Here is a 144,179-nt window from a genome sequence, read left to right as displayed (position 1 = left end):
CAGCCCTTCCGTGCCGGTGAGTGGGCGCCTTCTGGGTGGGCGGAGGGGGCTGCAAAAATGGCTGGGGCCATGGCCCTGCATTGGGGTGGGGCTTGGCCCCTGTGGGGGTTGGGTGGCAAGACTAGGGTGTCACTGGGGGGAGAAGACTCCATAGACCTTGTACTGCTCTGGGTTGCCACGAGATGGAGAGACAGACAGGAAAACCCAGGCAGGGGGGAATGGCCCCTCCTGCTGGCAGCAGCTGCAGCCACTAAAGCTGATCGGGGCATTGGGGCGGCGGCAGAAGCATCAGGTGGAGACTGACTGAATCGCCCACCCCGATCTGTCACGCTGCAGGGTCGGAGGATGTTTTCCACCAGTCGAAGGGGATGCTCGGTGCACGGTGGGTTGTTAAAGCCTAGGATTGCAGGGCGCCGGCCAGAGCATAAGATGCTCCCTGATGTTGCAGCCCCATCTGCTGGCTGGCTCCTTTGTAGCATGTCGCAGCACAGGGCATTTGGGGGGGAGTGTTGACAATGGGAGCCCAGTGCCTGCCCAGGTTACACCCAGTGGCTGTGGCAGGAGAGGCAGTCAGAACAAGCAGAACGGGCAGGCTCTGGGTCCCCATATCCCATGCAGACTGGGCAGCTGTTCCCTCTCCTGCCGCAAGGACCAGACCGATTCACTCCCAGTCCCTCTGCCCCCTCCAGCAATGGCCCGGAGAGTGGGGACACCCCTCATGGCCTGACATCGTCCCTCCTTCCAGGTGTGGCGCTCCCCAAATCCCCAGACTGAGCCTGCATGCTGGGTGGGGAAGTGGGGTGGCCGCTGGGAACCAGGGCTCCGACTGGGTCTTTGCTGGGCTGGGCAGCAAAGAGGTGGGGAAGCCAGGGATCGCTGTGCCAGACCCTGCCGTGCATCGGGGCTGCTCCCCTGCTGGGGCGGGAGTGGGGACAAGGGTTTTCTCTAAGATCTCTGTCACCCAGCCTGCAGCTTGGCAGACCCAGGTATTACCACTGCTCTGTCTTTGATCAGATTCACCATCCTCCTGCTTGAAGGGGCTATACTTGAATGAGAGAGAGGCCCTGGAGTGCATAGATGCCTTTCTGAAGGACAATGAACAGGTACCAAGAGCCCTCCTCTGACCTGTCAGCTAGTGCCCTGTCCACATGCACATCTGCCCTTCTCCAGATGATGCATGGATTCTAAGGCCAGACGGAACCACTGTGACCTCCTGTATAACACAGGCCAGAGACCTGCCCCCAAATAATTCCTGGCCATGACCATGGCGCCCCACCCAACTGCTGAGTCTTCCCTGCATCCTCTGAGCCCAACGCTCCCGCCCCTGCAGCCAGGCAGAGAGATTGTGTGGGGGGAGGGGTCGCCTCACCACTCCTACAGCCACTGGCCTCCGCACATTCCCTGGCTGTGCTGGTGGGAAGAGCACAACCCTGGCCATGGCCCCTACCAGGAGCAGGGCTACCCAGTCTCCAGATGGTGCGCAGGACCCAGTGTGCCCTTGGCCAAGCGGCCCGGACAGCCCGTACTAGACATGAGATGCCCAAGCCGCCCCCCCCCCCCCGCCCCAGGTGTGTCTGCACATGCTAGCGCTCATGGCCACCATCACTTGGGAGCCAAATGCCACCAGCACTAATGAATTCACCCTCCTACTCACCATGAGGTGGGGAACTGAGGCACAGCATGAGGCCTAGCGCCTCAAAAGTATTGATCACCCATAGGCATTAGGCACCTAAATCCCTTTGCACCCCTGGGCCTAAGCAACTTGCCTGAGTTCCCGCAGGGAGAGCTGGGAATTGAGTCAGGTCTCCAGCCATTGCCTTAGCCACACCGCCGCCCTTCCGCAAGCAACCTGGGGCCGGGAAGCGTTCAGCACGCACGGCCTCCGGGTAACGAGGCTAGTGGCTTCCAGCTCCCGTAACCGTGGCCGGCTCGCCCTGGCCCCACTTGTTTTGCAGGTGTGTTGGGACACCCTCAGCAGTGCTGCGGAATTCCTGAAGTGGCACCAGCTCGGTGGCTTCATCCAGCACAAGGATACCTGGCAAAGCTGTGACTGCCTGGTGAGGGAGCCCTCAGGTCATTCACTGCGCAGCCCTCGCTGGTAGGAGCGGGGGAATCGGTGGATAGGGCACCCCCCATTGCCCGGCTCTGTGCCCACACTGAGCCCCAGCCCCGGGACCACTCCTGGCCCTGGGTGTAGTCCCTCTGCGTGATCCCCCCAGCACAGGAAGGAGGGGTGAAAACAGGACGTGCGCTCCACACACCTGGAACCCAGCCTGCAGGACGGAAAGGCCTTTAATAACCTTGTGCTCCCTTGTTCTGGTCCTAGCTGACGCGCTACAAGGGGAGAGCCAACAACTTTCTGTGCCAGACCATGGCCTTTCTGGAGAACCCACAGGCTCCAATTAGAGAAGTGGCCATCATGTTCATAGGTAACCACAGAGCAGGGGTCCCTTTAGCAGGGGGGCTGGATCCGGTCCCAGGCTCTCCTCAGTCCCTGCCAGCAGCGAGAAGTAACCCTTGGGCTCCTGATTGTCTAATGAAGGATCAAGGGTGTCAGAAGTCCGCAGGAGCAAGCTCACCCCAAACTGCCCTGATCGGCTGATGGGCCCCCTCTAACCCCACTGCTCCCCATGCAGTCCCCATTCCCCCCCCCCCCATACCCCACCATGGGCTCTTGGTAGTGGACCCTCAAGGTGCTGTGCTCTCCTTTGGCAACCAGCCCTGTAACCATCCCTGGGGACTCACCCTTTCCCCTGGGGACTTGGGAGCGCGTCCTGGCCAGCGAGGGGCGGGGGAAGCGAGGGGTTGCTTGGAGGGTGACATTTGACACCCTCGCTGGGGATGCGGGGATGTGATGAGCTGTTTGTATGTGTAGGGCTCACTGCCCGGCAGCTGGACCAGAGGAGCCAGGACAAGCTGGATGCCATCTGCAACGGTGAGTGGTACCTGCTTTGAGCACTGAGCGCTAGGGGGATGAACGGCCCAGGGCCGTGGGCTGGGTTCGATCTCCGACACCAGCAACATGATCTCGGGCGAGAGCCACAAAGGGATGCAAAATGTAGATCCCCAAACCCCTGATCAGCTGCCCCCTCACCCTGTCATGTCTGCTGGTTGGCATGTGCCAGGCACTTAGCCCTGACCTGAGAGCTGCGGCCTGGCAGATCCCCAAACTGGGCCTGAGCTGGCTGGCCTTTGCAGACGAGGTGGGGTGCTGCCTCCCCCCTTGCACTCACTAGCCCAGTGTTTGGAGCAGTCACCTCCACGTGGGGTGCCTGGGGTCAAGCCACTGCTCCAAATGAGGCCGAGGTGACGTCCGGTCACCTACCTCCTTGCTGCGTGCCCGGACCCCTGGGCAGCGCAGGGCAGAGCAGCATCTCCACATTTGTTGGCGAATGGCGGGGGGGGGAGTGGCACTGTGACGGGTTGGATCACAGAAACCCCCTTGGGAGCTGCCACCCAATGTGCAAAGACTACCCCTGCTTCTGTTTTCCCTGCCAGCTCAGGATTCCAGCACCCTGTCTTGCTGAGCCAGACACTCCAGTCTGCTCTAACAAAGACTCAGGGTCTGAATCACTGGTCCCAAAGCTGCAAGTTTACCCGAAACCAGCTCACAGGAGTGTGCTTGTCTTTAGCACTCAGATGCCCAACTCCCAATGGGGTCTAAACCCAGATAAATCCGTTTTACCCTGCATAAAGTTTATGCAGGGCAAACTCATAAATTGTTCGCCCTCTATAACACTGATAGAGAGATATGCACAGTTGTTTGCTCCCCCAGGTATTAATACATACTCTGAGTAAATTACTAAATAAAAAGTGATTTTATTAAATACAGACAGTAGGATTTAAGTGGTTCAAAGTAGTAACAGACAGAACAAAGTAAGTCACAAGCAAAATAAAATAAAATGCGCAAATCTATGCCTAATCAAACCAAATACAGATAATCTCACCCTCAGAGATGCTTCAGTAAGTTTTTCTCAGACTGGACATCTTCCAGGCCTGGGCACAATTCTTTCCCCTGGTACAGCTTTTGTTCCAGCTTAGGTGTTATCTAGGGGATTCTCCATGATGGCTCCTCTCACTCTCTGTTCTCTTCCACCCCTTTATATATCTTTTGCATAAGGCGGGAACCCTTTGTCCCTCTGGGTTTCCACCCCCTCCCCTCACTGGAAAAGCACCAGGTTAAAGATGGATTCCAGTTCAGGTGACATGATCACATGTCACTGCAAGACTTCATTACTCACTTGCCAGCACACTCATATACAGGGAGACTCACAGGTAAACAGCCATCTGCAGACAATGGGAGTCATCAAGATTCCAAACCATCATTAATGGCCCACACTTTACATAATTACAATAGGCCCTCAGAGTTACATTTTATATTTCTAGTTTTAGATACAAGAGTGGTACATTTCTACAAATAGGATGATCACACTCAGTAGCTTATGAGCTTTGTAATGATACCTTACAAGAGACCTTTTGCACAAAGCATATCCCATTTGCATTATAGTCACTTATCAAATTTTTTATAAAACTATCCCAGTTACATTATATTCACTTATTATCATGTTTTTATAAAACCATGTAGACTGCACAACGTCACAGCATGTGCCAGGCACTTAGCCCTGACCTGAGAGCTGCGGCCTGGCAGATCCCCAAACTGGGCCTGAGCTGGCTGGCCTTTGCAGACGATTGCCCCCCCCCCCCCAAACACAGCCGAGGTGGGGTGCTGCCTCCCCCCTTGCACTCACTAGCCCAGTGTTTGGAGCAGTCACCTCCACGTGGGGTGCCTGGGGTCAAGCCACTGCTCCAAATGAGGCCGAGGTGACGTCCGGTCACCTACCTCCTTGCTGCGTGCCCGGACCCCTGGGCAGCGCAGGGCAGAGCAGCATCTCCACATTTGTTGGCGAATGGCGGGGGGGGGGGGAGTGATATAGATCAGACTCCTCACTCCCAGAGCAGGTTCACAGCTGGGCCTCCCAACCAGAGCTAGAGAATGGCTGAGCTCCCTCCTCGGCATTTCCTGGATGGCAGCAGGGCACCTAAAGTTAGGCATAGCCTAACAATGCCCAAGCCCCCTTTGTGACTCTCCCCCTCTCTGGACCTAAGTGCCCATCTGTGCATTGGGGGGAAGGCGGAGGGTAAATACAGGCAGGGATGAGGTGCTCAGATACTGCAGGGATGGGGCAGTCCTAGAAATAGTGAGTGAATGGGGTTCATTGGGACTTCTTGCCTGTGTCTGGAGGCTCCCCCATTTGTGGAGGGCAGCAGGGATGTTTAGTGAGGGTTGCTGGTTGTTCTTGCTAGTCCCCTGCCTCCCGCCTCCCAGCCTGCTGCCTCCTTGTCACAGGCCGAGAGGTACAGCGCTGGCTTGGTCTGCTGGGGCTCTCCAGAGCGCTGTGGCTCTGACCCCCATTTCCTTCCTTTCAATCTTAGACCTCAAAGGCTTGCAGGAGGACAGCAACTCCTCGGTCCAAAGCCTGGCTTATCAGACCATCTTCATCCTGGAGGCGTTCAAGAACCACCCTCCAGCCCACTGCAGCCTATGCACATTTTTTCATTGGATAAGAACAACGTGTACTAAGGAGAGCCCGGTCATTGAAGCTGCCCAGCTGCCCTAGCTCTGGGAAAAGCCAGCCTCCCTTCCCTGGGAGCTTCGTACCAGAGCATGGCTTCTTCCCCATTGGCCGCCTGCCCTGCGCAGCCATGTGAGTAGTTAACTGCTCGATAGCTTTCATCACCATGTACTTTTTGACAGGTTTCCATGCACTGTGTAGCATTTACGTCCCGCCCTCCGTCCCCGTTTCCGGTTGTGTATGTTTTTGGCGCCGTCGGCCATTTTGAAAATTTATTTTGTATTATTTTTCTGTGTTTGGCCGGGGGAAGGTTGTGTGCCTGTGTTTTGACATATTTAGAGAAAAAGTATGAATGAGTAGAAAGAGAGACTGTAAGGGGTTCACGGCTCCCTCCCCGTCCGTCTGGGCGGGAGACCATGCCCTTTGCTATGATAGTAGTATAAGGGCCCTACCATCAATTAAACCCTAGCCCCGCCCCATGACCCCTCCCACCTGTCACCAGAAGTCCCACCCCATGGGGGTATTACTTCCAGGGTCAAGGTGCCACCTGACCGGAAGCAAGGTGTGTCATGTGACCCCTCTAAGAACTCCCCCCACCACCCTCTACCAATCAGGAGGGGGTTCGTCCCGATAGGGCCGCCCCGAGAGGAGATTTTGACCAATCAGGGGGACTTCTGGGGCGGGGGTGACCCGTCCGGAAGTGGGTCGTGTGACCCCTCTAAGAACTCCCCCCACTACCCTCTACCAATCAGGAGGGGTTTTGTGCCGAAAGAACCACCCCGAGAGGAGATTTTGACCATTCAGGGGGACTTGCGGGGCGGGGGTGACCCGTCCGGAAGTGGGTCGTGTGACCCCTCTAAGAACTCCCCCCACCACCCTCTACCAATCAGGAGGGGTTTCGTCCCAACAGGACCTCCCCGAGAGGAGATTTTGACCAATCAGGGTGACTTCTGGGTTGGGGTGACCCCTCCGGAAGGGAGTCGTGTGACCCCACTAAGAACGCCTCCCAGGGCCCTCCGCCAATCAGAGTGCAGCACCATTACCCCATAAGTCCCAGCGCCAGACAGAGGAGGCGGCCATCTCTTACCAAGGACACGTGTTTTCGAAAGCGCGGAAAGGCTGCTGAGAGGAAACATGGACTCCTTCACCACCCCCGTGAGAACTTCGGACTTTGTTTTAGCCCCAACCGTCTTTGACCTTGTGTGGAGCAGGTGTTACATCAGCGACAGTTCCAAGGAGGACCCTTTGACCCAGCCATTGATGGATACGTCGGAACCCGACCCCGAAACCCTCGTGAGACAGCCCGATGAACGTGATGGCCTCTCTTACTCCACCCCCTCAGAGGTGGAAGGCGATTTCGGCTCGGGGGAGGCACCGGCGGACAAAGCGAACGGAAAAGATGGCGCTCAGGTAAATGAATGCTTAAGAAGCGGCGGTCGAGGAGGGGTGGGTAATGGGGTAGGAACCGGGGGTTGCATAAATTAAAAAAAAAAAAAAAACAAGCAGTGAGGGTGCTTACACGGTTTCTTTTCTGAAAATCTCTCAACAGGTCGACGCTGCCTTTTTAGAGGCCTTTAAGAACTTACACATTGGAAGCCCTGTGGGAGTAAACATATCGTGCGTCAGCTGCTTTTGCTCATGTCTGAGATACAGATCTCAAGCCGAAAAGGACAAAATGGAAGAATGAACCATCTGAGACTCCCTTATGGTAGGGGTCATGGCATCCATTTGATAGGTGACTGTAAAAGGTCGTGTTAAACCAGGCGATTAATAAAACTTATTTAAATGTGTCAATATGAATGTGTCCCCTTTCATACTCGTGGTAGTAAAAGACGGTACCAGTAACAGTCATGTCTACACAGACGGCGCTGTTAAAGAAAATATATTACCCCCCCCCCGGGGAAGTTGGGAGCTTTGGCGGGGTCAACCCTCTTTTTCAAGCGGCCAGAAAGCATAGTAAAACTTTAAACAGAAGACAGGTAACAGCATGGCTTTCAGACCAGGATGCTTACACTTTACACAAACCAGCTCGAATACGTTTTAAAAGAAACAAGACCATTGTTTCAGAGGTGGATGCGCAGTGGCAGGCAGATTTGGTGGATATGCACCGATTCTCCAAACACAACAGCGGTTTTAAGTACATCTTAACAGTGATAGACATTCTATCCAAATATGCCTGGGCCTTAGGCCTAAAAGACAAGACGAGTGGTGAGGTATCCAAGGCCTTTAAAGCTATTTTCAGTGAAGGTCGCGTGCCTCAAAAATTACAAACCGATCGGGGGAAAGAATTTTTAAACAAACCTTTAAGTGGATTGCTTTTTCCAAAAGCCGTAGGGCAGGGTTTTAAAACCTTCTCCTAAGACCCTCTTGTTGTAAACCACTTTTTGTGTCTTTTTAAGGGTTTTTGTCTCTATTTGCCACTGGTTTTTGTTTCTTACGATAGAGGGCTGCTGCACCTCTATCTTTTTTGAGGTGTTTTCTTGCAGACCCGTGCAATAGTCCAAGACTAGATCTTTCAAACTGTCGAAGTTGATCTTTTCGCAGTTTGCTACATTTAAGGTAATACCTTTGACTTTCATACAGGCCTTTCCACCCGACAGCTTATACCCATAGGTTTTTGGGCCTGCCGACACAAACTCGGTGATGTGTTGATCTGGCGGGATCTCGCTCGTGAAGTCCCCTAAATAATCCCCCAGAGGGAGATTCCAGTCACCCTCCCTTTTCACAAATATCACCGAGTCAGTGTCATGGTACAGGCACCGCTCTTGCAAACCGTCTAGGAGGCTGTATAATTCTAAGCGGGCATAAGCGGTGGTGAAACAGGCTATGAAAACATTGGTATTGCCAGAGACAGAGTACCGTTCTTTTGCGTGCTTCCACGACACGCACGCTGTTTCATCATCGATAAACTCGCAGGATGAAACCTCATAATTGGGGGAGAACAGGTACTGCAAGAGTTCATCAGGGTCTCTCACGATGCTGGTGTTGGGTAGGTTGGATCTTTGGCCGAATTTACCCCACAGAGAATTTAAAAAAACAGTTTAGCGATTTGGCGTTTAACAGGGTTTGATCTGATCTCGTGTTGGCGTAAATGCACGCCTTCTTTCTGGTAGAAATCGCTAACGTACTTATTTTGTTTTTCCTCGTCTGTGCACCAACTGGGATACCCTGAAGCCTCTTGTTTCTGACAGAGGTGTAATTTTATGTACTCTGAAAAGAGTTTATCAGATTAAAACCCACAGTTTGCAACCAAATACTTTTCAAAAACCCCACATGCATTTAAAAGCCACATGGTTTTTTCTGACCCCCAGCCATGTGCCTTTGGTTTAGTTAGTAGCATCCACCCCATTTTAAAAACCCATCACATTATGCACAGTAAAAAAAACAAAACCCCTGTGCCAAGTACTTTAAAAAAATAAAAACTATGCCTTGCACAGCCCCCCCCCACACACACACCAGCAGCTTTATAAAACACACCAAACCAAGTTTGCAGCCATATACTTTTCAAAAACCCACATGTATTTTAAAAGCTTGTTGCAAAAAAAAAAAAAAAAAAAAAAAAGTTACCTTTCACTATGGGATAAAGTGTTGCAGGCACATGGTTGTTCTGTTCCCCCTCATGTGTGCTTGAGCCTTCAGGTTCAAGAACAAGCAAAAATGTTAGTTAGTATTACCACCAAATCCCTATACAGCCTGTGTAATACTTTTTTTTTTTTTTAATTCAACAGTATTAAGCACAACTATAGTTAAAATGGTTTTTACCTTGGCCTGGTGGTGAAATGCAGTTTAAAGTTACTGGTTCCATGCTAACAGATCACACTGCAATAAACATAGGCACCATTATTTACTAAGACAGCATGGGCAAAGAGTGGCCTTATATAATATATAGTTTCAGAGTTAAAGACAGCAAGTCTTACCTCTTTTTGCAGTCCAGCAGCTATCCAAGAAAGTTTTCTGTTGAAAAAGGACAAACTGCTGCATACCTGAGGTTTTTATACCCTCTTAGCCCATTGTTTCAAACAAAACTTCAACATAGTTGCTAACAGGTTAATTTAATCACCCCTCCCATAGCATTCCCTTTTGTGATCTGGGATAGTGAAACCATTTTGTCTGGGTGTGTGTGGTTAAAACCCCATTCAGTTCAACAGACTAAGGATAGCTCAGTGGCTTGGCCTGCTAAGCCCAGGGTTGTGAGTTCAAGCCTTGAGAGGACCACTTAGGGCTCTGGGGCAAAATCAATATTTGGCCCTACTAGTAAAGGCAGTTCTATGAGATAAGTATATCTCCATATTAACTCTATTGTACTCAGACACATGTCTGAACTAGCCTTGGTTGTTTTATTGTAAGCACATTTTTAGGATTTTTTCCCCTTCCCCACCACAACATACATTTCAGCTTTTTGCTATACACACACACAAAAAACACAAGAGCTAATTCTCACAAACAATTTATTTTTTTATTTAAAAAACATACAGCTTCTTGAAAACAAAACCAAGATGCTTCATTAAAACTTTTTAGCTCACTTAAAGGCCAAAGGCCTTCTAACAAAACACAATAGTCACAAACCCCCCTTTTAAAAAAATTTACAGCTACCAAGTTTTATATCGCATGTTTGTCCCCTCACCATTCTCTAACTTAATCCTTTTAGATTTCTTACAAATAGTTTTTTTCTTAAGCAGGGTTCTGTAACTCTTTGTGCGGACTAGACGGTCAAGATAATGCTCTAAGCAGGCATCTTCCGGTTTGGTCATTTTCCTTAGAACACGGTCAGGGTCTGCACTGAATTGCACAGCATTTATCAAGGTCACCCCTTGCGCTAAATGTTCTTGGGTTAGGCACAGACATTGCATACCATAACCTATGGCAACAACAGTGTTTAATAAGCTTTCCAAACACAGCTCAGCACACAGGCCCCGGAGCTTGCAGTTTATATCCACTGAAGTCCAAGTCACACAATCATGGTGCCTTTGGCCTGGCACATCTATGACACAGCCCTCACAATCTTCAAAAAGCTTTTCCCTAAGGCAGTGTTTAAGGATAGCATAAACAGCAACGCGTACAATAGTCCGCATGACTTTTTTAGGCCTTCTACCTCTGAGGGGGTGGACAAAGAGAGACCGCCATGCTCATCGGGGTGTCTCACGAGGGTTTTGGGGTCGGGTTCCGGCGTATCCAGCAACGGCTGGGCCAAAGGGCTCCCCTCGGTCGCTCCCTCCTCCTCCTCGGAACTGTCGCTGATGTAACGCCTGCTCCACACAAGGTCAAAGACGGTTGGGGCTAAAACAAAGTCCGAAGTTCTCACGGGGGTGGTGAAGGAGTCCATGTTTCCTCTCAGCAGCCTTTCCGCGCTTTCGAAAACACGTGTCCTTGGTAAGAGATGGCCGCCTCCTCTGTCTGGCGCTGGGACTTATGGGGTAATGGTGCTGCACTCTGATTGGCGGAGGGCCTTGGGAGGCGTTCTTAGTGGGGTCACACGACTCCCTTCCGGAGGGGTCACCCCAACCCAGAAGTCACCCTGATTGGTCAAAATCTCCTCTCGGGGAGGTCCTGTCGGGACGAAACCCCTCCTGATTGGTAGAGGGTGGTGGGGGGAGTTCTTAGAGGGGTCACACGACCCACTTCCAGATGGGTCACCCCCGCCCCGGAAGTCCCCCTGATTGGTCAAAATCTCCTCTCGGGGTGGTTCTTTCGGGACAAAACCCCTCCTGATTGGTAGAGGGTAGTGGGGGAGGACTTCCGGTGACAGGTGGGAGGGACCAAGGGGTAAAGGGGCGGGGCTTAAGGGGTCAAGCGGCGGGGTTAGGGTTTGATTGATGGTAGGGCCCTTATACTATTTATGATACTTCCGGGTACCTTGGTTCAGGGGAAAATTAGCTCAGTGTTAATGGTTCTAGCCTGCAGTCAGGCCAAGTAATGGTAGAGAGTCTGTTTGCCCAAGGCCATCAATCAGGGCAGGGCAGCAATTGAGTAGGGGCTCTGGCCTACGGTCAGGCAGGTAGAGCACCAGAAGGTCCATTTGCCTGGCGCTTGATCAGGGCGGGACAGCAAGCAAGTAGGGGGGCTCTGGCCTACAGTCCGGCAGAGCTGTCGCAGTCTAGGGGAGGTTAGCTCTCTGGTGGGAGAGTCAGCACAACTGTCTGGCATCCGGATTCAGGCGGGTGCCAGACCAATGCAGGCCTCCTGACAACCAGGTGGGGAGGCTACCACTCCTGACGTTGGGGTGGTGGGGGTAGAGGAACCCAGGCCCTCCCGCTCCACTGCGTCCCAGCCCAGGGCCCTAACTGCAGTGGAGTTGTCCGACACTGGGTCAGCGGCAAAAGTCCAACCGCAACGTGCTGGCCGGCTTGTAGTCAATAACACAGCTGAATCTGATTTGGCTTCCCTGGGCTACTTCCTACATTCGATTCCATGTGTACATGGGTTCCAGGGTTGTTGTTTGCTTCGCTGGGGTAGACGGCTAGTGGCAGCCCCACCAGCTCGTCGGAGACCCCGGCGTCTTGCAGCTCTGTCAGCCCCTCTGGGTCTCTGTCAGGATAGAGATAGATAGATAGAGGGGGTGTATGGGGATAGATAGATAGGGGGAGTGTATGGGGATAGATAGATAGATAGATAGATAGATAGATAGATAGATAGATAGATAGATAGATAGATAGAGGGGGTGTATGGGGATAGATAGATTAGATAGATAGAGGGGGAGTATGTAGATAGATAGATAGAGGGGGTGTATGGGGATAGATAGATAGATAGATAGATAGATAGATGTGGTGTATGGGGATAGATAGATAGATATAGGGGGTGTATGGGGGTAGATAGAGAAAGGGGTTGTGTATGGGGATAGATAGATAGATAGATAGATAGATAGATAGATAGATAGATAGATAGATAGATAGATAGAGGGGGTGTATGGGGATAGATAGATTAGATAGATAGAGGGGGAGTATGTAGATAGATAGATAGAGGGGGTGTATGGGGATAGATAGATAGATAGATAGATAGATAGATAGATAGATAGATAGATAGATAGATAGATGGATGGGGGTGTATGGGGATAGATAGAGAGAGGGGTTGTGTATGGGGATAGATAGATAGATAGATAGATAGATAGATAGATAGATAGATAGATAGATAGATAGATAGATAGATAGAGGGGGTGTATGGGGGTAGATAGAGAGAGGGGTTGTGTATGGGGATAGATAGATAGATAGATAGATAGATAGATAGATAGATAGATAGATAGATAGATAGATAGATAGATAGATAGATAGATGTGGTGTATGTGGAGAGAGAAAGAGGGAGAGAGAGAACCCCATTGGCTTTAAGCCCTTTTACATTTTATGGGACTTTTCTGTAATCTCAGCTCCTTGAACTTTTTCGTGGTCCGAAGCAAACAACAACCCTGGAACCTATGTACACAAAGAATGGTCGTGTAGGAAGGAGTCCAGGGAAGCCGTATCAGATTCAGCTGTGTCATTGACTACAAGCCGGCCAGTGTGTTGCAGTCGGATTTTCCCCGCTGACCCAGTGGCAGGCCACTCTGCTTCTATTAGGGCCCTGGGATGGGACGTAGGTGAGTGGGAGGGCCTGGGTTCCCCTACCCCTGGCAACCCACCATCAGGAGTGGTAGCCTCCCCACCTGGTTGTCAGGAGGCCTGCATTGGTCTGGCTCCCACCTGAATCCGGACGCCAGACGGTTGTGCTGACTCTCCCACCAGAGAGATAACCTCCCCTAGACTGCCACAGCTCTGCTGGACTGTAGGCCAGAGCCCCCCCTACTTGATTGCTGCCCCACCCTGATCAATGGCCAGGCAAATGGACCTTCTGTTGCTCTGCCTGCCTGCCTGTAGGCCACAGCCCTCCCACACTCCATGACAGGAGCCGCATGCTGCGCCAGGCAGGAGCCGGGTGAGAGCCCGCAGCGCAGGGGCACGGAGCCGCATGCTGCGCCAGGCAGGAGCCGGGTCAGAGCCCGCAGCGCAGGGGCACGGAGCCGCATGCTGCGCCAGGCAGGAGCCGGGTCAGATCCTGTAGCGCAGGGGCACGGAGCCGCATGCTGCACCAGGCAGGAGCCGGGTCAGAGCCCGCAGCGCAGGGGCATGGAGCCGCATGCTGCGCCAGGCAGGAGCCGGGTCAGAGCCCACAGCGCAGGGGCACGGAGCCGCATGCTGCGCCAGGCAGGAGCCGGGTGAGAGCCCGCAGCGCAGGGGCACGGAGCCGCATGCTGCGCCAGGCAGGAGCCGGGTCAGAGCCCGCAGCGCAGGGGCACGGAGCCGCATGCTGCGCCAGGCAGGAGCCGGGTCAGATCCTGTAGCGCAGGGGCACGGAGCCGCATGCTGCACCAGGCAGGAGCCGGGTCAGAGCCCGCAGCGCAGGGGCATGGAGCCGCATGCTGCGCCAGGCAGGAGCCGGGTGAGAGCCCGCAGCGCAGGGGCACGGAGCCGCATGCTGCGCCAGGGAGGAGCCGGGTCAGATCCTGTAGCGCAGGGGCACGGAGCCGCATGCTGCGCCAGGCAGGAGCCGGGTCAGAGCCCGCAGCGCAGGGGCACGGAGCCGCATGCTGTGCCAGGCAGGAACTGGGTCAGAGCCCGCAGCACCCGGGCACGCAGCAAGATGTATGCAATGCTGCAGACAGGAGGGATTGAGTAGTTTTAATCTCCCAACTGGCCATAAAGGGGGAAAGCTCAGGGAGGGCCAGGGAGGAGCTGGAGAGTGGGGGCGAGGTGCCCCTCGCTCTGGTACCCGACGATCGCCCCTTTGCAGGGCGGCAGCGGCTCTGACCCAGCCCTGATTGAGGGCTCTGGGCAAAACCCCAGGCTGCAGGCCTAGATAAAGGCCTACAAAAGGTACTCGGGCTGCAGAGGGGCAGCCCAGAGATAGGCAGAGGCAGCTGGTCCAACCCCCCTTGCCGATGATGCGTGGTTTATATACTGCAGTCCGCCCCAGTGAGCGGGGGCTAGACAGTGACTGGCAGTAGCCACTGAGGCAAGGTGTGGTTAGAGGGTTGGGGGTTCCCCTGGGCCCCTGGACACCCAGATAGTGGGTTACTGCCGGGGGCAGGAGCCTGACGTAGAGGGGCACCGGGGTCTGGGAGGTACACCGGGACCAGCGGCAGGCGAGACACCAGCCTGTAGAGGGCACTTAGAGGCCGGAAGAGATCATCCCTCACCGGTGAATCGTTGCCCGGCGACTCAGACTCTCTGTCTTTGCTGGGTCTGACTGCAGGCCTGAACTATTAACACTGAGCTAATTTTCCCCTGAACCAAGGTATCCCAGAAGTATCATAGCGAGGGGCGTTGTCTCCCGCCCAGACGGACGGGGAGGGAGCTGCAAACCCCTTACAGCCTCTCTTTCTAGTCTTTCATACTTTTTCTCTAAATATGTCAAAACACAAGCACGCAACCTTACCCCGGCCAAACACAGAAAAATGGGGACGGCGCCGGCAATGGGGACGGGGCGTGGAAACCTGTCAAAAACTATATGGTGAGGAAAGCTATCGAGCGGTTACCTACTCACATGGGGTTGTCAGGGAGGGGTAGTACCTCTGATGGGGGAGCAGTCGTACTCCTAGGAGTAGCTCATCCACTTTGGTCCCCACTTGACAACACCCAGCTCCCACCTGTGGCTCCAAGTAGCTGTCAGGATGCGACAGCGGCCACACCCCGGAGACCGTCTCGACTGGCGGGCTAAACCAGGTGAGGGTAGCTGATGAGTATGAGACTCTCGGTGAGTTAGGGCCTGTCTACCCATTGCATGTGAAGGCTGGATCCGGCTGACTGAGGCAACCTGGTTCAACCTGGTTCAATGGTCAGGAAGGCGATGACAGCAAGCGTTGTGGAACGCTTAAGAGCACGACAAGACACGTAGGCGTCCTGGTCATCCACTGCGCCCTGCCCTATCTCCAGCCGTCTCGACTTCTGTCCTGCCACTGGATACAGATAGGAACTGGGAAGAGAGAGTGCGGCTGACGTCGCGCAACTCTCCCTCACTTTAATCCAATTCACGCGCAAGTCTCGACATCATATCATATCATATTACATCATATCAAGTCCTGTGGCGATGGGCGAGTGACGAAGCAGCAGGTGTGGATACACTGGGAGCTGTAGCCGCGGACCTGCACATAGGCGGCTCAGGCATAATGGTCGTTCCTCACTGACCGAAGCAGCAGTGGAGCTCGGCATCTTCTTGAGTGACTGAGCAGCCCTATTCAGGATTGCACTGCTCACCTCCGTAGAATGAGGAGGGGGCTAGAAAAGGTGCCCTAAACATTGCCTGCTTCACCAGGGCCGGCTTTAGGAAGTGCGGGGCCCAATTTGAACAGTTTCGACGGGGCGCCAGCAGGGATGACTAAAAAAAAAGCCACTTAAAAAGAACCCTTTCATTTCTTCCATGTATTATTTATTTTCCATGACTATATAAATAATAACAAAATTATATATTACATACATTGCATCATATATTAATTAGCTGATTTTCACTTTCATATTAGGAAAATAATTTATATTTTGATAGTTGTACAACTGATTTTCTTCAATAATGTTTATTTTATTAAAATTTATAAAATATTTCCTTATTAATATAAAATTGTGCCCTCCTCCCCCCCACCTCCCAGCGCCTCCTGGCCCGCGGAAACAAACCCTGCTTCCCCAGCGCCGCCCCGCCGAAACAGCTGTGGGCCGAAAAGGAAGGTTGGCGTGGGGGGGGGGGGGGGAGAAACGGCACACATAGGGTGACCAGATCACAGCAGTAAAATAGGACCTGACCCCTCCCCGCTCGGCCCCACCATCACACCCCTCTTCACCCCCGAGCCCCCCGCTGGCTTGCTGCATCCCTCCTAGTCAGTCCCCCACCCACCACTTGCCTCCTTTCACCTTCTCCCTCCCCTGCCAGAAACCCCCATGCCCGCCCCTAGAACCCCTGCTGGCTCACTGCTTGCCTCTTTACCCACCCGCCGCTTGCCCACCCGCTCGCCCCCCCCAAAGTATAAAGCCTCATTCAAAGACCCAGGGGTCACTATATTACTGCACACAGCAGTCAATCAGTGCAGTTGTAGATAAATCGCTGCATTATGCATTTTTGTATAACTTTTATATGACTTTGTATTGAACCTTGGTAATGTTATAGCTGGCCCCTAAGGTAGTATAATTAAGGTAAAAGAAAAATGTCTTTTTGCTAGAAGTAGAATAAGATCTTCCCCCCACTTTGTAATCAATTGACCTGAATGAATGAGGTGTGAATGAGGAAGGTGTGGAAGGCAGGCACTTCCAGACAGCTGCAACCCTTGGAGAGGGGCTGAGAGCCAGCCAAGGAGAGCTTTGCCCAGGGCTGAGTGGGACAGAGTTTGGGTGCAGGGTCCGGGCTGGGGCATGGTGTGGGGTGCAGGATGGGTGGAGGGGTGCAGGCTCTGGGAGGGAGTGCGGAGGGGTGGATGCAGGCTCTGGGACAGAGTTTGGGGGCCGGAGAGGGGGTGGTGGGTGCTGGGGGGGAGGGGACTGCCATCACATGTGGCTTCCTTCCTCCCCTGCTGCCCCTCACCATAGCCTCGGTGGGGGATGGGGCTGCCCCTTGCCCAGTGTTTGCAGGAGTGGTGGCTGGGGGGAAACCCAGTCAAACTCTGGTTTTACTCTTTCGTTGATGGGTCACTTTAACCCCTTACAAACCCCTTCCCGCCTCTCTCACCCCCCTTTTCTACTGGGCTTATTTGATCTTTCTGGTGGAGCCAGATGAAAACCACAAACCCCAGCGAGAGCAACAGGCTGGAAGACTAGACTGAACCCACCACCCACCCAGCCTAGTCCATCCCAGAGCCCAGGACTGAGGGCAAATGTCCCCCCACCCCCGGGCCACCTGCTTCCACTCCTGGCCTCTCCTAGCGCCACCAGCGATTCTGTGTGCCTGCATCGGGTGGGATTTCAACCGGACCCCCCCCTCGCTAAATTCACCCCTGTTTTGCGACCACTCTGCACCAAGAGCACCTTCCTTCCCTGCCCTAGAGCTGCTGGATGGCTAGAAAGCTGAGCTGGGTGTTTGATCGATCCGGAATATTATCGTGGCCCCCCCCCAAAAAACTTAATGTCCACACAGCTTTGGGGAGGGGGATATTCCTCCCCCCCAAAACCGGTCTATTTTATTGTTGCAGGGCAAATGAAGAAGCCAGAGTAATGGAAATATTCAGCCCCTACAGTGGTCTTGCACCAGGGGAAGCAGAGTTGATGGGAAGGGAACTGGTTTGGATAGGAGCCCCCGTCCCCCTCCTTTGCAAAATAATTTCTCGGGGGAGGGGGGAGAGATAAACGTCTCAGCCTGCCGTGTTGCAGACCTTTTGCATTCTCCCCTCTGGATGTATTTGATTTCCTCCTCCAAACCTCCCTCTCTCTCTCACCTGGAATTCACAGCACTAAGTACTGGCTCGGGGCTTTCTTCCTGGGTTACATGATCCTGAGTTTAGTTTTGAAACAGACACAGGCAGGCACAAACTCAGCCTCAAACAGCAACACCACCGAAAACCACAAAACCAACCCAATATTACAAACCTATGGGGAATCACGGGGTCAAACACTCACCGACAAACAGTCGGTTCAAACTGAGCAGTGAGTCCCCAGTAACACAGAGCTGCGCTAGTGATGGAAGATCTATTTTGTCTTCCCTACTTAGCACAGTTGAAAACTTAGCACTGACCAGCTGCAAGGATCCTGGCGGGCCCTGGTATGGTTGTAGCAGCAGACTCAATGTTTGGGAAAAGCGAGATATGTGCAATAGGCAATGTAGTTCCATCTGGGCACCAGCCAGCTCCTGTGCCCCAGAGAGCTCTCACAGCTCACACTGAACCAGGGACAAAGGGGGCAGGAGGTTGGAAGAGAAGGTGCCATCCTGGGACCCAGGAGACCCATAGTCAATTCCCAGCTCTGCCACAGATGCTCTGCGTGGCCTCGGGCAAATCCCTTATTCCCTCTGTGCTGCAGTTCCCTGTCTGTTCAGTGGGGGTAGCAGCCAGGCCCTGCCCTGCAGGGGGCGGTTAGAATAAATGCAATCGAGGTTGGACAGTGCTCTGATGCCACGGGGATGAGGGCCAGGATGGTGCCTAAGACAGACCAAAAGCAAGGGGGAGCTACAGAACCGGTGATGAGAGGGGTTTGGCCTTTGACAGTCTGCTCTGGGTGCCTGGGCTGTCAGACCCCAGCCAGCCACTGGCATTGCCAGACTCCCTGATCTCTGGTGCTGCTGCTCTCCCTGCTTCTAGGAGTCACTGCCTCCCCCTGGGCTGAGACTCCCGCAGCAATCATCTCCTGGGGCTGCCGTGGCACTGAGCGGCTAGCAAGGCCTGAGACTCAGCTGGGGTGGGGGGCTGCTCTTAAAGCAGATTTTGTGTTGTTGCCGCGGTGGGAGGGGAAGCAGAGATGGGGCCATTTTACATCCTACGGCCAAGGCGGCCAGCAGCTTGGGCAGGCGCAAAGAGCCGCCCGCGTGGGCTGGGAGCTGGGGGAGGGGAGCGTTCGGAAACCCCTGTTCTGCGCTGTCACAAGGAGGAGGAACCGGGATGGAACTGATTCTCCCACTCGGGGATCCGGAGACACCCCCCCCCCCGCCCCCCGGCTCCAGCTGTATGGATGTGGGCGGGGGGCTCTGGCCTGGGGTCTGCAGGAGCTGGGACTAGATGAGCCCAGCGGTCCCTTCCGGCCTAAAGTCTGTGACTGTGGGGAGCAGAAGGTCCCTCCCATGACCCCGGTGGGGAAGGAGAGGCTCTAAAGCCCTGGCGAGGCCAGAACTAGTCTGGGCTGGGGCATCCCATGGCTGGGCAGTCACACATTGACTGGCTTGTGACTCGCCTGCCCATTGTGACACGCCCCCTGCTGGCTGCCAAAGCCTCATCCCCTCACTGCCAGGCTTGTCTCTGGCAGAGCGAGAGCTGGCACGTGCCGCTGGGAAAGCTGATCCGGCCGTTTCAGCTCCGCCACTGGTAGCAGAAAGTGGGTGGCCCATATACACGCTGGCTTCTGCCCACTCCTGACTCCAGGTAGGAGAATCTTCTATTGCCCGCCTCTGCTTTTCCATTGCATCGCCAGCCACACCGAGCCTTCCCCGAGCTCCTGGCCGGGCGGCGCATGTCTACCAAGTGCCCCTTTATCCCCCCACCTAGAGACTTAAGAAATGCATAGGGGAAACTGAGGCACCCCTACAGTATTCAGAGGAAACATTAAGAACAGTCCCACTTTGTCACAGTGAGGGAGTTGGAGAGTCTGTGGGAAGCCACCTCTCTTGTGAAATCAACCACCCCCACACGGTGCGGGCCGCTCCAGATCGGGGGAAGGGGCCAGCTGTGAATTTGGAGCCAGATCCTGGTTTGGATCTGAATCCACCGGCGCTGCGGAGCGTTCAGATGTGGGGAGCTAGCTCCCGCCCGTGCCAGATCACAAAGTGCCACTTCAGCCAGCCGCCTGCCAGGCTCTGGCAGCGCCCTGTGTGGAGCTGCAGCTGGGCCCTCCAGAGCCGAGCTGCTGCTCCTCCTCTCTGCTGGCCAGCCAGCCGCAGCGCCTCAGCACCTGCCCGCTCAGCCCCAGCTCAGTGCTCCTGCCTCCCCAATGTCTTCCCTGGCGCTGCACCTCGCCCCCTGCACCTGGCATGTCAATACCCAGCGGGGCCGGGAGCCAAGCGCCCCGGGAGCCATCTGTAAGGTGCTGATTCCCTCCTGTGCTGGGCTCCAGCTAATCCACAAGCCAGGAACTGGCCTTGTGACTCCCAGAGCAGGTATATCAGTCTCACAGCAGCAGCTCAGTCTGCTCAACATCACTCCAGGGCCAGGAACTCGCTCCTGCCTGACATAGGCAACAGGCTGAGCCTGCTCCAGCCCTGTTCCTAGTCCTACTCCAGCCCTGGTCTCGCTGCAGCCTTGCTCCACCCATGCCCTGCCCCGCCCCCTGAGTCCAACTCCAGCCACTAGGCCTGACCACCTCCATCACCTTTACTGACACCATCACTTCCATAGGAAATGGCACTGAGGTTGCCGGGGGAACAGGCATTCTCAGGGTGCCAGGAGCCATTGTTCTATTTACCAGGACAGTCCGATGCCAGGACAGTGCCCCTGAGCGCTGGAGAGGACTAGGGCTGCATTAGGACACCTGAAGTGCAGCTGCTGGAGAGTCAGCAGAACCGCCCGGAGACAGCCACGCTTGCCTCCCAGCCCGGGAAGCCCAGAGACCCAGAGCATAGACATCTCTCAGAGCATCTGTGCCAGCAGGAGACATTGGGTGAGGAATAGAGCCGTCCCGCCTTCGGGCAGGAGCCATTCAGGAGACCCAGCGTGGGGGGAATCGGGCTGTGTGTGTACAATGTCTAGCACTGCAGGGCCCTGATCCGGGACTGAGCCCTCTGGGCACTGCCGAAATACAAAGGAGAACAGCAGGGCTGGAGGATTTACCGGCTCCGTGTGAGGAGGGCTGGTTGGGTTGAGCCAGCAGTGAGTCCCCAGTAACACAGAGCTGCGCTAGTGATGGAAGATCTATTTTGTCTTCCCTACTTAGCACAGTTCAAAACTTAGCACTGACCAGCTGCAAGGATCCTGGCGGGCCCTGGTATGGTTGTAGCAGCAGACTCAATGTTTGGGAAAAGCGAGATATGTGCAATAGGCAATGTAGTTCCATCTGGGCACCAGCCAGCTCCTGTGCCCCAGAGAGCTCTCTCAGCTCACACTGAACCAGGGACAAAGGGGGCAGGAGGTTGGAAGAGAAGGTGCCATCCTGGGACCCAGGAGACCCATAGTCAATTCCCAGCTCTGCCACAGATGCTCTGCGTGGCCTCCGGCAAATCCCTTATTCCCTCTGTGCTGCAGTTCCCTGTCTGTTCAGTGGGGGTAGCAGCCAGGCCCTGCCCTGCAGGGGGCGGTTAGAATAAATGCAATCGAGGTTGGACAGTGCTCTGATGCCACGGGGATGAGGGCCAGGATGGTGCCTAAGACAGACCAAAAGCAAGGGGGAGCTACAGAACCGGTGGTGAGAGGGGTTTGGCCTTTGACAGTCTGCTCTGGGTGCCTGGGCTGTCAGACCCCAGCCAGCCACTGGCATTGCCAGACTCCCTGATCTCTGGTGCTGCTGCTCTCCCTGCTTCTAGGAGTCACTGCCTCCCCCTGGGCCGAGACTCTCGCAGCAATCATCTCCTGGGGCTGCCGTGGCACTGAGCGGCTAGCAAGGCCTGAGACTCAGCTGGGGTGGGGGGCTGCTCTTAAAGCAGCTTTTGTGTTGTTGCCACGGTGGGAGGGGAAGCAGAGATGGGGCCATTTTACATCCTACGGCCAAGGCGCCCAGCAGCTTGGGCAGGCGCAAAGAGCCGCCCGCGTGGGCTGGGAGCTGGGGGAGGGGAGCGTTCGGGAACCCCTGTTCTGCGCTGTCACAAGGAGGAGGAACCGGGATGGAACTGATTCTCCCACTCGGGGATCCGGAGACCCCCCCCCCCCCCGGCTCCAGCTGTATGGATGCGGGGAGGGGCTCTGGCCTGGGGTCTGCAGGAGCTGGGACTAGATGAGCCCAGCGGTCCCTTCCGGCCTAAAGTCTGTGACTGTGGGGAGCGGAAGGTCCCTCCCATGACCCCGGTGGGGAAGGAGAGGCTCTAAAGCCCTGGCGAGGCCAGAAGTAGTCTGGGCTGGGGCATCCCATGGCTGGGCAGTCACACATTGACTGGCTTGTGACTCACCTGCCCATTGTGACACGCCCCCTGCTGGCTGCCAAAGCCTCATCCCCTCACTGCCAGGCTTGTCTGTGGCAGAGCGAGAGCTGGCACGTGCCGCTGGGAAAGCTGATCCGGCCGTTTCAGCTCCGCCACTGGTAGCAGAAAGTGGGTGGCCCATATACACGCTGGCTTCTGCCCACTCCTGACTCCAGGTAGGAGAATCTTCTATTGCCCGCCTCTGCTTTTCCATTGCATCGCCAGCCACACCGAGCCTTCCCCGAGCTCCTGGCCGGGCGGCGCATGTCTACCAAGTGCCCCTTTATCCCCCCACCTAGAGACTTAAGAAATGCATAGGGGAAACTGAGGCACCCCTACAGTATTCAGAGGAAACATTAAGAACAGTCCCACTTTTTCACAGTGAGGGAGTTGGAGAGTCTGTGGGAAGCCACCTCTCTTGTGAAATCAACCACCCCCACACAGTGCGGGCCGCTGCAGATCGGGGGAAGGGGCCAGCTGTGAATTTGGAGCCAGATCCTGGTTTGGATCTGAATCCACCGGCGCTGCGGAGCGTTCAGATGTGGGGAGCTAGCTCCCGCCCGTGCCAGATCACAAAGTGCCACTTCAGCCAGCCGCCTGCCAGGCTCTGGCAGCGCCCTGTGTGGAGCTGCAGCTGGGCCCTCCAGAGCCGAGCTGCTGCTCCTCCTCTCTGCTGGCCAGCCAGCCGCAGCGCCTCAGCACCTGCCCGCTCAGCCCCACCTCAGTGCTCCTGCCTCCCCAATTTCCTCCCTGGCGCTGCACCTCGCCCCCTGCACCTGGCATGTCAATACCCAGCGGGGCCGGGAGCCAAGCGCCCCGGGAGCCATCTGTAAGGTGCTGATTCCCTCCTGTGCTGGGCTCCAGCTAATCCACAAGCCAGGAACTGGCCTTGTGACTCCCAGAGCAGGTATATCAGTCTCACAGCAGCAGCTCAGTCTGCTCAACATCACTCCAGGGCCAGGAACTCGCTCCTGCCTGACATAGGCAACAGGCTGAGCCTGCTCCAGCCCTGTTCCTAGTCCTACTCCAGCCCTGGTCTCGCTGCAGCCTTGCTCCACCCATGCCCTGCCCCGCCCCCTGAGTCCAGCTCCAGCCACTAGGCCTGACCACCTCCATCACCTTTACTGACACCATCACTTCCATAGGAAATGGCACTGAGGTTGCCGGGGGAACAGGCATTCTCAGGGTGCCAGGAGCCATTGTTCTATTTACCAGGACAGTCCGATGCCAGGACAGTGCCCCTGAGCGCTGGAGAGGACTAGGGCTGCATTAGGACACCTGAAGTGCAGCTGCTGGAGAGTCAGCAGAACCGCCCGGAGACAGCCACGCTTGCCTCCCAGCCCGGGAAGCCCAGAGACCCAGAGCATAGACATCTCTCAGAGCATCTGTGCCAGCAGGAGACATTGGGTGAGGAATAGAGCCGTCCCGCCTTCGGGCAGGAGCCATTCAGGAGACCCAGCGTGGGGGGAATCGGGCTGTGTGTGTACAATGTCTAGCACTGCAGGGCCCTGATCCGGGACTGAGCCCTCTGGGCACTGCCGAAATACAAAGGAGAACAGCAGGGCTGGAGGATTTACCGGCTCCGTGTGAGGAGGGCTGGTTGGGTTGAGCCAGCAGTGAGTCCCCAGTAACACAGAGCTGCGCTAGTGATGGAAGATCTATTTTGTCTTCCCTACTTAGCACAGTTCAAACTTAGCACTGACCAGCTGCAAGGATCCTGGCGGGCCATGGTATGGTTGCAGCAGCAGACTCAATGTTTGGGAAAAGCGAGATATGTGCATTAGGCAATGTAGTTCCATCTGGGCACCAGCCAGCTCCTGTGCCCCAGAGAGCTCTCACAGCTCACACTGAACCAGGGACAAAGGGGGCAGGAGGTTGGAAGAGAAGGTGCCATCCTGGGACCCAGGAGACCCATAGTCAATTCCCAGCTCTGCCACAGATGCTCTGCGTGGCCTCAGGCAAATCCCTTATTCCCTCTGTGCTGCAGTTCCCTGTCTGTTCAGTGGGGGTAGCAGCCAGGCCCTGCCCTGCAGGGGGCAGTTAGAATAAATGCAATCGAGGTTGGACAGTGCTCTGATGCCACGGGGATGAGGGCCAGGATGGTGCCTAAGACAGACCAAAAGCAAGGGGGAGCTACAGAACCGGTGGTGAGAGGGGTTTGGCCTTTGACAGTCTGCTCTGGGTGCCTGGGCTGTCAGACCCCAGCCAGCCACTGGCATTGCCAGACTCCCTGATCTCTGGTGCTGCTGCTCTCCCTGCTTCTAGGAGTCACTGCCTCCCCCTGGGCCGAGACTCCCGCAGCAATCATCTCCTGGGGCTGCCGTGGCACTGAGCGGCTAGCAAGGCCTGAGACTCAGCTGGGGTGGGGGGCTGCTCTTAAAGCAGATTTTGTGTTGTTGCCGCGGTGGGAGGGGAAGCAGAGATGGGGCCATTTTACATCCTACGGCCAAGGCGCCCAGCAGCTTGGGCAGGCGCAAAGAGCCGCCCGCGTGGGCTGGGAGCTGGGGGAGGGGAGCGTTCGGGAACCCCTGTTCTGCGCTGTCACAAGGAGGAGGAACCGGGATGGAACTGATTCTCCCACTCGGGGATCCGGAGACACCCCCCCCCCCCGGCTCCAGCTGTATGGATGTGTGTGGGGGGGCTCTGGCCTGGGGTCTGCAGGAGCTGGGACTAGATGAGCCCAGCGGTCCCTTCCGGCCTAAAGTCTGTGACTGTGGGGAGCGGAAGGTCCCTCCCATGACCCCGGTGGGGAAGGAGAGGCTCTAAAGCCCTGGCGAGGCCAGAACTAGTCTGGGCTGGGACTCGCCTGCACATTGTGACACGCCCCCTGCTGGCTGCCAAAGCCTCATCCCCTCACTGCCAGGCTTGTCTCTGACAGAGCGAGAGCTGGCACGTGCCGCTGGGAAAGCTGATCCGGCCATTTCAGCTCCGCCACCGGCAGCAGAAAGTGGGTGGCCCATATACACGCTGGCTTCTGCCCACTCCTGACTCCAGGTAGGAGAATCTTCTATTGCCCGCCTCTGCTTTTCCATTGCATCGCCAACCACACCGAGGTTAGATGAGAAGGTACCAGCCTCCCTGCCGCTCTCCTGCCTTCTGCTCCTGCCCCTTTACGGCTGTGTCTGAGCAACTCCTGCTGCTCACGAGCCCGCCCCAGCTCCCCCACCCCGCTGGCCTCGCCCACCTGCGAACTGCCACGGCCCCAATATTCCTGGGGGAAGGGATCAGCGTCATTTCATTGGGCAGGAAGAATCCTGAGTGGTTGGATCCAGCCTGTCTGCTGTGCAGCTTGTGAACCAGGAGAAGGAGAGGTGGGAGTGACCCAGAGGAGGCTGTTTGGCCTGTGGGATGGGCTGCTGGCCTGGGAGTTCGGAGACCTGGGTTCTAATCCTGGGTGACTTTGAGCACATTGCTTCCCTTGTTTCCCTGCTGGCTGCCTTGGCTAGTTAGAGTCTGAGCCCTCCAGCCCAGCGATTGTCTGCAGCACCTGGTGCAACAGGGCCCTGAGCTCAGCTGGTATCTGGAGGTGCTGGTGGGACAGAAATAACTGGGCTGGCCCTGATGCTGAATGGGGCAATTGCCTCTCGTCACTCACAAGCAATGCCTTGTCCTGGCTCCTTGTAGGATGGCTGAGGAGGGCCGCCCAGAGCCCAGGCGCGCCTGGGAGGAGACAAAACCTCCCCCAGGGAAGAGTCGGCGGAAGAGGCCATGGCAGCAGCAGGGGCTGTGTGTGCCTCAGCCCTTCCGTGCCGGTGAGTGGGCGCCTTCTGGGTGGGCGGAGGGGGCTGCAAAAATGGCTGGGGCCATGGCCCTGCATTGGGGTGGGGCTTGGCCCCTGTGGGGGTTGGGTGGCAAGACTAGGGTGTCACTGGGGGGAGAAGACTCCATAGACCTTGTACTGCTCTGGGTTGCCACGAGATGGAGAGACAGACAGGAAAACCCAGGCAGGGGGGAATGGCCCCTCCTGCTGGCAGCAGCTGCAGCCACTAAAGCTGATCGGGGCATTGGGGCGGCGGCAGAAGCATCAGGTGGAGACTGACTGAATCGCCCACCCCGATCTGTCACGCTGCAGGGTCGGAGGATGTTTTCCACCAGTCGAAGGGGATGCTCGGTGCACGGTGGGTTGTTAAAGCCTAGGATTGCAGGGCGCCGGCCAGAGCATAAGATGCTCCCTGATGTTGCAGCCCCATCTGCTGGCTGGCTCCTTTGTAGCATGTCGCAGCACAGGGCATTTGGGGGGGAGTGTTGACAATGGGAGCCCAGTGCCTGCCCAGGTTACACCCAGTGGCTGTGGCAGGAGAGGCAGTCAGAACAAGCAGAACGGGCAGGCTCTGGGTCCCCATATCCCATGCAGACTGGGCAGCTGTTCCCTCTCCTGCCGCAAGGACCAGACCGATTCACTCCCAGTCCCTCTGCCCCCTCCAGCAATGGCCCGGAGAGTGGGGACACCCCTCATGGCCTGACATCGTCCCTCCTTCCAGGTGTGGCGCTCCCCAAATCCCCAGACTGAGCCTGCATGCTGGGTGGGGAAGTGGGGTGGCCGCTGGGAACCAGGGCTCCGACTGGGTCTTTGCTGGGCTGGGCAGCAAAGAGGTGGGGAAGCCAGGGATCGCTGTGCCAGACCCTGCCGTGCATCGGGGCTGCTCCCCTGCTGGGGCGGGAGTGGGGACAAGGGTTTTCTCTAAGATCTCTGTCACCCAGCCTGCAGCTTGGCAGACCCAGGTATTACCACTGCTCTGTCTTTGATCAGATTCACCATCCTCCTGCTTGAAGGGGCTATACTTGAATGAGAGAGAGGCCCTGGAGTGCATAGATGCCTTTCTGAAGGACAATGAACAGGTACCAAGAGCCCTCCTCTGACCTGTCAGCTAGTGCCCTGTCCACATGCACATCTGCCCTTCTCCAGATGATGCATGGATTCTAAGGCCAGACGGAACCACTGTGACCTCCTGTATAACACAGGCCAGAGACCTGCCCCCAAATAATTCCTGGCCATGACCATGGCGCCCCACCCAACTGCTGAGTCTTCCCTGCATCCTCTGAGCCCAACGCTCCCGCCCCTGCAGCCAGGCAGAGAGATTGTGTGGGGGGAGGGGTCGCCTCACCACTCCTACAGCCACTGGCCTCCGCACATTCCCTGGCTGTGCTGGTGGGAAGAGCACAACCCTGGCCATGGCCCCTACCAGGAGCAGGGCTACCCAGTCTCCAGATGGTGCGCAGGACCCAGTGTGCCCTTGGCCAAGCGGCCCGGACAGCCCGTACTAGACATGAGATGCCCAAGCCGCCCCCCCCCCCCCCGCCCCAGGTGTGTCTGCACATGCTAGCGCTCATGGCCACCATCACTTGGGAGCCAAATGCCACCAGCACTAATGAATTCACCCTCCTACTCACCATGAGGTGGGGAACTGAGGCACAGCATGAGGCCTAGCGCCTCAAAAGTATTGATCACCCATAGGCATTAGGCACCTAAATCCCTTTGCACCCCTGGGCCTAAGCAACTTGCCTGAGTTCCCGCAGGGAGAGCTGGGAATTGAGTCAGGTCTCCAGCCATTGCCTTAGCCACACCGCCGCCCTTCCGCAAGCAACCTGGGGCCGGGAAGCGTTCAGCACGCACGGCCTCCGGGTAACGAGGCTAGTGGCTTCCAGCTCCCGTAACCGTGGCCGGCTCGCCCTGGCCCCACTTGTTTTGCAGGTGTGTTGGGACACCCTCAGCAGTGCTGCGGAATTCCTGAAGTGGCACCAGCTCGGTGGCTTCATCCAGCACAAGGATACCTGGCAAAGCTGTGACTGCCTGGTGAGGGAGCCCTCAGGTCATTCACTGCGCAGCCCTCGCTGGTAGGAGCGGGGGAATCGGTGGATAGGGCACCCCCCATTGCCCGGCTCTGTGCCCACACTGAGCCCCAGCCCCGGGACCACTCCTGGCCCTGGGTGTAGTCCCTCTGCGTGATCGTCCCGGCACAGGAAGGAGGGGTGAAAACAGGACGTGCGCTCCACACACCTGGAACCCGGCCTGCAGGACGGAAAGGCCTTTAATAACCTTGTGCTCCCTTGTTCTGGTCCTAGCTGACGCGCTACAAGGGGAGAGCCAACAACTTTCTGTGCCAGACCATGGCCTTTCTGGAGAACCCACAGGCTCCAATTAGAGAAGTGGCCATCATGTTCATAGGTAACCACAGAGCAGGGGTCCCTTTAGCAGGGGGGCTGGATCCAGTCCCAGGCTCTCCTCAGTCCCTGCCAGCAGCGAGAAGTAACCCTTGGGCTCCTGATTGTCTAATGAAGGATCAAGGGTGTCAGAAGTCCGCAGGAGCAAGCTCACCCCAAACTGCCCTGATCGGCTGATGAGCCCCCTCTAACCCCACTGCTCCCCATGCAGTCCCCATTCCCCCCCCCCCATACCCCACCATGGGCTCTTGGTAGTGGACCCTCAAGGTGCTGTGCTCTCCTTTGGCAACCAGCCCTGTAACCATCCCTGGGGACTCACCCTTTCCCCTGGGGACTTGGGAGCAAGTCCTGGCCAGCGAGGGGCGGGGGAAGCGAGGGGTTGCTTGGAGGGTGACATTTGACACCCTCGCTGGGGATGCGGGGATGTGACGAGCTGTTTGTATGTGTAGGGCTCACTGCCCGGCAGCTGGACCAGTTGATGCTAAGTAATTGACAAATTGCCCTTTTAAAAAGAGCTTCAAATCATGGAAGCTCCTTTCCATCTAATAACTCAGTGCTGAGATTAAGGCTGGTTTATAAACTGTAGTACAGCTCCAAAGCTAACACTCTAGGCTGGTATGAGGAGCAAACAGTTGATACAGTAGAGTTGTTCTAGATTAATACTAGTATGTCAGATAAAATTTACATTCAGAGTGACTTTTGTAAAAACAAAGTTGAGACTAAAAGACCAGAAGTTGCTTGTATTAAAGTGCAGTTTTGTAAGCTTAAAAGCTGAAGGGTGCAGTTTCCATATGAGACGGGAGCTAGGCAAACTTGCAATTAGTTGCTGGATTCAGTTCCACTGATAGCGTTATCTCAGTCTGCTGAGGAAGGGTTTAAAATAATACAATGGTACACAATGGGGCAATGTATAAAATAACAGGAAGTGCACACTTGTTTGTGTAGTAATAGAAGGGTGTCTCTGTTCTAGATAGTCATAAGGCAGCTTAGTATCCAAATATCAAAGTATTTACAGGTCAGATTTTCAGAAGAGATTAAGAAGTTCCCATTGAAAATGGAGGGGAGTTAAACTCCATATTTTGTTGGTGCCTCATTTAATTGTCTTGTTTTCAACAGGTAGCAAGCCCTTGTCGGCACACAAGGTACATCTACACTTTAAAAAAAAGGGGGGGGGGAGAGGGGGAAAATGTGTTCTTAACCTGGATTATCTACATGGGTTAAAATAGCAGTGAAGACACAGGAATTCACCTTTTAACTCAGGTTAGCAGCTGGAGGTCAGCCCCAGGCTGCCCCACTGGCTTGAACTGTAGCTGCTAACTCAAGTTAAAAGCCACACTGCGGTGTCTTCACTGCTATTTTAACCCATGTAGATAATCCAGGTTAAGAACACATTTTATTTATTTATTCACCTTCTATTGCACTGTAGACATATCCATAATGTCTTCATCACTTATGTTCTTGAACAACATCAACACTGGCCCACTGAGCCATTATATGAAAAATACTAGATGGTTCATCACAGGAAAAAACACAGGATCAGTATGATTTATGGTTGAGTACGCCGTTGTGAAGAAGCAGCACTAGCAATACTGAAACCAGAATTAGAACAGAGGAACCGAAGAGTGAGAAGATGGCAGTGGTGCCTATGGGTGACAGTTCAGATACAGACTTAGTCCTGCATAAGGACTAACAGTTGACTTGGAATTACTAGCCCTGGAGAGGTAGGGAAAATATTTTCCATATGCCAGCATAGTAGCGGAAAGGCATGTGCATTGTGTGGGGAGTGACTGATAGTAACCTTACCATGCCAAAAATGCTTACGTTTGGTCATCAGTAAGTTAAACCTTTGTTGCAAAAGTAAAATGCCAGGGAGGCATTAATAGATTAGTTTTTAGGTAGTGAGCTCTAGTCACTTTCCTAAAGGGTATTGCCATCTGTTTTTATATTGTGCCTTCCTCGAGTTCAGCATTGGAACGTGCAAGTTGCCTTGGGTAACAATCGTTCTTTGCTCTGTGGCTCCAAGCAGGGGAGGCAGCTGTGTTGGGAAGTCCTTCATATTCTGAAGCTGGTTGCTTCCAACAAATCCTGAGAGTCGTGGGCAGTATTCATGCACAAGGGGAGGGAGGCCAGGTCAATTTAAGCATACATGGTGAGCTGCAGCCACTGAAAGAAGAGTGAAAGTTAAGTAGCAATAGAAGTGATTTCAACGTGACTGGAGAACAGTAGACCATTGCCATTCACACAACAAAACTCAGAATGGATGATCCTTCTGTTACTGCCAGTTCTTGTTTCTATGAACTGTAACATGAAACTGCTGAGAGAGAGACCACATTTTAAACTAAGAATTTGGATGATTATGACTTTGGCATGGTCTGTAGAATCTCTCTAGTGATTGGTGGTGATTCAGAGCCCCATAAGACTTATAGCCTAGTTCCTCACACACCAAGATTCACTCTCAGCAATTGCCCTTTCATGGGTATGGCCCTCTCCTGCCTCTGCCGCACTAGCCAGCCATGTACTAATGTTCAGATAGTTCCTCATTACACACAGCTGAAGTGGCCCCCGTCCTTTCACTTTTTATCCACATGTGTGCTGTTCCGTTGGGACTGGCTGCTTTTTCCCCATGTGTTGTTCCCAGGGCCAGCTGCTTATAAGGAACTGCACCAGGAATTTTGTGATGTAAATGCACAGATGGGAAGGCAAAGGAGTTAACTAGTTTTCTTGATCCCTGACAAAAGCTGAACTTCTAGCAGTGAGGACAGGGATTTGGTAACTCCCCCTGCTGTTCTTCTCTTCACACCCACCCCCACACACCCCTCCCAAAAATGCCAATCTGAGGGGAGGAGAACATTCTTTGGAGCCTGTCTCCTTTCCCCAAACATGCCCTGTGATAGCAACCACTTCTAGAAGGGCTCATAAACACATGAATTCCAAATAATAGTGGGACTAGATTTAGGCCCATGCCATAGAGAATCATGCTTATATCTAGTCCATTTGGCTGGACCCTCATCACATAGCAGTTTCTGATCCCCACTAGGCTCATCTGTCTCCCCAGGAACCCAAAAGGGATGAAGACAAATGCATTTTAGGTGGTTCTATGGTGATATCAAGACTGGGAATGAGAGGTTACAGTTGCACTCGGTATAATAGTGACTTCCAAAACCTAAGAGTAGAGTGCATCCCCCACCTTCTTCCCCTCACAATTTAAATCAAAACCAGGGTTATAAAATGAAGTAATGTAAATGGGATATATTTATAGGTAGCTAGCAGCTTTCACCCCAGAATACTTCATAAACGGTATAGAAGACAGCTGGAGCCATGGAAATGCAGCCATTCCTAGAGTTGGAGGATAGCTGCCTGCTAACACTCACTACATCACCAGGGAGAGGATGTTGGCTGAGGAGGTTCTTTGCGACTGTGGGGCCTATTTCCGGTCCTCCCTCTGTTCACGCATCCGGGCAGAGTTCCTCTGGGCGGTGTCTGCTGGCTCCCTTGCCACCTTCAAGGAGCAGTGGGCGTTGTCCGGGGTTCTCTGCTCAGTGTCCCCCTCAGGTTCCCTTTGTTTGACCCTTTGACCTTCACACCTGCCCCTGTTACATTTTTGGTTGTCCCCCGTAATTATTTGAGTTCCTGGACCTTGTGGATCCTCCCCTAAGGCTGGGGGAGGGTCCTTTAGCAATGGGTAGGCTTGCACCTGCCCGCTTCCCGGTACCCAATAGGAACACTCATTATGTTATGCAGCATTGTGGGCAGTGGCAATGGTCTGAATTTTGTCCCATGCTACTTGCTCAAACACCTCTCCTAATGCAAAGTCTCAGGGGATCCCCATGTCTACCCAGGGCAGATGCACCTTCTGATTTATGTTGTTTTTTTAAATCTTACCCAAATGACTTGCATGGAGTAAGAATGCATGGACCTCACTTTACATACCATTAAAGGGTGAAGGGCTAAATTCACCCTGCTGTCATCTGAGACAGTAATGACAGGAAGTCTAGGTGTTTCAAGCCCGAAGCTTAGACTGAAACCGTGCTTTCAGACAGGCTCTTAAAAGTCCTTAGAGTAACTGCACTATAACTTTTTTTTGGCCTACTCTACATAAAGGTGGAGTGAAGCTAGTAGTTAACTGTCCCAGGATAAAATAAAATTTAAGGCTGTTTAAATGTATACACTAAGATGAAGAAGAGCTGTCATAGGCAAAGTTTCTCAGCCATATTTTTTTCTTCTGTTATCTAGTCAAATCCTTGATAGGGTCTAACCTTTTATTTTGCCTCCATTCCAGGATATACACTGTAGAAAGATATATCACAGCTTTGTAACTATAGTACAATAAGCCTCACCTGAGATGTAAAATGATAAACATTGCAGGTTTAGCCACCTTTCTCGCCGTTCCTTGTTCCTTTGATATATTTTCATTTTCTCTCCAAGTCAATTAAGACAGCTGATGCATGTTAAACTATGGAACACTGACCCTGTCAGCTGAACTTTTTTAAAAGTACATATGCCACAATAGTGAGGTCTTATTTGAGAACTAGGGAGAGGCACCACCTTAGGGTAGGATTATTGGGGTAGGAGATTATTGTCCAAAATATTTTAAATGGTGTTTTTAGTTTTAAATTGATTCGTAAACTTCTAAAGTTCTTGGATGCACTTTAAATGATAAATTGTAAGAGATTTGGGTTGCATTCTGATTGTCTAATTTAGCTTATCGAACTAATGCTTTTATACTGCCATACGTCACTGTGTATCTGAGCATCTTCCACGTAAAATTGATAGCAATAGCAAACTCTCTAGCAGACGTTATGGAGTCTCTTATCTTACCATTTGGACAGTAATGTCAGCTTAACTCTGACAAGACTCCCTTAAGCATAAGGGTGACAAAGAGTAAGAACAAAATTGCTCAACCTGACCATAACCCAAGAAAAATACCTGAGTAAAATTATTTACCTCCAAGACGTTGAGTTTAATGATACCATCTCCATCTTTATCAAAGGCGTGGAATGCCCCTAAGAAAAGACAAATCAATGCAAAGTACATACAATTACTATGGATAAAGTGAAGGCCATCCTGTGTGTAACAAACCAAACTACAGTCCCAATCTGTTGTATAGAATTGTGCTGATAGTTATTCAGCTACTGGGCTTGTTAAGTGTCCTTGCTCCGTTGTTCCTCAGCTGTAGTCAACAAGGCACAGTTACTTATTTTCTTTTAAAAAAAGAACAGGAGTACTTGTGGCACCTTAGAGACTAACAAATTTATTAGAGCATAAGCTTTCGTGGGCTACAACCCACTTCTTTGGATGCATCCGAAGAAGTGGGTTGTAGCCCACGAAAGCTTATGCTCTAATAAATTTGTTAGTCTCTAAGGTGCCACAAGTACTCCTGTTCTTTTTGCGGATACAGACTAACACGGCTGCTACTCTGAAACCTGTCATTATTTTCTTTTGGATTTATACACTGTGCCTGTCATGTCACAGTCCTTGAGCCCATATGTGAAATTATTAAAACAACACATTGACCCACCTCACATATAACCCCATAATCACATCCTTCAAGTGAAACACTGAGATAATATATCAGCTTCACACCACATACTGTAGCACAACAGATTCAAATGGTCAGAGCAGTGAAGGAAGCAAAATGCATAGTTGAGGGCCCTCCTGCCTTTAGTAGCTGGATTTATACAGGGCCAGTTAGTTATGAGCAAGGATGACCATGCTATTGTGGCACACAGGAGTGAGAGGAAATACCCAATAATAATGTACCCATATATGCAGCTGGAAAGAAAGAGAAGTGAAGATGCTGAAAAACTGTTCCCTACGGCTAATGATATTAAGCAGCTGCATTTCACTCCAGTTGTAGCTACCAAATAGCCTTCAATAGTAGCTTTATTTATGGGATATCTTACATTGCTGGATTACTAATGAATAGGGTGACCATATTTCCCTATGCTCAATATGGGACACCTGGTAAAATTACTCGTATTCAAGTGAGTTCATGGCAATCAGTCAGAACTATGCAGTACAAATGTTCAAAGTAACATCAACATTGACTGAACCCCAATTAAAATGAAATACTGCATAGTTGGATTCTTTTTATTTACCTTCTTATCTTTAAGGCTTTAGGGTTCACACGGAAAGAGGTGACACACACACCCCTACCCCCGCACACACACACCCATACCCTTCTCTCACACAGGGGCGGGGTGTGTGTGTGTGTGACCGACCAATCCGACCCTCCCTGCCCGGTGCTCTCCACTCTCCATGCCTGGCTGGGGCCCTGGGATGGACCCGCCTCTCCCGGTACCTGGTGCCGCATCTTCCCAAGGCGGGGTTGGGGGGAGGGAGATGAGGTCACATGCTCCCCCCCCCCCCCCCAATTTCTGCCAGGGTTCACACCAGAACATGGCCAGCAGCAGCCTTTTGGCATTGTGCAGGATGGAAGGGACGGGAGCTGCTTCCAACCGCAGGGGAGGAGGAAGGGATGACCTGGCCTGTGTCTTTGCAGAGCTCATCTCTTCCTCCCTTCTCTTCCCCCGCCCCCGCCATGGCTGGAAGCAGCTTATCCCTTCCTGCCTGCACAGTGTTGAAAGGCAGCTAACACCTCTAGGCTGCTGCTGGCTCCCGGCGTAACCCAGCTGCCTCCTGTCCCACAGCTACAGTACAGGCACAAAGGGGTTAAGCCCTCAGGATGCATTGTGCACCAGGGTCCAGGGACCCTGACTGCAGGGGCTTCAGCGAACCAGCCGGAGAGGTGGCTCAGCAGGGGAGGGTGCCTAGGGGACGGAGCAGCCCCGCGCTCCCTGGGGGCAGGACCCCAGGCTGTTGAGGGCGGGGGGTGAAGAGGGTGCTAAGCCCCTGCCCGGGGGGCTGCTGTGGAGCCAGCAGGTTCAGGGCAGGAACAGGCTGGAAATCGCTCCCTCCCCCAACTCCAGAGCTTAGCTGAGGGGTGGAGACTGGAGACTGTGCCGCACTGCACAGGGCATTGGCACATGCAGGGCTTGGCGCCTCCTGGCCAGTACCTTGGGCTGGAGGGTCTTGGGCTTTCCTGGGGTGCCAGCCCAGCCAGAGGCACTCAGGGGAGGAAGGAGCCTGCCGGCCAGGCTGCTGGTGAGCTGAGCGCTCCGACTGGGGGCTGGTTCTCCACACAGTGCTGGGAGCAGGATGTGCCCCGCTGGGGGGCGAGGGATACAGAGGAGCAGCGGAGCTAGGGGGAGAAAGGGCAAAGCAGGGAGAGGACAGCGAAAGGAGGCATATGTAAAGGGCCGATGGGTGGGCAGCAGAGGCGACACGTAACTGGCCGCTGCCTGGCGCCTGCCTGTAGTTATCAGCTGCTGCAGCATGCAGCCAGGACCGGCCAGAAACAGGGCAGGGGGCGGGCTCTGGTGGCTGAGAGCTGGCACGCGGGGTGGGATGCGCTGATGGACCAGCAGGGGAAGCAGCCAGCCCCATGCACTGCAGCTTCGCCCTGCCACCAGCCTTGCATACCCACCTCCATCATCAGCCACTGGACCTCCTCCCCCCACTCACTGCTGGGGGTGGGTGGGCGGCTGGCGAGCAGGGATCTGGCCAGCAGCAGGATCCACCAGTACTGATGGGGGGAGGCAGAAAATGCAGGATAATTTGCCTGACTTTGCCTGAAAAAGTCAGGACACCTGCAGGAGGGTTTAAATACGGGACTGTCCCTTTAAAAACAGGTCATCTGGTCACCCTACTAATGAATATAAAACAGCCACTGGTGTGAGGGAGCTTACCGAGCCTGAGACTCATAGCTTACAACAGAGAAGCACTGCAGCAGAACAGATGACATTCATTATTGAAATCAGCTAATTTTCATAATGGTCACTGATATTAAGCTTTCAGTAGAGCTTCAGAGCAATTTTTGCTTGGGACGGACCACGTGCTCCTGTGTGAGAGAGGAATAGCACAAGAAGAAGGACAGTAAAAATTGGACTGGCACTTACTGAACATTCCTTCCAGTCGCACAAAGCAACAGATAAAGCTGTCAAAGTCAATGTTCATGTTTTTGTCAGCATAGCGCATTGTAATGATGTCATAGAGCTGCTTGTTCAGGCAGAATCCTGAGAAGGAAGAGAAACAGAAGACAGCTGTTCTTCAGCTCTTGGCACGGTTCCGGTACCAGACTGACACTGAGAAAAAGCTTTGTATGGAGTCATCAGTTCCTGGGCCTAACCATATACCAAAGGTCCAAGCTGAGTGACCCAAGAAAAATAAAAATGCAAGAAGCTTTATTGTGTCAGGTTACTCTCTTAAAAGGAAACAGCATTTTGAAATTACTGTTTCAAGTGGCAAAAGTGTGCTCATTACCTCCCATTATCGCTGTGAAGAGAAGGTCCTTGCCCCAAAGAATTTAAAATCTAATTTAGACCTGATGAAATAAGGGGCTGGAGTAACAAAAATTCAGACAGGGATCAGTGAGGAAACTAGGTGTTACAACAATAAAACTGTACAGTGGCAAAAAATAAATGACTAAAACATACAAACCCCAGCCTCAATATTACCCATCTACATACTGTATAGGAATGTGCAGTTAGTCAACCAGCGCTGCAGATTGGCTTATTAGAGGCGTTTACATGGATTTGGGCATTGCTGGGGGCTGGCTAAATGCATATTCATACAGACTATGTGGGCTTTCAATATTAAGCATGGGTTTATAGTTTATTTTACATTTTATTCCTCTCCTAGTTTAAGAAGTCAGGCAAGAATTATTTAAAGAAGAAAGAATATTATTTTAGGCTAATAATTTTACTAGCAAGAATGAGAAACCTGTAAAATGTACCGTATTCCTGCAGCATGTAAAGCAAAACCCAGGTGTAGTTTTTTTATTTGTCCTTGTAAAACCAAAATTCCATGATTGAGGTTTTGCCAAAACTGAAATATAGCTGCCTGAGCAATGCACAAAACGTTGATGTAGATAATTTACCAACGTCTTCACATTAAGGTTCATAACAAGGCTCATGAGTTTCTGAATGATGAAATACTCTCCCTCCTTTAGTAGCAGTCACTGGCAATGGAATGTGTCAGGGCCTGTATAGTCTCTCTAGAAGCAGGTATGCTAATGAGTTTGGGAGAGAGAAAGCAGCCACCTGGACTGCAGGGTGAATTCTATTTAATTATGTTGCATGTTTAATTATGTTGGGGGTGGGCAAGGACAGTTCATGTGCGGAATGAATTTTGTTATGTGCACCAATATGGAGGTGATGGGTGGCGGGGGTGGGGCCAAGGGGTTTGGAGTGGGCTCAGGGCTGGGGCACAGGGTTGAAGTGCAGGGGGCTCCAGCTGGGGGTGCAGGCTCTGGGGTGGGGCTGGGGATGAGGGGTTTGGGGTGCAGGCTGCCCCGGGGGCTGTGGCAGGGAGAGAGGACTGCCCCCAGCCTTCTCTCACCGTAGCAGCCGGGGCCAGGAGCCAGGCGCCTCTCCCTGTCGCAGCCCTGCATACCCCCTACCTCTCTCCTCTCCAGTCCAGGCCCCTACACAGCCCTTGATAGCCTGCTGTGCGGCCGCGCAGCTTAGAGGGAACTTAGCCTGCAACCAGCTCATCAACCTTTATGTGACCCAGCCCCCACTGAGAGGGACAGAATACCACACTGAGTGGATGAGGGTTATGGAAATGGCCAGGCTTCATTTACTAAGACTGGACAGCACTGATATAAGCAGTGAAAGGCTAAAGAGCAAACCATCTCCTCCCTTGATATAAAGCAGGTGGGAGATTCTGAGTTCCCCAATAACACTTCCCTACCTCACAGGGGCAGGGCTACCAAGTATCATGCACCTTGCCACCCCATCCCACCTAGGGTTGCCAACCCTCCAGGATTGTCCTGTGGTCTCCAGGAATTAAAGACTGATCTTTAATTAAAGATGATGTCACTTGATGAAACCTCCAGGAATACATCCAACTAAAATTGGCAACCCTAGTCCCACCTGCCTGCAGCTCAGCAGGCATCCCCTGTGCTCAGCTGGGCTGTGAGCAAGCTGTAGGCAAAGAGCTACTATAGTTCCTCCTGGTCACCAGGGGCCACTGTGGCTGGAAGCAGCCAGGTGACCTCTCTTGCCTGTCAGTATCTGGCCAGCCAGGAGGGAGCCCTCAGCCCAGACTCAGAGGAGGGGAAAGGGGCTGTGGCAGCAATATCAGCAGGAGCAGGTAGGCAGGTGGAGGGGGGCAGGGTGGGGGATAAGAGGGGACAGAATGTGGGGATAGGGGGTGAAGTGGACAAAATGGGGCAGGAATGGGGAGGGCTGAATAAGGGAGGCTGCCCCAGATTCCACCCACAACAACTCTCCCAGGCTACTCCAGGCTTGCTGTGTCAATGGCCCAGGAACGTCCCCCCACTGGCTTAGTAATGCCCACTGCTGCTCTTTGCCTCCTCCCTTCCCGTGCTTATGAGGTGTGTTGGGAACAGGTCCCTGCCTCCCTCACACCAGCTGCCACTAATTGGTGGGAACCCTGGGGGAAATAGGTGACTTCCACCTCTTGAGAAATGTCACACATGGAGCTGCACAAAGCTCGGTAGCTGTGCCAGGCAATTAATTAATGCTTGTAAAGCTCCCTGAGATCCTTGATGCAGGGTGCACAGGAAAGGCAAAATATTGTTTACCACTGAAAGGTAGAACTGGCTGAATAGAAGATTCAGTCTTCAAAACCCAAAGTGTTTTCCTTGCAGCTTGGACATGTGAAAATCTGTCCAGGACAAAAGCTCAGTATCCAGGTTTTTTAGGGCGTATTCCTTTAAAAGGCTGCACTGTACTTCTCATTTTTACTATATGGGTACAGGAAGGGTAGGAACAAGAGGAGAGCAAGAGGGAGTGGATTCAGATGAATCCCTGGCATTGAGTACTGTGCAATACCTGCATCTTTGACTGCATTACGCATCTCGTAACTGTTAATGGTGCCAGAATGATCTGTGTCATAATGTTTGAAAATTTTCTGGAAAAGAAAAAAATAAATATCAGGAATAAAGTTTGGTCATTTTGTAGAAAAACAATGATGATTGGGGAAGGCTGGCCGCTGAGCAGGGCTATGATTTTCACCCTAGCACTCTGATATCTAGGCTTCAAAGGCTAGACGAGTTCCATACAGAGTAGAGTGGTGGTTAGTTGAAGAATAATGACTGTCTGTGAAAGTCGTGTGTTTCCCCCCCCACACACATTGAGGTAAAGAATGGTGACACTGCAGCGCAGTTGTAAGGGGTGCTGCATTATTGTAGGGGCTATCACTCTGATGAGAAGTTGTACTAAGGCTCTTCTTTCTTATGTCTTTTGGCTGCCCAGTTAGAAATTGAAGATCCAGGGCCCTTTACTAAAAAAAGTTGGAAATAATCCCAGTGTCCTGACTAATAGACCCTTTCTCTATATAAATCACGTTGCAATTCCCAAGTCTCTGGGTGAGCCATTACAGAGTACATAATGATAGTTACATTTGCTTATATGATCACTGTATTATCATCTAACTCAGTGGTTTTTCAACCCTAGGGGTTCGCAGACTATGTCTAAAATTTCCAAAGGGGTCCGCACTTCCATTCAAAAAATGTTAGGGGTCCACAAATGAAAAGAGGTTGAAAACCACTGATCTACCTCACTGCTTGCAAACGCTTTGGAGTATCTAGCACATGAGAGGTGCTGAAAAAAAAAACAAACCTATTTTGCTCAGTACTGCATAACTCAAATTTCTCTGTAAACTGCATTGGCTGCCAGTAAACAATTCAGCGCCTTAATTTTGATATACAGAAGCTATTTATAATCTAAACTTTAAACACTTGATGAGTTGCCTTTTGCTCAATATTCACATCTTGTCAGGGTTGTCAGGTGGGTCTGCTAGGTGAATACTAGCACGGAGGAGGATGGGAGGCTTGTTGCTGTGGGCTGTGTAGACATAGCCTAAATTCAGTTAAGTCAGATCCAGGCTAGAGGGAGGCTGTGGAACTCCCCTCTAGAGGTCTACCACAGCTCCTCATTGACTGCCCTTAGATTATAACTAAGGCTAAGCTTTTGTCACGGTTATTTTTAGGGACAGAAGTCATGGTCGCGGGCAATAAACAAAAATTAATGGGACACTGTGACCTGTCCATTACTTTTACAAAAAAAAACTGTGACAAAATGGGGAGTGGGGGGTCCAGCACCCACTGCTGCTGTGGCTCCAGAGTTCCCCAGCCGTCCGTGTCGGCTGGGAACTGAGGGGTCACCCCTCCCGCCTTGGGGTCTGGGAGCTGCGGGGACCCCCCACTGTGGCTTGGAGCTCTGGGACTGTCAGCTGGGGGTGGGGGCACCGTGTGCAGCAGCTAAGAGCTCTGGGGCCCTCGCTGTCTGATGGTTCCAGCCCCACGGCCCTGGGGCTGAAGCAGAAAATGTCATGGAGGACCCTGGAAGTCACGGATTCCGGGACTTCCGTGACAAAATTGTAGCCTTAATTATAATTATAATTAAACATTATAATTAAGGCTGCGAGTCTGTCACGGAGGTCACAGATTTAGTGACTTTCCAGGACCTCCGTAATTTCTGCAGCTGCCAGTGCAGCTGACCCCAGGGCCACCCAAGCAGCTGGGATGGGCCCGAGGCCAGCCGCACCAGCTGCTGCTCGGGTGGCCCTGGGTCCAGCCACACCTGCTGCTGCTCGGGCAGCCCCAGACACCTGGCCCCGGGCCGCCCTCCTTCCCCCGAGCACCTACAATTGAATATGGGGTATTCATAGTACAAGTCATGGACAGGTCACAGAATGTGAATTTTTGTTTATTGCCCGAGACCTGTCCATGACTTTTACTAAAAATACACATGACTAAATCTTAGCCTTAATTATAATTAAAGCTCCATCTCTCTTGGTTGTCCTATCTATGATACTTTTGAGGTGTAACCCTGGCTTTTCCCCTCTTTTCTTCTCCCTCCCTACCTCATACACCGTGATTCTGTATTTGGGAAAAATCCCTTTAATTTATGGGTTGGGTAGTCTTTGGGACCATTTGATTTCTTTGTGTTCTTTGCTTTGTCAGATTGTATACAGTGTTGGGGCTGGTCAGTTTCTTTTTAATGATTTGTATTGTACTTTTGTTTATTATACCAATGATTCTCAACCAGGGGTATGTGTACCCCTGGGGTACACAGAGGTCTTCCAGGGGGTACATCAACTCATCTAGATATTCACCTAGTTTTACAACAGGCTACATAAAAAGCACTAGCCAAGCAAGCACAAACTAAAATTTCATACAGACAAGTACGTTTATACTGCTCTGTATACTATACATGGAAATGTAAGTACAATATTCATATTCCAATCAATTTATTTTATAATTATATGGTAAAAAATGGGAAACTGAGCAATTTTTCAGTAAATGTGCTGTATATTTTATGTCTGATTTTGTAATCAAATAATTTTTTTAATGAGGTGAAACTTGGGGCATGCAAGAGAAATCATACTCCTGAAAGGGGTACAGTAGTCTGGAAAGGTTGAGAACCACTGTATTATACTGTGAGTAGATGCTTTGTGGGATTCAGAAAGAGAACTGTTTTGGTGGAATCGTTATGTGAACATTGCCTCTATGGAAGAAGTACAGAATAAGAAAAACACAAGAAATTCTCAACAATACCTGCCAGCTTTTCAGCTTATCCCAGAGATGTCGAAACTCCTCGAAGTTTATTTTCCCTGAACCATCTGTCTGTGATGTGAGAGTTCAGGTAAAAAAAATGTTTTAAGAGAAAGTTATCAAAACTCAGGTCAAAGTCCACTTCAAGAGGATATAAATCCTATTCAGGATTTCCCTTATTATTAGAGGTGGGTGAATAGTACTGAAAAGTACTTTATGAACCCTTTTGTTAATTCTGAATTGCATTTAATTCCATGTTCATAAAATGTTGTCACTAGGTACAGAGCTCCTGCATTTGGTAGGAGAGGTGGTCCCTCCTAGAGATCTTTTAAAGCGTGTAGGATTGAGGTGTTCTAGTGGTGTCTTTTCAAATAGTTTCAAATGTGGAAATTTACACATGAAGTTGCCAATTTAACTTGCCAGCTAAGTTTCATCCTGAAGAATACAGCTCCTTCTGTTTTATATTTTTCATCTCTCTTAAAAAATCCACCAAAACAACCTAAGAAATCCTATACAACATTCTATTAAGGTTGCATAGTTATGCACTCAGGTTGCATTTGCAAATTTCACTCTGTCCTCTTATGTATGTGCATAACAATCTTCTTTAATTACTTGATCACACATTATATATCAAATACAACATATTATACAGTTTTTCTACCTAAAATGAACATGTACCATCTTGTACTACTGTATATTATACTGCATGCTCTGAGATTATAAAAATACTTTTATATAAAAAGTACACAGTAAGATGTACTTAACATATTACAAATTAAGGGTAACAGAGAAATAGTGAAATTTTGCTGCATAAACTATAGCTACATTAGATATGATTTTTAAAGAAAAGATCTAATCTTTATGCTTCAGGACAAAAAGCTAACTAACTGCCAGGTTAGGAAGAAACATCTGCAATGAGCTGGTTGTTCCATAATTGTCCACTCTGGAGTTTCTTCTGCTTTCAACTGAAGCATGTGGTACTGGCCATTGTCAGGAAATAGGAATGTACAGAATATAAAGTATTGTTCTGCTTCCCTGTCACATTATTTGATAAAATATGACCATGTAGATCATTGTTGCTACCACTGTTATATAATTGCAACAAATCTTGTACAAAGGTTGTCAAGTAAGGTGTCTATGGAAAGGTTTGCTGAATATAATTTATGATTTGCTGAATATAATTATGCTACTTGTGTGCATGTAACATTTTTGTATTTGAAGTTATGAGCATTGGCTCTATACCTACATTTCAAATATGTTTGCTCCTGGGGTAACGCCCACAAGGTATTTAGCCTGTACATCTTGAAGGGAATATTCAAATTAAGTGGCTCATCCAGGAACACTTAACTCACAATGGACCATGGGAGACGAGAAGCCTATCTACAGATAATGGACTTTCCTGCTATGAATAAGCGAAATTATGCAGGGACATGTGGTTTGCCCATGTGACTCCAAACTCCATCTTGATACCTGTAATTTTCCACCAGCTGTGCTGAGGGCTTTGTTTGAAACAATGAATTTCCCTCCACATGGCAGAAGCTATAAAAAGCGCTGGAAACCTCTCCATTTTTGCCTCTTTCCTGCTCAAGCCTCTGGACCATGGACTTATACTGATGGGAGCATTCTAACCAAGGGACTGACGACCTTCCAATGAGTTGGAAGCAACCAGAGACATGACTTAAGCCAGCAGTTTATTCCATCACTGCTACAAGTCTGAACCAAGAACTTCGCAATTATTGTATGTATTTGATTCCTTTAACCAATTTGAACTCTCACCTTTCTTTCTTTTTCATAAATAAACCTTTAGACTTTAGATACTAAAGGATTAGCAACAGCATGATTTTGGGGTCAGATATGAGTTATATCTTGACCTGGGTATGTGGCTGATTCTTTGGGATCAGAAGAACCCTTTTATTTGATTAAATGGGTTTTAAAGAACCACTCATCTTTAAGCCTAGTGTTTTCGGTGGTGATATAAGGACTGGAATGCCTAAGGAAACTGCTTTTCTGACTTCTTGTTAGCTAGTGTGGTGAAACAGAAGTTTACTTTTGTTGCTGGTTTGGTATATCTTAAGGGAGAATAACTGCCAGTCTGGGGGTGTATCTGCCCTATTTCTGCAGCAGTTTTTCCTGAATTTGGTATTCTCATTTGTGTCTCACAAAGGCACGGTTATATTCCCTAATTTACAAAGCTGTATTTCAGGTGGTTCTACAGCCAGTTGTGCAAGAAACCTAGTATATCAAATAATCATCTATGATTTGAGAAGGATACGTCCATTAAGGCAATCATGCTGCGGCAGGACTCCAGCGCAAACCCTTCTGTCTTCAGGTCTTTGTCTGAAAGAAATAATCCCAAATGAAGAAACTGTACAAGTCAGCAAGTATCTCTTCCTATCTGATGTGACTCCATTCAAAGTACAAACCCTAAATCTACCTCTGACACCTTCCAAAAAATGTGCGACAGAGAAACTGACAGGTACTCAGGGCTATTACTGTTCCAAATTCTGGCTGAACTTTCTTCACCTCACATAGGCTAGATTACCCCACACAGTGCTTTGAGTGAATCTCACTTTCTTTAGTCCTTGAACGAACACAGCAGTGATGTGAGAACTCAGTCCTAGACTAAATGGAAAGGACACTGCAGTGAGCAAGTTCAGCCTGCTGGAGTCCCAACTGGGAATCCCACTACAGTGATACTAGGAAGTTCTTAAACCGTAAGCCATAACTGACATCAGGAGGGCAACAGTGTGAAGATGACACTCCAGGCAATGTCACAGCTAGAGAGTTCCTTGCTCAATAATATTCAAAGACTGATGAGGAGGTAGAAAAAAGCTCAAACTCACGTTTTTTTAGAACGTTATTCAGAACACTTCTGAGTTCATCAGCACTGATCTCCATGTCCTGGACAGAAAGGTGCGGAGAATGCCACAAATTATAACATTCAGTATGGAGCAGAAAGGGTTGCAGAGCATGGCTTTCTTAATAATGCTAAGGTTTTTTTTCTTGGTGATTTTTAGGTGCTGTAATATGCTGGCAGCAGAGAAAGAAGCCCCAGTTCATACACAGTACAAATACTGACCCAAATCTTTGGCTGGACTGTTGCCCATATCACTGGTAAAATAATAATAATTAATAAAAAGCTGGTGTAGCTGGCCATAGGAAGATTAAAAGATTAAAGGGCAATTTAAAGGATCCCCCTGCACTAGAGATGAGCTGCCTTATCAACTGCTGTGCCACCCTGCACATCCACCTGTTGGCATGGGAGCACAGCTATCAAGGCTTGCTTGCACCCTGGGGATCCAAATTAAAGCATTTCTTAAGTAGGGGACTGGATCAGTCCCACAGCTGGCCCAAGATCAGGGGATTGTCCAAGTTGTGCAGTGTGTTCCTTAGTGGACTGTACGGATCTGAGCTATTCATGGAGAGTTAAACTAAGAGGAAAACAACTCATTGCGCCTGATTGTCTTTTTACTTTTACAAGTCTAAAATCAGAAGTAACTCCATGGAAGTCAGTGAAGTTACATTGGTGTAAATCAGTGCACGAAAGAACCATCAGGGCCATTAGCACTCTGTACATTGGCCAGGGAAACTGCTGACATCCTTCCAACAAGAACTATTTAAATGTGGTTTGCTGGAAGGATGCTTTGCCAGCTAGTTTAGATGGGGTCATGTTAATGGTCTAGAACCACTCTATCCTTGAGTCATACTGAGTTCAAACCTTGTAAAACCCAGGGGACCTGCCTTAATGCTGGGATAGGTTGTGGGTATGTGTGTGTGCATGTACACAAATGTAGGCATTCTCTTTTTTGTTTTTTGTCTTGTCTCTAACTCTCCTTCTTTCGCTCCTACATTCCTGCTTGTCATTCTTTAACTGTTTAAAAAACAGTACTAGAGGAATAAGTGTAAACTTCTAGTGGAAAAAAATATATTATTTAAAATTACTCAGGCCACAATCAGCTTCCCCTGCAAGTTCTAGAACTTCTGGCTTCCCAGTGTTATTTTTCTGTCAAGCAGAAATATACGATTTCATTTTTCTGAACTTTTAAAGTCAGTTTCATTCTGGTTCTGTACAGAGACTGATTCTCTAGCTACAGAACAGATACAGAATCAGAAGTGGCAGTGAAAGTTTCTTTTCCATAGCCCCGCTCTGGAGAGACCTGTCTATAGGGGTGAAAGAGGGTGCAGTTTATTCTGTGCCCATTCAAACCATCACCTCACTGCTGAAACATGGAACCAGGTGACAAACAGTGCTAATTAAGTGGTCCCCTGTCCTCTGGGAACCAACAACTCATTTCATACAGGCTATTGAACAGTCATTAGATGAACAGCCAGTAAATTCATGTCAAAAACACCTTGGGTCACACCTGATCTAAAGGTAAAAGGTTTTCTATCCTATTACTAGACCACCAAGCACTGCAGTTGTTGATCTGTTTCCATTTTTAATTTCCACAATTAAGCACCTACTGAGGAATATTTTATTTTTAGCCTGTTTATACATGTTAAGTGAAGTCGGTCAAGAAACTCCACATACTAGCAATGAAGCACAAAGCCAGCTTTAAATAAAGCTCCCTCTTATTTGGCAAAAAGACTAAACACTGACAAGATATGGTTCCAAAACTACATTTAGGCCTCAGGGCTTCAGTGTATTACTGTACTGTGATTTGCTTGGCTTGAGACCTTTCAGGAGATCAGAGAGAGTTTCAAGTGTGTTTCGAATCTGCATAGAATCATAGAATATTAGGGTTGGAAGAGACTTCCAGAGGTCATCTAGTCCAACCACCTGCTCAAAGCAGGACCAACTCTAACTAAATCATCCCAGCCAGGGCTTTGTCAAGCTGGGCCTTAAAAACCTCTAAGGATGGAGATTCCACCACCTCCCTAGGTAACCCATTCTAGTGCTTCACCACCCTCCTAGTGAAATAGTGTTTTCTAATATCCAACCTAAACCTCCCCCACTGCAACTTGAGACCATTGCTCCTTGTTTTGTCATCTGCCACCACTGAGAACAGCCTAGCTCCATCCTCTTTGGAATGGCTGTTGATTTAACTGCTCTCAAGGTTAGTCTGTTGTGAAAGGTAGAGACTTGGACTGTGTACTCACATCTCCAGCAATCTGCTGGAATATATTCCTGAACTGCTTCTCTTCTTCACTATCCTTGTCAGCATTTGTTGGAGTGGGCTGCAAAGACACAAATATAAATGTTGATGGGCTGGTGTGAGGGCCTTTGGGAGAGAGAAGGGGATCTCCAGGGTTGGATCAATCACTCACTTGTGACTGTCTGAAAATCCTTAATGAATTTGGAATAACATTTCAACTCCCTTTTCCCTCCCCAACAGAATAGAACTTTTCCTATTTCAGGATCATTCCTTTGGGAACTGCTCTGGAGAGCAGAATGCCCTACAGCAAGGAACTGTTATAGTGCTTATTACATTTTCCTGATAGCCTTTGCAGAGCTGACAGGATGTACCACTTTTCTGTAAGGCCTTCTGAAGAAAGTTGTGCTAATATCACATACGTTACAGATAAAAAAATATCTACCAGCCATTCAATCCATTCACCAGGAGCAAATAGTTTGTTTCAACAGCACATTTTGTAGTACTTTGTCCAGTCTTCTTTGAAGCGTGTCAAATGACAGGCCTTCCTCTCAGGAGACTATTCCACAGTTTAAGAGGACTGTTAGAAATTTTTCTAATGACTAGTAGATTTCAAAATATTTAAAAATGTTTCTTAATAACTATCATGTAGGTTTACTTGCTTAACTTTATCCCATTGCTCTTGTTTATCCCTTTAAACAATTACTCTCATTCCTTGCTGTTTATCTTCAAATATTTGATTTAATCTCCTATAAAGAAGATATTTGGAGCAGAGGCAACATGCATGCCTCCCCCACATTTGCTGCGTGGATTGTACTGAGCATGCTCGCACGGACTGAGCATGCTCAGTAACATCTGCTGAAGCTTGCTGCCCACACTCCCTCCCCTCCCCCCATTGGCAGGCATGGAGCATGCCAGGGCCGGCTCTAACTTTTTTGCTGCCCCAAGCAGCAAAAAAAAGCACCGCCCCCCGAGCCCCCCCCCCCGCCGAGCGCCGCGCCGCCGGAACCCCCCCCAAGCGCCGCGCTCCGCGCCGCCCCCCCCGCCGAGCGCTGCGCCGCCGGAACCCCCCCTCCGAGCGCCGTGCCACCGGAGCACCCCCCCCCCCGTGGAATGCCGCGCCGCGCTGCCCCCTGCCACCCTAAGATTGGCCGCCCCTTACCAGGTGCCGCCCCAAGCATGTGCTTGGTTGCCTGGTGCCTGGAGCCGGCCCTGGAGCATGCATGTTGTGGGGGGATCTGCTCTTGGGTCAAGTGCACTTTACTTTGACAAGTTCTGGTAATGACAATGCCCCTTTACCTATCTACTGACTAGAGGAATTGCAGCGATGTTCAGATGCATAGATTGTAGATTGCCTGCAGCAGCCTTTCCCCCCAAGGCAGAATAGCCCATAAGGCAGCCTCTCTATTTGATGGACTCCCTCTTTTTCTTGCACATGCAAACAGGTCTGAGTATTACTAAGGGAAAATTACTCACATGCCCTTAAAAAGGAAGCTCCACATTTTAGATATAATTTTGCCTACTGTTGAATAATGCTAATTACATATTAAAATGCGAGTTTCCTTGTGGTAGTTAAAAACAAAAGAAAGATAGTATATGGCTACCTTTCAGCCACAGGCATTCCCTGAAAATCCCACAGCAAAACAGCCCCATTTTCCATGCAGAGAAACCAAAACCCTGACTCTGAACAACCCCGACTTTGGTTCAGTGCCTGAGCATTGTTGCTTAGGTGCTTTGCTTCTCTAATGCTTTATGGAGACTGAAATTTGAGTAATTCTCTAGGGGTAAACTCTGAATTCTCCAAGGTTTCTTTCTCTAACAGCCAGAGAAAGGAAAAGGAAATACATGTATAACTGGTTCTACTCAATCTTTTCCCACCTGTCCCCAGGACAGCCTGGGTGGGATTCACTTTTTCAGTACACAAAATCCTACTAATACATTAGGGCTGGAAAGGGGAAAAATAAGTCAGAGGAAAATAAAATATAGATTTTATTTTAACATTTCTTTGAACTTTTTAATAAATATTTATACTGGAGTTATTTTTAGAAACAGCCCAATTTAGAACCTAACCACGCTGTAAAAACTGCAGGTTTGGGTGACCAGATTGCAACTTGGTAACCCCCCAACTTAGCTAACAGATAGTGTAGTCCTGCGGTATAGCTAGAACTAAACTGTGTTGTATTATGTTCATGAACTGTACTGGAACCCTGTCAAGTCCAAGGCTGTAGGATGATTCGGAGATACAGTTTAAAACAGTGTTTTCACTTCTACAGTGTAACTTCATATATGTCAGAAAACAACTGTATTGTAATTGGGTCCCCACCATCATAGTAATTGCTACAGCATAGACAGGACCCAGAGCCTATGATTGACGTTCTCCTTGCAACAACTATTTAAATATGGTTATTAGTAGCAGCATCTAGCATGTTTTTTTGTGACCATTGTGAAGAGGATTTTAAACTATTATGTAACCATGCAAGAGAATCAAGGGTACAGGCTACTCAGAGGGATGCTAGAGAATAGTTTGGCTAGCACACTTTTCAGGAAAACAATCCTTGAACACAGGGGGCAGGAAAACTATACTCAGACCTTGCTAGCAGCAAGTCTGTTCAGACTGTGCTAGCACCAACTACATATAAATCATATTGGAGAAAGGTCAGGTCTTTACAGGGCTGTACCATGATTATAACACAATTTGATCCCCTCTGCACAATTTATAATGGTGTTAGAGCACTACTGCATTATAAAACACAATGCTGACACAATCACAGTAGAAATTGTACTGTTGACAGGCCATGGTAATCAATAGGAGCCTCTTGAAGTCTACATGAGTTGATTTGCTACACACTGCCTATACAACAGGTGCTGTTACAGGGAGATTGATCAGCAATTGATTGAATTACTTTTCTAATTGTAAAGGTGTCATCTTGCACAGTCTAGATCAGGATAGTCAATAGACAAACTGTGGGCCAAATCCAGACCACCAGACACTTTTGAATGGACCATGACATCTTTTTATTTATTCATTATCATTATTATTGTTATTGCAATGTGAAAAATGTTTCTCTGGAGTCTGGATCTTGACTATACCTTGACCAAGAAATTTGGACCTTGACAAAAAAATAATTGACTACCCTGGTCTAGATCATCACAAAAGATCAACATGTTTCCTATGAAACTAATCACTCTCTCCAACATAGGCATAAAATCATTGAAGGGACGATCTCTTCCCTCTCAAATTCAATATATCCACCTACTTGACTGAAAGTTCTAATGCAGTGTAGTTGTAGCTGTGCTAGTCCCAGGATATTAGAGAGACCAGGTGGATGAGGTAATATATTTTATTTACCTGTCTCTCACAGCAGAAGGTCCAACAAAAGATATTACCTCACCCACCTTTTCGCTCTGAAATTTCTAAATCAGACAAAATTATCAGCTTTAAAAGGGCTTTCCTCATCTCATAATTCTCAATTTCCTTGCCCCCACCCAACCACTTCCCCATGCTAGCCAGACCAAGCTCCATTTTCTTCATGCCAACTGGTACAGAAACCTCATCGCTTTTCTTTTTCTCATCTCTGCTCGTTTTTTTCTTCTCCTTGTCAGATGCTTCATCAACTTTCAACTCCTTATTGCTGTTTGCTCTGTCAGAAACAAAGATGATTGGCTAGAGAGAGGAGGAAGAGGGCAAAGAGAAGAGGAGTGGAAGTTACATAATAGAGGAGGGCAAAGTGTTTGAGAAAATCCATTCTGTGACCATGCTCATGCTGCAACAGCTCCCATCACAGAAAGGGCACAGCTGAGACTGCACCAAAGGTGGCTCTGAAGTTACTGTTCTCATCATGCTAAAAAGTGATACTGATGCTGTTAATATTCCTTGTGCAAAAATAGGTATTAGTTCTCCTTGTACAGGAAAGCCATTTATGCAGTAAACACTCCCCGGTTTTAGGAGCAAAAAAGAGGCCAGCCAGGTTCTTTGTTGTACTTTAATTAGTGTGACCAGATGTCCCGATTTTATAAGGACAGTCCTGATATTTGGGGCTTTGTCTTATATAGGCGCCTATTACCCCCCCCACACACATCTCCCCCATCCTGATTTTTCACACTTGCTGTCTGGTCACCCTAACTTTAATAGCCCTCACACAGAAAGGGTGGCAGCACTGCAATAGCAATAAAGGCCACCTGCACTACAGTAATTCTCATGCAGAAAATGAGCTGAGTTGTTAGTATGGAAACGTTTTAACTTTGTACAGTGCATGTGTTTGATCCCTTCCCAGTACTGACTTGTGAGGCATTCAGGCGCAGAGTGCAATTGCTTTCTTTGCTTTTCTTTAATGTTTTCAAAGACAGAAAAGATTGCTCTGCCCTTGCCAGACATGCCATCTATTTTTTATGTGCTCACCTGATTTTGGATGTTTTATGGACTAGGATGTAAATGGTAATTTGCAAATAACAGTCCAAACAGGAGTTTACCGAATTAATTCTTATAACTTGTTTCAATGGGGTTTATTTTTGCATCCCCCTAATGGAAAAATGGCATAATCCTCACATCACTACCTAATTTCAAGGTAGAGGATACTTTGTAGCTGTGTTGTGTTGTGTTGTAAGTGTGTTGTAAGGGATGGGCGGGAGAAACCCATAGCTTACTAGAGAAGGGGGATGGCAGCTGGGTTAGACAGCTGGTGGGAGTTTGGGGAGCAGGAATTTGTGGCAGGAAGAGTGGCAGCATTTGACAGTAGAACGTGGATACTAGGACATTTGTCTGGAGCAGGGTTGTGTTGTGTTGGAAAGGGAGATAAGGGTGGAGAAGGGAGTGGAGCTGGGAGTGAAGGAGAGGGTTCGTGGTGTGGTAGGGTAACAGGTCAGAAACAAGACCCAATTCCATGAGCTGCTGGACACCTTCAACTGCCACTGAAAACAATGGGAGTCCTGGGTGATCAGCATCTGGATCAGGCCTATAGGGATGGAAAGTTTCAGAGGTGCCAGCTTCTCTGTGTGAGCTAAGTACACTGTCCTGCAAAGCTCTTATTAGCTATACAATAGGAAGACAAAGCCATCACTGCCTATGGTAGAGTGTAATTGCAGAAAGCTGCAGAAAACTAGCTCTAACACCAATCAAGTTCTCATATTGCAGATAACTCACTCTGACATTGGCAAAAAACTCAAGCTTCTGTGATATCATCAGGCATTTAACAAGACTACTGTTTATGGCAGCACCACTTTAATATAGCTGCATGCTCGTTACCCTACTCAAGCCCAGCACTTTTCAGGTCTATTGAAGCAGAGACCCACCTTGCCTTTTTTCTTTTTCTGAACCAAAAAAAAAGCAATATTTAGTAAACATAGTTGTAGATTTAATACAAATTGTATAAAGTTATACTGTGCAATGTCATTCTTGCTCTCTCTTGTTTATTTTTGCCATTTAGCTACATTCATTCATCTGAGCTCCATGGAGTCAAATATAGGAAGGTAGGAATTGCCATACCAGATCAGAGCAGTGGGTTCATCTCACTGCCCTGCCTGAATTGAGAAACCTTCACCTCAGCTCTAAGTGTTCCACTCTTTACAGTAAGCAGGGTACCGGAGATTGATACACCCGTGTCCACACACCAATATCCAGATGGTGGGTCTATTTTAAGCCTACCAGTCTTGAAAGTGTTCATTTAACATTACAGAAAATGAAAGGGTCGACATAGTGGTGGGCAAGGGTCAATTAAATTATGTTTTGCCTGAGTTGAACTGAGTACCCACCATTCCTTCCATTTTATTATATCAGTCCTTGTCTTCCCCCTTCTGAACATGTTGCAGCTAGCCCAAATAAAAGAGTTAACAGTTTGTAGGTGTAATTGATATTCATTAAAATCACTGCTACCGTTTGGAGACGTTTGCAGAATACTGGTATTTATCATCACACACCTATTCCAAAGGAGCCACAAAGAAATATTGTTCTGATTTTATCAGACGAGAAGTCACTTTCACACTAAATACCCTACAGCACAATCTAGACTTTCTACAGTAAACTAGCATTCTCAGTTCACAGATTAAGAGGTTTTCTGCAAGGCCTTTATTATACATTCAGTCACACAGCAAAATGAAGTTGGTGAGGACAGATGTAATGGCGAAATTTCCCGGGCTGGTTAGTGCCTAAAGCACTAGCCTTCCATTACTGAAAGTAGGTTTCAGGTCTGGTATGAAGTCTTACGTCATATGATGTGGTCTGTCCATATCATAAGGCCACCATACATAAAACATAAGAATGGCTATACTGGGTCAGACCAATGGTCCATCTAACCCAGTATCCTGTCTCTGACACCAGCCAGTGCCAGATGCTTCATAGGGAACGAACAAAAACAGAGCAGTTATTGAGTGATCCACCCTCTGTCGTCCAGTCCCAGCTTCTGGCAGCCAGAGGTTTAGGGGCACCCAAGCATGGTGTTATGTCCCTGACCATCTTGGCTAATAGCCAGTGTTGGATCTATCCTCCATTAACTTATCTAGTTCTTTTTTGAACCCAGTTGTACTTTTGGCCTTCACAGTGTCCTGTGGCAATGAGTTCCACAGGTGGACTGTAGAGCTAAATGATAAGATAGCTGCTCAATTAGAGTTAATGGGAGCATGAGGTGCCTGCCCTTGGCCTCTTGTTACTTATTTTCTTAGCTGTGACACTCTTTCCTACTTTCACACACAGAAGGAACCAGGGGTAGTGACCCAGTATACTGTTTGTATGACATCAGACAGTAAAACATTGCATGTAATAAACTGAAAGCAAAATATAATGTGACAGACCCAGACCAGTGGGGTACAGGAGTCTGGTAGAGGGCAAATATACTGGTCACTGGATGAGTGGTTTTCTGTTCCCTGAGTGACCAGAGCAGGGGCTGCACTAGAGTAATCAGGAACATGCTAGAACCAGTTAAGGCAGGCAGGCTAATTAGGACACCTGGAGCCAATTAAGAAGAAGCTGCTAGAATCAATTAAGGCAGGCTAATCAGGGCACCTGGGTTTTAAAAGGAGCTCACTTCAGTTTGCGGTGTGAGTGTGAGGAGCTGGGAGCAAGAGGCGCAAGGAGCTGAGAGGGTGGGCTGCTGGAGGACCGAGGAGCACAAGCGTTATCAGACACCAGGAGGAAGGTCCTGTGGTGAGAATAAGGAAGGTGTTTGGAGGAGGCCATGGGGAAGTAGCCCAAGGAGTTGTAGCTGTCATGCAGCTGTTACAGGAGGCACTATAGACAGCTGCAGTCCACAGGGCCCTGGGCTGGAACCCGGAGTAGAGGGTGCCCCCCCCCCAACCTCCCAATTGACCTGGACTGTGGGTTCTTCCAGAGGGGAAGGTCTTTGGGCTGTTCCCCAACCCACATGGTGAATCTCTGAGGCAAGAAAATCCGCCAATAAGCGCAGGACCCACCAAGATAGAGGAGGAACTTTGTCACAATACTTACGGAAGGACGTTCTGCTTCTATCTTGTTTTCAACTTCCCTAGAAAGAGGAAAAATTGTTTTGGAAAAAAAGAAGAAGAATTGTTTTGGAAAAAAAAAAGAAGAAAAGGGCCATCCTCCTACACGGTTTGTTTCTGTAGCTGGTTTGGACAGAGCCACTTGAACTTTCAAATGAGAACTTGAGTTATGATTTGAATTGGCTTCTCCTTCTATAGTGACAAAGCCTAGACACAGCTTTCTGTTAACAAACTGAGCTGTGTACCCAAATACTGTCTATGAGAGTGTGCCACGGCTTGGCATGCATCCTGCTAAATCTGAGCTTGGCGCTGCCAGTGCGTTTTGTCAGCTTGGGAAAACAAAACAAGCTAATTAGCTCTGAGCAAAGTGAAACCAGTTACCAAGTTTACTCATCTTTGGAGGACGACAGGACCACCCAGGGAGTGTAACCTATCTGGGGAGTGAGGGATGAACGATAGAAAAGAAATAATTGCTTAATTCCATGATGTTTCCCTGATGGCTAAAGTTAGATCCAGCTCACAAATACAGGCAGGCAAAAACTGTTCTTCTTCCAAGGCATAAGAAACTGCTTCTTTTTCATAAGAGACCTAGAAACCTAAATAGAGAAGACCCCTGTGTGTGTGTGTGTGCGCGCGCAAGGGAGTATGTATGTTTGTGGGGGAATGGGGGGCCATGTGGTTCATCCTCTTCTTTAGAGTCAAATAACTGGCCCTTGAACTTACTCTGAAAGACTTCTTTTTTCTGAGAAGACCCTCAGGATGAACTCTCCCTCCTGGTGAGGTTCATATGTCGATGGGACGATGACATACTCATTGGGAGGCAGCCGGAAGCGTTCAGAGATTTCTCGCATGTTTATATATGACTTACTTCTAGCTTTGGAGGCATTGTAAAGGAAAAAATCCTTTTGTAAGTGCTGCTTGTTACCATGCACCTGTAAACAAAAGAATCAAACATCCCATCTTCAGCAAGATCTTACATAGCTCACAGGCAGATCCAACACAGACAACACATCACCTTGGCAGAAAATGCCTGTGAAATTAAAACTTTTCTTTGAAATATGAGGTACAGGAGGCTTGATGGCTCAGGAGGCTGGTAATAGATATAGACCGTTTTACCTTAAGTCACCAACTAGGTCCCCTCTAACTGGAAGTTGTTAGCATTTGATGGCTGCTGTATGGCCTACCTGAAATGAGTTGGTGGTCTCATTTGTGTTGCTAAGATGATGGTATCCACATCACAGAAGCCACAGTCACAAATGGCACTAACTGTTAACTTCTTGGAATTATCAGCACAGAGGCCAGGACTGAATGAGCCTGGAGAATAAACTACCCTCTTAACCTCTACGGATTGTCCCTCCAGAAAGGGTTGAAGCACGTTGATAAGGGTCATTGGTGCACTGCCACTGCCATATATGTTCTCTGGATAAACTGAAGGTTTCATTGTCCAGGGCTGTCAGATGGGTGTCTTTTACTAGCACTAAATTCAATTTAAAATCTAATTTGAATGAAAAGAGAATTCTCAAATCATTTTTGAGAATTAAATTTCCAATAACTCTTGCAAAATTAAGCTAGTTGTGGGTAGAATTTAGCAATACTATTGTGCTTATAAAGAGATCAGATCCAAAAGAGTCTGGCTGTTTTACAGGGTCAGTGTTTGTCCCCTGCTGTTTTCAGTCTCCAAGTGAGAGATCCGTTTCTCTTTATTAATGCTGCTTGCAAAGAGTCTACCTCCAGGGTTGTGGGCACTGTAACAATGCTCTGTTACTTCCAGTATCCCTGCAAGGCTGCAGGCTAATATAGCCTGTACTTTGAGCTGAACTTGCTGAATGACTCTTCCCTCATCAGCAAGTATCAGGATGGCAAAACAAGAAAACATGATGGGATTTAGAATGGAGGAGGCAAGGTTTAACAGCCCAGTTAACAAGATAAATATAGAGAGATATATTTGTAATAAACTAGGCTGATTACATTACACATAATATAAAATTAAGACACTGCTCTTTGGTGGTGGGCATGATGGAAGATGCAAAACCACCTAACTTCTGTAGCAGCCTGGTGGACAAAATGGAAATTCTGCACCAGATAAATAAAAACCTCAATTTTTAATGTAATTAACTATGAAAATAATGCAATCAGTATAAATGGTGGATTCTCTGTAATATGACGTCTTTAAATCATGATTTGAGGACTTCAGTAACTGAGCTTGAGGTTACGGGTCTATTACAGGAGTGGGTCGATGAGGTTCTGTGGCCTGCAGTGTGCAGGAGGTCAGACTAGATGATGGTCCTTTCTGGCCTTAAAGTCTGACTCTATAAGTACAGTATGCTCATATTAAATATTCTGATTTTACATCCAGTTTACCTTTCTCTATGTAGTGTCTCAGTTTTTCAGTGTGCTACAGATTTTTTTGTTATTGGCAAGGCATAATTGCATCATAATTGATGGGGGAAAGGTGGAGAATTTGGTAGCTTGGTAGGGACAGTAGGGCTTTTGGGAAGAGATTGAGAGATGGTTTGGGATTCTGAGCTAAGCACATTTGCTAGCTGTTTTCTGCTGAAATGATCAGCTGTAAAATAATCAGCAATGACAATATTCAAAAGGTGATCCTGAAATTTCACAGTTAACACACCATCAAGATGGGCAGTTCACACCTCCCTTGGTGCTATCTGAAGGCTCAGGTTTATTTGCAATTGTAATGGCTGGGAACATACTGTTTTTTTGGTGTTTTTTTTAATGAAAGCTAAGGCTTTGGCTACACTAGCACTTTTGTCTGCAAAACTTTAGTCAGTCAGGGGTGTGAAAAACACCCCCCCCCCAACTGACCTAATTTTCCCTGACAAAAGTGCCGGTGTGGACAGCTCTATGTCTGCTTGCAAAGAGTCTACCTCCAGGGTTGTGGGCACTGTAACAATGCTCTGTCTGGGGATTGGTCCCGCTTTGAGCAGAGGGTTGGACTAAATGACCTCCTGATGTCCCTTCCAACCCTGATATTCTATGATTCTATGTCTGCGGGAGCGTGTCTGTGGGGTGGTTTAATTATGCCGGCAGGAGAGTTCTCTCCTGATGGCATAGAGCAGCTACACAGGAGACCTTACAGTGGTGCAGCTGCAGCCGTACAGCTGTGCCGCTGTAAGGTCTAATGTAGACATAGCCCTATATTCCAGAAGATAATTCTGCAGCAAGGAGTGAATTCTGCAACTCTATAGCAAGCTCCATGCTGCAGAATACACAGGAACCTGGCATATCTTTAGGAGGTAAAGAAAGCAGTCTGCAGGTTTTATAGGGTTTAGCTGCATGGAACACAATAGCCAGATGATGGCTGTCATTGCTAGCTGTGGTCCATGGTACCAGACTGTAAAAGACATGAATGGGATCCATACTTAATAGATGAATATTGAGGAAAGGGAAAAGGAAAGGAAAGAATATAAAATGAGAAATAAGAAGAGAAGATGTGAACTCACAATATAGCTAATTGATACTCAAAGGGTAAGACTGTCACTTGTGCTAAAACACTGAAAACAAGCCCAGCCGGCTTACGCCGACGGCACAAAAGTTATGTTATCTGAGAACTTTACACCAAGATGTCAATTCTTCTTCCATTCAGCTCATACCTCTTTCGGCACCTTAGAGAGAAACAAAGCAGGGAAACTGTTAGGGATGCAGGGGGAGTGCACTTATTTATCTTATCTAGCTTTATAAGAACACATAAAAAGTGTTTGTTCTAGTTTCTAGGCACGCTGCAATCAATTATAAGTTCCTCAAATCACATAAACATTCTAACCAACCTCACTCCTTTACGTAAAAAAAACCCAACCTCCCTTCAAACCCTCTTGGGTCCCCTGCAAAGTAAATCAAGATTAACACTAAAACATGGCTTTGGGAGGTGCTGAACAACACCATTTCCTATTACAGTCAACAGGAAGTGAAATTGCTCAATACCTTTGAAAATCAGGTCATGTACTTCTATCTATCTCACCTCATCCTTTCAGTGATTCTCATCACCATTACAGGGTATTGCCAATGGCGATGCAGTATTTGATTCTGATAGGCGTAAATCCCCTGACCAAAGAGAAGTTTGGGATGCTACTGAGGAGCAATGTGGGGAAGTCGGGAATAGGGATTGGAAAGGGATCTTTCTAGATAACGTGACACAGGGCAAATCCTTATCTGTAAATTAATATGGACTAAATGAATACAGAGACCTGAATTTCCCTACTCTCTTAGTTCCATCCACTCTAGAAGAGTTTCTTTCAGGTACCACATTCTCTCTCCAGCCACTGAATAGTAAAAGCTGCCACTCCTCATTCTTTCAGTACTGTTATGAGACAGCTTAGTCCCATTTACTGATAGGCATTACTGATACAATTTCTGGTTTGGTTTTAGACCAATCTTTACCATGAAAGGCCTGCCATAACAGGCCTACTAGTAACTATTAGATAATACTTTATTCCTGTTTTCTTGCATCTTCTCTGCTGAAGATAGGATACGCATGCTTACCACAGGGATAATTTTTTTAAAGTAGTGCAAATCAACTTCTTGCTGGAACCCTTGAAAATCTTTGTGTTTAAAGGCAAAAATCTACAATTCAACTAGGCTACATTATAAAATTAGCTACTGTCCATGGAGGATTTGTACTGTTGGGCTGCAATTTGGGATCATCTGAACTATGTGGCACTGCTGCAATGAACAGCATCTGGGTAGTAATGGTACCTCATAAATGGCAAAGCCAATAGTGAGGAGGTTGGCTCCGAGTTTGCGCTCTTTCCTCCTGTTTTTCTGCATCAGTGCAACCAGGAAGCTGCAGACAACCTCATTATCTTCAGGATCATCGTCCTCCTCCAGGAGCTCCAAGCGATACTGAGGATTGGTCCAAAATGTATCTGCAAAACCCCAGACACCGCCCCACCACAAATTAATATATAACTTCAGTCCTTTAAGATGATACTCCAGTGAGTATCATCTTAAAGAACCTGTTTTATCTTCTATTTATCTCCTATATTCACTCCTGGTTTGCAGTTCTTGGTAGACAGGTCAAAAACTGAGTTAATCTCCTTTTTTACACATTCCGTGTGCAGAAGTTGATTTCTGCAACCAAGGATGGAAGCTGGCCTAAACAACAAGTGACTCTTCACCATGTGACTCCTTTATGGGGCTATATTCATATTTTATATAGTCACTGATATTAGTGCTGTTACTGATGGTGCACAGTTTCATTCACCTTGTGTAATAGCCATTCTACTGTATTCCATACAGCAGGACTTCCCAACCTGTTTGAAAGAAGACCCCTGTTTCCAGTAAGAAGTATTACAGACACCCCAGTCATCAAGTCTTATTTATCTTAGTACATTATGGCTTTACATTAGAAATTTTTTTTGGAATGCCAAAACCTAATTGCTAAGACTCCTCACCTCTCCAATATGTGTCTTGCTTAACTTGTGGTTGGGAAGCCTAGACTTGCAGTAGGACGAGCTAACAAAAGAAGAATCTGGTGTACTTTTTCTGTTTTTTCTCCATTTCCATGCAAAGAGGAACTTCTGCCAGATAAGCCAAAGTATCCATTCTACTCCCTGTTGTTACCTTTCCTGGCTCAGAAAAGAATTGATTTAATGGCTCATTTCACATTCTAGTGAAGACAGGATTTTATCAGATTGGCACTGCCCTATTCCAGAACATCCACTCCTTCCCAACAAACACTCTTATTTGCCTTGCAGATTATCTTGCATTTATAGTATTTAGAGAATTTTGCATCCTTAAGCCCTTGCTGATTTACAAGCTTCACATTGTAAAACTGAAACCACCACTAACTTAGAAACCCTACCATATCTCTATAACTTCAGCCAACACTGAGATGCAGCTACCCCTATGTGAAATGCTGCAGTTGTTTTATAGCAACATTGCAAATGTGTACAACAACTGAGGACAGAAAATGAAGAAGGATATATATCTCACTGAAACTCTTGAGGAAACTGAAGTTGGGAGAATGTAAATATCTACAATGAAATTAGGCAAGCACACAGAAGTTAACATCTGTTCTCTCACATCAGGTGCTATGGAATATTTGAACAACAAAAAATAGTTAGGGCCTTTTGGGTTTACATCTCTTTTGGTAAAATGGTACTTCCTGGAGTACAGTGTTCCTTAACACCATACTGTGGTGTTACCTCACTACAGACTCAGGAATGTGCCAACTACCAAATCAACACCATTTTTGCAGAATCTGGATTTTTTCCCCTACATCAAGTGCTGATTAGGCTGCTGCATGATTCTGCATAGCCTGTGAAATCTGACACAATCACAGGCCAAGGGAGTTTGGTTCTACTAGAAGAGATTGTATTCACCTGGATAATTGCGACAACCTCCTCCGGAGCAGCCTCTCACCCAACGCCCTTCATTGACTGAAACAGTCCAAGTTTGGAGCTTATCAGCCTCCAGAGTATCAGGTGTGAGGTTACAGATCTCCAGCTTTGTGAAGTACCTCATGAAATCGTCAAATGACATCCTAGAGAAGCAGGGAGGGGGAAAGGAGAAAATAATGGGTATCCAAAGAATAGGGCTGGACAGATAAGAAAACTTGGATTCTGGGTTCATATTGAAAATGGATCCCATAAAACCAATTTCCCCACCCCAAAATCTCAATCATACAAAACCACATGTAGGGAATTAAGTTAACAAAGATTAAAGAGCACGTCAATTTCTGTGCCCACCTTGTGCACCAGTTTGAAATTGTCCATATAATAGACACTCTGTCATTCCTATTAATATGGAAACTCAGCGGTCCTTTTTCTTCCTGGTTCCACCCTGATCACTGTTTGACAAGGGCAGACTAATTAGATTTATGGTGTCCTAAAATGCTGTGTGTATGGAAAATCCAACTGAATTTCCTTCCCCTCTTGTCCCACTACTGGAAGGGCATGACCAGGTTGGCTTGGACATTGACAGTATGACTGTGTAGGAATCAAAAGCATGAGTTCAAGAACTCAATTGCATTATAGGTCTAAGGGTGACCTAGACTGATAAACACAAGTGATGTGGAAAAACACTGACTCCAAGAATTTACTGTACAGTAGAACTGGTCAGACAATTTTAACAACATAATTTTTCTGTTGCTAACAAGCCACTCTGTACAGTCTGAGAACATTATTTTATTTCCTAGACAAAGCTGCTATGGAAGTGATACAAGCACCAATGCTGTGGTTTGATTTCACTCTGCGATGTTGTGCTTCTGTAGCCTGCCTGAAATTTAAGGGATGCTTCAATGTTTTGATATTCAGTTTGTTTTTAAATACAGTTGTCTAGTTTGAGTTTCTGACTGTGTGGTACTTCGCGAAACTTAATGCTGATGTCTGTCTATTATGTCACTTTTACTTTTGTATTAGAGAAGGGCCTGAATCAAAAGTCTCTATCTACTCATTCTCATTTGTTGGGGTATTTGAAATCTAAACTTGGATTAAATTTTGCAAATGAGTCAAGCCAAAAACTGGATTAGGACACCCACAACTTTGGGATGTTTGAAATCTAGATCCAGATCTGCTTCTGGATTTTGTGGCTTGACATCACCTCCCATTTATTTATTTATTTACTTGGATTTATTAAAAAAAAAAAAAAATCCTACACAAATTCAATCACTTATTTTTTTTCTTCTAAAGATACAATAGATTTGTGCTACCCAGTTTTTCCTCACATGATATTCTCTTTGAATATGCCTCCTCTGTGTCACCTACAGGCTCCATCTACACTTGGAACTGGGGGGTACGATTCCCAGCTTGAGGAGGCATACTCATGCTCTCTCTCTTTGAGCTAATGCTCTAAAAACAGCAGTGTAGCTGCAGTAGCATGGGCAGCACTGACTGGCGGCACAGGCTAGCTGCCCTGAGTACGTCCCCTCCCCTCCAGGCTTTATCGGTTCGTACTCAAGGCAGCTTGCCCATGCTGCTGCTTGCCGCTGCCTGAGCTACCGTGGCTATACTTCTATTTTTAGCATGCTGGCTTGATGAGAGCTCGTGCAAATATGTCTACTCAAACTGCGAATCACACCTCCTGCTCCAGGTGTAGATGTAGCCTTCTAGTGAATGCCTTCTGGAGGTGCAGGAGACACAGAGATATTGGTTGCCCTAGAGATTTTATACTCATTATTTCAGTATCTTTTATCTGCCAATAATCCTGAAGTACAGAGAATAATCCCTCTGAAATTAAGTTTATTATTGTAGGGGACAGCAGATACTGTTTTCTGGGCCAGAACATACTAGGTTCATATAGGGAAATATTGCTCAGTACATAAATCTTGGTAATCATTTGTTTATCTACAGAAACAGATTTAAATGACTGATCTCATCTTAATTATAAAATAGCATTAAAACATTCTGTGATCTTATTGTTTGATATTTACTGCTGCTCTGACATTTCTCTGTAGTCAGAACTTTGTTTCCTGAGTCACTGCAGTCATAAGGAGATGAAATTTGGAGGCTAACTGACGGTGCATAAATATATAATGATGATGTGTCACAGCATGAAGATGGAGAATCATTATATTGCACTGTTACAATATGAAGACCCAAATGTCCTTTTGTCACAAACTATATCACAACATGGTATCTCAATCTGTGCTCACACACTGCAAATAACATTTATTGTTGCTTGCTGTCAAAGGTTTGTGGTGCTTATTGGATAGAAAAACAAAGCTGAAAAGCAGCTAAAATATTGTCTCCCTATTTAGGCTAATTTAGTGTGGGGGCAATTCCTGCCCCTTTATTCATGGCCAGTGGAACCTACATGGTTCCATTGCGCAATGGAGATGGCTTCCTATCAGTCCGTATGCAGGGTATAGGTGGTGGTGAAGCCAGAGAATCTCTTGCCATTCAGATTTTCCCATCGTGACATCCCAATGAAGGAGATGATTCAGGGGCACTTGCAGCATCAAGTCAGCAGTAGTGGCCAGATATGATTCTGTAGCCAATTAATGTTCTGGTAGGGAGGATTCCTTCCCTTTTATTCCCTCCACAAATCCATCCTGTGTCCAAATAGCTATGCTGGGTAAGGTACTAGGCTGAAGGTTTGCTCCTTAGTTTCTGTCTACAGATCAGCTGGGGGTGTGTGTGTGATTCCCAGTGTGTGTAGCCAGGCTTGTGCTAGGTCAGCTCAAGCTAGCATGCTCCAAATAGCAGTGTGGATGTTGTGGCACTGGCGGTGGCTCAGACTAGTTGCCTGAGCTCAGAGACAGGAGGTTGGGCAGGCTTGCCCTCAGGGGCTGCAATGTCCACACGGCTATTTTTAGTGCACTAGCTCGAGCTGAGCTGGCGTGAGTCTGGCTACCCGTGCTGGGAATCACACCTATCCACAGTGTAGACATATCTCCCAAACCCACCCCACACTGCATCACACCTTCCAGCTGAAGCACAGACATATCCTAAGGTCCTGATTTTCAAAAATGCTCAGTGCCTGCATTGACTTCAGTAGGATTTGTGGGTGCTCAGCTATTTTGAAAAAACAAGTCATAAAAAGCAGACCTTACTCTTTTTGGTGGTCTCTGAATTATGGGCAGAGTTGGTAGCATCACCTATTGTTAAGGTTGCCTGTCACTTCCCATTTATAAGACCGTTTTCAGTTGCTTATAACTTTGCCAAACTATATTCATTCAAGCTGAAGTTTTCCATGCCTCAGGCTGAATTTAGTTGGAAAATTTTGGCAAAAATGGTTCAGCTGTTTCCAAGAATGAGATTATGGAAAAAAGTTTTTTTGCCTATGTTTAAAAAAACAACAACAATCTGACATCCTTTTAGTTAGAAACTCTAGCACCTCTTTATTTTGGAACTTGAAATTTGGCAGCAGGGGAAAAGGCTTGTCACGCTGGGGTCAGTGGTGTGCCTTGGAAAAAACACCCACATTTGGCCAAATTGTAAGTCTTTGAAAAATCTCAGTTTGCACATGCTCATCAGAGCACTGGTAGCAAGAATGTCTGTGCAACCTTAACTCATGGAGCTACGGTTCTTTTTAGCATCTCTAGGAACTCTCATGTGTACCCAGTCAGTCAAGCACAGACACGGAAGAACTTCAGGGAAAACACAACTTCTGAGATGGAAGAAGGTGTATCCTCACCAGAACTCCCCATCCTCTGCAATTCTGTACTGTAGTCGGATTTTCTCTGCTTTGTCAATTAAGTTCCATTCATCTGAACTGCAAAAGAACAAACAGGAATCTCTTGCACTTTGCAATACACAGTTATTTAAGAAATTGTTAATATTTTATTGTAAGCCCTACGGTGTACAAAGCCAACAGCTGGCACAAAAATTTCCTAATTCTTAATCATGTTACAGCCATGAATGGCAGGTTTTTTTGTTACTATATCTGCAACCATCCTAGTCAGTTTCCCTCTTCCTGCTCCCATTAATGCTGATACCACAGACAAATTTGATTCACTTTTCTTATTTTGTGCTATTGACTTTACCACAAACACCACCTTACCACTCCCCCACAGATAGGCAAGTGCGCACACACTTCAGGTTTTAGTTTCCATTTCATGTGTATAGCGCTCAGCAATCTGCTGTACTGTCGTTATTCTGTTTGGGTCAGAGATGGAAAGTGTTGCAAACTCCAGTCCTATTTTAAGAGCTATAGAGGCTCCTATTTGCAAAACTCAGTGAGAAATCTCATTCCTTCTTTCACACACTCTCTCTGATCCCCTTTCCTCCTGCTATTCAGTGCATTCATGGGCAGCACATGAACCTCCCATTTGGGGAGGCTAGCCCCCACCCGTGCCCCTTCTGCCTGAGGGCCCTCCCATCCCCCTTCCCCTGCCAGAACCCCAAGCCCCCCTCTGCGACTGCTGGCCCCCCTGCCCCAGCCCCGGGCCGCCCCAACCTGCCCTCCCCAGCGCCCCCAGCTCAAGAGCACTGGGTGGGTGGCCCCAGCACTGGGCAGCCCAAGCACCGGCCCCAGCCGCCCCAAGTCCCAGGCCGCTGGCCGGCTCACCCTAGCCCTGGCCACAGCCCACTTCGGGGAAGAGGAGCAGCCTGGGCTGGGGCCATGGGGGAAGAGCGGGAAGCAGAAGGCGGCCTCGGGGCTGAGTGTGGGCAGGGCCATGCCTGGCTGTTTGGGGAGGCTTAGCCTCTCCTCACCTGGGATGCCCGTTGCCCATGAGTGCATTAGAAGATTACCTCCCATTCCAGGTCACAGTCTTGTCTATGTCTGCAACAGGAGAAGCTCTTGGCTGAACTATTAAGCCATGCTCTTTCCTCTCTCCCTGTCATCACGATTCCACTTCCCTAGTAGATTTTGTATTTTCTTAAAATCCTGTCTTACCTAAAGTAATCCCCCAGCTAAGCACTCAGTGCAGCCTCCAGAAAAATAGATGTGTTCATATTCCAAGTACAGGTGTCAGTACTAGAGCACAGACACTGCATATACCTCATTTTAGTCTTAGGATGCAATCACAGAACAAGCACAATGCGTTTAAAGTGGAATGACTTTTTTAACCCCACCCTATAGACTCCTAGGTTTGCTTTTCACCTACTTGTCACTCCAGGCTCCTTTCCATTCCACCTGTCCCCAGGGGTTCCTTAGCCGCACTAGCTTTATTTTTCCCGCTTTAAATGATGTCTTGTTGAAAAAGAAAACACGATTGAATAAATTAATTAGTCTCGTATGGGCTCAGAGGGAAATGTACTCCCTGTTGAATCACTCATGCTCACTTCCTGCAGCACTTATGTATTCCTTAGAGGTCTCCTACCCCTCCAGTGATCTGACGCTCTCCCAGCACAGGCAGCATGGCTGCGGGCACACTGGAGTTCTCTTTGCGCCAATATCCCTTGGTTTAAACTTGCTGTGCATTATCTACACTTCCCTTCCCCCACCTCCCAGCCAAGATCCCAATGGGTTTCTAACTCTTCCTTTTCAAGAAAACTTGTATAATTTTAATGTTTATTTTGTTTACAAAAACTCATAACTTTTATTTTCTCCCTGTTTTGACATATTGCTTGGCTGACCTAAACAACAGCTTCTTCCTAGCTGTAGGAAAGACTAAATCCATACATACCTCTTCCACTGCAGTAACTGAATAGGCATGTCCTTTGACTAGCCCACAAGTCATGCGTGTCTCAAACTGCATTGGGATTATAGTCTGTAAAATATGGAATAAAAACAGTAAGCAGTACATAACAGACCCATTCCTATACTTAAGGCAGCCATGTTCTCCCTCTGCACCACACTAGGTCACCAAATATGTCACTTGGAAATTGGGACAATGACCATTTGCTTCTATTTCATACGATAATAGATGTGAGAGTGGGAGGAGACCCATAAATCATAGAGTTCATCTAACTGCAAGGTTAGGTTATAATCTATCCCTAAGAGAGGCTGTATCAGATACAGACCAATGTACCAAAGGACGTGGTGGATTATCCCTCACTTGAAGTCTTCAAATCAAGAATGGATGTCTTTCTTAAATAATGTTGTAACTCAATCATAAAAGATGAGCTTTTTGGAGGAATTACTGGATAAAATTCTTTGACCTGTGTCATACAGGAGGTCAGACTAGTGATCCCTTCTGCACTCAAAAGTCAATGAATTTATGAAACAGAATAAACTGATTTTTTTTTTTATCAATGCTAATGTTAAAATGATCTAATACACAGGTGAAGGGTTTCTATATATCTGGGTATAATGCTTAAATTATCCCAAAGTACAAAGTTTGGTTTTAAAAGTCATAAAATACATATAATCTTCCCAAATTAAGGTTAATAAATGTATACTAATAATTCCCACAGTCCAGTGTGTGATTGGGCAGAGTGTGCACATCTGGAAGCTCTTCTCTCCATCTCTGAAGATGACTGACTATGCATTTTAATGCATATTCATGCAGGGAGTCTTGTTCATTAACACTATATATGAATTAATGAGGGATCTAAACCAAAATCCCAGATCTAACCACATCACAAATTTTGGTAAAGCTCATATTCTGATCTGAACTTTGTGGCTCAGGGCCATCACTAGTCTGAATATACATTTGGTAGTGTCAAAAGGTAGCACTGTCGCTCTGGATCTGGAGATTGAGCAGGTATGCCCCTGCCAAGCAATACCTGATTGTGCTCAGCCACCTCCTGGGCCAAAGAGTTACCTCACTAATTTGTATTGGTAACTGCAAGACTCACTGTGAATTTTGCCATCTAGTAAGATAAGTGAATGAAAACAATAGAGACCATTAATAATTAAATCACAAAATGTACTTTGCTCATTTATTTTTAGTTTAGTTTACTGGTTTATGGGAACAACTCATAATGCACTAGTATTTTTCCTACAGTATATTTACTCAAAATAATTAAATCTAATCAATATGAAGTTTCTCTACAGTTTCTGTTATTCAGTCTTTGCTGGGAGGTGACAAAGTGGCAATTTTTTTATTGGATTAGCAGGTTTCTACTGCATATCCATTAGTAACATCAGAACCATTAGAAACATCAGAGTCAATACTCTACATATTAGAATTCTCTTAACTTTATACCGTCCTGTGCTCTTATACTGACAGTATTAAAATGTCTTATGTTATATTCTGTTCCCACTTACGTACATTAACATGTATTCTCATTTTCTTTGTAGATACACATTATATTTCAAAATGATTTATAACAGCCATGCTTTAAAAAAAGTCAGACCAATTGAGTTTCAAGAGTGATGTGCTCAGGGGTAGAGTCTCAACCTACAGATGCTTAGGTCTCCTGAGAGATACTTTGAGGCATTAACCAGCAATACAGGTACCTGACATGTTTTTATTTCTAAAGCTGAGGATATCCATGTATTGGAAAGAGAGAGAATTGAAGAGAGGGTTATAGTGGATATAAGCAACAAAAAGAAAGGCCAGGTGATCAAATTCATATGTATGAAATGAAATATGAAACTTTCCCCTCCTCCTCCACTATTTTTGTCACTGGAAAGGAACCTGAAATCACAGTAGTATAACAATATATGATGCATAAGGATTGCATGCACATGCCAAAAGCCATTCATGCATTTCCGATGATAGATAAGACAAGGAGAGGTAGAAATGGAGAATTCGTTGAGTCAGGTATTACGATAATGTGTCTGATACAAATAACAAGATAGAATAGAACGAACCTGGCTGTCAAAATTATTTTCCATTATTTCCCTTCTGTGTCCATTTCCTCTTTCCCGCTTCCCTTTTTTAAACTTTAATATTATTCCCATCTAACTTCCTCTCCAGCTCTCCTCTTTTCATTTCTCTATCCCCTTAATTTTTTTTGTTTTCCTCCCCTTGGCAATCCCCACCTTTTACAATTTTTAAATTCTCATGTTGCTCCTGTCACTAGTCCACTGGTTCCCATCTCTGCTAAATTGACTCTTTAGGAGACAGCGCTTTCAGCCAGTGACTTCCCAGTATCACGGCTTTGGATGGTGGTGGCTCAGCAGTGTAGCACCCAGCCAAACAATATAGCAACAGGAATGGCAACTTCCGGAATAATTTTGTGAACTTCTACTAGTGTGTGGTACCAGAGGAGGAACTCTGGTACTGTGCCCAGATGAATAGGCGCAGTTTCGACAGCCTGTGCTTGGAAACTAGGAGGGTCATTTGTACAGGAGCCAAGAATACTTGCAAGGAATTGCATAATTTGTATACATTTGTGTACTTCCCCAAGGAATTATATCATTTTGCAAGACTAAAAACTGATGTCAAACAGGAAAAGTTTTATTTCTCCTTCTGTCCTCCTTCTATTAACTTCTAAATTAATCTGTCTCTTTTACAGTCAAAACAGAAGTATTACAAACAAAAGTTTTAGGCTCTATAATATTATATAAATGGACAAGCATCATTTACTTTATCACTGAAAGGCAGCAGAAAATGAAAGAAAAATGAGAAAGAGATGGAAGAAGAGAAGCTTAATTAGGGAACTTCCATTCTCCTTCATTACATATCAGAGGTTCTGCTCTTTTATCTGTAGGTCTGAGGAGTGAGTATTGGCACTATTTAACAGCGAAATGGGGAAGGACAGCAAGTCTCTCTTTTACCCAGTAGTTGGATGATTCTATCTTAAACCTTTCTAGCATTCCTCACTCTATTTTTCTTGAAATCCCCCAACCTTTTATCACCCAAATGGATTTCCGTGTTCTGAATTTTTTCATCACTCATGTAGTCTTTGATGTGTTTCTCCCTTGCCCTCCAGTGGTTTTTATAAGGCTGAATTGTTCCAAGCAGCCCTCTGTCTGTCTCTGTGGTATTTCCTTACTCCAGCTGTTTCTGAGGACCTTACACATCTGTTCACAGAACTCCCTTAATACTCCACATATTAAAATGAGGTATACAGGAGCTCTTACTTATGATTGAGGGCCCTCTAGAGCCTTTACTTTGGTAAAGGTGGAGATCTTGTGTCCCTCGAATCTTTCTTTCTTTACATTTTCCATTCCACCATCCCTCCCAAGCAAAGGACTTCATTAATGAATCTGCAGATGTTGTGCACTTATCATTTTGTAGGCATAAGCCATCCAATTCCATAAGTAAAACATTTCATTAACTGAATTATTACCTATTTTTCATGCAAAAATGTGGATTTTTGCACAAGCAAATTAATGCATCTGCACATTTTGTGGGTGCATTAATGGAAGCCTGCTGAAAATTTGTGCCTAAGTGTTGTGTAGTTAACAAAGGGTTAAACAGTGACATAGTACTGTTATTAGGAGGGAGAAGTTGAGTGCACACTTCCTGACACTTTTTGTTGCTGCTTCTCTACTAGGAGCAAGTTGTTCACACAAGTTCTAAGCTGTGATCTTAACTGACAGCTGCCTTTCTGGATGCTAACATAGTCTTTTGGGAGAATTATACCTGTTGCTGCATCTTGAGAGGATTGAAATCATTTAGTTCCTAAGAACACACAGATGCCCAACGCTTTTTAGAACAATTTTTTAGTTCTCTTCAGCTGATATGGTATAACTCAATGCAATGTGTAAGGGATTTCAAAACACAGTTGCTGTGCTTTTCTAACTGGTATGGTTACAGGGAGAAGAGTTATGAGGCAGGGGACAGTCATTGCTTGAGGCATACAAACCCAGGCTGGCCTTTCCTCTGAGCCTTGGAAATCTAGAGTTGAGTCAGTCCTCGGCATGCTATTCACATTCTTCACCATTCGGGCAATTAATTCCCCAAGATCACTTTGAGGAGCAGTCCCGTACGAGAAGCCCATATTGTCCTGGTACAGAAAATGGGAGAAAGAAGTGGTACATGGGAAGTGAATCAGTGAAGAAAGAGAGTAGGAGAAAAGGGAAAATGAAAGAAAAACGAGAAAGAAATGGAAGAAGAGAAGCTTAATTAGAGAACTTCCATTCTCCTTCATTACATACCAGAGGTTCTGCTCTTTTATCTGTAGGGCTCAATGACACTAGAGCTCTCGTGCTACTACGGTAGCTCCATAGTCCTAAACTAGTATTGAAATGAGCTGTGCCTCTAACTACTGTGATAGCCTCAGTTCCGCACAAAGGTCAAAGAGAAATGGGAGACTTGTAATTAGAGGGCACATCGCTCTACTTACTTCACAAAAGCCATACGTTGCCCCCCCCCTTCTGTTCCACCTCAGTGAGAGCACCTCCTTCCAAAAAGACATGGCAGCGCCCCATCTGCTTACCTTCGTTTGTGTGGGAGATACTATGTCACCATGCAATTATGTCACATTAGGCAATAAAGTCATGGCCACAAATGACTACATGAGGCAATATGGCAGTGTGGTGCAACAAAAGGTTAAAGTCCTGAGAATCTGCTCCAGAAGATGCTTCAGAACCCAAGCCCACAGAAATGTGTACTTTTCCCTCTTTTTTTTCTGTTTTAACCTCTGCAACTAATGGTTCTGGAAAATCAGAACTTCATGAGATAGTCGGGAACCTTGCAGAAAAAGTCAAGTGGACTTTATAAAGTAATTAATTTGACTCCTCTTTCTTTCTTTCTCCGCCCCCTCCATTTGTATGTACTTAGCTTGCAATTGTAATTCTTTCACTTATATGTTTTGTTTATTTTTGTTCTTGTTTCAGCATCACTTTTCTGGAAGATGAATCAATACCAGTGGCAGTGCATTAATATGCCCCCTTCCCCATTGGATCTATTTCCTCTGGCATCAGGGCCAGAATATGGATTTGATCTTTTTAGGCTTTAAGAAAATTAATGCCTAATAAATACTGTGCTGATTAATATTGCTTTAAACTTCTATAGCTAGCTAGCGCTCTCTCTCTCTCTCTCTCTCTCTCTCTCTCTCTCTCTCAAGCAGTGTACGAAGGCAGTGTATTCTAAAGGATAGACATGACTCAGGAGTCTCAGATTCTATTTCCAACTATGCCACTGGCCTGCTGGGTGACCCTGGGCAAATCACTCCCCCCCTCTCTGTGCCTCAGTTTCCCATCTGTAAAATGGGTATGATGATACTGACATCTTTTGTAAAGCACTTTGAGATCTAGGGATGCAATGTGCTATATAAGAGCTAGGTGTTAGTATTACTAACATTAATACATTTATCCCCACAACACCCCCACCACATAGATAGTCTTACATCTGTTTTACAGATGGGCAAACGGAGGCACAAGGGATTAAGTGACTTGCCCCAAGTCACCCAGCTGGCGCCTCTCCTGCAAGCCGTTGTGCACAGCAGACTCTTCTGCCCCTGTGGAACCCACTGAAGTCAGTGGGGTTCCGTGTGGGTGTAGGAATCCACTGGTGCAGAGCAACTCGCAGGATCAGGGCCTGAAGTCACAGAGTTGGGAACAGAGTCGATGTCTCCTAGCTCACAGTCCCTTGCTCGGACCACAAAACTGGGCTTCTTTCCTTACTCCTCATGGGACAAATCTTGAGGCCTTAATTTAGTCCATATTTAAGGCAACTTCCAATGACTACAGTGGGAGTTGGTCTGCATATGGACTGAATGAAAACTGAGTAAAGACCTCAGGATTTAGGTCCCTATTGTTTATAAGCTATAATAAAGCTAAACATTTCCAATATAACATTTTAGGTTTTTTTGTGACCCCTGAGGCAAAGGGGACATCTTTTGAACATCCCATGTTCTTCTTTGGGTATGGACACCTTTTGTCAACTTTTCCAAGAGCCAGTCATCAATAAAATACAGGAAGTTCCCACCCTTCCTGGTGGAGTTTCTAAGTCAGACCTAACAGAGATCCTCTGGTCCTAGAAATAGACTTGCGCTATGTCAGTTTAGCAAAGCACTTACAAAGACATCTGTGATTGTCCCCTGATTTAGAAACCCCACTCCTTTGCAATCTAGTATGCCTTATCCGCAATGTTCACATGGACTTACATCAATGGAGCTGGCCATGAGTGATCCTCTGTCCTTGGCATGTTTCATGATCTTGTATATATCTTTGGGTGCATCTTTTATCTCATAGAACTCTGTCACTCCTCCTGTGAAATCCTCCATGGCCTCTGTGGTATTGCCTCCTTTCAAAGCCTCATAGGACCCGTGGAGTCTTGGAAAGGAGAAAAAAAAGTTATGCTATAAACAATCCTGGTTCTACTTCATCAGTTTGGTAAAAGTCATGTTGAAAATTTTTAATAATCCACACATACCTACAAAAGTAAGTTGTTTGGTTTTTTAGAACTAATTGCTGACATCTGGTTAAGTGGTAGGCCAAACTTTGGAAACTACTCTACAGCTTATTACATCCTGCCCCAAGTCTAACCCACTAGAGTTAACTACATTAAAACCACGGGAAAACATTGTTTACATGTATAGATTTTCAAAGAGGGGCTTCTTCAAGAAAAATCCAACAAAATTTCTTCGTTATGGCTTGTCTCCATGTCTACTTGGAAGAGAATTATGTTAACTCTGGTATATAGACAGATCATCACCTCCCCACACACAGCATATAACGTAAGGCTAGTGAAGGTGCATTGCAATTCTAAAGCATTCCTTTACTTTGCATAGGCCTTTTCCAGCAGAGCACTCCAGAATTCATTGCGCTGGGAGGATTTGGTGAAGACCAGCTGGTTGTTATATGTTGGTAAACAGTCATCAATGACAACCTCCACCCAGTTTCCATAGCGCCAGAACTAAATAAAAGCAGACAGAAAAATGTATTAGTGAGTATGGTGGGAGGGAAATCTGGCTTAAGGGTTAGAAAAGCCATGAGGCAAGGGAAGTCCAGTAGCTAAGTACTGTTATGAATTTGGTCCATTTCCTAAACATTTTTGGAGATCTCTGCTACGCATTTGAGGCCTGATTTCCAGAAGTGCTGAGTACCTACAACCCTAATTTATGTCAGTGGGAGCTCAACCTTGGTGTTAGAAGACTAAGGGACATAATATTTAGATGGTCACCAAGCGCAAATTCAAAGTGAGGCTCTCCTTCCTGCACCATGCCCCTTTGGCCACGCACCCAAAATGTCCATCTTAATCCACATCATCCTCTCTTTACCCTTCCTACCCTAATTTCTGAAGTGTCTACCTCCTCTTCTCCTGGGAGTCTGAGTCTTCCCTGAGTAGCAGCAATGGCTTCTGTGTGGCCCTGTAACTTGCAGACCCCCAAACGCTGCCAGGATTGCTGGGTTGGATTTTCGGCCATGTGGAGCAGCACAGAGGACCTTGTGCTGCACTGGCCTTGTGTTGTGATAGAATAAAGAACTTCAGTTTCCTGTAGTCCCTCACACTTTCACAGTAATCACCCATATCCATCCAGACTGCAAACAGGAAGGTGGGGGGAGAGGTTGAGAAAAGACATTGTAAAACTGCAATGACAGCTGCAAGTGGGGTAGCTGGACTGAGTTCACTCATGCAACATACACAGCCCTGCATAGAGTCTTTTCAGAGGTAGGATTACAGGTAATGTAGAAAACAATAAATCAATCAGTGAATAATCAATTCTTTTACAATATGTCTCCAACAGAGACCAGCTATTTGAGGGACTAAAAATAGGTCCCCTTTCCAGCTAACAGTTTATCTATAGTCCATGTAGTGGGCAGCAGGGGACAGCTGAGCAATGAGAGGGAACACCTGTTGCTCTCTCTTACTGATGGGGCATATTAATTTGCAAATGTTTCAATGGTGATTTAATGCTCCTCAATTACTGTGGCAGGTTGCTTGTTCTGCGATTCTCTTAGAATAATCTGGCATGGCGGAATTTATTTCCTACATCTCCCCCCCCCATTGTCACTTGCACTGTCATCGGATAGATGAGACAAAGGGAACACTTTCTTCCTGGACTGCCAGAGCAACAAGTGCTCCATCTACCTCCCTGGCTAATGACACCACCACTTTACATGCTGCTCTTGGAAAGGACTCACCTGGAAGTGAAAGATCCCAGCATAGTTTTTTATGAAGGTCTGATCGTGAGGTATGACGCGGCAGAGTAGCTTTTCATTCAGCGTCAGGCAAGCAATGGCAGCTAGGAACCAGCAGTCACCTGTAAACAAGCAGAAGCAGCAGACAAAATGAAGGGTCAAAAGCATTAGGGCAAAATCCTATGAGACCAGTGGTCCATCTCCTCCAGCCACTAGAGTGTTTTGTGTGTATTGTGATGTATTTTAGTACATGTATAGCACATTAATATTATTGTATTAGGGAAGTGCCCATTAGCATGAATCAGGATTGGAGCTCCACTTGCTAAACACTCTACAAACATAGAAGGGGTATGATCCCTGCCCCAAAGGACTGAGAGGAGTCTGAGTTGGTATAATTTACACTTTCCTCTGGCTTGCTCAGAATTTGTTACACAAATGCATAAATCCTTAGCGTCTAGTACTCCTTTATTCTGTGAGGTTGTTCTAGCCTACCCTGGCTGCAATGTCCGAACTCAGAACTGCCCGACCACAAAGTGCTCCAGCCATACCCTATTGCACTAGAATGCCTGCTGGGCCACGCTGGGGGGCAGGAGTAGGTGAAATACAGCTGACTATGTTAGCTTTACAACAACTGGGAAGTCACCAATCCAAATTGAATTCCCAGCTGACTGTTAAAGACAGCCTTCTGTGCTAAGACAGAGCAGGGCGGAGGATCTGTCCCTCAATCTGACATTGGTGCATTTCTGGCTATGTTTTACGTTTTGATTTTCCATTCTCAGGGCAACATTCCAGTTCTGCTTATCCTATTATTGTGGGGTTTATTTGCTGCTTTATCATACTGAAAAAACTCTTCTCATTTCAAACCTGTGTCCATGTTTGCACAATTCTATTCTTATGGTTTTTGAAAGTTACATTTTAAAATAATAAACTTTATGCCCAGGTTTACTACCTCAATGGTGAGCTCCATGGGGCAGCAACTATTTTCAAACTACTTGTGTGTACAGCACCTAGCACAGTGGACCCTAATCTTTAATTAAAATCCTTAGGCATTACTGTAATATAAACTGCAATGCCAGGTAAATTTGCGCACACACACACACACACACACACGCGCACACACACACAAAATATCTTCAATTCTTTCATGCTGCCCGTACTCCTTTAACAAACTCTCTGTCCCAGGGCACCAGGCTCTCACTTCCTTCTTTTTCCTCCTCAAAACTTACTCTTCCATCAATCCCCAAAACTCTAACCCATCAGACCATTACATTAAAGAAAATACACACACACAGCTAGAACCATCCTGTAACCTCTATACATATTGTGTTGTCTGTGTAAATTGTAAGGCCTTGGGGACAGGGACTTGATGTTTTTTAAAACTGGTCCTCTTCAGGACTGAGCATACTATCAGCATGTAAAAATAACAAACAGCTGTCTGTTATTGTAGAAAACATAGGAATAAAATACGCATTAGGTTCATTTTATCCTCTCTGGAGCAATTGTCCCTGAAGTCCTGCAGAATAGTAGGGGATTATTTAATATAATGGGCTGGTGGGTTATTACATCACCAACAATTTAAAACAAGCAAACAATGTTGATCTTACAAATTTATCAAAACTGTGGAGTCACAGCTGATGTTGTCAGGGCTGTGGAAAACTCTCAGAGCATTGGCTTCTGATTTTGCTGAATTGAATCTGTGAGCTTGTGAAAGGAAAACATGGCGCCTTTGGAACAATGCCTGTTGGGAGCCATGGGGAGGGTAGAGGTAGGATCATTTGGCCTAACCTTTGTCTGTGTCGTGTGAAGTGATGAAGGGGTGAGGCAGAAACTGAAGCATTTCAAAGAGAAATGCTGCCTGAACCGTCCTAGTTCTTACACTTCCTCTTTCACCCGAATGGTGATTTGCAGTGTGGGTGTGGGTATTTGAGGACCCCCTGCCTCCTCATCAACTGAAAGGGAAAGAGAGTTGATGGCTATTCTGTATTGAATTGTGTTGGGCCAGATCTACACCATAAACTTACAACAGTATAGCTGCATTACTCCGGGGAGTGAAAAATCCACACCCCTGGGTGATGCAGTTATACTGACCTAACCCCAGTGTAGATAGTGCTATGTTGACGGGAGTGCTTCTCCCATTGCCATACCTACTGCCTCTCACGGAGACGATGGGAGAAGCTCTCCCATCAGCGAAGTAGCATCTTCACTGAGGCAGCACAATTGTGCCGCTGCAGTGTTTTAAGTGTAGACCTGCCTGTAGTGTGGAAGTAGGTTTGAATTTAAAAGCCACTAAAAATTACTTTCACAGGTTGATGCTTGTCTGTTTGTGCCATTCTGTGGTAGTTGCACACAGACCTCTGGGCAAGCCCTGTGGTTTGAAGTACAGCCAACTCAGAGCCATGGCCCATCTAAAGTAGGATTTAAAGCCATAGTAGCACCTTTATAGAAAAAGTTTAAATAGTTTGTTTTCATTTTCAGTTTTAACAAATGTTGCTTATACTGCAGTGTTTGGAGTTTTAAGCACCGTGGAGACTGTGTGTGGTCACTGCACCTTTAAGGTTGCGTGGTCTGGCAGAGATCACAGCTGAGCTGGCAGCAGTTGCAGCTAAAGCTGGATCCCCAGAATGAAGTGGAGCTGCATATATCTTGTAAATAAGGACCCAATCATTGTGCTAACTTGATTTATTATTGTTGCTCTGATCCAGTTAAAGTCACTGTAGTTAGCTCACTTGTTTACATTTGAAGAGTTAACATACATGGTTTGAAAACTCAATGTAGATGAGCTTTACTGTCTTATAAAATGGTTAAAAGCGGTGCAGAGATAAAGCGCTAACTCTGAGTGCTCTGGTTATTTTTGGTATTTGCAAATACAGGCTTTTGTATAGTGCCAAGAAATGTGCTTAGTAACAGACACAAACATCTAGTCCAAAATGAATTGACCACTAATGGGAAAAGTGAGTGCACCAGAGGGACAGGGTATCATCAGATCAGAATAGCTTATGTGCAGTCCTGAGCATGTAAATGTGCACAGTTGCCATTTTCATTGTTTCTGTATACTCCTGCTGTAGGCTTTCTGTGTATCTAGTATAACGGGCATAACTAGCTTTCTTGCTTTCAAAATGCACCTATCCTTTGCTCAAGGTATACGATTACTGCCTCTGATTGATTATGATCCATGCACACAGCTAGTCTATGTTAAAATTTCCTGTTGCTGTTGCCTTATCCTCCCTTCCCCCATCCCTGCTTTTTCCTTTTAATCCACTTGTGCTACCTCTTGCCTTTCAGACTATAAGTTCTTTGGAGCAGAGACTGTCCTTTAGTGTACATCTGCACAGTATTTAGCTCAGTGGAGCTGTGTGACATGCTTGAGGTGTCTAGGAGCCATTATAATGTAAATAATAAAATCAATTAAAAATCTGACAGAATAAACTGATTTTAGATTAGACTCTTCCTCATCCATTCAGCCTCTCACTAGAAACAATTGCCTCCTCTTTAGCTCACTTAGACTCTGTCTCCTTAAGTCACTCTGTTCTTGAAAGCCTGGGAGAAAAGAGGCCTTGCAAAATGCTGCCCTGCAATAAACTTCACAATATGAATAGCAAAGTCCATGCACACTGAGCAGCTTCTCTCTCACACTCCTCATCTACAACCCTGCAGGACAGGGTGGCTTGGTTGAGAAGAACTATGGCACGGAAACACAGATGTTTTAAACTCCTATCGAGCAAGTAAAAGCTAAAGATAAACTGTGATGCAATTATCTGGGACTATATAAGAAATCCAAAACACAGTACAGGAGACAAAATGTCATACCTAATTCTCCTTGACAAATATCAGTTCGGTTGGCTCCACCAATTATAAAGCGTGGATTCTCACAGATTTCCTGTAAGATACAAACAAACATATGAGCAGGAAAAATGTGCTTTGTGCTCTCTGTATAGTAAGCCTGGCCCCTGCACTAGCACCTGCTGTAGTTTCGACTAAGAAGGGTTATGTCAGGGCCTGCAACTGTGATGCGTCACCATAGAATGCTGTCCTGTGGTGAGAGACAGCCCATGAGAGGGCAGCTCCAGCTGGGGAGGGGGCAGCTGGAAAGTAGTTAGAGAAGAAGGAGGTGAAAAGAGGCGGCACTGAGGTAAAAGGGGATTTGCCAGAGGAAGCTGGATCTTGAAGGGCAGTGTGCAAGGAGCCCAGCTGCGAGGGTACAGAGCGTGTGACTGGTGAGGTTGACCATTGGGACACTGACAGGGAATGCAGTTTGGGTGTGTGGGCAATGGGTGTGGCTCTCCAGGTGAGGAGCTGTCATTCCTGGGCAAACCTGTTGGAAAGAGGGGCAATCATTGCAGCAGTCAATCAAAGGAGCATCACAAGCTGGAGAGAGGCATAGGTGGGACAGCAGGGGTGAAGCTCGACTTCAGCCAGGGAAAGCAGGATTCCGTCTTGGGATGACAGAGCATGTTGCTGACAAATTAATTTTACAGTGACGGCAATTTACATGTAATCATTTTCTGAAGCGCGTATTTGATGTTACTTCATGTTCTTTATGTTCTTCCCAAATTTCTGGGTTTTCCTTTATAAAGTTTAAAATGGAAGATTAGCTCCATTGTACCGGTTTGCCTCTTCCAAGCCTCACAGGAGGCATAGCCTATCTGAAGCCTGGGTCACTGCATCTATTTGCTATAGAAATGAAATGGGAGTTATGTCAATGTGATGGCCACAGAACCTACAGAAAAACCATCTGCTGCAGGGGTTTGATTGCAGTTTCCTTTCAGAAGTGCTTTCTGGGGCCCTGTGAGGTCAGATGTGCAGAACTTAAGCTAAAGTATAGCCTCCATCCAGAAGGTTTGGTATCTGGAATTGGAGAGACCTCTTTTGGGCCAGCTGCACAGGGCATAGTTGCAAATACATTAACACTTTGAGGGGATCAGATAGAAGAATTTTGTTCAAAGTGTGTGTGGGGGAGTTAAAATTGGGGTGGGATGAGGAAAGGCAGGATGGCAAGCCAGGGCTGGGAATCCACTGCAGTTCAGTAAAATTTAGGTCTACAGACCCTAGGACTCTCACTGACAAAGGCGGAGATGCATTCTCCCAGAAAACTGGAAACGTCACCGGGGCAGATCACTTGTGGGGGATAAGGCTCACATTTTCAAAAGTGGCCACAGGTTTTGAGTGCTTCAGTTTGTAGGTGCCCAACTTGAGACAACTAGGTGAAGATGAACTGCCAGGGTAATGCTGCTACAATCTGCCCCTTCAGGGCATGATTCTCCTCTGGCCTGCCCCTAGCATAGTCATTTACACCTGTGCAAAGTGGGTGTAAAGGGCTCCCAGATCAGAACTCTGCACAGGGGTAAATTACTAATGGCTTGTCTACATTAGAGAAGCTAAACCAATTGGTGCCTTTTCGGTTGATTGAAAAGCAGCTTGCATCTACATTTAAAAATGCTTCAATAAATGGTTGCAGAGGCAGAAATCAGTGTAACTTACCTCAGAATTGAACCTAGACTGTAACGCAATTCAGGTAGAAACATTTTCATATAGAATCATAGAATCATAGAATATCAGGGTTGGATGGGACCTCAGGAGGTCATCTAGTCCAACCCCCTGCTCAAAGCAGGACCAATACCCAACTAATATGCGGTAACTGTTTGTTCCCTAAGCTGGGCAAGGAACCATGGTATGGTGCAACCCAGGCTGGAGGAGGAGGGAAGAGAGGACAGCCAGCCCCACTTGGGAAGAGCCTCCCCTACTTCTTAGCAGCCTTCATCCGTGAACTTCATAGCCCAGGTTAGGGGGGAAGGGACATACGCCAACTGTGGGAACCCATATGCAAGGTTGGAAGAAAAAGAGAGACCACCAAGCAGAGCCCATCTCCCAGGCAAAGAGATGGTGGCAGGGAAGGAACTTCCAACCAGGTACCCAAACTCCTGAGATGGGGATAAAGAGAGAGATCTACTTAATGACCCCATCTCCTGTGCTGGAGGGGGGTAAAAAACAAACCACACCTCAGGACCCCGTTTCCTGGGAAGTAGCAAGGGTGGGGAGAGAAGACAAGCTCCTCCAGGAACCCCATTTTCTGGGTGCAGGGAAGAAGAGAGACCAGCAACAGTGGGTACAGCTATATAGAAAGTCAGGAGTACTAGAGACAGGTCTTAGGTACTGTAGCTGCAGCCTGAAGCTTTTTCAGTATGAACAGCACAATGATGGACTTTCTGAAGCTCATATTTCAGGTCTAATTATTTCTTTGGTATGAAACCATTTTTTCTCCTTCCCAGTAGTTGGCTCAGGGATGCATTAATTTTGATGTAACTATCTGGGTTATCCCCATCGCAGAATTGAGACAAGTGTCCAATAACGACAAATTTCCGGCCCTCTACAACAGTCATCTCATTCTGCCGACTGCTGGGAAAGGAGAAAGTGGCCTTTATTTTCGTGCCTTAGTCAGCTGGCTGGGGGATTAAATTCTGTAAAGTCAGATGTTTGAGATATCTTATAACTTCTCTCCATCCACTTGATTTGTTGGAAACATTCTTCCTGACACTGCTGTCATGCTTGTCTTGAAAATTGGCATAGTGTCCTGTGGGAAGTTTCAGATTATAGGAGTACATTTTCTAACCCAGCCAATGTACTTCAACCGACTCCTGCTCCCACTGAAGTCAATGGTGAAACTATCATTGACTTCAGAAAGAACGAAACTAGACTCAGAGTACGGACTTCAGGATTTGGCACATTGTCTTTTAGTTAAATGTAGCTAGATATTTAAATACTTCCAAAGCTGCCAGTTAAAAAAGAAACATAAACACACCACTGTGACGTTCCCCTCTGGTGTTATCTGGACCAGTGATCTGCTAGGTCACTCCAATCCTTGACTCTGGGAGCCAGCCTTACCCTGCTCTGCTGTGAGAACCCCCACTCCTGGGCTGTTCACGCACAGCCTCTGGCAGGTAAGCTGCTCCCAGTTACTTGCAACCGAATGACACTAGCCAATATCTCCGGTCCCAGACACAACCCTAGGAACCTCCGTCTTGCAGTGTCCAGTTATGCCCGCTGGATGCTGCAAGCTTATATAAGTTCGTCAATTTAACAAAGAAATTGATGTGTACCAGGCTTGTTATCCCAAGGGGAGTCTCTGACATGCTTCAAACCAAACGCACTGCTTCAGGTAGAATAAACAAACAGATTTATTAACTATAAAGATAGATTTTAAGTGATTATAAGTCACAACATAAGTCAGATTTGGTCAAATGAAATAAAAACAAAACGCATTCTAAGCTGATCTTAGCACTTTCAATGCCCTTACAAACTTAGATGCTTCTCACCACAGGCTGGCTGGTTGCTCTTCAGCCAGGCTCTCCCCTTTGATCAGCGCTTCAGTCACTTGATGTGGTGTGTGTAGGTGGAAGAGAGAAAGAGCATGGCAAATGTCTCTCCCTTTTATCATGTCCTTTCTTCCCTTTTGGCTTTGCCCCCCTCCCCCCTTCAGAGTCAGGTGAGCATTACCTCATCACAGTTCCAAACTGACCAAAGGAAGGGGGGTGACTCCCTCGAGAGTCTAACAGATGCTTTTGTTGCTGCCTAGGCCAGCATTTTTTGTTCCTGTGAGGCTGGGCTGGGTTTGTCCCATACCTGCCCTGATGAGGTGTGAACTGCCTCTCTGCTCTTGGAGAGTTTTTGTCTGGGCTTGCTTTAAGCCATGAGGATACATTTTCAACCTCGTAACTATATACATGAAATTATAACCCATAAACATAACTATAACATCACTATAACAACAATGCTCAGTACATCATGAGCCTTCCAAAGACACCTGACATGACAAACTTTGCATTGGATACCACACAATCATTTTACAAGGATGAACATGGGGGTGCTGGATGTTCCCCCGAGGTACAGAGTGTCACAACCACCCACTGTGTAATTTCACATGGCATCATATTCAACTACAAATTATACACAAAACAAAAGGCAGGAATCATACAGTGGTCGTGTGGACAGATGCAGGTGTAATAGAAATATATTTCTGAGCTGAAGACAAAGGCAATATTCTGCAAACCATCTAATTTTCCTTACTACTCTCAGAGGCCTCCCATCCCCCATAGGGAAATTTTGTAAAATTGCATATCATTGCTTGTACCAGTTCAACTCCTATGGTGATAGTAATGCTGCCATCCCTAGTGCAGACCAGTTGCTGGTGTTTTAAGTATCATGCCATCTAAAAGATGATCAGAGCAGAACTCACTGGCATGGTATGTAAAATGCCAGTGGCACGGAAAAAAAATAGTGGGTACTCAGCACCCACCGCAGCCCCCCGCCCCTCCCCGATCAGCTCCTCCCACTTCACCCAGTACCTCCCGCCTGCCAGCAGCCCTGCCCATCAGCTCCTCTCCCTCCCTCCCAGTGCCTCCCACCCACCATGGAACAGCTGTTCAGCGGCGTGCAGGAGGTGCTGGGGGGGGGAGGAGGAGGAGTGAGGGGGCATGCTTGGGGGAGGGGGTGGGAATAGGTGGGCAGGGATGGAGGCTTGGGGGAAGGGGTGGAGTGGGGATGGGGCCTGGGGCATAGTGGGGGTCAAGCAGCCCCCAGCAACTCATAAAGGCAGCACCTATTCTTGACCCCCTTCTGTGGTCTGCTCAAGCACTCCCCTGTTAGGTCTCAGGCCTCTAGCCATCACCTCTTTCTGGGATGAAACTTGCATCCCCGTCCCTTCTAACTGGTTTAGGGGCTGTGCTCCCTTGCATTTCACTGTGATGTCCCAGCAGGCCTGACCGGAGTCCAGTGCCTGTGCTTTGCTTTCTCTCAGAGGACTGTATGCCAGTGGTTACAAGTAACCAAACCACTCTTCCAAAGCAGAGTGCATATATTTTAGGACAAAAACAATTTAGAGAAAATGTATCAAACAATAAAAAGTATAAACACATACTGTACTGGTGGTTCCCCCTCAAACCTATGGAGACCCTGGTAGCTTCCAGTCCTTCCAATCTATTAGCAGGGTTTGGCTCCCCTTGGTCAAAGGGTCAAATCCATTGGTTGGATTAAAATGAGGGCCTCTTAGTCAGTTTAAACTCAGCCTTTTATACCAAAAGCCCTTTCTTTGTCTCATTAGGCCTTTGGGACCCAATCTGAAGCAGTTAATCCAATTCTCTCTAGGGGTGCTACTTCTCTGGAGTTGCTTATCCATCCCAGGAATCATAGTTATCACTGATTTTAGTTCCTGGTTTATGCAGATAGATAACTTTTTACAAGGGTGATACAATAGGATCACAAAGATACAGATAACCTTCAGAAAGTTAATATCATATTCTCCCCCCCCCCGCAAAGATCCTGCCTGAGTTTGCAATATCTGCCACACATGCCCATTAAACTTCACAGATAGCATTTTGCATTACAGTAGTACTGCCTTAGAAAGACCTCTTAATAATCTTTAATGAATCAATGAGCAAAGGATATGATAAATGGGTATGTAAAAGTACAGTACTGCCAGGGAGTCTTCCTATTAATCTGTCAGTGTTAACGTATCAAAACAGGATTGTAGCAGACCCCCTTTTCAATCTTTCATTGTAATGTAATGAAGTCCATTTCTCATGTCTGAATGCTATTGTAATCTCTGGTAATTTCACATTGTTGTGTAATTTAAAGGGGAGCATTTAGTAACCTCATTCTGCAATCAGATGCCCACCCCTCGCTAATGGCACATTGCAACATACCATAAAGAGACTTTAGCAAAGTCCCCACAGTGTCCTCACCAGGTGATGTATCATAATGTAGTCATCATAGCAGCCTCATCATGTGAGGTATTGTAATACAATCCCGTTAGCATCCTCCTTGTATGATGGATTGTAGTGCAATTCCCTCTGCACACTTGTGGCACGGTGAATAGCAATATAATCCCATTAGTGCCTTCAAGGCACATCATATTTTACTGGGTATACTGTGCCTCCAAGGCACATCCCTGGGTATACTGATGGCATAATGTATTGCAATGGGATCTTCTCTGCAACCCCATGATATAGTTAGTATCTTGTACTGTGATAACCTATGCTCCCTTGTGGTGCAATTATTATTTATTATGTGTACTGTGGTAGTGCCTAGAGGCCCCAGTTCCACTGTGAACAAGACTTCAGGCACTTTACAAGCGTATAACAAAGAGATGATCTCTGCCTTGAAGAGTTTACAATCTAAGTAATATATCTGTAAGAAGGTGGCACATTCTGTGGTTCTGCACAGGAATGCAGGGCTCTTCTGTTGAAATCCCTATTGCCAGATGCTTGAACCCTGTATAGAGATGCAGATGTATTTTTGTTGAGTCACTTCAAGTTTAGAAAGGCAGCATGGTTTAGTAGGCTGAGCTGAAGACTGGAAATCAGGAATTCCTGACCTCTAATCCCAGCTCTGTCACTAGCTTGTTATATAGCCTTGGGCAAGTCACTTAACCACGTTGGTGCCTCAGTTTTCCCATCTGTAAAATAGGGATAATACTTACCTACCTTACAAGTGTGTTATGAGAATTAATTAGTTAATGATCATAAAGACTCCAAAAATAAGTAAGGACACCCCCCCGCCAAAGAAGTACATTAACTGGACCATTGTTCTAATGTACAAGATAATTTAAGTATTAACTTCAGAGCACTCTGCTGTAAAGTTTATTTTCTGAAGATAGGTCTCAGGTTCCTTTGGGGTTTTTGTATAGTCTCTTCAAGGTCCTGGGCCAGATTCTCATCCTCAGTTCTGTTCCCTTTGTGGCACCTGAGCAGTACAAAGGGTATTTTATGTAGCTGCAGCTGGCCAGTTGAGAATCCGCCAGCAGAAGGGAATACTCAGTTCGTGAAAAGTCATTGGAGCCAGCTCCTCTATCAGGCTCCCCCAGCCACTGGGGGAGGGGGGGACCAGGAGGGGGAAGTGAGGAGGTGTGATGGGGTGCAGATGGGATGGAGCAGAGCGCTCCAATTCTCTGCCAGCATACGGTCACTTAGGAAGCAGTGCTAGATGTTTTAAGTTAGAACAACTCCTAAATGTTCTAATTTGCATTAGGACCAGGACAGCTTGAGAATCAGAGAGCTGAAAGCAGCTCCCTAATGGTCTTGATCCAGTTCTGCGCTGAGTAGAAGAGAGAGGTGCAGTAGAGAATCTGGCCCTTGAGTTTCTCTTGTCTTACACTCTCAATTAGATGATTTGATCTTATGCAGTAACTGTGAGGTATTAATTATACACTATTCATGTAAACCAATGTAAAGTATAGTCTGAACATAAACACTGTGTGGGATCCTGCAATCCTTACTCGGGCAAAACTTTCATAGATATCAACTGAAGTTTTGCCTGAGTAAAGCCTGTGTGTATTCAAATCATGTTATGGCAGTCGCTAGCTGACTAGAATTACATGCTTCTGTTCCCCTGTCCCTCTGACAAAGTTCACTGCTGCTCTATATGGCAGTCTGTCCTTCTGACAGTAACCCAAAGACCAGTCCCCATTCCTTCACAGCATAGGCAATTATTTAAGAGGTACAAGGTGGGGGATCAGATTTCTTTATGTTGTTAGTGGTTCCTGAGATAAGTGGCTTCAGGGCCAAATATCTGAGAGCGGATTGGTTCCTAGGCTGTGAACCTCCTGTCTCAGTTACAAGAACTATTTCATTGCAACATTAATGCAGTGAGAATGTCACGGAGAAACCCTTCCTCAAATTGCAGTTCTATATTCCCAGCCTAAGTGGAGAGTTACCAAAATTCTGAGCATCCTGCACATGCAATATAGGGCTATATTCATCTAGTGGATTGATCTGAGGGCTGGAAGTCAGGAAGCCTAAATTCTATTCCTGTTTCTATCACTGACTCCCTGTGGGACCTTGGGTCAATCACTTCATCTCTAAACCTCAGATTACCCATCCGAAGAACAGGGCTAATAATGTGCTTTGTAAAGCACTTTGATATCTACAGATGAGAAGCGCTAATTAGGTGTAGAGCAGTGGTTCTCAACCAGGGGTGCACGTATCCAGGGGGTATGCAGAGATCTTCCAGGGAGTACATCAACTCATTTAGCTAGTTGCCTAGTTTTACAACAGGCTGCATAAAAGCCACTAGTGAAGTCAGTACAAACTAAAATTTTATAGAATCATAGAATATCAGGGTTGGAAGGGACCTCAGGAAGTCATCTAGTCCAACCCGCTGCTCAAAGCAGGACCAATCCCCAGACAGATTTTTACCCCAGTTTGCTAAATGGCCCCCTCAAGGATTGAGCTCACAACCCTGGGTTTAGCAGGCCAATGCTCAAACCACTGAGCTATCTCTCCCAGACAATGACTTTTTATATAGCACCTTCCATTCAAGAATCTCAAAGGGCTTAGCATAATAATTAGTAAAAATAATACTTACAAGTATGTTATTTAGTCAATTCCCATTAGGGTGACCAGACAGCAAGTGTGAAAAATTGGGATGGGAATGGGGGGGGGGGTAATAAGAGCCTATATAAGAAAAAGATCCAAAAATTGGGACTGTCCCTATAAAATCTGGACATCTGGTCACCCTAATTCCGATCCTACAGGGGGGGAAACTGAGGCCCAAAAAGGTTAAGTGACTTGCATCAGGTAACTCAGCAAGTCAGTGGCAGTGAGGAATAGAACCCATATCTCCCAGTCTTGTACTTTAATCTATAGACCTTGCTCCATTTAAAATGTACATTTATTCCTTCTGGGAGAACACCATGTATATAACCATGTCAGGGAAAGGCAGCACAGTTAACGGTGGTATTAGAATGGTCTCTCGGTACTTCCAAACTGTCCGGCATTTTTTGTTTTGTTTTAAACTACAGCTTTTGAATTACCTGATTCTTAAACTATTTTTAAAATAACTACAATGTTCTAAGAATACTGTTGTAAATTTATCTATTTACAATCTTAACTCTATTTTAACAAAGTTTTTTTTCCCCCTAGCATTTAAGTAAGAATGGAAGATGTCAGTATCTTTATGGAATGGATATGTACTTCTGTAGTTTAGCCTTGAACTTCTGGTGGTTTGATGTATGCTTTAATCCTTTAGCAGAATACTCTTGACGGCAGTATTACTGCATCATATTAATTTGTCTTTATGGTGTCCTATTATTAGCATATTACTGCTATTCCTGACTGTAACATTATCAGACAAGTTCTTCTCCTAGCAGGGCAGCACATTTGAGATGTTGTTCTAAATACCAGTGAAGCAAAGTCTTGGGTCAATCTGCAGACTGAAGCAACAAATACAAGAAACTCTAGCTTCAGTTTATGGGAGGAGGAGGAATGGATTATAAGAGAAGCTGCAGATGTATCTGCTTTTGAAAGTTCACATAGAGAGAAAGGATCCTCTCACCATACAATATTTTGCATTTATATGCACTTTTCAAGATCTCAAAGCACATTATAAAGGTGGGTGATCTACCTTTTACAGCTAAGGAAACAGGCATAGAGAGGGTAAGGCATAATTTTTCAAAAAGTGTGAGCTAATTTAAAGTTCCTTATCTTTAGGTATCTAATTTGAGACAATGACGACCTGATTTTCAGAGGTGCTCAGCACCCACATCTGCATATTTACAGCTGAGTCTGCTCAACAGCTCCAATGAGCCTCAAGTTGGTCATCCAAACACTGCCACTCCAAATTAGTGGACGCATTTGAGAATTTGGGCCTTACTGACTAGCCCGGCATCACACAGCACAGTGCCAGAGCCAGGATTAGAATCCAGATCTCCTGACTTCTAGTGCCCTGCTCTAACCTCTAGACTATGCTGTCTCCTTTATATCAATGAAAATTAGCATTGAAACAGTGTGGAAAATAATTTAGGATCTGCTATTTAGATTTTTAGGTTGCATTTCTGTGTATTGTACAACCCTGTGCACACTGTTGGCACATAATATTTATACAGCTCTCAAATTGCATCAAAGATGATTCTATAAGGGCGGATTAAAGATCACTGGGATAGGGGCCCAAAAATCTGATGTGTCCTAGAAACCAAAGGCTTAATCCTCCACTTTGTGCAATCATTTATACCTGTGCAACGTAGGTGTTAAATGCTACCCTTTACAGTTTAACACTTCCATTTATCCGCATACCTTTATTCAGTTCTCCTCTGATATCCACTGACTATGCCACTACATGCTGCTGTATCACTTTACCTCCTGTGGAAGTCTGAGAAAGCATCTCCCTTGCCAGTCAATTCAATTGCTGCTCCACTTAACTGATAACCAGATATTTCTATAGAAACCCTGGGGCAGTAGATAGGCTAAACGGAAATGTTTTTAACTCACTCCAATATAAATTCTCCTTCTAGTTTTGATTGAACTGTCCTGCATTTTAAAGCTTGGTTCTGCCTCATGCTCTGTCAATACATAGACACAAACTTCAGTGATGTTGCATGAGATGTAAATCAATGCAGCTCTTATCCCAGACTGTATGGATTACTCCTGCATAAGATATCATTATAGGCTGGGACTAAATATCTTCCTGCCCTTCATTTTCTCACTATGTGGAGCAATAACTGTAATGGACCTTTACAGTCATCTTTTGGTTCTATAATACTCACATTCCAAGGCCACTGGCCTTCTAGCTTTATGCTATCATCAGCTCAATCTATGATGTTTCATTATGGCACAAAAGTATGGGATAATGCTGCACATATGTAAAAGGAAGCCCATAATAATCAGGGATGGATAAAAGCAAAATCCTCAAAATTTGGCTTTCACAATTAGAGGGGCCCAGGTGAAGTAGTGAAACAATAACAGGCAGCAGCACAATGTACATACAGCTTGTCAGCTGCCTGTTGGATGAGCTGGGTTGCCTCACTTGGAAGGAAATATTAGGAGTGAGAGGAAAAACAAAAGTCCATCTAGGATTGGGATTCAGGACCTTGGAGGGAGAATTCATTCTGAGGGGAAGGCTGGGTAGGGAGAAGTCTGTCAGGAAGGGCAGAAATATTGGTGAATTTGGGACCCAGTAAACATTAATCCACCTTGGTAATTATTATAACCCCCCAGTTCATGGCAGACAGATAATGGGATAACCAGCTTTGCATTTAGGAACAAGTGATACTGGAAATCAATGATGAGATGATAAAATAAAAGAAAGTGGTCCAGATTCTGCTCTGTTACATCCAGGCAACTTTTTTGACTTAACTGGAGTGACATGGGTATAACTCAGAGCTGTACTTCCAAAGGTACTTCTGAAAATGAAAAGATGGGCCCAAGGGGCTATTTGTAGTAAAATAAAATTAAGAAACCTACCAGTAAAATAAAGTAGTGTTGAAAAAATAAATCTATGCAGGTCCCAGTATGTGTGTTGGTGAAAGAGGAGAGGGTTTTAAATTTGTTTTGTTTGGTGTCTTCAGATGAGAAAATTCCAAACAAATCAGAGCAAGTCAAAGCCAATTAAAATACATTTCAAAAAAATAAAGAAAGGTCCAAGTAATCAATCCAAGGTCTTATTGATTTTCAGGTGATTATTTATATTCTCTCTACACTTCCCTATCCCCACAGATCCTAGACAGTAATTTCCCAATCCTAGAAAACAACTAAAGAAATATGTTTCCAGTGTATATTTTCCACCAAGGGAATGTGCTCAGTACAGATAACTGCATTGATTATAGTTATAAATAGAAAAGGGCATTCAGTGTTTTAATTAGACCGACAAGTTACTCACTGTGGGTCTTTTCCACTCAAACTTGATGGGTAGTTTCTGGCTGTAGAAGAGGGAGCTCTCATTAGGTGGGAAATCAGGATCCACATAAAGAATCTTCTTTTCCAGGCATTTCTTGTAGAGTTCTTCAAAGGTCTTTTCCCGCACTCCAATAATGGGCTGGTTGCGACTGATGATAGCAGAGTAGATACCCCCTGAACCTCCTCCTGTTTCAGCTGTTGTGCTAATGTTGGTGCTAGGAACTGACCCAGTCTCTGTCTGTTGAGCCACCACAGCATTTATGGCCGACGGCATGGAAATCAGATTTAAACAAAATTAAAAAAGAAAGGAAAATAAAAAGGAAGCTCTTGCAACCTGCACGAAAACTACAGAAAAGAGGAAGTCACTGCAAAAAAACAGTTTAACAGCTCTCTCTTTTGACTGCAAGTGTCCAAGTCACATTAAAAGTAATAAAGTGTCACGGGATAGAGCAATTTGTATGTCATCCTGAGCTTCTTGCTGTGGTAATTTTATCAGCAACCAAAAATTTGTTCCTTGACAGGAAACAAGAGAAATTGTTGAGTAACTTTTCTGTCTAGGGTTGGTGTGTCTACAGCATGTGTGTGAGAGCATGTCTGTGTCCTGTAGAGATTTCAACAAGGAAAACTAAAAATAAACATGGAGAGAAAGAGAGAGAGAGAGTGTGTCAATTTGACGTGTAGTTTCTTCCTATTCAGGGCTTGTTCTCGGAGAAGGATTGACATGGCTAGGCTGATTCCCAATGCCAAATAGTTTTTTTTTTTTCAATTGCAAAAAATAGTGAAACTGCAAGTTACATTTACATATTGGTTTTAAGCAGCATTTTATAGCATGTTCCTTATCATTATGATGGGTCCTGATGTTACAAAGATTTATGTATCTGTTTAACTTTACACATTGGCCCTGTCTTCTTTTGCCAAAAAAAAACCCGTGTGCCTTTACACTGAGATAGCCAACTCGACTTAAAGTCCTAGTGGGGACAAGGCACAGGTAATTTTTACTATGATGTAGCTAGTTGAGGTCAACCTTATACCCTCCCCCTAACTGTCAGGCTTATCTTGACTAGGTAAGTCAAGCTACAGTGCCTTGTTTCCACTTAGATTTTACATTGAGATAGCTAACTTGATATAAAACACACTTTTTTTTTTTTTGCAGTGAAGGCACAGCCATTGGCTTCAATAGGATTATTTACAGTATATAAAGTTAAGCACATATGTAAATATTTGCAGGATTAGAGGCTAAAATATTAAGATTATAGGAGAATAAGCTGCAGGTTTTTAATAGTTCACTCTTGGGTACCTACTTGAGACATGGGTATATTTAGAAAATTATCATGGCACAGCTGTCATACCGTATGTCTAGCCAAAGACCTTATGGCAAAATAACCCTTTGAATGGACACCTTACATTACTCTTGAAGTTCTGATAGTGTAGGAGGAGTTCAAGTTTGACAATTCAATGTACTAGATAAAATTGGAGAAGTCATAAGTCGAATCTAAGACTATACTCTAAATCTAGGAAAAAAACATATTCCTAGTGACATACATTAAATATAGTAGGACTTTGAATTCCTTAGAGGAATGAGTGTTCAACCATTAATGAATTCTGCACAGCCAGATAGATCAGATTCCCCAAATTATATAATTAGATTAATTGGCAATGAAAGATGATGCAGCATTTTTTCTACTTAAGCATATTTTATATTATTGATTTTAATTTTAAAAGTCCACACTTCAACTTTTCCAGTGAATGAGTGGAAAATGGGTTTCCCTTTGCAGATGCATGTGGAAATTGGAACAGCTTGCTTGATGACAAACACAATTGTTCACGTGAAAGTTGTGCTGCAAGATGTCAGCTTTCAAGATAAACTTTTGTATTCAAACAAAAAGTCAAGCTATGTTTTTGGCAGGCAGTGTGATCTAATGGATAGGACACTGGATTGAGAATCAGCAGACTTGGGTTCCCAGGTTTACCACGAATTTGATCAAGTCATTTCACTTCTGTGCCTCCATTTCCCCATATGGAAAATGATACTCGCCCTTCTCTTTGAAAATGTGTTGGGATCTATGGATGAAAAGTGCTCTATTATTGTTTTAAAATCATGTTTATTTCTAGTCTTTGTCTCTGTCCCAAATTGCCAGTTAATACTTTGTGTGTGTATAATGAGAAATCGCTCACACATATTTCTTGGCACACTCCATTGCTGGCATTAAGTGAAATGAGAACTAGACTCTTTATCTTTAAACATGTATTGTCATTCCTGGCTGTTTGCTATAGCTCTAGCTGTTTAAATGGCAACCTGTACATCTGCAGGTGGATAAGCTCTATACCCATCAAGGTTTTCTTTAATCAAGAAGTCTTAAATCATATGACAGCATATGTTTTATTTATGGCCAGTGACACTAGGGGCTGGACTGTAGCTCATTTATATGTTTTCAACTCATGTGTACTAAAGTTTGTTTGCCAAGATAGTCGTTTTTCAGGTATGGTTCTTAGTTCACTTGGATTACTTGCATCAAGTCATGTAGATGCAAATGATCTTTGAAGCTCAAGGGACAACTCTTGTAGGCTGCATGACCTATAACTAATACAGTCTGTAAGTCTGAATAACCTCTTCCAACCCTAATCTTCTATGATTCTATGAAGAGACCTCAGGAGGTCATCTAGTCCAACCCCCTGCTCAAAGCAGGACCAACCCAACTAAATCATCCCAGCCCAGGGCTTTGTCAAGCCGGGCCTTAAAAACCTCTAAGAATGGAGATTCTACCACCTCCCTAGGTAACCCATTCCAGTGCTTCACCATCCTCCTAGTGAAATAGTGTTTCCTAATATCCAACCTAGACCTTCCGCACTGCAACTTGAGATCATTGCTCCTTGTTCTGTCATCTGCCCCCACTGAGAACAGCCTAGCTCTGTCCTCTTTGGAACCCCCCTTCAAGTAATTGAAGGCTGCTATCAAATCCCCCCTCACTCTTCTCTTCTGCAGACTAAACAAGCCCAGTTCCCTCAGCCTCTCCTCATAAGTCATGTTCCCAGCCCCCTGATCATTTTCGTTGCCCTCTGCTGGACTCTCTCCAATTTGTCCACATCCCTTCCATAGTGGGGGTCCAAAACTGTACACAATACTCCAGATGTGGCCTCACCAGTGCCAAATAGAGGGGAATAATCACTTCCTTCGATCTGCTGGCAATGCTCCTACTAATACAGCCCAATATGCTGTTAGCCTTCTTGGCAACAAGGGTACACTGCTGACTTATATCCAGCTTCTTGTGCACTGTAATCCCGGGTCCTTTTCCGCAGAACTCCTGCTTAGCCAGTCGGTCCCCAGCCTGTAGCAGTGTATGGGATTCTTCCGTCCTAAGTGCAGGACTCTGCACTTGTCCTTGTTGAACCTCATCAGATTTCTTTTGCCCCAATCCTCCAATTTGTCTAGGTCACTCTGGACTCTATCCCTACCCTCCAGCGTATCTACTTCTCCCCCCAGCTGAGTGTCATCTACGAACGTGCTGAGGGTGCAATCCATCCCATCATCCAGATCATTAAGTATTAATCCCCAAGTTACTAACAGTAGGTGTATGGACACGTGATTCCTTTTCCCCAATTAAGAAGTACTTAAGATACTTTCACAAAATAGAGAGGGGAATCTGAAAACATCAGTTGCCTTTGGAAATCTCCTGAAAGCAGCTGTCTCAAGATGGGCTGTCTATCTGCAGCATTGGTCATTTCCTCCTTATATTCGGTCATGAGTCTTGTAAGTCTCATAACCAACATGGCTTTGCAGGAGAGCCTGGCAGAAGATGTCTCTCTCTCTCTCTCTTTCCAGGATATTTTCAAGAGTGATTCAAAATAATCAGATTGCAGACACCTTTTATTGCTTTGAAACACTGACTTTTCTGTGGGTATGTTTGTGTTCAGGTTGTGTTTTCCTCCAGTACAAAAATTCACTTAACTATCATCACACACACAGAGCCATGTCCTGGCAGTAAAACAAATGGAAATACACCTCTACCCCGATATAATGCGACCTGATATAACACGAATTCGGATATAACGCAGTAAAGCAGCGCTCCGGGGGGGGGGGGGGCGTGACTGAGCACTCCGGCGGATCAAAGCAAGTTCAATATAACGCGGTTTCATCTATAATGCGGTAAGATTTTTTGGCTCCCGAGGACAGTGTTATATTGGGGTAGAGGTGTACTAGAAGCAGTGTCTGACACTTGATGAGCTCATTGCTATGCCAAGATTACTGCTCTATCATAGCGGTGCTGGTGTCAGTGTTCCGGAACCAATGAAAGTTTTGTTTGTCCTTCGCTGAATGCTGATTTCTATGTATGCTAATACAACTATTCAGAAAGGATTCTGGTATTTGAAATGTTTGGGGGGAATTTTGCACACAAATATGAATTAGTATCATTTGGAACCAAGAAAGTTTTTGCAACAGGTTTTCTTTGCAAACAGAAATACCATAATATTCAACCTTGGTTAAAATATAGATGTTTGTGTATGTACGTACACACACACACACACACACACACACACACACACACACACAGTCAGAATAAAATAAATGTACTGCTCAAGCAAAGAACCAACTAAATCAGATACACCTATAATAATGTTTCTATTTAATTTTCATTACATTTGATCGCCAATTGTTTTATTTTAATATCTTAATTGAATTATTTATCAGTTTTCAGTTGTTAACAGCATGAATCAACATGTAAAAATGTTCATTATTTGCCTTGCCCGCACTATTGTATTAATATACAGAAAACAGTAATAGCTGTTACAAAAACATAATGTGAATGTTGCTCCTGGAACCATAGTTTAGCTAAGTCCTCAGACGTAAAGATTTTGCTGCTTGTAAATGTAGCAAATAAATTATTTGCTAGGTGCTCAGATATCACAGTGAGGGGCACAGTCTAACTATCAGTAGACAGCTATAGCCTCCACTTTGTACTAAAATGGTGCATTTCAAAGGATGCTTATTTGTGGATCTCCATGGTGGGAAGAAGGATGAAAGAAATAAGGCGTAAGACTTATTTAAAGATGAAAACAATCTTTGTTCATTTATTACATCTTCCTTCACACTTCATAAGATCAAGATAAAATGTGTGTAGCATTCTAATGGAATGTTAAACACACACGAGCAACAGCAATCAAATCATGTTCTGAAGCAGGAAGCAATACTGAACTCTGTTAGAGATAGGTTTTATATAAAACTCACAAACTGGTAAAAAGCTAGGGCCCGATTCTCCTCTCACTTATGTGATGTAAATCAGGAGTGACTCCATTGAAATCAGTGGAGTTACACCATGTAAAATCAGTGTGAGCAGAGTCAGGCCCTTTGTGTCCTTGAAGAGGAGAACCAGTACTTTTTACCTCATTTTTGAGGTAGGAAGATAATTTTCTTAGCATAGACAAAATTTTGCCCTCTCTTAAAGGTTACATTGGCATAACTAAGGCCAGAATTTGGCACTGTTTTTGTCATTTCTGTCCCTTGTAAAGCTCAGATCAGTGAAATCCTTTTGTTTTCAGACTGGACTATTTGAGGCTCAAGGAGACAAAGGATTCACCTCAGGTCACCCAACATGGATTGGTTCAACTGTGATTTAAACAGAAATCTTTAGGTCCCCAGTGTTTAGTGCTTGGATCAAAGTCTCACTGATCACATCTGCTTGAAGGGAGTATATAATTTTAAAGGGGGAAGAGAGTAAAGATAGTTCCTCAGAATAAAGGGTAGGGAGATCCTCAGGGTCCCAGGAGGAATGAGCTTGCTTGAATAAGTTGCAGTCATTCATTTAGAATATAATGGTAACAGCTAATGCTGTGTGTTGAAACTTGGCACTCCCAGAAATCCCCTACAGAGAATAAACTGCAGCAGGTGGAACTGATTGACGAAGCACTGCGTAGGCTTAGTGGGAAAAGCTGGCACATGTACAAGCTTGTTGGTATTTGCTGGCCAGTGTGGAGTTAGAGCAGGAGGGGGCAAACTTTTTGGCCTGAGGGCCGCATCGGGTTTTGTAAATTGTACGGAGGGCTGGTTAGGGGAGTGTGTCATGGCCCAGCCCCCACCTCCTACCTGCTCCCCCCGCGCCCTGGGACTCCTGCCCCATCCAACCCCCGGTTCCCTGACGGTCCCTCTGGGACCCCTGCCCCATCCACACACCCCCACTCTCTGTCCCCTGACCGCCCCTGGACCCACGCTGCCCCATCCAACCCCTCCTCTCATTTCTGATGGCCCCCCCACCCACGCTGCCCCATCCAACCCCCTGTTCCCCCCCGATCACCCCGACCCCTATCCACACCCCCGCCCCCTGAGCACCACCCCTGAACTCCCCTGCCCTCTATCCAACCCCCCCGCTCCCTTACCGCGCTGCCTGGAGCACCCGTGGCTGGCGGTGCTGAAGCCGGGCCATGCCGCCGCCACCGAACAGCACAGAGACTGGGTCAGGCCGGGCTCTGCAGCTGTGCTGCCCCAGGAGTGCTCTCTATTCCCCACCACCCACACGCATGTAAGAAGAGAATATCTGAAGAGGCAAGTAAACTATTTACTATCCTCTTCATTTTGCTAAAAGAATGGAGTGAATTCTGCTCGCTTCCATCCATATAACCAACTGACTTCAGTCACAGGTTTGCATCAGAGCTGACTTTGGCTTGTTTTTTTTAATAATATATGACTTATAGCACGGATATCATTAAATAGAGCTGGGCAAACAGTTTAAACTAACTATTGAACAGTGACAGTGGGCTGGGAGAGACATAGACTGGGGGTACGGTGGCATGGAGCTGTGTAACCTGGCCTTGGAAGAGGGGATTCTGGAAGGCAGGCGCAAAGGGTGCAGAAGGGGTGGGAGCAGGAGACTATAATGGCAATAGGAGGAGGTGTAGGGAATTGGGGAGGGAGCATTGAAGAGGACAGGTAAAAGCCGAGTCTTTTAAACATTATTATATATAAGCATTTTAAAGTTTTCAGTGAGGAACAGTATCCTCCATTCCCATCTTCCAGCCTCAGCTCACTAAGGTAAAAGCACCTTGTCCCCACTGCATGCATGAGCACCCCCCATCCCAAGGACTGGCTAAAGCAGGGGTGGGCAAACTTTTTGGCCCGAGGGCCACATCGGGGTATGGAAATTGTATGGTGAGCCATGAATGCTCACGAAATTGGGGTTGGGGTTCAGGAGGGGGTAAAGACTCTGGCTGGGGGGTGCGGGCTCTGGCGGGGCCAGAAATGAGGAGTTCAGGGTGCAACGGGGGGCTCCAGGCTGGGGCAGGGAGTTAGGGTGCGGGGGGGGGGGAGGGCTTGGGCTGGGGCACAGGAGTTATGGGGTGCAGACTCTGGGTGGCGCTTACCTCAAGCAGCTCCTGGAAGCAGCAGCATGTCCCCCCTCCTGCTCCTATGCGGAGTGCAGCCAGGCATCTCTGTGTGCTGTCCCGTCTGCAGGCCCTGCCCCTGCAGCTCCCATTAACTACAGTTCCCAGCCAATGGGAGCTGTGGGGGTGGCACTTGGGGGGGGGCAGTGCGCGGAGCCCCCTGGCTACCTCTAAACGTAGGAGCTGGAGGGGGGATATGCTGCTGCTTCCGGGAGCCTCAGTATGCGCTCACAGAGTGGCCTCCGACCCCGCTCCCTGGCTGGAGTGCGGGAGCGGGGCAAACCCCAGGCCCCACTCCCCAGCGGGGAGCTTGAGGGCCAGATTAAACTGGCTAGAGGGTCGGATGTGGCCCACGGGCCATAGTTTGCCCACCCCTGGGCTAAAGTCTGGAGGAAGAAAGCCGTGCTATAGGACGTCTTATAAGATCTGTAAGAGCAGAGCTTCTCTTGTGCAGGCCTTCTATTTAAACAGTTGGTACTCAATCAAATAAAACCTTGGGCAATCGCCCCAACCAAAACACATTGGGGGTGGGCAGGGTGGGAAAAAGCGTTGTGATAGAAAGTGTTTATGGGAGTCCAGCTAATACCCAAACCCAATATTATCCTTTATAAAAATCTAAATGTTATAAAATCTAGAAATAAATATTCAATGTGATTTCCCCATTCCCAAATTATCCTTTATTCACTCACATCACCTGGTACATACTGCCCTCCCAAACCTTAACTTTGGGCTGAGTTCAGATTCAACTGCTGAACTGTTCACCCAGCTCTGTTATTTACTTTCCTGTAAACAGACTGTAGGGCTGTTCCTTGTCTTGTAGGCTAGGGCTGTGGGGACAGAAAGAGAATGCTTGTAACAGAAGTAATCACACTCATTCAAGTTGGTTCTGCCCAAGGTAGTTTGCACACACAGTGTCCTAGACATACATTTTAGTCCTTTTCATTTTGCATAGATTCATCAATGCTGTTTGATCAAGCTGATTCAGGGCTCCTCCCCTCCTCCCTCTCTGAAATGCCCTATTTGCTGAACAGTCAAGATTTGCAGACACTTAGAAAAGTGCCTGCAATTTAAAAACTAGAAATTCTTGGGTTAAAGACCTTGAAAACCAGGCCCACTCTCTTCCACAGCCTAATGGAGGACTTTATTGCATGGGTGCAAGCAGGGCCGGCTCTACTGTTTTTTCCGCCCAAGCAGCGCGCCGAATTGCCAGGGCAGTCCGTGTGCCGTTAGGGCGGCACGCGCGTTTCTGCGGCGGCGACAATTCGGCGGCAGCTTCTGTCTTCAGCCGGAAGACAGAAGCTGCCGAATTGCCGCCGCGGGCAGCTGAACATAGAAGCTGCCGCCGAATTGCTGCCGCCGCGGAAACGCGCGTACCGCCCTAACGGCACACGGACTGCCCCCACCGTCCGCGGTGGCAATTCGGCGCGCTGCTTGGGGCGGCAAAAACACACGGACTGCCGCCCCTTGCAGATTGCCGCCCCAAGCACCTGCTTGGAATGCTGGTGCCTGGAGCCGGCCCTGGGTGCAAGGGAGGGCAGAATTTAGCCCACTGCCTGCAGAATCCTGTTTGCCAAAATGAAACCAGCCTTGGCAGGACAGCGATGAGCCTTTTCCAGTGATATGATCGCATTATTATTACTTTTGCCAGCTACTGACCAGGGAAGAGCTTGTCAAATCTAAGTTAAATCAATCTTTTAAAAGAAAATGTTAAGAAAGATTAGCCTGGGGCTGCTATAGTTCTGCCTACATTATTTCAAACTAGTCAGATTCAAGAGAGAAATTTAAGTCCTTCAAAACCATTTCCTTTCAACTTTCCATCCAGTTCTCTGAAGATGCAGTTTCTCCTCTCACTTGATGTGAATTTCCCAGTCCGCACCAACATTTACTAATAGTTTTTCCAGGGTCAACATGGAGGACTTGGCATCATATGTGAAAACCACTTCTTTGTCTTTCCCATCTGAATTGCAATAGGACAAGAGAGAGTTTATGATGCACTCTAAGAAAACCTCTTCTGAACAAAGTTATACATGACTGCCTTATTTCTCTCACTCTTATTGGGTCAGATTATCTCCTCTGTTAGGCATGGAGGTGATAAAAGGAGAGCAATTACTGGCCAAATCTCCAGTATACTCATAAGGGTGCATCAGAGTCTACGGTATTACTTCTTCTTTTACTCCAACTCTGCAAACATGTGCTTGGGGCTCCATGGTTTTTTGGGGGAAGCTACCATTCTGAACCCTTATCTTCTCTTATATCCAAGGATTTTCCTGCAGAAATTACAGCAGAAGTGAATGCTTGTTTCTGCATTAATTGTCACTTTTTGTGCCTTAGCAGGGGTCGAGACAGGTGTAGGCAGGAACAATGAAATTATGATTCCCAAAGGGGAAAGGGAGGCCTGGAGGGACAGGTCCTCTGTGCAAATTTCACTAGCTTTCCCTAGGCAGGTCCTTGTATAGTTCAGTGGGTTCCAAACTGTCAGAATCTGTGAACCCTCCTGCGTGAGCGAGAATAGAAACTTTTGTTCTTGCCTGCAAATTTCCTTTCTTGGACCAGTCTGACCCACCCTATTTGAGGGTCTAAGAGTGTTATTATTAAGATGTATCTCCAGCTGCATGCTCTGTAAAACAAGGTTATCTAAATTTGTTAATCCTGGGCTCCTCCCTGGGCTCGGAGAGCTAGGTTGATTCCCCAGGCTGAGGCAGCTTTGTTACCTTGTTTTGCTTTGTGTTTATCGAGACTTTCTCCTAATGAATGAACCTTACAGCCGTTTGCTGTGGTTTCTGCCCAATCAAGCCACCAGTTTACACATTAGTTGCAACAACTGGTGCTTTAGTCGACACCTTCAGTAGAGGGGCCAAGGATTAACTAGGCTTGCAAACAGAACTACCCTCTTATCCACAGTGACGGTCCCTCAAGAACAGGGTGGGATATACTGGAGGGACAGCACTGGGAAGCTTGTACTATTGCTTCCCATGCTTATAGTTTTCTTTTCAGTGTTGTCATCTGCCACCTTTAATTAGTGCTACCATTACAGTAAGATTTAAAAAAAAATGAAGTGAAGTATAAAATACTGGCCTCTCTTACCCTGGAGACTGACTGTCACAGATGTGGGTTGCTTTTGAACTCCCAGAATTAGTACCCGTTCAACTACACATTTTGTGTGGTACTGCCCAATTTCATCAGCACAGCTGAAAAAGAAAACAAACAGTCTCAGACACAGTAGTTTCTACCTGTGGTTGGAGAGCCAACCCACGCATAAAACTTGGAGGGACAAACCACAACTACAGTCTCTTACTTCAGGATCCAAAACACAGTTTATTTTCCCTAACATACTTTTTCTTGATGCAGGTGTGATATTTTTTCCCCTCCATCACCAACTGCCTAATGGGTGCGTAAGTGGGTTTCACAAGCTCCTGGTTACCTAGATGGCATCTGAAAATGATTTAAATAGATACAAATGGTGAAGGGCCTGTCTATGTGATTCAGTCGTGCCTGCACTGAGGTGACTAATCTGTGTTTTAATCATGTTACCCAAGCCATTCTATGATCCTGCTTTAAGGTAAGTTTCGTAGTACAGATGATCTCTAACTCACACTTAAGAGCTGAAGGAGCAAGAAAAAAACCTGTAGGTTAATGATGGTGCTACATATCCATTTGGAGAACAAATTTTGTTACAGTAGTTGGTGGAAGTCTGGGAGTGACATATTTGAGACATCTGCCTACTTACAAACAGCTGTGGATATTTTTGGTATTTAGCATGCCTGACTACCCTCTTTGTTTTTCTATGCTACTATTCTCTTGACATACGTTTTCTGATTATGTTTCAACATTTCCTTCCTTGGCTTCATTGCTAATAAGTATTTGTCCCCCCATTATTTGTAATCTTAGAACATAGTCTTTATTGATATGGTTACCCCAAAGCTATCCATAAAATGATTGTATCCCCTACGTGTCTTCCCTTTGCAAAATTCTAAATTTAGCTTCCTCAGTCTTTCCCATATACCTTATTATCTAATCCTTGGATCCCTGTTCCTGCCCTTTGTTATATTTAATTTAGTAAATCTGTATCCTTCTGAAACAGTGTGAACCAGAGTTGCACTCAGTATTCCAGATGCTCTACACAGTCCAGGTCCGACTGTGTAGAGCAACACTTACCTCTCCAATTTTGCATGTGAAACTCTCTATCCCTGGGGGTTCTTGAGCAATGGACAAGAATAACACTTACACATTTGTTGCTAAGTAAAATGAATTATAAAAGGGATTTCCTTTAATGGGGATTTTACCTGCAACAGCTGCCATTACCTGGAAGAGAAAACATTCTTGTGGAAAGTGAATTTCCTGTGCAGGAATTGCTTCTTATGGAGGTACTGAAATGAATGCCCATCATCTAGATAGAGCTCACCTACTGCAAAGTCCTATGGGACACATCAGATGTAGAACAAAGTTAACAGAAGCCTGAGTGTTGGACAATGAAACTGAAAATAAGCATCACTATATGCTGAAGTTAACAGTTAGAAGCTACTAGAACCGTTATGATCTCTGGTAGGTTAAAACACTCCCTTGAAGAACAATCCAGCATTACTAAAAGAACATTCTGGATGTTATGGTTTTGTAAATTCATCGTGGTGTCTGTGCAGTACTTTCCGCTATTGGCTTGTATTTAAAAAGACAGTTGCTGAATGCATTCTCTCTGGGTCTGAAGAGGAAGTTTGTGGCCTGAAGCAATCCTCTCCTTCCTCCAAGCTGCTGGATGGTGGCTGACAAGGAGAGGAAGGGCAAGGGGAAGGTCAGGAAATGCTCTACTTGTGTAGAAATCCTAGTCTCATGTTAAACGAACAGTTTGTGTGCTCTAGCATGAACCCCAGCACAAAGAGTGGAGCCCAGGCAAGTTAGAAGAGGGCCAAGTTTCTCCACAGCAATCTGGAGGAGACTGGCTCTTCTTCTAGCTGGTGTGTAGGCAAGGACCGTACTGTGCTGGTTGAATAGGCAGAAGGAGACGTCCTGTTTCCTATAAAGCAGGTCCTACTGCTAGAGGGCAAAGAGGAGCAGGGACATGATGAGACCAAAAGAGACAGGAAGAAGGGATAAAAAGACAGGTGTATAAACTAAATGTAATCCCAGAGTACCTTGGAGTCCAGAGCAACACGGAGTTCGTAAGAAATATCTGTCATCCATTCAGTGGATCTTCCTATGGTGGTCTTAAGGGGCACCACACACCCACCTCGCTGGAACACTGGAATCTGCCAATAACAAAGCCAGGGTAGAAGAATTCAAGTGTGGAAATCTTAGTGCTATTCTCTGATCATTTAATTTTAGCTTATTGGGGAAAAAACTGCAGCTGTTTCTTATCACCCATAGGGAACTTCGGCAGACAGCACATTGATGAATAAACTCTATTCTGCTGACAAGTCATCTTCCCGTATGCTTTTCCTGTCTCAAAATCATCCCAACAACATTTGCTCAGAGTGCCTACCCTGTACGGTGTCTGTCTTCTCAAACAGCATATATTGGGAGCCATGGTGTAACTGGGTCCATCTGAATGAAGGACATGGGATACTGACAAAGACGGTCCACTGCCCTCCTCTGGTACAACAGTTGCTATAACTTACATGGACAATGGGCACTGAGAGTCCAGTGCTGACGTTCATGTAGTCCTTGAACAGTACGAAGTCCCACCTAGAAATGTGAGGCTGTCCAAGTGAACCCCTCCTTCACTACAAACACTGTTGAAATACTTTCTGCACTTTCAGCATTTCTACTAAATACTCCCTCTAAGTGGGAGGTAATTTGGAGGTGGAAGGGGGTTCACTGTGGAGTTCTCTTCTGCCATAATTAGCCCATTCTTTGTCTATCTGAGACTGCTGTGCTCATATTATCACTTTGCTGTTTCTTAGTTTGAACCATGTTGCCTAGAGTTAAGACAGCATCTTTTTTTTTCTCCACAGAAGCTATTTTATTTCTCCTTGCAGGACTGCAGCCTAATGTCACTATTCGGATTTATGAGTGTTTGAGAGAAAATCTATTTTAATCTGTCAACCCAATAAAAGCAATGTTACAAAACAAAAACGTACACTCTCCAGTGTTACTGGGATCTTCAGAGTTCCTGGATAGTCCAGTCGTCTAAATCTTCTGAAGTCATACCAAACCTACATCAGGGAAAAAGGCAGAAGAAACAAACATAAGATATATATTATGAAAAGATCTGATACCTCTGCAGGGACATTTGCTTTGTGAATTCATCTCTGGCTGTCACTGTCTTTTACTGTATTCTTGTGATGCAAGGAATAGCATTTAGTGTGCTGAGTCCAAAGGCCTTTCTGAGAGACTTAGTAAATGTGCATTACACAGAAACACAAAATGGAGAATGACCTTTTCTATAAGTTGCATTTGCTCTAATAGGTTTCAAAGCTGCTGCAGGTGCTAAGCAACAGTGTCATTCACAAAATGATGAAACTTTTAAAAAATACTTTGAGAAACAAATCCAGTGTAAGCACATTTGTACCTTAAAATAATCTAAGTTTTCCACAGGCCTCCAACTTGTGTTCTGAGGTATGTGCTATGGGCCAAACCTCTTTAGTACACACTGCTTTGGCTCTAGGGCCTTTGGAATGAGTATAAGAGACAACAGGAACACATTGTCTATTTCTCATGAATTTTCAGTCTTTTTATGTTAAGTAAAAGGGCTTTTCAGTTCAGTGCTTAGTACATGTGAAGGGTTAAATTTAGGCTGGTCTGACAACTGAAACCTTCTCGTGCACCAAAAGCCAAATGCATTTCTAGGCACCCACAACAGCATGTGATTTTCACATTGTCCTTGAGAGATCATGCCCCCAGTGTAAGGTTATTCAGTTTTTGATATTGTCTGAGTAAATGCTGTAAACTGTATAAAGCAGGTCAATGTGGACTTTTCTCTATTATCTGGGAACTAAAATAAGGCAAACAAAATAACTACAACCTAGACGTCAGACTTGACTGAATTTATTGGGATATTCCAAAGCATGCTGCAAGAGCAGGTCATTGAAAATGACCATACAAAGCACCCTCTGCCTCTGCACCATAGTCCCTGACAGGATTAGCTGTTACAGCCATGGCAGGCAGTGAATTCCTATACAAATCTTCACTAAAAAAAAAAGTGTTTGTCAGAGATTCCTGAGAGAGACCCTAAGCAATCTTTCCCATATTTCTATACTCTGCCTTATCTCAAGCACAATGATCAAAGAACTTCTAGTTCCTGAGACATATTGGGGAGAGCCACAGGCTTTTACTTGACCTTTCATACTCAAGGCTAGTCCGTCCTCTCCTTTTCTACCTGTCTTCCCGTTCATCTGCCTCCAAAATTAGATCTCAAGCTCCTACTCAGTGCAATGAGTTGCATTCGTCAGAGCTGATTCCCATGACATGTGGGAAATCTAGTTACTTGAGATGTTGAGAAAATTTTAGTCAACATTTAGCCATGGAAGCTGAAGAAATCTCTCTTCCCAAAGTACCACCTCCACAACCTCTGATTCTGAAACCAACTCTTCTATGTAGAAGCACATTGCACTGCCATCATGTGGATGAACAACTTTCTCTTCAGAGAGGCATTGACTTTTTATAAGTGTCTGAGAGTGTTTGCTGTGCTTAACTGGGGCACCTAATCACAGAACAACAGTCTGCACTGCAGCACTTGCATTATTATTACTTAGACTGAGGTAGTGGCCAAAATGTGTTAGTTGCTGAAATGACAATACCTGCTCTGAAGAGCATGCAGTCTTGGGTAAAAAGAATATAACATACAAGCAAAGTGATCACGGTGACAGGCACACAGCAAGATTATAAGAAAAAATTGTTTAAGTTCCTCTCCTTTCATATTTCCTCTACCATCCATCCCCCATGTCTTTTCCCCCAGATTCAACTCAAATGTCCTTCCTATCCTCCGTCCCAACATTTGACCCCTTCCTGGAACATAAATGAGAAACTAACCCTAGGAAAAGGAAATTAAATAAATAAGCAGACAACTTAAGTCAGCTAGTGTGTTGCAGAGGTGTAGGATAAGTATAAAATTAAAGAACTAAATTTAGCTTAAGTTTGGTTAAGGAAATATATATTTGTTGTAAAGAAAGGCCCAGACTAGCAAGTAGAAGGAAGGCCTTGAAAATAATAAGTAATAAGGCCAGAAGGAATGAAGTAGGGAGGATGTCTGGTTCAAAGAATAACTAATGAGATAAGGGGAAGTTTCTAAAAAGAAGGCCTCTGACTGAAAGGGATGACTTCAGATGGTTTTAAATAAAATAAAGAGAATCTGTCTTAAAATGAGCCAACATGGCCCTTCCCCAACTCACACACCAGTGTTAAAGCCTGTGTAAACCTAGGTACAATGGGGAAACTGTTGGACAGCTAGAGGGAAGGGAGGAAAAGCCTTGGGAAGAAAGGAGGTGCTAAATCTTATCTGGATTAAGACTGGAAATAAGGGTGACCTGTCTCAAATTGGTTTTTAGCTGAAGTCAGCAATTGGCAATGACATCACTTGTTTGTTAAAAGGGCATAAAAAGTAAACTCTTAAAGGATTCATTGCTACAACCTGCCTGACCATGTTGGAGCCAGCCAATACGGATCTAAATACCCCTGGGTGTAGCCCATTTGTGAGTATCTTGATCAAATACTTATCCATTTTTTGTTGCTGTTTGGATATAGTAAATTGCTTATTAGTTAGGGTTTGTAGGCATGTTTAGAGCAATTGTATAAGTATCATTTGGCCTTTGGATTTAATAAAGGAATTTATGATTAAGTTTGTGTTTGGTGGTTTCCCATATTAAAATATTAATAATTCCAACAAGGTGTCATGGAAGGAGCAGGGCTTGAGGAGGGATTTAAATTAGAAGAGAGTAATAGCTCGGGGTACTGGCCCGGGGAGGGTAGTGTATGTGTAGAAAGTACAGAGATTGCTGTGCAAGAGACAGACAAATGGGGAAGAGTGGCCTTGAGAAGGGGACCTGGGTTGCCGCTAGTAGCAATATCACTTATTGGTTATGCTGGGATAGAAGAGGACTCATGAGAATGGAGTTAATTCACTTTCTTTGATTCAAACATCAGAGTGGGTTCTTAGTTACCCTTACCTCATCTGACCCAGGCAGTAAAACGTTCACTATAGTGGCCTCTTGTTCAATGACTGGATGCACCAGTAAAGCGTTTCCTGGAATAAGAGATACAAAAGGAAATGAGAAGATGCAGCATAGCCTGTAAATAGGGCATTGGACTGAGACTCAAGGAAACCTGGGCTCTATTCGTGGCTCGGCTACTGGCCTGCTGGGTGACCTTTGGCAAGTCACTTCACCTCTCTGTGCCTCAGTTACCCCATCTGTAAAAAGGGGATGATACTGACCTCCTTTGTAAAGATAGCACTGTGAGATCTACTAATGAAAAGTGCTGTATAGGTTAATAATAATATCTAGCTCTTGTATAATTGTTTTGCCTTTACCTAAAGATTCCATTGTGGGGCTAATATTTAAGGTTGAAGACTACAGACTTATTGGATACGATTTTCAAAAGCACCTAAGGGAATCAGATGTTCAAATCTCTTTGAAATGCAATGGGAGTTAGGCAGGTGCCTAATTCATTTAGGTGCTTTTGAAAGTAGTACTCAGTGTCTGTAAGAGTTATGACCATGCAATGTTAAACCCCGGCATAGAATCCAAAACTATGGTATGTTACCAATATGTTAACAATGGACTCCCACAAAAATGTTCCCTCTTCACAGGTGATAAAATCCAGGGTCCTATGGGTTAATGTGCTTGCACACAGGACTGGTGAGGGACTGGGGAATCTACTAATATAGTTTCATATTTAAAAAAAACAACACTTTCTTACAACCAGAAGCAAGGAAGAAGGCAACCCCATTTGGCAAACAAACTCCTTTTCAATGCACTTCATTGGAAATGTTTACACTTTTTTTCTGAAAAATATATTGAGTAGGTTGATTGCATAGTGCAGTGTTCAAAGACGTGTAACTGACAAGGGTGTGTGGGAGAAAAGTTTCTGAAGTTCTAATACTTGGAACATTCAAAAAGGCTAAAAATTTGCTCTTAAAGATGTATTTTTCTAGCTCTAGAGGTAACTCAACCCTGGCAGGGATGATTTATTAGAATCCACAGAGAAGGTGAATTTCATCAGAGGCACTGAAATCACTCCAACCTCTCCATCAGCTCTGGATAATTAGTTATTAGATGTTGTCACACCTGATGCAGGTTGTGGTTTTAGATGCTGGAACCAAGTTCCATCTCTGCCATATGGAAATGAGAGCCAAGATTTTCAAAAGCGACTAATGATGAGTGCCTCAATTTTTTCACCTCAACGTGAGACATCTTTAAAGGAGTCTGATTTTCAGAAGTGTTGAGCATTCACCCTCTGAAAATCAGGCCTCTTTAAAATATCTCTCACTTTTAAAAATCTTGGCCAGGGTTTTCATACTTTTTGCTACTATAATATGCAGAAGTGCTTAACTTTGAAACTTAAATCCAGACACCAGCTGGTGTTTAGGAAATGGTTTACTTACCCAGCATGTATTCATCTTCCACACCAAAAGTTTCTTGTTCCTTGGGGAACTCTACCCAGAGAGGCCTGTAGAAAGCAAGGTGGAGTCTTGTCAGTTTCTTCTTTTCCATTGGACACCTCTGCGACTCAGCTGGAGTCCACAGGCTCCCCACCATTTTCTACATTCCCGCTCTCCTACAAGGCCCATTTCGTGACTACCGCCATCCAACCAAGGAAGACTGGACACATTTCTCATCTGTCCCTTTAAATGCCACTTCTACAATCATTATGTTTCCCAGCTGAACGAGAGTTAAGACACTTCCCAGTGTACCTACTACAAGCAAAAAGCTAGTCTAACCCACCTCGTCCGCAGGCTCTTGCAGGCCAGATCACAGTATTTGGGCTACTCAATGTGTGTGCTCAGTCAAACTACTGTTTGTTTTTCTTTTTGCTCTGGTTTTGGCATGTGTGTCTGTTTTGCCCTTGGCAACCCTGGGAATCCCCCCCATTTCCTTATGAACCCATATAGCATCGACCTTTCTTCTAGCAGAGGGGAGATGGACAGGACTTTCCTCCAGAGACCATCAGCATTGCTCCTACACTGGCTAGTTTCTGGGGGACAGTCTCTTTTCTTCTCAGCAGCTGACTGTGCTGGTTTTACAGCAATCCTGGGTCCTGTTCGTCAGGGACTGAGAAACCTGACTCAGAAGATGAATTGCATAGTAATGTGGTATGCTAATCACGTGGTCACCGCACAGGCCTTCTTTTGCTTATTTATAATTCCAAATGTTACGATAACAATAGCTCTTTCTAGTTAGAGACAAGAACTGGAGCGATTCTGTGGATTCCCTCACAAACAATGCCTGCCTGACCTGCTTACTAATAGGCATACTGTTGAATGCTGCAACACCACTGTTTATTGGCAAAAAGAACAGGAGTACTTGCAGATTTTACATTCTGCTTGCCTCCATAAACCAGTGAAGAAAATACCACACTTCCTTTTTAGTTTCTGAATTTGCCACAATGCTAGCTATAACCATGGCAGTATTTATTATTGTGTATATAGTCAACATGGGCCTGATTTTTAGAAAGGTAGAAGCCTAGGGCATGGTTAGGTGCTGGACAGTATATACAAATGGGACATTTGTATATGCAAAGGGCCAGACAGATGCCCTCACTGGCTCTTGTAGTGCCTGCATGCACAAATCAGGTTCACAACTGAGTGCAGCCCAGAGCTTCTGCCCTATTAAAAGTTAGGCCTGATCTTTAAATGCTTTTGCATTACAACTAGTGAAGAGAAATTTGAAAAAAAGGACAGCAATTCTAGTGCCATTTGTAAGAGACAAAAATACAAGAGAGATTAGTAATATTTATCTTCTACTGATGTGACCGTTGCATGCAGCTCCACTGAGACCTCTCATTATAGATTGGAAAGGAGCACAATGGAAACTAGTTTACTAATTTAATGTCTATATTACATTACTAAAGGAAAAATGATTATAGGAAATGTGGCATGGCATATACCTCATACTTGAATTATCTATATGAAATGAACTCTGGGAAAGGTAACCCAGTTGGCCTAGTTTCTTCAAACGAACAAAAAGCATTTACCGGAGAGAGAGAAAAGGCAGACTTTGAAACTTTCAGGTCAGCTTAGGGATCCACTGGCAGTATTTAGATATGGATAAGAATAGTGATAACATTCTTCTTGGGGTCTACTGTATTTTAGAAATTTATCTAAGACTGTATGTGGTAATAGTTTATTTAACTGATGTGCTCAATTGCTCTCTTTTAGAAAATTAATGTATATATTATTTGCTTTTAAAATTTCAAATTGAAAGTCACAAAAGTAAAGGAGAGTAATTTAATTTCCCCCTCTGAAACATCCATCTTGACACAATTATAAAATTTCCTGGCTCATAAGAAGGGCCTTTATATAAAGAGCAATACAAGTAGTTTTAATGTAGCCCCTTACGATCTCACCTCATGACTGGTTCAGCAGTGGTGTGTGCCCGGTAGAACAGTGAATACAAGTAGGGCAGAAGGGTGTAGCGCTCTCTAATGGCTTCCCTGATGATCCATGTGTTCTCATCCCCAAATAGCCATGGTTCACGCCGTTTGCTTTCGATATTGGCATGGCCTCTGAAGAATGGTTGGTATGCACCAGCCTGATACCAGCGAACAAGTAGCTCTGGTTCTGGGTCCCCAATAAACCCGCCCACATCAGCTAAAATTTAAAGAGACATGTTAATTGGTTTATGAAAGTGTTCTGCAAAAACATGAATTTCTCTTATTACAAGCATTACAAATCTATAAATACATTAATGTAATATGGTACCTCCTATCCTGCTGAAAGGCAGCTGCTTGGCCATACAAAGTGAAAAAAATTATCGGATTCTCATTTGATGATGAAACAGGTTGATAGCATTTAGAGACACAGTGAGTGGTTTTCCTTGTCACAGGGGAAAATTATACTGATGCTCATGGAAGACAACTCCAAGCTGTCAGTTCAAGGGACTCACATGCTACCAAAGATGAATATGCCAAAGGAAGGAGAGAAGAATGCTACTGGGAGCTGTAAATGGACTAAATATAGGAAACTGTTTTGAAACAGATTGGAGTGTAGGAAAGAAGTGGGTTGTTCTGGTGGTTGTGTGTTTAAATCTATCTTGAGACTCAAGCTCAGTAAGTCTGGTGGCCTACATTTAGTGAAGAATCCAGTTAAACGCCTTACCTCCACAGAATGAAATTCCTGCAATGCTGATTGTGAGCAACATTGGAATGGAGATTTTTAAGTAACTCCACTCTGCTACGTTGTCTCCTGTCCATACTGCACCTGGAAATACCAGTAGCATGGTTTCAAGTTTACACACAGAATTCAGGCCCCTAGGTCAATTTATACTTGCAATTAGGGGGAAAGGAAGAAAGAAAGTGGCAAGCTAATAAATTTGCTTCGAGTACTCTGCTGAATTTAAATCGGTATTCTATATTGTTTAACAGTGTGATTAAAACTGCAATTAATCACAACTTTTTTTAATCTTGTGATTAATTGAAATTATTTTTTAATTGTTTGACAGCCCTAATACCAGGCCTAGCATGCATAAATAAATAAACAAAACATTACAGAAAAACATGATTTCATGAAGCTTGTCCATGCTTACCATACTTCTGTGATCCGGCAAAGAAAGATCGCGTGAGGACAAATGGCCTCCTCTGTCCCCCAGAGCGTTTGATAAGTCCTTCTGCAGTTGCCATTTGCTGCAAAGCATAAGAATAACTGACAAGGAGATAACCTAATTACAAACAGTATATACCACACTCCTGTTGTAGACAATTAAAGGCAGAAACTATATGAAATATATGTCTAGAAATAATAGTAATTATTATTAGTTAAGTACTCACAGTTTGTTGGAAGACACTAGAACAGGGAAAAATATAGAAATACTAACTTTGCATATGTAATAGATTGATGTCATTACACTGTTGCAGTAGAAAGATATGCATGAGAGCTATCACTGTTACAGGTCTGATTTATCATGGAGAAGCTGATTCCAAAATACTGGCACCTAGTACAACAGGGCCCCAATCTTGATGGGACCATCTGGGCGCTACCACAACACATATAATAAAAACCATAATCATCCAGGACAGAGTATCTCTGGCAGTAGATTTTTGTCTTTAGGTGCCCTACCTGGTAAAAGCCATAGAGATTGTGAACCTCCCGGTGCTCCCAGTTGCCATGGTGGACAGCATCTCTCTGCATGGTTAGTTCTGCCGCTTTGAAGACTGAAGGCTCATTCATATCATTCCATACAAACAGGATGTCAGTAGAGTCCTGTGATACAAAGTAGCATTTAGGGTACATTTAAGTCATTAAGTTAATCCAGTGTTACCCAAACTGCAGTGGTGGGTGGTGCTAGTGTAGGGGATGCACAGGAAGAGAAGCAACAAAACAGTGGCACTGCAAATATGCTCCCATGGCTCCAGGTAAAGCTGAGGGCAACTTATTGAAAGCTGTCTGTCTTCCCTCTCTTCTCTCCTGACCGCCCCTAATTCATCTGGCCACAGGAGCAGCTTATGTGTACAGGGTTGCAGTTCACAAGCTTATTTGAGCTTTTCAGCTCTCATAGCACTCAGCTGAAATGGCCCTGAAGGCCGAGTGCACATACATGTGCAACCAATAGATGCCTCAAGCCTCACAGCAAGCAGAATGTTGTCTTCTCGTGAGTGATGGTGGGAAGGAGGCAGGGGAGCATAAAAGTTCATAAGAGAATTTTAAAATATTAAAAAGCCCAGAGGAAAACTGCAGAAAAGGACAGGAAAAAGAAACTGGGGAGAAAAAGTTGCCTTGGGACATGAAGTGCAGGGCCGTAAGAAGCATGAGTTTACCTGCCCCTTGCAAAGTGGGGCTCCAACAATAAAACGATTGGGAGCTGGGCAGTGTTTCAGTGACACATACGTCTAATATTGAGTACAGCCTGGAAGGGGCTAGGAGTGATGTGACTATAGGCTATGAACAGCCAGTACTTCCACACTATTCTCCTAGCTTAAAGGACTCATTGTGGGGGAGGATGACTTGAGAGCAACTGTGAGCTCCTCAGAGGCAGCATTCTCACATCGTTTCCTATGTGGACTCCTATTGAGAGAAGCTGGGAATGGGACAGCTGCATTAGATGACATGGTGGTAAAATGCCTGTTCCCTGTCCACACCAAAGTCTCCACTGTTGCTATCACGGGGGGAATTGCATCAGTGGTGAATTAGGCTCCTATTTTTCTTAGTGTTGACAAGGCCACGGTGAGGCTCCTTCTGCAGTCTATATGGTTATCACTATATTCAGGATATTTGCCTCTACAGTCTAATGACCATCTACACTCTGTAGGATCCAAAGGGAAGAAACACAAACCTTATATGATTTGAAGGCAAACTGATCTGCATACCATTCTCGGACTTCAGGATTGGTAAAATCCAGGTAAGAAGAGGAACCTGCAGGTGTGGACCATCACATTTATTATTTTAACTTTTATAGCATTTATTGTTTTGGCATTCAAGCACTGTGACATGTTGATACAACGATCTCCACAATGGGTAGCACCGAGACTTCTGCCTTTGCTGTAACCTTAATACATAACCCAAAATGCCAGGAACAAAAACCTAAGCAAAGTGTAACCAAGTGCTAAACTAAACAAGTACACCTTACACTGTGATCTGAAGACCACTATGCTTGGGTTGTGGTGGGCTAAGTTCCACACCATTTAAAGATCGTGACCAGCATTTTGAATGGCACCCAGAAGCAAACTGAAAGCCAGTGAAGGAATCAAAGCCTTGATGTTACAGGGAGTGTCACTCAGGAGGTGGGTAACTGTGTTCTGCAATGGTTGTACTACGTTCATTACATAGTATAGAGCCACAGTGATTAAACATTGTACACAGACAGCTGATCTGCTGTCAGTTTATGTCCCTGCTGGAACCCCATTGATCCTTATATATTTCCTTGTTTACAGAGATGTCTACTCTCCATGCACCAGTAGTGCAGTATTCACCAACAGCGTAGTGGAGTTTTGGAAGTGCAGGCACTCCCAAGTATAGTCAGGAATGAAACAAAATGCATCTATATACTTATTTCAGAGCCGCACCCATGTCATGACTCCCTGTTATTTGTTGCTAGGCTGTCCGGCTTGAAGCTAGAATTTTAAGACTGGCAACTTCTACAAAAGTCATGTTTTCTGGAATTAGATGGATATTTTAAAATATAAAATTGGGGCTTGCCAACCTTAATGGTATCCAAATCCTATTAACTCTTATCTCACTTTCTCTTTTCCCTTCTCAGACTTTCCCCCCTCCATCTGATCTAACCCTTTTCCAATTTTGCTGTTCCCACCTTTGCTGAAAAAGATCTTTATGGTACTGTTTCATTCTCACAGCGCCGTGGCCACTCTCTCTCCCTGCATGGCCTCACAAACTTCAAGTGGAAAGGATTCCTCTAGCCACACACTATACAGTGAAGAATACAAGCCCCACTCCATGAAGTTTGAAGTGTTTTCAAAGGGGTGTCTCAGGCCCCACTAGGGAGAAAGTGTAAATGAAACCCTTGTTCACTGTTACAACATTAAACAGTGAAGTGTGGTCTTGGGTTTTATGTTATCACTGGCTTACTCCCATTGTAACAATCACCATTAAAAATCCAAGAAGGAATAGCAATCTCCTCTCACTAAAATTAACACAGTTCAGTGATTTAAACTATTAACAATTCCTCCTATTTCTAGAATCTTTCCGCTTGTTGTTATACCAACCAGTGACTTCAGCAGGAACCTTGAAGACCTCTTATTACAGTTCTTTTAACAATCCAGTTTGTACCAGTCTATTTGACTCAACTTTTGTTTACTTTTATAAACAATTTAATGTAACAGGCCGAGTAGGATTTATGTAACATTGGACAACTTAGAGTACTGATCTTTGCACAAGTTCAGTAACTTTATGGTGCCATGCACCTAGATTATATGCAGACAGAGGCATTGTCTTTCTAAGTTGCCAGGGGGTGCTTAACCCCCGCTCCGCCCCAGGCCCTTTCCCCACTCCACCCTTTCCCCCAAGCCCCCCGCCTCTTCCCACCCCCTCTGCCCCTGCCCTGCCCCATTCTACCCCCTCCCCTGAGCGTGCCCCACCCTAGCTCCTCCCCCTTTTCCCCAGTGCCTCCTGCACGCTGCTGAACAGCTGATCCATGGCAGGTGGGAGGCACTGGGAGGGAGGGGGAGGAGCTGATCAGCAGGGCCGCTGGTGGGCAGGAGGTGATGGAGCTGATGGGGTGGGGGGGGCTGCCAGTGGGTGCTGAGCACCCACTATTTTTGGAGCACCCACAGAGTCAGCGCCCATGTATGCAGAGATAACAGAACTAATGGTAGAGAAATTAGAGCTGGGAAGACTAGGAGATGCATTAGAATTGTCAAAAGAACTATAAGACTTGGAATCATGAATATCCAAGAATTACACCAACATTTTTTTTCCTTTTGAGATGCTAGTTCTATCCACATGACTATCCACTTTTGACTCACGTTATTCTGCTACACATTACAAATAAACAAATTCTAATGTATAGACTATAAGCAGTGGGTTTTCTTACCTGGCCAACAGATGCCCTCAAAGTCTTGGCCTGTCCTATTCTTCACAAAATACCCCTTCTTTTTGGCCTGAGAGTATAGGGTGTACATGGGATCAACCTTAATGTGAGGATCTATAATGACGACAAGCTGCCAGCATAAGAGATGAGAAGAATCCATTAGCATCAACTGTTCAGCATATTACAGAAAGAGCTCAGTCCTGATTCAGGTTAAGGCATGGGCAGTCACATTTTTGAAAAAGGAGTTACTGGCCCTTGTGCATACTTACTATACATAGGTAAACTAGCTGATTTCACAAGACAAGTAGCAGTGCATGCTTGTCTACCTGAAATAAGGGTCAGTACTATATCATATGCTTCAAAAGAAAGTAACCTCCCCTAAAACCAATACAATACAACATTACACAATTGATGAGGTGGGAAAATAAATTTCTCCCTGACTGTTGTGGCGACTAGTTTCTTCCCTAAACCATAACATTTAATTACCGTGACAAAGTCAGGCTGGACCGCTGCAATCGGAGTGATGGAAGGCAGGGCTATTAGCCCTAGAATGAAAAAGGCCCTTTTGCCTACAAACTGAAAAGAGGTCAACTAAGGAAACCTGGACATTTAAAAACCCCTCTCCTGGTGGGAGAGAGGGAGGAGAGACAAGCTGCTGCAGGATTAATGGCATCAGGGAAAAAGGCTTCTCCAGGGTGAGAGGGTGCTCTTCTACCTCCAGCGGAAACCACCAAACTGACTGCCTATTTAGGAGAAGGATGGACACCCTGGTGGCCAATAACAAGGCAACACCACCCCCTTCAAGAGGGGGTAGGAAAAGGTATTCCCCCTATATTTTGTGTTGTGAATTTGTTTCTTTTGTTTGATAGAGGAGTACTCCTTGGGCCTGCCTTGAAAATATTGACAAATAAACCCAGAATGGGAAGCCCAACACTCCCCAGAGTGGGGCTGATTTACTTCAGACCCCACCATCATCTGAGGGGGAAGCACTAAGCTTGGTGAGATGGAAGAAGTGCCCTGCCACATTACACATTGTGACAGCATATGCTATTATGGTCACCACTTATTATGATCAATCTTGTACAAAGTATGCCTTGTGAGGTATCATTGGGAAAAGTTATAGTCTGCTGAATATTATTGCCCTCTTAAAATGTGTGTATCAACACTGCATATGGAGTTATGAGATTTTGCTATATGTTTGCTACTGAAACATGTTGTGAGTCTGGGGAATGCCCACAATCTAGCTCTTTAGAAATAACAAAAGAACTATAAACAAAGGACTGGCATGTCATCCCCAGAGATACCTGCATGCATACTGAAGGTGCAAGCAAGAATTTGCAATTCATATGGAAATCTGAGTGCACAGCACATAGACAATGGAGTTGCCTGACCTCATGACACAGCAAGAACTTTTCCAGTAAAAAGGGTCAAGATACATGTGAAACTGACTGACTGGTCAAGTTGGGTATGATCCAGAACTTAAAAAGAGACCATAGAGGACTCCTGCCTCCCCATACTGGGGGGGGGGGGGCACAATCTAAAGGGGAGGACATGTGACCTAAGTTCCCTCCAAGGTGCATGCTTGCATAGACACGCAGGAGGCCACCAAGAGCCACACACTTAACTCCCCCAGCCCTGGAGCTGCTGCGGCGGGGAGAGGCACCTCTCTCCTGGCCCTGGCCCCGGCCCCAGAGCTGCTGCAGCATGCCAGACCCCTCGGCCCCACCCCCACCACACATTATCTCCATGTTGGTGCACATAACTAATTTTTCCCATTCATGTAGAATGAATTTTGAGGGAACATTGCATATGACTGTCCCACATGTCTCCTCTGCCCAGTGACCCCCCTACCCTCCTCCCAGCCTGGGGCCACCACGCTCTCCCTGCCCCACATTACCTGCTGGGGGGGGGCAGGGGCAGAGAGGGGCTTTGTCCTTCTCTCCCTGTATCTCCCCTCTGCATGTTCAGCAGCCGAGCCCAGGCAGAGAGCGGGTCACTGCTGACTCCCAGCCAGGCTCTCTCAGGCTTCTTGGTAACCAGTGTGATATTGCAGAAACTGTTTTGTTACTGGCTTGGTGAATCTAATTATAGAATAAACCACCAGTCTGGGAGATTGTCTGCCCTATTCCTTGCAGTCTGCCCTGAGTATAGCATTCTCAGTGTAGCCCATCCAGGCACCCGGTCACAATATAAAAAGAGGGAACAAAGGCCCCTGGCCACCTCTCTTCTCTTCCATCTTTACTAAAACAAGACTGATTGTAAGACTTGGAACTGGGGAAGATTGATCCCAGGCTGGAAAAGGAAACCAGCCTGTGTACTAAGAACTGAACTGCCTGCAACATCCAGCGGGGTGAGAAAAACTGTTTGCTTCAAATTTAGCTTTGGTAAAGTTTAGGAAACAGCTTGCAGTTTTTATCTTTTATTTCTTTTTGTAACCAATTCTGATCTTCAATGCCAACCCCACTAGTAATCACTTAAAATCCATCTTTCCATTTTAATGTTTTATCTAAACCAGTGTGTTTTTGGCTGAAGAGTTTGGGGAATCTACTCAGATTAGCAAGGGCCGGTGCATATTCATTTTCTTTGATAAAATGATTAACTTAAGAGCTTGCACTGTCCAAGGGGGTCTTGAGCAGTGTAAGACGCACATTTCTGGGGTGCAACACTGGGACTAGAGATAAACGAGTGTCATTCTATATGTAAGAGTGGCTGGGCATAAAACTCTGGTAGTTGTCTGGGGGTGAGCCTCATACTAGAGGCTGGGTGAGTGGGCAGAGTGGCAACTCATACAGCAAAGCAGCGCACAGTGTACACCACACTGGAGCATTAAGGGGACACAGCTATCTTATGAGCTGGATTGTACTTTGGGGAACGTCACACTCATATCTTAACATGCATAATAAATATCAGTTATAAAAATTTCCTGACCTTTTAAAAAAATTGACCATTGTATTTTGCTTAGTTGCCTTCTGCAGCCATTAATTCCATGGTCAGAAGAGGTGCTACTATGTAACTTACTATGACTTCACTACTTTAACATCGCTCCAATAATCATTGGTTTTTGGCTGAGATCAACTATTGTATGAGTTCATTAGTTGGTTACATATTCTCTAGATTCTGCACTTGTGTATATATAATACATTTATAAGTCCATACAGCTAAGGACTATACAATAAAAGCAGAAATAAAGATTAACCAACCTGAATACACTACTAACTACAGCCAAAGGATCTGATACAAGGGCAAACGTAGTAGCCCTTAGGCAACCAATCCCACCAAACAAGAAGGAACAATTCCCAATTAACATAGATAGGGGAGAAAATGGATTGTCAATATAAAAAAGAAAAGCAAAAACAGAGAAGGGGGCTTAACAATGGGTAAAGGTCACCCTTTTGAAATAAACAGACCTTCCTTTATGACCTAAATGCAGCCAACAAGGACTGCAGTGAAACCTCCTGTAAGATGGAGTTTCACATAGGTGGAGCCTAGACCAAGAAAGCTTTGTCCTCCGCCTTATGCTAACTAAGCAAAACACGAGTAAGAACTGACCCACCACAGCCACTAGTAACTGCTGGTGGGGACATGGAATGAGATATGTTTGCTCAAGTATTTAGGGCCTCCCTAGATTATGCTGTACTATGACATTTTCCTTCCTCCCTCTGTATAATGTACCTTGCGTTTTTTCCTCTTGAGCAGTTCCTGCATCCTTTTGGGGTGCTGGAATTTTTTCTTGTCCCAGGTGAAGTACCTCTTGCCTTCTGTGTGCTCTATGTCCAGCCATATAACATCATAGGGGATGTCATGCTCATCAAAGCCAGTGTCTACTGTCTTTACATCCTGCTCATCCTCATAGTTCCAGCGGCATTGGTGGTAGCCCAAGGAGAAGAGTGGAGGCAGGGCTTGAGTGCCTAGGAACAGATATGAAGTTAGAAACTAAGCCAATAAGCATAATAATGGTATTGCCCTTCAGGTTACCTTGAAATTTTGGAAAAGTCAATGGGAGTGGCATGGCTGAAATCATACGCAACTGTTTGAAACTGAAGCATACTTACCTAAGGTTCAGTCCAGAGCACAATTTTCACATTTTGAGTTTGTAACACCAGAAACTAAGATCATAACAAAAATTATGGACAGGCTTAACTTTAGCAGAAGCTGCTGTAATTATTATATCATATGGGTGAGAAAACGACTGTTACAGGGTGGCATAATAATGCAGTGTTATTCTAGTGATCATTATTACTCTCCTTGCTAAAATTTTTGTTGACGTTTTAAAAATATTGAGGGTGAATTTAATTTTCATTGACATGAATAACTAACAAGATCAGGCTTAGTGGAGAAGGCCATTGTAATCTTCCTACCAGTACACCTCAAGAATGATTTGTAATTCCCCTTACTCTGGCACTTGAGCAGAAACTAATATTTGCTTAGTAATAGAAAATAAAACCGGTTCCTTAGGTGCAACAATACAGCGAGACCAGAGGGTCAGATTTTTTTGAAACTTTTTCATAGTGTGGGCCTCAGTTTTGAGAGACAGTCTTGTAAACTATTTGCCCTCCATTCATGACCAAATGGACCACTTCTCCTCCTATTCATGATCCAATAATATCCCCGTGGCAATTGCTTATGTGGAAAAGTAACATTAGGAAAGTTTGTGTGCTCTTAACTGTCTTAAATGTAGTAAGACAAGGTGGGTGAGGTTATACCTTTTATTGGACCAACTTCTGTTGTCTCTTTCACCAAGCTTTTGAGCTTACCTCACAAAGCTCTTTTTCCACCAACTGAAGTTGTTCCAATAAAACATATTACCTCATTCATCTTGTCTCTCTAATATCCAGGCACCAACATGGCTACAACAACACTGGTAATTTTTCCTTTATAAAAAAGTTAGTCACACTGTCTGCACTTTTGCTCTTCTGTCTCCCCTTGCCCATGACTCTTTGCCACCTGGCCTCTTTCTTCTCCTATCGCCCTGCACTTGCTTTCCTGTCACTTTGCTACCTTCTCTCATGGACTCACTGGCCAGCTACCATCTCCTCTTCCTGCTCCCTTACAGGTACTATCCAGTTGCTTCATTCCTTTCTCCCACTGGTGCTTGGTAGCGCCACTCGCTAGGATTTTCTCCTGTTTCCTCTCTTCCCTCATGAAAGAGCAGCCTCAAGTAGTAACAAATAGATTGGCTTCACATTTCCAGCTACTTTTAGAGGCCAAGCCTGAACACCTGTAGATGCTGCTGAAAACAAGGATGAAAGCCATCTCTCCACAGAACACCAGTAAGTGCTCTGTGAACTACATTTTGGGAATGGCTGTCCTACTGCATTCAATGAGATAAGTAAACATTAGTCCCCTTTTTGATACATGTCCAGCAGGTAATTGTTCCACATTATTTAGGTGATGACAGGGAACCTCAGTGATGAATGTACAATGCTGTTTCTTCACTGATACAAGATAATACCTGTCAATTGTGCATATTGCTTGAAGATATCAAAAGGGGTGGGTCCCATTAGGAGGAAAACATCAATTATTCCACTTTCTGACATCCAGCGCACATCAGTTTGAGGCACCACTCTCTGCTTAGTTATGTCTGGAGGGGATCTGGATGGTACATGCTTTGAAAGAAACAGAAAGTAGAATCTGAAGCCCTCTCTCTACCAAAGATTAATTTTACAATCTCTCCATTGATTGTCCAGACCTCAATATTTCTCTCTGATTTTTATATAATTTAATCTAAATAGTGTATTTTTGACCATGATAATGCAATATTTTATTTTACTGTCTCATTTTAATAAGCAAAACTAATGTTGGATGTGAAATCACAGCTATATCCTTGTTCCCTGAATATCAACAATATAGTCACATGAAGTACTGGGGAGGGGAAAAATACCAAGAACTTCTAAATTCCATGGTTTGATAAATCCTAGCTTAAAAAATGCTCAATATGTTTTCTGCACTTGATCGTGTTGGATATTTATTTTTGTGGATTTTTCTTGCAGGATTTGAAATACTTCAAAATTTTCTTTTCTCATATGAAATTTATTATGTGATTCCTGCATCTTGTCTTCTGAAAAATGCATCCTTGTGATCATGACTAAAGTTCACTAAAATAAATGAGGAGGGAGAGAAAAGAGAGTTACAATTCCTGATTCACTGAGGCAAAAGGTGAACATGAAGTTACACTATCAGATTGCCCTGTGCAGGAGTATTTTAATTTCTTATTGAACGCCTGGGCACAATACCATGCATCTCTCACCTCCATTACAGCTTTTGTATTAATCTCCACTAGAGTTTCTGAGGAATTCAGCCAGAAGATCCCAGAAGTTCTGTTAGGTGTATGTGCTAACAGAAAGGGCACTGAACCATAAATGCCCATTTTGTCATGGATCTTGTGCCCATAGACATCCAAGTTAAAAAGCCGGTAGGCATCATCGTCACTGGAATGAACAAACAAACATTACTTGTAATAATTACTCACTGGGCCACTGAACTCAAAGGTGTTACAGCAGGGATTAATATGGTGTATTCTTTATTATGGTCTATCATTTATCAGCAAGATACGACATGTGGCATGGATGACCATTTCTATCACTTTGCTCAAAGCTAGCTGTATCAAATTATATCTCTTGCTGTCAATGACACTGCTTCTGATGTGGACTTATCCTTACACTATTAACACTCACCTTCCCCATTTTTCTGCTTAAATCCCATAGAGCCGTCTGGAGCTGCTCTTTTATGCATTTCAGTAAAGTATATTCTGTTTAAACCTGAGAAATACTCATGCAGAATTGGCTGCACAGAAACATAATAGAGAACAGGAAGAGTCAACGGCAGCACTGTGGAGTTGGAAGCAGAGCAGCCTATTCCTTGGGGACAGATGCCATCATTTTATGTGTTGCTGCTATTAGAACAAAATACAAAATGTATCGACTACTGTATTGGTATATGTCATACACATCTCAAGCCTTGTTTGAATTAAATCATCTGGAAAACTTTATGGCTTCTCCATTACAGGACTTATAAAGTTTTCTTTAGTTATTCACCAATCTACTTAACGCCTAAGCTGCAGTAACCACTCCTTGTGCTCATTCAGCCTTGGATTTCCTCACATCACACCACTAATATGTCTGTTATGGCTCGCAATGGCCATCCGAACAACAATCCAGTGTGCTCAGTTAAACTGTTGTGCAAATCTAAATGTTCAAAGGTGACCTCAGGACAAAGATCACCGGCACTTGTTCCCAATGGATCATTAAGTTTCAGATGTGCTACCCCCAGGGCCGGCTCCAGGGTTTCTGCCGCCCCAAGTGGCGGGGAAAAAAAAGCCGCGATCACGATCGGCTCCACCGCGCCTCTTTCTTCTTTGGCAGCAATTCGGCGGCAGGTCCTTCCCTCAGATAGGGACCGAAGGACCCGCTGCCGAATTGCTGCCGAAGAGCCCGATGTGCCGCCCCTTCCCCTTGGCCGCCCCAAGCACCTGCTTGCTGGGCTGGTGCCTGGAGCCGGCCCTGGCTACCCCGCCTAATTATCCCCAAAGTCAGAATTACAGCCCTCTTTAGAAGCAAATCTGCTACTCTTTTACCTGGTGTTTTTGAGGAGAAGTGTTTCTGCATGCTCTGGTATTCCATAGACATGTTCACATCCATGCAAAGAAAAATCCAAGCCTATGGAACTGGGACCTATAGGAACAGTATTAAAATACAACAGCCCTGAGTTCTGGTCTTATCATGGCCTAACTAAGAAATAGATCAGAACATACTAATTATAAAAATGTTCTGTTTACCTATTGCTTCAAACTTGATTTGAGATTCACCTCCATTATTATATACTTACTATATGGGAAAGTTTTCTAGGGGCACTTGTTTGTAAATTCGTTGTTTATAAATTTTGATCTAATCATGAAGGGCAAAAAGAATGCATTTATAGTAAAAAAATGCCCAAACTTGCAGGTTACTTTATTTTTATCAAACTATTCTTTATTACGTAATAAAACGGTTTACAATTTCTATCCCAATTCCTGCTAGCTCTGCCCTGCGGCAGAAGCAGTGCAACAAGGTGAAGTAAGAAAGCCTCTTTTCCAGCACTGCTTTCCTGTTTCGGCCTCAGGAGAGGCAGCAGCAGAGCACACCCACGTCTTAAACAAGGCATATCAACTCTGTCAGCTAAATCCTTTTCTTTTATCTGTGTAAATCCAGAGCAACCCCAGCGAAGTAAATGGGGTTACTTCAGACTGACACCCACACAAAAATCTGACCGTATGGTCTTTATTCCCTAGGGAATCCATGACTTCAGTGGCAGCTGTTATAGAAATGCAGCCTTAAGTATTTTATACCAGTTCATGCAACATTCTTTAGATCACAGGTTTTACATTTCACCAAGGAAAAGATATGGGACTTTAATCACTTCTTAGAAGAGCTTTAGCCAACCAAACAAAATCATTGTATATTGATCTTTGTGCCTTTTGAAAGATTTTGGGTTGCAAGTCCTGGAGACTGAAATTCTCTTTCTGTCCACAGAACAGGTACAGCACAGGCAACAGGAGTGAGAGCTTCCTCACCCTGTGCCACCTGTGTGCCTCCTCAACCATGACCTAGACAACTTCTAGAGAAGGGAGGTTACAGCAATTTAGTATCCATGGCCCAGATCCACAAAAGGACTTAGACATTGTGATGCTGAGCATCGTGGCGCCTAACTTTTAAGGGCCTGGCAAATCACAGGAACAACACTGCAATCCACAAAGCATGAGTTAGGAGCCTGGGCTCCTATACAGTGAATGAAGGATAGGCACCTTAGACTGCAGTCCACAAAGCCAGTGTGGTAGGTGGGGAGCTGCCTAACCTAGCCAATGGGAGATGAGGCCAAAGGTGGGGGCTGTCCTAAGTCCTGCCCCTCTCATGGAGATAGGCACCTAAGTCTGGGCTGCAGGGAGGTGCCTTGCCCTGCTAGTAATCCACAAACCAGGGAAGATAGGTATTCATCCCTGTAAGTCCTGTGTGGGGCCTACAACAAAACAGCTGGGTGCAGGATCTCCCTTGCAACTTTTAGCCTAGTAGATAGGGTGCTCACTCAGGATGTAAAAGATCCCTGGTTTGAGTTCCCTCTCCTCCTAAGTGAGAGAAGGAATTTCACCAGGGATTGTCCGCTTTCAGGTGAGTGCTCTAATCACTAGGCCATACAGTCATTCTAACTCTTTCTCTGGCCCAATTTATATATAATTGTTCAATTAAAGTCGAACAACTTAAATAGGTGAGATTGAAGGAGCCCTACATCAGAATATTCCATTGCCTAGGGCCTTCCCCACAGAGGGGGCTGATCCCTGTTCAAATTCCTTCTCCCCCACAGGAGGAAGGGGAGCTTGAACCAGAGGTTAGCCATAGCCCGGGTGAGTACCCTATCCACCAGGCTAACAGTTATAAGGGAGCTACCTTTCCTCTTCCTTTTCTTCCCCTCCCTCCCAGCTGTTTTGTGTGAACTCAGCGGAGGAGCCCAATCCTGCAGCCTCTGAGCATGCCTACTGGATCTGGGCTCCTGTACGGGACTTAGACAGCTGAATATCTCTCTTTCCCAGTTTGTGAATTGCTCTGGGGCTTACACAGGAGACAGACATCTGGACGGCTATCATGAGGCAGCAGTGCGCATACTCAGGCAGAAGATAGGCACCCGGCACCTAGTGTTAGGCTTCAGCATGCATGCCCAGAGGCAAAAACTTAGGCATCCACAGGGATAGGTGGCAGCTGAGTGAGAGTTTTGTGGATCACAGTGGTGCCTAAAAATAGGACTTGGGCACCTAAGTACCTTTGTGGATTGCACCGCAGGCCCAATCAATTGTCGGCCTCTCTATTGGGTCTGCTAGCTTAGTGCCCACTGTGATAAAGGTTTATGTGATAATGTTTTATGTCATGCAGAGCCTGGCCCATTAGGAAATGGATTGAGTTAACCCATTCATTTCATGTAGAACACAATAGGTTGTTATGAATTTAGTTCAATTCCAGCCTAAATTAGTAATGAACAGTGACCTAGAGAGGTCTATAGTCCATTAATAATATTTATTATTAATGTATCCTTTGAGCCTTCCAGTAGGAGAAAAAGAGTGAGATGCATAACCATTAAGTAGTTAAACAAAAAGGCAGATAGAAATATGAATGAGCACATACTTATGCAAACTGGTAAAGTTGTTTTCAATTCTAGGCTTAATCTTACCATTAGCTTTGATGTCTAAAAAACTGCCAAATTCCTCCTGCCAGAGACCCAGATCCTCTTGATTTTCCTACATGTATAAAAATAAGCAAATCTAACTTAGCCAACTGTGCTTGTTTACAGAACATTTTATTTATGAGTGATACACATGTATTCTCTTGAGATGCATTATTTACTTGATATGTTGTTGAACATAGGTGGAATGTGGGCCAAAAAACACTTCAGGTTTGGGCCAGGCCTGTGAACCTTGAAGAACGGATGCTCTGGTGGAACACTACTGTGCTCCGCTGCAGCACAAAAGAGCAGCATAGATTCCAAGGCCAGAAGGGACAATTGTAATCATCTAGTCTGAGCTCCTGATGCAACACAGGCCATAGAACTTCCCTGAAATAATGCCTTGAGCATAGCTTTAAAAAAATACATCCACCACAACCCTCGGTAAATTGTTCCAATGGTTAATTACTCTCATTGTTAAAAATGTCCACCTTATTACCTGTCTGAATGTGTCTAGCTTCAGCTTCCAGCCATTGGATCGTGTTATACCTTTCTCTGCTAGATTGAAAAGCCTGTTAAATATTTGTTCCCTGTCTAGATACTTACAGACTAATCAAGTCACCACCTTAACCTGTTCCTTGTTAAGCTAGATTGTCCTCTTTGAGTCTATCACTATAAGACATGTTTTCTAATCCTTTAATCATTCTTGTGGCTCCTCTCTGAATCCTCTCCTGTTTATTCGTCTTGAATTATGGACACCAGAACCGGACACAGTATTCCAGTAGTAGTCGCACAAGTGCCAAACATAGGGGTAAAATAAACTCTGTGCTCCTAAGCAAGATCCCCGTTTATGCATCTCCAGGATTGAATTAGCATCTTGGGCCACACCATCACACTGGGAGCTCATGTTCAGCTGATTATCCACCATACCCCCACCCCAAATCTTTTTCAGAGTCACTGCTTCCCAGGATGGAGTCCCCCATCCTCTAAATATGGCCTATGTTCTTTGTTCCTAGATATATACATTTACCAAGTGATCCAGATTGCTCTGATCCAGTGACCTGCCCTCTTCATTATTTGCCACTTCCTCAATTTGTGCATCATCTGCAAACTTTATTGGTGATGACCTGAGGTTTTTTTCCAGGTCATTGAAGGTAAGGTCATTAAATAATGTAGAGCCAAGAACCTAGCCTTACCACTGGAAACACAGCTGCTTGATCATGATTCCCCATTTATAGTTACATTTTGAGACCTATCAGTTAGCCAGCTTTTAATCCATTTAATGTGTGCCAAGTTAATTCTACATTCTAGTTTTTTAATCAAAATGTGCGGTACCAAGTCAAATGCCTTACACAAGGACAACACTCAGGGCCGGCTCCAGGCACCAGCCCACCAAGCATGTGCTTGGGGCGGCGCCTGGAGGGGGGCGGCGCGGCGCGGGGCTCTGGCCCGAGAGCGGGGCCGCGACTGGGCTCGCCGCCCTCCCCACGGTGCTCCGGCCGCCGGGGAGAGCGGAGCCGCAGCGGGCTCGCCGCCCTCCCCCCGGCGCTCCGGCCGATCGGGGAGAGCGGGGCCCCGGCCGGGCTCGCCGCCCTCCCCCCCGGCGCTTTGGCCACCGGGGAGAGCGGAGAGCCCCGGCCGGGCTCTCCACCCTGCTCCCGGCGCTCTGGCTGCTGGGGAGAGCGGAGCCGCGGCAGGCTCGCCGCCCTCCCCCCGGCGCTCCGGCCGGTCGGGGATTGCGGGCCCGCGGCCGGGCTCGGTGCCCTCCCCTGCCGCGCTGGGCGGCGGGTGGTTTTTTTGCCTAGGGCGGCAAAAAAGCCAGAGCCGGCCCTGACAACACTTGACTTGGTGCTGCAATAAAAGATCTTGAAAACTCACAAAGCAATACAGATACTATTTCAGCATATTTGATCCTGAGCTCCCAGGACAAGCCAGGCAATGGATAAGCCTCCGAGAGTCTCCAACCCTTATAGGAGTCTTGAGCTTGTTAATGGCCTCCCTCAATTCTTGAGCCCTGTGCCCTACTATCCAATCTCCTTGAATTTAATCTTTTTGCAATATTCTTTCTGGTTTTCTTTTTCACACTCACTTCAGCATAAAATGAGCTTGCCCTCTGTGACAGTTTGTTCCCTTATGTTCACCCCTTTTACAAGACTATGATAAATTTTGTACAAAGCATACTTTGTAAGGTATCATTTGAAAACTCATGCTTTCCTGATTATTGTCTTGGTAAAATATGCATGGCAACATTGTATATACAGTTGTAAGATTCTACTGCATGATATTAAGATAGGTTCTAACATGTTCTGGAGGGCAGTCAGAAACCAGTTCCCCAGAGACAAAAGGCTAGCCAAGTCCTCGGCCAGGTGTCAATGAGATTAAGTGGACCATCACCTGAGTGGACACTCTTTGGCAGGAGAGGGGATGTGGGCTAAAAAACCCTACATTTTGACAAAGAAGCATCCTGAGGTTCCTGCCCCCACAGACTTTCTGTCTACTGAAACTCAACTGGAGATGACTGTTGCACAAGAGAAAAGGCTATAAGGGGAGATCATCTCTCCCAAATCATCTCTCCCTTGCTCTCTACCCAGGGCATCATCAACACCTGAAAAACAAAGGAAGTGTCATTGGACTGGGAAAGAGATCCTGACTGAAAGAGGTTCAGCCAGTAAGGCTGCTGGAACATGGGGTGAGAGACTTTTGCTTTGTATTCACTTAACTTGTTAAGTTAGATGTTAGTTGCACTTTACCTTTTATTTCCTTGTAACCATTTCTGACTTTTATTCCTTATTACTTGTAATCACCTAAAATCTATCTTTCTGTACTTAATAAATTTGTTTTGTTGTTTTACCTAAACCAGTGTGTTTGGGAAACTCCATTTGGGGTAATAAGATTTGGGCATATCATTTTCTATTAATAAATGACAGACTTCATATGAGCGTGTATTGTCCAGGAGAGTACTGGGCAGTACAAGATGCACATTTCTGGGGTAAGTCTGGGACTGGAAATTTGCTGGTGTTGCTCTGCAGTTTGATTCAAGAGTGGCTGGCCATAGCACTCATACAATATAGGTGGGAGTGATTTACATGCTGGAGGCTGTGTTGAGCAGACCAAGGGCTGGTCCACACTAAGCCCCCAGTTCGAACTAAGATATGCAACTTCAGCTACGTGAATAACGTAGCTGAAGTCGAAGTATCTTAGTTCGAACTTAAAGGTACTTACTGCGGGTCCACACGCGGCAGGCAAGCTCCCCCGTCAACTCCGCCTACTCCTCTCGCAGAGCAGGATTACCGGTGTCGACGGCGAGCACTTCCGGGATTGATTTATCGCGTCTAGACAAGATGTGATCAATCGATCTTCTGGGATCGATTTCTTGCCGCCGAACCAGTGGGTAAGTATAGACGTACCCTAAGAGTGGTAGCTGTCACAGCAAAGCAGTATAAAAGACACCCCAAGTTTGAGAACTGAAGGGACACAGCTATTCATCAGTCCAGATTTGTACTCTGGGTAATGTCACACCCTCCTACACCAATTCTGACCTCCTATGACATCCTAGGAGCCCTCTTATTGGTCTACATCTAAGGTTGACCTGGAATGGGTTCCAAGGTAGGATACAGGTAGAACTTCCTCTAGCCTCTCCTCTTGTCAATTATAACAACATGGTGGAGCAAACAGCCCTCTATTTAAGAGTAGGTTAGATAAATGTCTATCAGGGATGGTCTAGACAGTATTTGGTCCTGCCATGAGGGCAGGGGACTGGACTCGATGGCCTCTCGAGGTCCCTTCCAGTCCTAGAATCTATGAATCTGCACACATTGTACTAACACAGCCTACTCAGAAAAAGATGTGTGTCTTTATCCACTGCCAGTACTAAGTCTCTCTTCAAAGAGAATCCTGTAACAGTACCAGGGATGTATGTGCCTGAGAATATGCCTCTGGCCTATTTAACACAATTTTATACAGGTGAAACGTGGGCCTCAGACTCCTGGCAAGTTGCCAGTGTGGCCTCAGTTTGGCTGTTTGGAAACCCCTGCCATAACACTAGCCCATGCCATACAAACACAGAGTTTGTAATCATGACAACTGATCCATCCTTCCCACAGGGTACTAATGCCAGAATCAAACCAAGCTTGGGTTACCTGAGAGGAGCCAATTGATGTGTCCTCTTCCTTTTGTGCTGTAGTTTTGCTAATGAAAACAAATGAGCAGAAATAACCAGTTAATTGAGAGGATTTCAGATAGAAAACTTTAAAAACTACAACACCTCCTACAATATCTGGAACTTTTAGCTTTTGACTTTTCTGAAAAGCAATCATGTGTGTTGAGATCTGTAGTTGACAAGTGATTTTGGTATTTAATTTCTTACAGTGATCTTCTTTCCAAACCAGAGCTAGTTTGGGTTATTCTGTTCAACTGGTTCCTGGGGTTTCTACAGTCACTTCTAATAATGTCAGCATTTCCCCCTCTTTATCCCCGCAGAGAAGCTTTTCAGACTAGATATTTGTGTGTGTTCTGTCATGCAGAGGGCTCTCTGTCAATTACAAGTATTTTTTTAAAGTAATTATTTTCCCTAGGGTAGAGTTACCTACCACATTGCTTTCTCAGCTCTGTGGAATGGCCCCACATTCCCAACTCCCCTACTTTATGACCCCTCATTCTTCCAGTATTTTGCAACAGGGCTGGAGTGCTAAATATTGCAGCTATATGATGAATGATGCCTTCATAAAGAGCAGGTTCAGCTATAATGAGGATAAGTAGATAAAATTAAGGACCTGATCAAATGAGATAGTGGGCACCCTCAAATCCCCAGTAAAGTCAAGGGGAATTAAGGGTGCTCAGCATCTTATAGAATTGGCCCATAAATAGGATAAAGAGGCAGAAAGAATGGGTTCAAACAGCTTTAAGTTAAACTGGTCCAAAATCCCTTCATCAAAGATTCAAGGAGATGAGAGCGCCTTTGGCAAATGATCTTGTTGGGTGGCTCTCAACCTTTCCAGACTACTGTACCCTGTTCAGGAGTCTGATTTGTCTTGTGTACCCCCAGGTTACACCTCACTTAAAAACTACTTGCTTACAAAATGAGACATAAAAATTCAAAAGTGTCACCGCACACTATGACTGAAAAATTTCTCACTTTCTCATTTTTACTGTATAATTATAAAATAAATCAATTGGAATATAAATATTGTACTTACATTTCAGTGTATAGTATGTAGCAGAGGTGGCCAAACTTACTAACCCTCTGAGCTGAATATGACAATCTTCAAAAGACTGACAGCCGGGCCGTGCCTGCTGGGGCTCGGGGCTTCTGCCCTGCGGGATTGGGGGGGTCTCAGGGCTTCAGCCCCACAACAGGTGCCTCCTGCGGGGCTGAAGCCCCGAGCCCTACCACAGGTCAGAAGCTCCAAGCTCCCCCCAAACAGTCTGGTAGGTGAAGAATGGGCGGGGGAGGTTGTGGGGGGCTCCAAGAACCGTACTTTTACGCAGAGCCGCAGTTTGGCCACCCCTGGTATATAGAGCAGTATAAACAAGTCATTGTCTGTATGAAATTTTAGTTTGTACTGATTTCGCTAGTGCTTTTCATGTAGCCTGTAATAAAACTAGGCAAATATCAAGATCAGCTGATGTACCCCCGGAAGACCTTTACATACCCCCAAGGGTACACATACCCCTAGTTGAGAACCACTGCTCTAGTTGAGTGAGCAAAGGGAGAACCCAGGCTTCAATGTTTGGGGTGCCCTCAATCAGCGAGAGGATGGATGTGTCCTCACAGGATCAAATTCTGTCCTGACTTCAGTGGGGTCTCACAGGGAGTAAGTCAGAGCAGAGTCTGTCCTTAGTTGTTGTGCTGGTACTTTTCTGAATGTCAGAGCCAAGAGTATTGCATGTAGATAGTAGCATTACAAATGGTGGCACTGCATATTTTTGCTGATCTGAATTCTTGTTGGTTTATTTTCAGCAGCATCACAAACACTGCACTGTGGGATATGGAGATTTCACACCTGTTTTGGGGTGGCGGTTGTAGATGCTCAAAGTACAACAGGCCATTGGTGTTCACGCTCAGTACGGTCTCACCCTTGGACTCTAGTTCTATCTGGAATGGATTTGCTGTGATATGAAGCTTGCGGTCCTCACTGGCACATGTCAGTACCAGAATACCTGCCTCCTTCTGGGCTATAGAGAGCCTGGCAAATTAAAAAAAAAAAAAAAAAAAAAAAAAAGGTAATGGATTTCCATAGGTTTTAGATAATTGTAGATAAACAAAAAATTAGACAAATTAGACAAAAGATAATATAAGGATAATTGTGTAACATAAAGCCAAATCTTGAAACTGCTATTGAAGCAAAACTCCATTCTCTTAAATAACTGTGGGTTCTGAATAAGCACTAAGGACTCCTGGATCTGGCCCACAGACTGAACAGTGCAATAGCTGGCTACAAAGTTTCCTTCAACATTCTCAATAGTTTTTATTTTCTCAATACAACTAGACTACACATTAGGTCAAAATGATGCATACTAAGGTCTCTAGCCCACTTTCTGGCTGGCTCATATAGTTACAGGTTTCACATATGAGGCGATATCATCTTTCTCAATGCGCAACATTTATCCTTAGGCACAAATTCACCTTCATAAGCCAATTGCTTTTTTTCTATTCCTATAAGTTCCTGATATTCATGAGGGTAAATACAATTGTACTCAAATGAGAGGGACGAGAACACACAGTTGAGGGGAAAGGGGTATAAGCAATTAAGAGACTATATCACCTTCCAGAGCTTACCTCTGAGTGGTAGGTTCTTTTATGAGAACATCAGGGACTTCATACCTTGATTTGAGAGGAGATACCTCATCAATTTTAAGCCTGAAAATGTTGCCTTCTATTGCATAAATTTCCACTAGGAGAGGAACCTGGGAATAAACAAACAGGTACAGTAGCAGCTAGTGCTACACTGTGATAAAGGCATCGATTTATATTTTAATTCAGAAATTCTGGATCTCATATCATCAGACATTTATTTTCTGAAAAAAATCTATGTCTGCCTTCTGATCCAGCATAGTTTAGTAGGCCCAAAACTGCACACAGTCACTATGTATTTGAATTTTAACCAGATAGGTCTATTTCACTGTTTTTAAGAAACAAATATTCTTAGTTTGTAAGTGAAACTGGACTGAATTTTTTAAAAACAGCCAAGCTGGAGGCTTTGTTTAGCATTTTTCAGGAAATTGCCACTATTGTCTCCACCAATACCAACAACAGCCAGAGCACTAGTGTCAGGGCCGGCTCCAGGGTTTTGGCCGCCCCAAGCAGCCAAAAAAAAAAAAAAAAAAAAAGACGCGATCGCGATCTGCGGTGGCAATTTGGCGGAAGGTCCTTCACTCCGAGCGGGAGTGAGGGACCGTCCGCCGAATTGCCGCCGAATAGCTGGATCTGCCGCCCCTCTCCGGAGTGGCCGCCCCAAGCACCTGCTTGCCAAGCTGGTGCCTGGAGCCGGCCCTGACTAGTGTCGACAAGGCTTGAGGCTCAGGCATTTTTATTGCTGTGTCGTTGAGAACTGCTGTGGGCAGGGTTAGGTGGCATGGTGCTAAAAATGTCAATGCCCTATCTACAGTAGTACTCCCAGTGGTGCTTACACTGTTAGAGCTGCACAGTGGGAAATAAAATAAAAAAAAAAGTTGTAGAATTACCTACCCAGTAGGTCTATGCTTGGTCTTTGTAAACTTGGTAATTCAGAGGTATGTAAAGTGGAGTGTAAGCCACATAACTCTATCTCATCCCAAATAACTCCTTTTCCCCCCACCGTGTAGTGTCTGCTACATGCAGGAACCTTGAAGATCTTCACAATGGCATTCCTCCTCCCCCCCCCCCTCTTTTCTAGGATGACACCTGGAATGTTGGCCATCAATCTCTTGTAGGTGAGGAGGAATGTCACTGTCATTCCTTCTATCAGACTGTAGGGATTCTTGTAAGGCTGTTCCTCACCCTAAGAGCTTACAATGCTAACTTAATAGACTAGACTTATGCTCCTATTAGTGTGAGAGGCTGAATTTGGCTGATCCTGGATCTTTCGTATAGGAAATCACTAGAACCATGAGATAGCAAATGTCTTTGCTCATTTAACTTCCTTATTTGTAAAATTTTGAGAAGGAAAACTTTCCAGACAAAATGTTATAGGATGCAAAATTATTATTTTGAAAACTACAGGAGTTTTCATTATAGCTAAAGTTTTTCAATTGGCATGCACTACAACACACAAAGGAAATCACAAAAAGAACAGGAGTACTTGTGGCACCTTAGAGGCTAACAAGTTTATTAGAGCATAAGCTTTCGTGGGCTACAGCCCACTTCTTCGGATGCATATAGAGTGGAACATATATTGAGGAGATATATATACACACATACAGAGAGCATGAACAGGTGGGAGTTGTCTTACCAACTCTGAGAGGCCAATTAAGTAAGAGAAAAAAACTTTTGAAGTGATAATCACCTTGCTCTCATTCCATTAGGGCAGACTTTAATTTGTTATTTTGGAATGGGGGAGAAAGCCCTAAATCTAAAAAACCTTTTTCAGGTAAAAAGACGTTTGTTTAGGTTTTTTGTATTGTCACTGAAACTAAAAAAAAAAAAATTAATTTCTTTAAATGAGCCTCTCTTTATATTCATATAAATTATCTGTAAAATAAAGGACATCTTTGTGATGATAATATTTTGCATTATATCACAGAACTACCTACATCCAAGGATCTCAAATGACTTTACAAATGTGGGCAAATATTATCAGTCTCATTTTAAAGAGAGTCAGTAGAGAAAGGACTCAGTTTCCCAATTCACAGTCTCATCTTTTACCATTGCCTCCCTTAGTGTGTGAGATCTTACCTTATTCTTCTCATTAATTATTTGGAGTTTGACACTATCATTGCATAATGTAACCGAATCCAACAATGCTTGATACAAGGACTTCCCAGGATGCAGAAGTTTCTGACGCCTGCAAAGACAGAGAATTGTTGTTGGCCTCTATAAATGTCATGGTTTACATGATGTTAGGGAATACTACATTAAATAGGAATTGTTTACTGAGTAGGATAACTCTCTCTTGCATTTTTCATTATGTTAAGACATTATTATTAATTATTTATAGCACCTGGAAGCCCTGACCAGGACTAGGTTCGGGCTGTGTCTGGTGTCGTACAAAGATAGATAAAGACATAGTTCCTGTCCTGAAAAGTTTATAAATATATCATGTGTATGAGTTACAAAAGAGAGTTTTTTGAGTTCATAATCACTAAAAATATCAGTACAACTGTTTTTGCAATAATAGGGTTAACCCAAGTGCCCTGGCCAAATTCCAAGTTAGGCAATCATATTCTGCCTCCTTAACTTCCTCCTGAAGACAGTTTAAAATGGATAAAGTTTACTTCACTTCCTGTCATATTCCTGGCTTCAGATGCCCTGGTAAATAGCTACTGCATTTCACTGGTGGGTGAAGCAATTCCCTTGTGTGTATGTATGCATGATTTATCTGTATTTTGTATAGATTAGAATACTATGGAGAAATATAGACTCATTTAAAAATGGTGTCTTTAAAAGCATGACCAAGAGGGGACCTAACATAAAAACTACTAATCAAGAAAAGCTATCCTGCTGTGCATAATTAGGCCTTTAGGATGGAATTTGCTGCAGAAGAGAAACAAACATGTAAGATTAAAACCTTAGTCAGATGTGTAATTGACTAATTGGTACAACTGCTTTTCTCCACATAAAATCAGATAATAGTTGGAAAATGTATTCCAGGTAGATATAGGAGAAGGGACTGTTTATATTTGGAGTAATTTCATCAGAATAATAGGGCATGGAGTTCAGGTTTGATGTTAAACTATGGCTATAGTTCAGGTTCAGCACCACTGAAATCCTCTGAGTTAGTCTTATAAAACTTTGGCCCCAAAGGGCAGAAATCTCAGGAGAACAATTGATCTCTGTGAAATTTCTGCCATTTTGGGCCACAGAAGAACAATAACCTGAAAACAACCCCCCTACAATCTTATCCAAATGTAAATAGTATAGGTGCTTGTTAAGATATAGAGATTCAAATTCAGATTTTTTCTGGAATTTTGGGGGAGGACGAGATGATCCTGCATTTGAGATTTTAGTCTGACCCCATTTCTATTTAGAATATACTAATTATTTCCAAAAATAGTATTGCTGTTGAGTGGAAAGTTCTCCTTTAAAGTCGTATTCATTCTCAAACTTTGTGTATTCTTTGGTTGCTTTAAACTAAGGTATGGTTATGAACTGTAATTTATTTTTTGTTTTAACTTCAATATTGTTGGCTTTAAAAAAACCAACACCTCCCTTATTTAGAATCCTTGTTATAGATGTCCATGTAATATAATGAAATAAATAAATCATGCTGTGTGTGAAAAATACACTTAGGTTGGAGCCCACATCCTTACCTGTAGAAAGCAATGTGGTTGCAGTTCTTAAAGTTGCTTTTGTCCACAGCCTCATCTTGAACACTAAAGAAAACAGATTGTTTAAGAAGTCTGTTTTCTAAACACCTGCTAAATGATCATATAATGACAGCCCCTGCACAAGAGCAGGGGGATTAAAGAAAATGCTTACAGTTTACATAGCATTGAAATGCAAAGAGTATTGGAACTGAACCATTTTGAGCTTTCGTACTGAAATAAATGAATTATTCTTATGGTTTTGAGTACTAAATGATTTCCATTTAATACCTTGATATTTAGACAAAAATCATTAAATCAGTGACTAAAAGAGCTGACTATTAGCATAAATAACTACTTGGGGGTCCTGCAATTTGAGGTGAGTTGTCCTACAGCAGTCTCAGTGACTCAGTTCATGGTCCACTTCTAGAGGTGGGAATGGAGAGGGAGAAACTCAGGAATGCCTTCTCTTGCCTCCCCTACAGCTGGCAGGGTGAGGGGAGTGCTGGCTATGCCTGTTGAAGAGATGTAATAAATTCTACTGCTCAACCATTGTGTGCTTCCCCATTATCTCTGGAAGTAATTATTCTTCCCAAAGGCATAATGGGTCTGATCCTAGTAGGTACTGAGCACATGCAACTCTCACTCACAGATGATCAACCCTTTTAAGAACAGGCCAAAAGTTTCCAGATAACACAACTTGGGTTGTGTGAGTCAGCCCTCTAAAGTATCATAGCTGAGCCCAAAGAATTCAGAAAAATAGATGCCAGTAATTAAGTACTGTGCTTTAATTAATGGCTAATTAATAACTAAATACCTATGTTATCCAGGGGAAAATAAGGCCAGTAGTTCTGACCATTCTAAAAACAGAAGTGCCTTACATCTTCCAACAGATTTTGATCTCATTTGTTGTCAATATGTAATAACTGCCACTTATAAAACATACATCCGACAACTTCAGCTAGTTGGGGGGGAGGGATAGCTCAGTGGTTTGAGTATTGGTCTGCTAAACCCAGAGTTATGAGTTCAATCCTTGAGGGGGCCACTTAGGGATCTGAGGCAAAATCAGTACTTGGTCCTGCTAGTGAAGGCAGGGGGCTGGACTCAATGACGTTTCAGGGTCCCTTCTAGTTCTATGAGATAGGTATATCTCCATATATTTATTTATATTTTATTTCTGAAAAATGTCAGCTCAATGTGTAGCAGTGATCAAAAAGACTAACAGAATCCTAGGAAATATTAGGAAAGGGATAGAAAATAAGACAGAAAATATCATAATGCTTAGGGTTACTTAACTTAAAAAAGAGACAATTAAGGGGGAATATGACCAAGGTCTATGAATAGTGTGGAAAAAAGTAGAGTTATTTTCCTTTTCCACAGTATAAAAATCAGGGGTCACCTGACAAAAAAAGCAGGCAGCAGGTTTAATACAAATACGAGGAAGTATTTTTTCATGCAATGCACAATTAACCTGTGGAACTCATTGCCATATGATGTTGTGATGGCCAAAAGTATAACTGGGTTCAAAAAAGAATTGGATTAATTCAAGGCGGATAGGTCCATCAATGGCTATTAGCCAAGATGGTCAGGGATGCAAACACATACTCGAGATGAGCCTATACCTCTGACTGCCAGAAGCTGGGAGGGGAAAACAGGGATGAATCACTTCAACTACCCTGTTCTGTACACTCCCCTGGAAACTCAAGTAATAGCCACTGCTAGAGACAGGATACTAGGCTAAATGGACCATTGGTCTGACTCAGGATGGCCGTGCTTATACATGCAACATATAAAATTGCAGATACATGCAATATATTCAACTATGGCCTGATCATAAACAATATTATAGTCAATTCATGGATTCATACATTGTAAATCAGAGGGGACCATTATGATCAAGTCTGACCTACTACATAATATAGGCCAGAGAACTACAAGTGATTCCTGAATCAAGCCCTAACTGCTGGTTGAAATAAACAAATACAATGGCAAATGTATTAATTAATCTGTATCTTTATAGAGAGAGTTGGCAGTGACCCCTGTATTTAGGCTTAAAATGTTTCATTATAAAAGATTCTTTTGACCTTTTTTTGAGAAGTTTGAACACGTCCATTTTTTGCAGTAGTCTTTGGATTTCCACAGGGAGAGAAACCTCAGGGTAGAGAAACAACAAGGAGTCTGGTGGCACCTTAAAGACTAACAGATTTATTTGGGCATAAGCTTCCGTGGGTAAAAACCTCACTTCTTCAGATGGGTAGAGAAGTGCTTTTTCTTTGTCCCATTATGATCGGGTGTATTAACGCCGTACTGGCCCAACAGGGGTTAACCACTTACTGGGGGTTCAAGAGGCCATGCTTCCTCACCCTTGCTGAGCATGCTCCAGCTGGTCGTAGGGTATAAAAGGAAGCAGCTCAGCTCAGTATGGCCTTCCTGAGGAGGTGAGTGGATGCAGGCCGTGAGCTCCTGCTGGGAAGTCCCCAGACTGCAGAGGCTGAACACACTAAGTCTACTGCAGGACCCCAATCAACTGGAGACAGAGGGAGACAGGTGGCTACTGCCCCTGGGGGAACTGCTGGAGCTGGAATCAAGGGTAGGAAGTGGCCCAGGGAATCTGTTTGTTGAGATAGGAGCCTGAATCTGAAATCAGGACTACTGGTTCTACAGGGCCCTGGGTCGGACTCGGCAGAGTAGGGTGGGCCTGGGTCCCCCTACCCTTTCCAGCACCTACTATGGGTTATGGCAGCTGCCTGAGGGATTAAGCGCTATTGCCAGATACAATGAATACAGGGTGCTAGTACCTGAGACAACGGCCCTGGACAATTGACTTTGGCTGCTAGGCGTTGCCTCCCAGAAGGTGAAGGGCTGCAGTCTCTGAGAGGGGGCAAGGGCCCCCTCCTCTAGGGTCTGATGCTCCATGACAGCCATGAAATATTCAGATGTTGCTGAGATATAAACTTTAGAAAATCACCATTTCTCTTCTCTTGCTCTCATTCCTCAGGAAAATTCTGGCAGCATGTCAAAATAACACAAACATTCTAAAGTGCCAGGCTCATGCCACCACCAAAGCAGCTGGGGCAGCACATACTGTACTGGGAATTAAATCTCTAGGATCTGCTACAGCAGCTATAGTAGGGGTGTGGGGAAAGAGCTTGGCCTGGGATCCCCCCATTCACATCCCCTGCAGACTCAGCAAATGGCCCCAACAGTCCAGCTTCCCCACCTCTGGAGCTGGGGGTGGCAGAAAAACTAGCTGCTCTCCTTCCAAACACTTCCAGGCCTGGCAGGTGGTTCAAGCAGCCCATCTCCTTCCTGCCAAGAAGTAATCTTCTGCTGCCAGCTATTGTAGGACTAGATTCACAAAGGGATTCAGGGATGTAACTGCTTCTTTGGGTGCCTAAATCCAAAAATCCCTAAATCCAAAATTTAGGCACCACTGACCACCAAGCAGCTGCCACCTAAACCTGTAGGGGCCTAAATTTCTGCTTGTGGGCATACACAAAACTGCCTGTGTCCTGACACAGCAGAGCTGCTCAGCACCCTAGCTCACGCCTAAACCCCAGCAGGCTTCTCAAACTAGACTTTCCCCACTTATCTCCCTGTGGAGCCAGATCCTGTAGGCATGCTCAGAGCACTCCTAACCCCACAAATGAAAGCTGGGATGAGCAGGTCAGGACTTTTTCAGGCTAGTGGATGTGTTTGTATACCCTGTGGTTAGGGCACCCATCTAGGATGTAGAAGACCCAAGTTTGAATCCTCCCTCTGCCTGTTTTAGAGCACAGACTTGAATCCAAGTTTCCTATATCCCAGGTGAATGACCTATTGGCTATAACTGGTTGAGGGTTGGTCTCTGTCCCCCCTGAGAAAGGGCTTCTGTGCCTATCTCCAGGAGAAGGCTCACAGCTCTGAATCCTCAGTGGCAGTAGGCTCCTTCCTCTGCCCCGTTAGTTGGGTACCAAAGGCCTAGATCTGTGGGAGGTTGACGCTTAAGTCCCTTTATGGACATAGGTCCTTAGCCCCCCTGCTTTCCTCTGTGTGTTACTGCTGGATAGCTTTGGTGACTCCTTGCTGGCTTCTGTAAATCCCCTTCTTAGGTGCCTAACTGTCCCCACAGAAGGCATGGGCACCTAAGGTGGGCCTGGCCCAGTAAATTCCATTGGGAGGCAGATCCCTAGGAGCTGGAACATCTAAGTCCCCTTTGATAGTCTAGCCCTTAGTTCTTTAGCTCAAGTGGTAGAAGTCTATACTGATTTGTTCTGGTTCAAACCCTGATGTCGATGCATGAGGGAAAGATTCTTCCAGCTTGCAAGGGTTCCTCCCTCTTGGGTCAGGGCGCTCCCTTCGGGCTGTGTGTGGAGGAGTCAGTAGGTCAGCTGCATTTTGTCGGGGAGGCCTGACTTGTGGTCGTGGCACTGCCCACTCTGTACTTCCAATCTCCAATGGAGGACTCAGCCTGTCAGCTGGTAGCCCGGGCCCCTGGATAGAATAGGGTTCAGGCCTCCTGAGTGCAGGCTGAATATGGCCCACAGCCTCCTGGCTGGGGCAAGCAACAAGAGTCTGGGCTTGAACAAGCAAATAATCTATAGTTCTCGGCCTCCTGGTGGAGGAAATCAACAACAATCTGGGGCAGGCTTCCTGGCCTAAAGTAAGGATGCAGCAAGCCTCACGTGGGCGCCAGTAACCGGGGGGGGGGTTGGGAGACCTGCTCCACCAGGTCCCAGCCCAGTGCCCTAGCCATGGCAGGTGATCACACCATGGTGTCAGCAAGGGAACACAAAATCACTGCATCATGTCCTGACAGCACAACTGTACCCAGGTCTGGTTTCCCTGTGCTACTTGCCACCCACTTCTGCTGACGCTGCTCTGTCACTGCCAGACTCTGGCTCACAGCCCTTCCTCTGGTATCTCCCCAATGTCTTCCATCTCCTGGGACTGTAGAGTGCCGGTCTACTGTGTGGTTGGTCCTGGACCTTACTGAGGGTTCAACACTCTAGTAAGGAATCTGCCTGTAACTGAGCTGCAGGGCCCTACTCTTATACTTCCTGCCTCGCCCCTGCACTTCCTGCAAGGGAGGTGGGGTTGGGTTAGCTGTGCCCACCAGGAAGAGTATAAGGCAGTGGTTCTCAAACTTTGTATTGGTGACCCCTTTCACACAGCAAGCCTCTGAGTCTGACTCCCCCCATATAAATTAAATACACAATTTTTAAAATATTAAACGCTATTATAAATGCTGGCAGCAAAGCGAGCTTTGGGGGTGGAGGATGATAGCTTGAGACCCCCCCACAGAATAACCTTGTGACCCCTTTACGGGTCAAGACCCCCACTTTGAGAGCCCCTGATGTAAGGGTTCCTCCCTCTTAGGACTAGAGGGAGGCCAGTCTGCCTCACTGCACAGCTACACATAACAAAATTTGTTTTTACCTTTTTCCTTAAAAACAAAAACCAAAAAAAAAAAAAAAAAAACCCACCTAGGAAATTACATACAAAATACCTATGTTAAAAGAACGTTCTTTAGGTTGCAAAGTCAAGCACTCAAAAGTTTGGACAACAACCCAACTCTTAAAATTAATCACCTAGAGATGCACATGCCTAAACTGAATAACTGCACAATCTGATTGCTGTCACCCTTGACCTTTTCCACCCCATCCACTTCTCATTCTTTGTAATGTGACGAAATGGGGTATCATATAAAATTGGATTATAAACTACTGGGGCAAGGGCTGTACCATTCTATGTGTCAATTCCATGAAAGTAGACCAATTTGGTCACCAAACATACTTTATACATATTCAATATATTTAGACATCAACATGGAAAAAGGTAGGCTTTTACAAATCTGAGTGTCAAGTTATTTCTCATTATGTTGTTTGCTAATAATGTTTGCCTGCTATTTTCAGTGCCTTCTCAATATTATTCTGTAAATATTTGACCCATAACTTTTCTTATTGTATGTTAAAGAAACGATGTCCTCAAATGATGACAGCCGTTAAGTTTGCAAAGTAAAATTGAAAATGAGGAAAGAGTGTGCTGGAAGAAAAAGTGCCTTTTTCTCCCCTCCCTCCCCAGCCAAGCACTATCCTGTCAGCTCAGATGTGTAGGTAGCAATTGCACAATTATTTGTGTTTTACCTGCTTTCTTCTTCCTTAGCTGGTTCCATTAAACTCAGTGTTTTTTGTACTACAGTGCTCTGACCTGATCTAAGTCTGTCGGTAAATGTCTCCTCACCTTCACTACTGATCCTGCAGTACCAATCACAGAGGGAAGCCTTCAGCCAATGACAACCTTTGACTCCACCGTCTCTGAAAGGATTCTGGGAAATTGAGTTCTTCTTTAGTCAGCAGTTCGTCTGAATGCCAATTTGCTTGTAAAGATTAACTGCAAATGACATTATGGCGTGACATGTTTATTAGTGTGGTGCCCAGAGAATTGCTATCAGGGTGGGGATCGAGAAGGTATTTAGAAAACAAACAGCTGGCAAACATCTACAAGCCTGCATTTTTTATTTAAGTGCTGGCAGCATCACCAGACTTGCAGCTGACAATCCTATGGGCAAACCCACAATTTATTTATAGAGCAATTTCACTAGAGGCAAATTTTTCCTGCCTGCCCTAGAGGCCCCTCCTTTACAGTCAGATGGGAATTCAGTTCACATGATCAGCCAGTTATTAGTATCTCTGCTGTGATTACCAGTGAGTTCCATATTTGGTGGTAGTTCTTATAATGTGGTCACTTGTTTACCAGGAAATGGACTGTGTCCCTACCAACAACTCATTTCATATAAGCCACCAAACCTCTTTCAGACTGTAACAAGTTTGGTCATCACTGACCTGGGTTAGACTCAGTTCCCTGGATCAGGTTTATACTTTAAAAAAGAAAATGTGGTGGTGATTGGCAAATTTCTCCCACCTTTTAATGGTTTGACTGACTCCTGTGACAGTTTCTAATGTAGTCAAAAGCCTCATAATGGGATCTAAAGTTAGACTTCATCTCCTCACTCTAAGACAACTAAAACTGCAATCCTTACTCTTCTGGAGACCATTTTCTGTAAACGGACCTGCATATGGAGATTTCATATTTTAACTTATTATTAAGCTTTGTTCTTCTTTGTAAAGTAGGAAACCAGGCACTGTTTAGTGAAATCTAATAAAAGTAAATAAATATGCAACAAAATGGTGTCAATGCTGTTCCCCAATACAATCTGAAAGAGGCTTCAATGGCTGGGAAAGTATGATGATAAAATCTGCCCAACCTATTTTTAGTTTGTGTAGTTGGACTAACTTTTGCATCACCTCATCATGTGCCACAATTAGATGAAAGTGACAGTCTATAGCACAATGTTCACCCTTTTAACAAAACTATGATACATTTTGTACAAGACATGCATTGCGAGGTATCAGTTGAAAACTCACAATCTGCTGTGCATTATTGTCCTGATAAAATATGTGTATCAGCATTGTATGCAGCGTTATAAGATTCTTATTTCTAGGGAAATTCTGTGCCTAAAAATTCTACACACATTATTTTAAACTTCTGCATGTTTTATGTCAAAATAACACTATATAATCATGGCAGTTTCAATTATTTGGATAATTTATTTCAAAATACCTGTCAGCAAGTATGTCTGTAACAATTTAGATACCTGCTGGGATATAGTAACTCTATTATCATGGTGGGACAGGACCAATACAAATTGATGTCACGACATCACTAGGATGATGCAACACTGCTTGTGCGCCCCTGGCAGGGATGCAACAAGATGATGTCACCTCAGCACATCAACACAACCTGCTCCAAGAGTGATGTCATCTCTCTGCCTCGCAAGGTTGTGATGACGCATGAATACTACGTGAGAGAGAATCTCCTCCCCCGTTCCCCTCCCCGACGCTGGCGGCAGTGACACGACCCAGCAGCCACGCCCTGCCGTCCAGGCGTGGAAGGGGCGAGGCCAGCTCAGCGCTCGCTCGCTCGCTGCTGCAGGATGGCTGGTCCGCGGCGCTGGTGGCGGCGACTCCCCTTGATGCCGGTGGCGGCCCTGCTGCTGCTGCTCCAGGGCCCGGCCGGCGCCGCCCAGCTCTCCAAGTGGCGGC

General features: G+C 45.7%; 2 protein-coding genes across 3 annotated transcripts; both read right to left on the bottom strand.

The window, feature by feature from the left end:
* Positions 1 to 30,560: 30,560 nt before the first annotated feature.
* Positions 30,561 to 90,752, bottom strand: CAPN3 (calpain 3). Of its 2 annotated transcripts, none has more exons than XM_065403985.1 (24): positions 90,462 to 90,752; positions 78,627 to 78,696; positions 74,823 to 74,941; positions 73,460 to 73,593; positions 72,842 to 73,010; positions 70,598 to 70,738; positions 66,580 to 66,663; positions 66,058 to 66,143; positions 64,644 to 64,721; positions 60,890 to 61,050; positions 59,262 to 59,431; positions 58,163 to 58,174; positions 55,275 to 55,483; positions 54,538 to 54,574; positions 52,392 to 52,409; positions 50,641 to 50,766; positions 47,110 to 47,163; positions 44,853 to 44,910; positions 44,282 to 44,346; positions 42,013 to 42,081; positions 39,284 to 39,362; positions 36,383 to 36,499; positions 33,369 to 33,427; positions 30,561 to 30,587 (listed from the first exon to the last, which is right to left on the bottom strand). In XM_065403985.1, the coding sequence occupies exons 1-24, from the start codon at positions 90,750 to 90,752 to the stop codon at positions 30,561 to 30,563; spliced, it is 2,433 nt and encodes an 810-aa protein (XP_065260057.1). The 2 variants fall into 2 exon arrangements, with proteins under 2 accessions (XP_065260057.1, XP_065260056.1); XM_065403984.1 differs by having other exon boundaries at positions 47,110 to 47,187; positions 50,653 to 50,766.
* An 8,944-nt stretch (positions 90,753 to 99,696) lies between these two features.
* On the bottom strand, positions 99,697 to 142,249 carry GANC (glucosidase alpha, neutral C). The gene is made up of 24 exons (XM_065403192.1): positions 142,221 to 142,249; positions 136,102 to 136,164; positions 134,528 to 134,636; positions 132,434 to 132,561; positions 131,656 to 131,840; positions 129,795 to 129,832; positions 125,665 to 125,731; positions 123,047 to 123,143; positions 121,721 to 121,901; positions 120,926 to 121,079; positions 119,146 to 119,381; positions 115,477 to 115,603; positions 113,263 to 113,342; positions 112,050 to 112,193; positions 111,520 to 111,616; positions 111,093 to 111,194; positions 110,342 to 110,585; positions 108,381 to 108,445; positions 106,945 to 107,021; positions 103,921 to 103,995; positions 102,976 to 103,089; positions 102,152 to 102,264; positions 100,934 to 101,037; positions 99,697 to 99,806 (listed from the first exon to the last, which is right to left on the bottom strand). The coding sequence occupies exons 1-24, from the start codon at positions 142,247 to 142,249 to the stop codon at positions 99,697 to 99,699; spliced, it is 2,739 nt and encodes a 912-aa protein (XP_065259264.1).
* Positions 142,250 to 144,179: the final 1,930 nt, after the last annotated feature.

This window comes from Emys orbicularis, chromosome 4 (assembly GCF_028017835.1).
Source record: "Emys orbicularis isolate rEmyOrb1 chromosome 4, rEmyOrb1.hap1, whole genome shotgun sequence".
Lineage (NCBI taxonomy): Eukaryota > Metazoa > Chordata > Testudines > Emydidae > Emys > Emys orbicularis.
Note: the sequence above shows the minus strand (reverse complement) of the source record. Positions and strands in the feature narration are given on the sequence as shown.

Bases quoted from the DNA above. Each gene is read 5' to 3' on its own strand.
- CAPN3 (XM_065403984.1), bottom strand. From the start codon at position 90,752: ATGCCGTCGGCCATAAATGCTGTGGTGGCTCAACAGACAGAGACTGGG. The intron at 78,697-90,461 runs GTGAGTAACTTG...TGTATCTTACAG, and splicing joins TTGAGTGGAAAAGACCCACA to GAAATCTGTGAGAATCCACG. The intron at 47,188-50,652 runs GTTTCTGTACCA...GTGTCTTTGCAG, and splicing joins AGAAAAAGAAAAGCGATGAG to CCCACTCCAACAAATGCTGA.
- GANC (XM_065403192.1), bottom strand. From the start codon at position 142,249: ATGGAACCAGCTAAGGAAGAAGAAAGCAG. The intron at 121,080-121,720 runs GTGAGAGATGCA...TTTCTTTCAAAG, and splicing joins ATACAAAAGCTGTAATGGAG to CATGTACCATCCAGATCCCC. The intron at 107,022-108,380 runs GTAAGTAAACCA...CTCTTATTCCAG, and splicing joins GGAAGATGAATACATGCTGG to GAAACGCTTTACTGGTGCAT.